This window comes from Monodelphis domestica, chromosome 4 (genome assembly GCF_027887165.1).
Source record: "Monodelphis domestica isolate mMonDom1 chromosome 4, mMonDom1.pri, whole genome shotgun sequence".
Lineage (NCBI taxonomy): Eukaryota > Metazoa > Chordata > Mammalia > Didelphimorphia > Didelphidae > Monodelphis > Monodelphis domestica.
The window spans coordinates 122,077,090-122,221,268 of NC_077230.1; the positions used below are offsets into that span (position 1 = coordinate 122,077,090).

Below are 144,179 nucleotides of genomic sequence, written 5' to 3' on the forward strand. Positions count from 1 at the left end.
TACCTAACAAGGATGGTGAAATCATTAAAGTCTATATGTAAATCACACAAGTTAATACATATATCTATATCGGGTAAATTTGTCTGTCTTTCTATGTCTTTGTCATCTATCCATGCATCCATTCATCCATCCATTTTCTATCCATTTAGACAACTAGGGGGTTAGGTGGATAGCCATGAGTTCAAATCCAGTCTCAGATATTTATTAGTTGTGTGATCATGAATGTGCTTAGGTATATATAAACAGAAATACATTGTAGGTAGGTATACAGTGTCTGGCCCACACGAGGCACTTAATGAGCAGAAGAAGAAGGACATTGTACCCAGTAATGGCAATATTGTAAGCATGATCAACTGTGAAAGTCTTGGCTTCCAAGTCAATTCCCAAGGACTCATAATGAAAAAAACTCTCCACCTCCAGAGAGAATTGATGAATTCTGAGTGCAGACTGAATTATCATTTTTCACCTTTCTTTATTTTTCTTGTCCCCCTTTTTTTGGCCACATGGCTAACATGGAAATGTGTTTTGGATGATAAATGTGTAATTGATATCACATTGCTTGCCTTTACAATAGATGGACAGACTAGAGTACTAGAGAGGGAGAGAATTCTGAATTCAAAATTATAAAAATGAATGACAAATTAATTTTTAAAAAATAAGAGGCAATTAATAAATGACTTGATTGATTGATTGCCTGATTATCCCATTCTTTCATCTCTATTCACCTGAACCTTACACCTCCTATTTCTCATTCTCTCTCTGCTTCTTATGCTATGACCTCTTGAACTCCTAGTTCATCATTAACAAATGTCCCTTCATCTTAGAACTCTTCCTCTTGGGTTCATTTCTTCTCCTCATCTCTGGTTCCCCTAGGATACATTCTTCTACAGAGCCACTCTCTATAGCACTGTTTGCACTTTCTCTTAATCCCTGAATAGACTGGGCCTAGAGGAGAAATCCCAATGGCCCTAGCTCTCTACTGCCAAATATAGATCCCTCTGGAAATCTACCTCTCTGTGGAGGTCTTGGAATTGACCTCTCCTACTTTGAGATTCACTGTATTCATATTTGTAATATGATTTAGGAACTGGTCCTTCCACATATAAAAGGTTAGGGGGTGAGGAACCTTCATGTTTTGCCAGGGCTCTTTATTAATGTACATGTAGCTATTCAAAGAACGAAGGTAAGGGGCAGCTGGGTGGTTCAGTGCACTGAGAGCTAGACCCAGAGACAGGAGATCCTGGGTTCAAATCTGGCCTCAGATACTTCCTAGCTATGTGACCCTGGACAAGTCACTTAACTCCCTTTGCCTAGCCCTTACCACTCTTCTGTCTTAGAATCAATAATTCTATTGAATAAATAATTCTATTGAATCTAAGACAGAAGGTAAGAGTTAAAAAAAAAAAACAAAAACAGAGGTATGAGTATGTTACAAGAGGAAACATTTCTCAGATGTGTTTGAGGAGCAACAACGCTTGAAACCTTCATCCCTCAGACTGTGATTTGACTTCCTAACATTAATTCTTCCAAACCAGTTTCAAAGGCATCTAAATGGTATGTTGTATCATTTCCCCATAAATTACTAAAATTATAACTTCTTTCAACTAATTACTTAGCTCTGAGCCACCATCCCAAATAAAAAACAATTGAAGAGGCTTGTTTTCCCATAAACTTTCTCTCTGCTTTCATTATTAAACCCCAGTCTCAAGGGTTCCTACAAACATCAGTGTTCGTGGCTATATACAGGCATACTTCATTTTGTTGTGCTTTGTATATATCACATTTTTTACAAATTAAAGGTTTGGGGTATTGAGTAAGTCTATCTATGCCATTTTTCCAACATATGCTCACATTGTATCTGTGTGTCTCATTTTAGTCATTCCTACAATCATTTGAACTTTTTCATAATTATATGTTATGAGGTTCTGTGATCTTTGATGATACTATTATACTTGTTTTGAGGCACTGAGAACCTCTTCTATATAAGATGGCAATAAATATTGTGTATTAGAAGACTGCTCCACCAACTGGCCATTCCTCACTTCTCTCCCTCTCCTTGGGTTTCCCTATTCCCTAAGAACAACAGAATTGAAATGAGGCCAGTTAATAACCCTATAATGGCTTCTAAGTGTTCAAGTGAAAGGAAGAGTCAAATGATATGACAGATTTCATTGTTCTCTTATTTTAAGAAATCGCCACTACGATCCCCACTTTCAGCAACCAACACTCTGGTCAGTCAGTGGCCATCAACACTGAGCACGACCCTCCACTAGCAAAAAGATTATGTCCCTGAAAGCTCAGATGACGGTTAGCATTTTTAGCAATAAATTATTTTTAATTAAAGCATGTATGCTTTTTAGATATAATTCTGTAGTTAATAGACTATAGCATAATATAAATATAACTTTTATATGCACTAGGAACCCAAAAAATTGTTTGGCTTGCTATGTTGCAGTGTTCATTTTATTGTGGTCTGGAACCGAATGGACAATATCTCAAAGTCATTTAACATATATACATACATATGTAGTTACATATATAGTCAATAAACTATAATTTGTTACTGGCAACAGATTATGCAAAGATAAAAATGTTTCAATAATGTATAAACTGAGAAAAGTCACAGCCAGCCACTTCTAATCATCAGCTCCAATTGTGACTCTTACACAGGCCAACAATTTAGCTTCTTAGGGATGGCAGTCTTAAGAAATATATACATGATGTCTTCTCTACAAAATAACTCAGTTCTTTCACATTGGCTCTTCAGATTCTCTCAAAGATAGCCCTTTAGTCTCGGGCTCTCACAAGATGATAGTTAACTTTCTCAGTCTTCTCATAGACCTCAAGTCTCAGTTTCTCAAATCACTTCTCAAAATTCTATTCCTTAACCTTAAAGGTACAATAACAATATTAATATTCTCTGTGAGAAAGAGTTTTAAAGTCAGGATTACTTATTTATCACCTTCCAAATCCTAGTGACAGCTATTCACTGCACACACCCCCACCAAGTCATTCTCCCTCCTTTCTCAAGGAGTTCAGTAATTTGCTCATAGATTACTTCTCTCCCTCAAAGCCTGCCCTTTACACTAGAGAATATAGTTTAATATAGAATAATATAGAGAATATAGAATAATATTTTGAGATTCCCTCAAACATCCCAGTCTTTCAATTCCTCTATTTCCTCAACTCCTATAATTTACTTGTCCACTCCATCTGAATGATGAAAAGCTCAGAGTCTCTTCGTCAGATCATGACCTCATCATTTCATCTCTCCATATGTATTATATTCCCAACTTTATTCTTCATCCTCATTGATATGCCTTCGATCACTCCATCTGCCCATACTAATTTTCTTCCTTTTCCAAACTTGACCCTATAAATAACCAGTTCAGCTCTCTTCTCTATTCTCCAGTCCTTTGCCCCTATCTTGTTGACACTCATACCCTGGATTACTCTCCTTTGCTTCAGAGTAGACCTGGAAGAAGTTACCAGAACAAATTGATTAGATCCACTACAATTTTATGTTATCTAATCTCTATTCTCCTTATTTATAACCTCAAGACAATTCTTTTATTTATCTCCATTTGATTTCCTATCTCACTTCCCAAAAACCTTGTTTGTTCCAAACCTTTTCTTTTCTCCTCAGGCCTCTCACACCACCCTAACCTTTTCCCTCACAGCTTGGGTTTTCTTCTCATATTTTACTGAGAAAAATAGAGACTCTTCATTCTTACCATTTTCTACATCTCAAAGCCCAAATCATCCCTCATTCTCTCCTTGACTCCAGTCTCTGATGAAGAGATCATTCTCCTTGTCAAAAGCAATCCCTATTCATGTACCTTTGATTTAATTCCTTCCCTTTATCTCCAATAGCTTGTGCCCCCCCCCAATCAGTTCTCCTCTGCTCTTCAGTCTCTATATACTTGTTTCATTCCTTCTGCTAACCAAGTTTGCATCTACACATTCTGAAAAAATCCTCATTAGACTCCTCAATCTAATGTCCTAGATATTTCCTCCACGTCTAGAAAACACTGTTTATACTCATTGTGTCCAGTTCCCTTTTCATTCACTTATCAACCCTTTGTCATCTTAGTTCAAACCTTATTATTCAACTGAAACTTTTGTCTTCAAAATGATCGATGATTTCTCTTGCCCATCTCTTTTTCAATCCTTGATATTTTTTGCCTATTTGTACCATTTGGCACTACTGACTATTTTCTCCTCCTGGACACTCTATACTCTGAGTTTTTCTTATACTGTTCTGATTCGCCTATTGCATCTGCCTGACCATTTCCTCTTACTCTCCTTGGCTTGGTTCATCATCTGTATCACAATCCCTAATTGTGGGTTTATCTCAGAACTTTCTCCTGGGTCATCTTCTAGTTTCTACAATCTCTCATTTGGTGACCTCAACAACCCCCATAAATTTAATTATTTTCTCTATGCAGGTGGCATCCAAATCAATCTATCAGTCAATAAATCTATCAGTCATCTATCTATCTATCTATCTATCTATCTATCTATCTATCTATCTATCTATCTATCTATGTATCTCTATTTTCATTTCTGAGTTCCTGAAGCACATCTCCTGCTATCTATTGTGAATTTTAAACTATATGTCTCATAGACATCTTAAACTCCATAGGTTCAAAACTGAACTCTTTATCTTACCTTGTCTCCTTTCCCCACAATCCACCCTTCCTCCAAACTTTTCTATTCCTTGTTAGAGTACCATGAACCTTGACATATTTCTTTTGTAAAACCTTACCTTCTATTTTAGTATCAATTCTAAGAAGAGTGGCAATGGTTAGACAATTGGGGTTAAGTGACTTGTCCAGATCACACAGCTAGGAAGTGTTTGAGGTCAGATTTGAACCCAGGACTTCCTGACTCCAGGCCTAGTTCTCTTTCTACTGTGTTACCTTGATAGCCTTCTTGACTTGATTCTTGACTTCTCACTCTTTTTAATACACATATTCAGTCATTTGGCAAATGTTGACATTTTCCCTTCTATAATACATCTCATATCTGTTTAGTGTGAAGGGAATCCTCTCCTAGGATCATGCATGGGATGTTGTCCTGCTTGCATCTCTGCTTTCCTGGAGCTACATCACTTATGTCACCTTGGCTGGTCACTTAGTGATGTAACCTAGGTTACATGACTGTACTTGAACCAGATGTGAAAGGAGAGGTTAAAAAGATTCGAAGGAAAGAGTACTATCTTTCTATCTCTGGTGACCAGGCTAGGCAAGCTGCTGCTGGCCTGAGGCTGAGACCACTGATGTAGTAGTTAAGATTAGAGTGTTTACTTTTATTCTTCTATCTATTTCTGATCTTTTACCTATCCAAGTGATTCTAATAAACTTTCTTAAATTTAAGGCCAGTCTCTTATTTTAATTCTTTCATTTTCCTTCTCTCTATTTGTAGAGCTGCTACTTGAGTTTAGGTCTTTTTCACCACTCTCCTGGACTGCTGCCATTGTGATTGGTCTCCTTGCTCTAGGTCTCTCCCTACTCCAGTCCATCCTCCACACAGTTGCCAAAATGATTTTCAAGAAGTTCATGTCTGACCATGGCATTCCTCTATTCAAAATCAAATGGAATAACTGTGGGAGTAGAAAAACAGAAGAAAAACGAGTGCTTGATCATATGGGTCGATGGGGATGTGATTGGGGATGTGATTGGGGAAGTAGACTCTAAACGATCACCCTAGTGCAATTATCAATAATATGGAATTAGGTCTTGATCAGTGACACATGTAAAACCCAATAGAATTGCAAGGGGGGTGGTTGGGGGAGGGCAGGGAAAAAAATATGAATCTTGTAACCATAGGAAAATATTCTAATACTAATTAAATAAAATTTTTTCAAAATCAAATGACTCTTCCTTCAAGATCAAACATGACTCCCAATCTACCTTTGAACTTTACTGAATATGCATCAGTCCTCTTTCTCCACTCTAAATCCAGCCAAAGTGACCTTCTTGCTCTTCTTCACTCATGGCACTTCATCTCTTTCTTTGACAATCTATCCCCATACCAGGAATATATTTTTTACTTACCACTGACTTTTAGAATCATTAATTTCTTTCAAGGCTTGAGCACTATATCGATATGAAATCTCTCTAATCCCCTTAGCTGTGAGTGACTGTCCCCTCTACCTCTTTCTCTCTCAGATGTAAGCTACTATTCGGTAGGGATCATTCCTCTTTTTCTTTATGTACCCAGAGTTTAGCCCTGTACATAACACATAGTAGACAGTTAATATATGATTGATTGATTGTCCTATTGAGAAGGTAAACATATAAGTTATAAATATACAGTAATGCAAAACATTTCCATATTAGTCAAGTTGTGAAAGAAAACAAATTAAAAGAAAAAGAGAAATTTTTTTTCTTTTAATATATTTTATTTGATCATTTCCAAGCATTATTCGTTAAAGACATAGATCATTTTCTTTTCCTCCCCCCCACCCCCCATAGCCGACGCGTAAGTCCACTGGGCATTAGATGTTTTCTTGATTTGAACCCATTGCTTTGTTGATAGTATTTGCATTAGAGTGTTCATTTAGAGTCTATCCTCTGTCATGTCCCCTCAACCTCTGTATTCAGGCAGTTGCTTTTTCTCGGTGTTTCCACTCCCATAGTTTATCCTTTGCTTATGAATGGTGTTTTTTGCTCCTTGATCCCTGCAGATTGTGCAGGGACATTACACCGCCATTAATGGAGAAGTCCATTACGTTCGATTATACCACAGTGTATTAGTCTCTGTGTACAATGTTCTCCTGGTTCTGCTCCTCTCGCTCTGCATCACTTCCTGGAGGTTGTTCCAGTCTCCATGGAACTTCTCCACTTTATTATTCCTTTTAGCACAATAGTATTCCATCACCAACATATACCACAGTTTGTTCAGCCATTCCCCAATTGATGGGCATCCCCTCGTTTTCCAGTTTTTGGCCACCACAAAGAGCGCAGCTATGAATATTTTTGTACAAGTCTTTGTGTCCATTATCTCTGAAAAAGAGAAATTTTTAAAGTATCCTTCAATCTGCATTCTGACCATCAGTTTTTTCTCTGAAGGTGGATAGCATTTTTCATCATAAACTCTTTAGATTGTTTTATATTATATTACTGAATCATTTTATAATATTACTGTTATTCTACATGGGATTTTCTTGATTTTGCTCATTTTACTTTGCATATGTTCATGTAGGTCTTCCCAGGTTTTTCTGAAACCATATTGCTCATCAATTCTTATAGAACAATAGTATTTCATCACAACTATATACCACATTTTGTTTAGCCATTCCCCAGTTGTTGGATATCCACTCAATTTCCAATTCTTTGCCATCATGGAAAGAACTATTATATGTGTATGTGCATATATGTACCTATGTATAGGTTCTTTATTTTTTATCTCTTTGGGATGCAAACCTAGTAGTGGTATTGCCAGGTCAAAGAGTCTGCACAATTTTATATAGCCTTTTGGGCATAGTTCCAAATTGTTCTCCAGAATGGTTGAATTAGTTCACAACTCCAAAAGTGTGAGTGTCCCTATTTTTCCATATCCCATTCAATATCTGTCATTTTCTTAGGGAAATGTTTTGTTTTGTTTTTTAGAGTGATAAGAAAGTAGGATGATTTGAAGATTTCAGAGGAAGATCTAAGAGGAAAAAGTGACCTGATTTTACTGTTGTTTGGGTTGGTTTTGAAATTGTTTAACCTTGTGTGCAGAATCACAGAGACTCCTTGAAGGTCTTGTAAAAGAGCCTTGTTTAGGTAATAAATTGCAAAAGGTTAGACTGCAGACTTTGATCCCTGAGAGGGGAGCCTCTGCCCATGCTCTCTAGGCTTCTTGTGGTCTGAAGAATCCCAGCAAAGCCTATCTTATCTTATTTTTGTAAATTTACTTCTCAGAACTTTCAAAGTCCTAACTCCACAGAGGATATGGCTTTCTTGGAATAGTAGAAACAGCTGGTGCATAACAGAAAAGGCTATAGGCTTTGGGGAGAGATTGGTGGAATTCAGGGGATCTGGTTATAGAAATTTTAGAAATTGGGGGTGGTTCAATTTACTTATTTTGTAGATGAGAAAAATGAGACTCAGATAAAGGCAACAAGATGACCCAATAGATGGCACTGACCTTGGAGTCAGAAAGACCTGAGTTCAAATCCAACCTCAGACATTTACTTTTGTCAATCTGGGTTTTGGGGAACCCCAAATTTGCCCCTATTCCTGAGAATTCACCCCAGAGAAGTTCCAGACTGACCCATTTTAGACTGAACAATAGACCTTAAAGTACTTAATGATCCCAGTTTAGGTGGGACTAGTGGATATAGTCAAATGTTAACTTTTTTTTGTCCTAGTGGTTTCTCCCATAGTATTAAAGTCCTCTTCCAGGAAGTCTAGCCATAGTCTATCCATTGTAAAGCATCAGCCTCTCCCTGATAATCCTGTCTTGGAATTCTCATTTCCTTATAGCCACTGTAAAGTCAATCAATCATATCTCCTTGTCCTTTGTTCTCCAAAATGTATATAAGACCCCAAGTTCTGTCACTCTTTGGAGAATCATCTCCTGTGGTGATTCTTCCAGACATATTATCCTCAGAGCCCCAAGGTTTTGACTCTGTGTAGTATTTGGAGCTTGGCTCTGTGTAGCTGTCAATTATTATGGACCTATCTCTTTCCTGATTAAAGATTTGGTTTTGCTGACTACTTTAGTAGTTCTGTGTTTTTTCCAGGTTGACACTTAGTAGATGAATGAACCTGGATAAGTCATTTAACTTCTTTCAGCTTCAGTTTCCTCATTTGTAAAATAGGGATAATTATAGTACCTCCCTCTCAGAGTTGTTGTGAGGATTAGAGGAGATGATAATTGCAAAGTACTTAGCACAGTGTCTGGAACATAATAAGCCCTATAAAATGTTAACTAGGTGATGTAGTAGATAAATACTGGGCCTGGAGTCAGGAAGACTCAAATCCAGCCTTAGACACAGTGTGACTCTGGGCAAACCACTTAACCCTGTTTGCCTTGGTATCCTCATCTGTAAAATGATCTGGACATGACTGAATAACAACAAAACAATAGTAGTAGTAGTAGTAGGTAGTAGTAGTAGTAGTAGTAGTAGTAGTAGTAGTAGTAGTAGTAGTGGTGGTGGTGGTGGTGGTGGTGGTCGTAGTGGTAATAGTGGTAGCAGTAATAGTATTTTAGGAAATAATTTGTATATATTCCTAGGACTAGGGCAGCAATGGCAAATCTTTTAGAGACCAAGTGCCCAAACTGCACCCTCATGCTATATATGAGCTGCCCCTTACTCCAGACAGGGGAGAGAGGAAGTGCTCTGTTACAGTTAAAAGAGTGGTTGGCATAAACTGTGACCGCGAAAATATGGTTTCAAATCAAAAATATAGTGGTCGCCATGGGAAAATTCCCAAATATTAAATATACCCAAGTCAGCTGGGTTTTATAGAGATTTTAATTAATACAAATTAAGGAATCAAGGAAAGGAAGAGAGAGAGTAAGAGGAAATAATGAGAAAAGGGCTAAGCAAGCCTAGGCTTAAGCCTTAAGAGAGATCAGTCAGTCTTTAATCCACTCACCACAAGATTTGTCCCAAGCAAGATTCTAGTGTTCAGAGAGACCCACCAGTTCAGTTCCTCAGCTCTACTAAGTTCAGCCACTGAGCCCTTCAATTCAGCTTTGGCAAGCTCACCTCTCAGAGACCTTTTCTGACCTCCTTTTAAAGAGAATTTTCTCCTATGTCACCTCCCCTAAGTTCTCACATCTACCAATCACAGTAGACGTTTTCACAGGACTGACCATTCTTAATTCACATCTTCTTTAGTTCTCAACTTCTCTGGGTAGACTAAAACTTCTGAGTAACTTCATACCTCTTTGCCCCTTGCAAGTTTGCAAGTTGCCTGACCTTTTCGTGATTAATTTGACTTTCATAGGTACTTAGCACCCTTTTGTATTAGATCTAAAAATAGACCTAGCTTAAGGGCTTTTGCCTCACTATAAGTATGAGTTAAGTACTTTTTCATTGTTCAGTAAGGAGTTTACAACTTTATCTTCCCCTAAAGTATGCCTAAGTATGGGTGGAGTAATTTTAAAGTTCCCAATACATTCCTGACCAAAGTCCCTTCATTGTTTTAAAATAGGGAATGGCCCTAACCAAATGTTCTAAGGTAGAGTCTGAGAATTTTTAACATTCACAAGTCTGAGAAATTTTAAGATTCACAGGTCCCATTGGGCTACCAGGAAGAGGGGTGGGTGAAGTGAGAAATGTCCTCAGGTGTGGTGGAGAGGGGTAGGAGAGCAGCCCCCTCTGGCATACATGCCATAGGTTCACCAACACAGGACTAGGGAATGCTATATTCTTTATTACTAATCCATAGGCAAAGGATATTTAAACATTCAAAAGCCACTTGGAGCTGGAAAGAGTCTTGATTATGAGGACTGAGTGATAAACTCAAAGACCACCAGAAGAACACCCTTTCCTTCCCCTACTCTCCCCTATTCTCAGCCTGATAGATCTGATAGGTAAACTCTTCCAGCTTAATGACAGATGAAAACATCAGAGGAGAGAATGGGCATGTAACCTGAAGAAGAAATGGAGAGGTTACCCAGGGACAGAGCCTATCTATTATAAGTATGATATTAGAAAATAAGTATTGTTTTATTAGTTTAGGGATAAGAAGTAAAGTGGCTATTTGAGAAAAGAACGAGTTTGAAGCAGATCTGAGAGAGCATGTTGATTTCAGATGTGACAGTTATAACCATTTTTCTATGTCAATTACTCACTCTGGTAGTTGGCAGAGACACACTCAGGGATCTCTCTCAGCGATGGAGGAGGTAACATCTTTGCCTCTCTCTGTCTGAGGGAAAGATCTGAAGGAGCTCAGTGTTTTCCTTTCCCAACTTGGGAAGCACTAGTGACTATCTATTGCAGTTTTATAGATTGGTTTATATCTGAGAAGACCAAAGAAAGATGTGGTCTTTGGTTTGGACTCAGAGTCCTAACTGGATTCTTGTTGAGACTCAACCAGCTAGCCTTTGCTATTTTGTAATTTGAAGGTGAAGTTAAGATTTATAAGGATATTAGTGGTAGTTTTTATTTAGATAGGATAAATTTGGGTTAGTCAGATCAGGGAGAATTAGTGTAGCCTGTGAAACACAGGAGAAACAGTTCCTTGCGGAACCTGGGAGTTTATTTGGGTAGATTTAGTATCCCTTAGAATTAGAATTAGAAAAACATTTTATGTTTATAATAAGAGTCTCTTTAGCATCCTTACGCCTGGCCCTGAAGGGAAGTTCACATTTGAGCCTCACTTCATCACTGAGGATTCTTTTGATTACTTCTCTCAAAAGTATCCAAACAATTTGAACCTGATTATCGAGTTAAACAGTTTTGAAAAGTTTTGAACCCATATTTAAACTGTTTTTCCATCTAAATATTTTATTTTATAGCTCGTCATAATTTATTTTTACACTTTGTAGCTAGGAGTCACCTGGCTCACATCCCAGTGCTGGCAGTATAGGGCAAGTGATGACTTGTGCTTTCGGTGCTGAGGAGGTAGAAGAGCCTCTTCAGAAAAGGAGGAATGGCCACCTACTTAAGTCTTGGAGGAAGTAAGAGGAACATGGAGCTGTAGATGACCTAATCTGAAAATGTTAGGAGTTAGGGCGACAGGGCTTTGCTTAGCATGTGAAGGAGAGCCTGTGGAGAAGCAACTGAAGAAAACAGTCATGTGGGGTCAGATGGGGGACTCAAATCTTCCAGGCATGACTGAACTAGCCTGGCACAGTCCCAGAGACTACTGAATATATTGGTTCAAATAATCTTGGCCCTCTCCTTTTCTATACTTATCTTGGAAGAAATAAATCAAAGATCAATTACACAGCCAGTAATAAACTATATAAAAATGTTAAACTAATTACCTCTAATAGCAGACAGAATATACACAATGGCTAAAACAATGCCAATGGAAAGAATAGTCACTACAAAACAAAAGTGAAATCTGTAAAAATATAATGACTACACCTGACCCCAAAGAAGATATAGCTTTATCTATATATACATATGTGTGTATATCTATATCTATGCATATAAAAGTACCTCTCTTCCTCCAACCTTTTTAAAATAAATTAAGTTAAATTAATTTTTTTTACCAATTACATATAAAAAAATTTCCATATAAGTTTTCCTAAATTATATGATTGAACTTATCTCTCTTTTCCCCTTCCCTTCCCCTTCCTGGTGCTGGCAGAAGATTCCATTTTTCTCTAACCTTCTTTATGGAAGTAAGCGACTATGGATAGTAAGCTGGATTTTCTCCCCTTTTTAATTTTTTGTTATAAGGGATGATTCTTTGGTAGTGTGAAAGTGGAATTATTCTCCCCCCCCCCCCTTTTTTAAACTTAATCAGTCAGGAACTTGAAGATACTTTACCATTGATTGCAAGGAAGTTCACACTCTCAGTAAAAGGAAGTTGACACTTTCAGAGATAGGAAGTTGATCCCACAGGCACTGCCCTCTGGGCAGTACCGGACAAATTAAGGAACTATGATTGGTTCCTGAGGTGTGACATGGGAAGGGAGAGAGTTGATGCGTGGAGAAAACTGTATAATTGGGACCCAAGGACAGCTCAGCAGCTTTTGCATTGGTGACTCGCTTGGATTGATGACACTTTGGCTGGAAATACTCTCTCTTGGGTTGATGACACTCTTGCTGAAGGCCACACTCCCAAGGACTTCTGATTGGAAATTAGGATCTGAGGGAACATTTGTTGGCCATGAGCGGGATTTCATCAGTTCAGCACTTAGGGTAGTCTAGGCAATTCTCTACCTCCGTCCTACATTTCCCTCTCTTTACTATTTCTATTTTAATTACAATAAATTGCTAAAGCTACTAACAACCTCATAGTTTAATTTTTAATTATTACAATTGGTGACAACACCCTTTTTAACTCTTGTTGGGAAGGTAGAAAGGGAGACAGTTAAAAAGGTAAAAAGCAAAAAAAAATCAGTAAAAATTTACTTTAAAAGAGATTATACTGATTTGAATACTTTAGATATGAAAGACTTACAGAAGTAATAATAGTTAATATATATGTGGCACCTTTAAGGTTTGCAAAGTACTTTACAAATCTTATTTTATCCTCACAGCAACCCTGAGAGATAGGTGCTATCATTATCCTCATTTTACAGATGAGGAAACTGAAGCAGATAGTTGTTAAGTGATATGCCCATGATCCCTCACAGCTAGTGAGTTTCTGCAGCTGGATTTGAACTGAGGATCAGGTCTAGTGCTCTATCCACCATTGCACCACCTAGTTAGAGATCCATAAAACACTAATAATAAAAGTTAATAATGAGGCTCAGGATACTAGGATAGTAATAACTAACATTTATATGGTGCCTTAAAATTTGCAGAGCATTCTACATACATCATCTTATTCAAGCCTCACAGTAATCATAATCCTATAGATGCTTATAGGCATTCTTCTTGTTCAGTCATTTCACTTGTATCTGACTCTTCCTGAGTCCATTTGGGGTTTTCTTGGCAAAGATACTAGAGTGCGTTGCCATTTCCTTCTCCAGGCTCATATTACAGATGAGGAATCTAAGACCCAGAAAGGTTTAGTGTCCCACTGCCTGTCTTGTGCCCCAACCCCTACCTCACCTCCCCCAAGTCCCACAGCTATCATCAGAAGCAGTGATGGAACTTGAATCTCTGTCTTCTAAGCCCAAGGCCAATGCTCTTTCCATGATAATACATTGGTTCCTCTATTGTTTTTCACTTTAAAAATGAAGCTCCGAACAGCTCCAGAACATCCAGGACCTCAGTGACATGGCAACCAGATTGGTTGGTTACTTTCTCCCTATGAGAGGGTACTCACCTCCCATATTTATTTCCCAAGAGCAACTCTGCTTGGTTCGATTCCAGGAACATCATGCCCTTGTCAAAGGAACAATCTAGCTTCTAACCCTCTCTCCCCCCACCTCTTCCTTTTCTTGATTCTAAAGCAAGTTGTTCTTTGGATCAGGACTTTCTTGAAATGTACTTTTCTCACCGTGATGAGTCATTCTTTTTAGTTCTGGGACTAGAGAGAGGTTTGCTGGTGAAGAGAACCACAGCTGATTGGACAGAATGAATGTGAAGAAGGACTGAAGAGGGGGTCAAGAAGGTTTGGAAAAGATACAGGTTTTAGGAAGAATCATTTCTTTGATGCTTCAGATAAGAAATTTTTTTCCCTCTCCTAACCATGGCCAGTTATCTCCAAAATGACTTTTTGTTTGTTTGTTTTTAGTTTTTACAAAAGGATATTGATGAAGAGGGCAGTTAGGTGGGGGTGGCTCAGTGGCTCAGTGGCTCAGTGGCTAGAGAGCCTGGTCTGGAGATAGGAGGTCCTGGGTTCAAATATGACCTCAGATACTTCCTAGATGTGGGATCCTGGGCAAGTCACTCAATTTCATAGTCCTTACTGCTTTTCTGCCTTGGAATCAATCATTAGTATTGATTCTAAGACAGAAGGCAATAGCTTTTTGAAAAAAATAAGCAAAATAGATAGAGTGCCAGATGTGGAATCAGTAAAGCGTCTCCCTGAATTAAAATTTGGCCTCAGACACTTACTATACCTGTGACCCTGGGGCAGGTTACTTGTCCCTGTTTGTCTTAGTTTCCTAATCTGTAAAATGAGCTGGAGATAATTGTAAAGCTCTTAGCACAATAGCTGGTATATAGCAAGTGCTATATAAATGTTAGCTAACTGTTATTATTACCAGAGGTCTGGGAGCTGGACTTCAGTTTGGGATTTGCTTATATATATAATTGGCTTCATAGGTTTCCTTATTCCTAAAGGAGTTATTTGGTCCCATGAATCCTGAAAAGCAACATGATATAACCTATGCCCTTCCTCTGTTCCCTTTTTATGCTTACCTGCTTCTTTTTCTCCTCCCTCCTGTCTCTTTTAGCTGATTCTCATTGTGTTCCTCTATTATGGGATGAGGAGTAGAAGGTCATGTGTAACTCCTTCTTTTTGCATCCTTGCATGTGTGTGAAAATTTGTGGGACCAGATAGTGAGTCTTCAGATATTCAGTCCCTTAGGGTTGGATCCTCAGATGGCAGGCTAGGTATTTGTATCACTCCAGACCTAAAGTATCTACAGAGAGAGGGAACCAAGTCTGGACTGAGGAAGAAGGAAAGAGAATTGCAGACAAACACGAGATATCTAGACTCTGATGAGTCAGAGGCCACAGAAGCAGCAGACATCAAAGAATTCATAAATACCAGTGGGCAGAGCAGAATGAACTTTCCAAAGTCCATACTATCAGCAATTAATCCATATAGCTACAAAGCAAATGAAGGAGTGCAAGTCCAATGACTTCATGGCTTAGCCAAGAGTCAGCAGTCAGAACCATGGGAACAGAGAAGAGGGACAGGGCAGGGAAGGGGAGTTTTTTCTTCATTGCTATTTAAAAGGTTCCTTAACCTACTGTGCTCAAAAATTCAAGTTAGTTTCTCAGAATCAGCCCTGGCCATTGTGTCATCTTGACCTGATACTCTAGTTGTGAGACTAGAATTGAGGTAGTGGTAGAAGCTTCCCATGGGCCAGATTCAAGAAAGTTTACCAATCTGGGCTTCTTTTGAATTGAGGGCTGTGCAACAATTGCAGTGGTTCTCTCTGAGTTAGGTGCCAATCTGTATTGATAGAGGGAGTGTCCTCTTTAGGAGTTCCCTACTTGAAACATAAGTCCAATTAAAAAAAAACAAAAACTTTTTCTATTAGCAGCAAAACAATGACCCAGGACAATCCAGAGGAAATTATGAGAAAGAACCCTATCCACATCCAGAGAAAGAACTGTGGGAGCAGAAACGCAGAAGAAAAAACAGGATCTATTAAGTGGTTTGATGGGGATTTGATTGGGGTTTTGGTGTTAAAAGATCACTCCATTGCATATATGAATAATATGGAAATAGGTTTTGAACAATGATACATGTATAACCCAGTGGTACTGCTTGTCAGTTCTGGGAGTGGAGAGGGAAAAAAATCATGAATCATGTAACCATGGAAAATATTCTAAATAAATTTTAAGAAATAAAAGTGAAAAATACACAAAAAATGCAAAATAAGACTACAATCTGGGAAAGAAAGGAAGGGAAACTGGGAGGTATGGTCTAGGATGGAAGGAGAAGCTGGATAGCTAACTTTTCTGATATATTATGTGACTTTTAAAAAATAATATTTTATTTTTCCAATTATATATAAAAACACAATTTGACCCTTTTTTTTTTTTTAAATTCGAAGCCCAGGGAGCTTAAAATGACCTACCTAATAAGTAAGCATTAGAGGTAGAATTTGAGCCAAAATCCTCAGACTCCAAAGGCAGAGTTATTTCTACTTTATCACACGGTCTCCCTGAAGACATTCATAATTTTGCTTTTTGCCAAGGGCCAGACCTGAACATTTCTCTGAAGGAAGCAACTAGCCGGCAATAGCCTTTCTGACAAAGACCAGCTTTCTGAGAGATACTCCTTTTCTGGCACTCCTTAGCCTTCACCTAAGGCTTCTCTACTAGACTTTAGGGATCCCTCTGGAGCCCAAATCAGGAACTGCGCCCAGCCTTCCAGGTGGGACAAGGGCTTCTGGTCCAAGGATGTTATTTTTCCTCTGGGAGTGAACCACCTCATTAGGTTATTACATACATAAGAGTGTATGAATTTACTACAGTTACTAACTAATCCAAGCCTTCTAGCTGGACACCTGGCAGTAGCCTTTTACCCAACAGTATTGACGATGGTTACATAGTACTGCCCTATTAATTCATCTATGCCAGCTAATTGGGATCCTTTGGGGGGGACTTCTTTTTCTCCTAAAATTTCCTGAAGTCCATCATTGTTGGGATCAGAGGGGGATCATCTGGCCTTTGAACCTTGGGTTAGATACTCTTATTCTAGGACTCTTTTATCAGTGCTCATCAGCTTTTATTGATTTAGATTAAGCAGATTAGACATCTTTATCTATATTCCCCCTCTTTCCTCACCGTGCAGCCTTCTAGGTTATAGTTGTAATTGTCCAAGTCCATTTCATTCTCAGTCTGTTCCTCCTACACTCTTTCTACTAATTGAAACCTGCCTCTTGCCCTAGAGGACATCTCAGCCCACACAGAAATGTATCACCAATACCAACTGGCAAGGATATTGTGGTCTGGTTGAGGAGATACTATGTAAACATAAAAACAAAAAGATAATACTTTAAGGAGCTGGTGATTTCCTCTGTGGGTTTTGTCATTGTTCAGTTGAGTCTGGCTCCTAGTGACCTCATCTGAGATATTCTTGGCAACGATTCTGGAGTAGTTTGCTATTTCCTCCTCCATCTCATTGGAGGTAAAATGGGTTAAGTGACTTGCTCAGGGTCATAAGAGGCTGAGGTCATATTTGAACTCAGTTCTTCCAGCTTTCAGGCCTAGCATTCTATCTACTGTGCCACTAGCTATCTTATCCTTTGTGAGTAACTCTCCCTCCAATATAATAGATTATATCTGCCTTGATGGATAGTTTAATGAATTGTTGTGTTCCCTAAATATCTAATATCTACCTTCCGATGAGCCTCTGTGCTTCTATGATGAGTGTAAGCAGTAAGACAGCATATTCATTTGTAATTATTTATTAGATAGTAGATATTGGAGAGAAAGAAAGGCATCTAGTCACCTGGCCTCCACTAGCTAATCTGAATTTGCTGCTTACCTCATTAGCTAGCCTAGAGAGGTTGTAGCAAGTGTGCTGCTTCCTAGCCAAAGCCTGAGCTGTTTCCCCACCCTCCCAGACTCCCCAAATTCCCAGACCAAGAGCCAAGCCCCTAGCCCCTTGCTGCTTCCTCCAACCCACATTTATAATCCTTGTGATGTCACCCCTTCAGGGTCTCTCTGGTTGGACAGACAGCCTCAGTCTGGGTAAGAGACCAGTCTTCCTGATGCCAGGAATCACAGGAGACAAGAGGCAAGTGACCACTTCGCTTATGGAACCCCCAAATTTGCCTTTGCCCCTAGGGAACTTGCCTTAAGGGAAGTTCCAGACTAACCTTGTTTTAGACTGAACAAGGAACCTTAAAGTACCCAGTGTTCTCAGTTCAGATAGGATTAGTAGATATAATAAAATCTTTAGCACCCTTTTGTTTTGTTTCTCCCATAGTATCAGAAGCTTCTCCCAGGTAGTCCAGACCCTGCGGAATCATCCTTCCCTAGTCTCCATTCTAAGCCAATCAACTGAACCTTCCTGTCCTATTTTCTCCAAAAGTGTATAGAAGACCGCAAATTCTTCAGTTCATTGGAAAATCCCCTTTCAAGGCACTTTGTCCTGGAGACTGTGTTCCCAGAGTTCCAGAGCTTTGTCTCTGTGTGGTATCTAGCTCATGACTCTGTGTAGGGCTAATTGGAGCATTATCTTCTTGTCCTGTTTAAAGGCTCATTCTTTTTTAACTACTTTGGTGGTTTTTGATGTTGTTGTCATAGTCATCATTGCTGTTTTGTTTTTTAAATCTTTACCTCCATCTCAAAATCAGTACTGTATATTGGTTTCAAGACAGAAGTGTGGTAAGGGCTAGGCAATGGGGGTCAAGTGACTTGCCCAGGGTCACACAGCTAGAAATTGTCTGAGGTCAAATTTGAACCCAGGACCTCCCATTTCTAGGCCTGACTCTTAATCCACAGAGCCACCCAGATGCCCCCTTTCTGTGTTTTTCAAGGTTGACACAAATATCTTCCAGGGAGCCATGAAGCCTCCCATAATCCTCCCATAATACATATGCATGTCCTATTAAAGGGTTGAACTGATATCTGGGACTGAAATGGATTTTTGTCCTAGGTTCAAATCTGACCTCAGACACTTACCAGCTAGGTGACTCCTATTTAACCCTGGTCTCAGTTTCCTTATCTGTAAAAGGAGTTGGAGAAGGAAATGGCAAACCATTTCAAAATCTTTGTGGAAAAAAACAAAGCTCCAAAAGGGGTCACAAGTGAACAACCAAAATACAGTCCTATGTATGTGAATAATACATAGGTGTGGCCACTCAAAGGCTTGTGATTTCATCATCATGGAGAGCATGTATAGTGGAAACTCCCTCCATCAAACCAGTTGTTACATGTTAGTGACTGTGTATAAGCACTGACTCCAGGTATATGCAATGCACCCCCTAGCTGTGCACAAATGTGTGTATATATACTGTCAACACGGAATCTAGAAATCCCAAACTTGTAGCCTTGTAAGATCTGATGAACCCCAAGTTGTAGGACTAGCTTGTTAGTTGGAGACCCCAAAGCTTGTTCTAGTTCCCTGTTCCTGTGAGAATCCACCCTGAGGGGAATCCCAGGCTAGCAGTTTCAGACTGAATAATGGACCCCAAGGTAAAGACAATCCACTTGAGGTGGAGGCTAAGGCCAAGCCTAGTGACTCTTCTTGTCTCCAGAAGCCCGCCTTCAGAGGACCAAACTTGGGACCTTCAGCTTTCGAGACTGAAGCACTGCTTGGGCTTAGCCTCCACCTCAAGTGGATTGTCTTTACCTTGGGGTCCATTATTCAGTCTGAAACTGCTAGCCTGGGATTCCCCTCAGGGTGGATTCTCACAGGAACAGGGAACAAGTACAAGCTTTGGGGTCTACAACTTACAAACTAGCCCTAAAACTTGGGGTTCATCAGATCTTACAAGGCTACAAGTTTGGGGTTTCTAGATTCCATATTGAAAATACCCACGTGTACTTTGGGTGTGATTTTTGTGTGCCTGACTCCTGTAAAAACTAAATTAAATTAACACTCTCTGGTCCTTCATTTCCATGGAGTTTATTAATATTTACTTGAAATAGAGAGCATATAGAGGAAGATTATTCCTATTCTAATCTTGCCAGCTAACCAGCCATGTGGGTGCTCTCCACATGGCATTTTCTCAGCCATGGCCCTCCTCATCCAAGGGAATAGAGAGAGCTTACTTCCTTGTCTCAAACCTTTTAACCTCCCCCTTTCCTTCCAAGTCAAAACTCAATCATCTCTGGATCCTGTACAGAGGCCACAGTCTCCAGACCTACGCCGGGGTGAAATCATGTGATGTACACTCACGTGACGTAAAGTTCCCATTCCCCGGGACACAGTAAGACCCCAGGAGATTCCCTTCACATACTCCCCTCTTAGAATATAAATTACTTGGAAGAAGGAATTGTTTCATATTTTTCCTCCATGACTCTGCTCTTGCCCACCAACCTCCCTCTTCCAATCTGTTGCCAAGTCTTGTCAGTTCTAGATTTCCAGCATTTCTTGTCTGTTTTCCCTCTTATCCTCTGAAACTACCACCACTCTGGTATAGACCCTCATCACCTCATTCCTGGACTGTTGCCATAGTCGACTGCTTGGATCGTCTTCATCAAGTCTACAGGGACTGGCACACAACTGGTGCTTAATGCTTTGTTGCCACTCTTCTCTCTTGGAACCAATACACAATACTAATTCTAAGACAGAAGAAAAGGTTTTTAAAAAATGAGTGCTTTGTTGATTGTTTATGTAAATTGTGCTCTCATATTGGCATGGTCTTGTAGCTTTTCAGAGCACCATCAGTGTAGTTTAGAACAATGCAACAAGCTTGTAGTGGGTTGTAGTTCTGGTTCTATTAGTTTATCAGTTGTATAACTAGGCAAACAACTCTAGACCTGTTTTTTCACTTACGAAATGTGGATAACATCTGTACTCATCTGCCTGCCAGGATTGTGGTGAAGATCAAAGAGTGATGTGTTTGAAGTGTCCAAAGCTTAAAACTCCTATTATTGCATTTTTTTAAACCCTTACCTTCCATCTTAGAATCAATACTGTATATTGGTTCCGAGGCAGAAGAGCTGTAAGGGCTAGGCAATGGGGGTTAAGTGACTTGTCCAGGGTCATACAGCTGGGAAGTGTCTGAGGCCAGATTTGAACCCAGCTGCAGACCTGGCACTCTATTGACTGTTCTACCTAGCTGTCCCATTATATAACCATAAGGTAAATTGGAAGCAAGGATGGGAATGATAGTACTTACTTACTGTGTGAGAGATACTGTGCTAGATACTTTACAAATATTATCTTAGATCTTCATAAGATCCTGGGAAGCAGATTTATTATTATTATTATTTTATAGCTGGGAAAACTGAGGCAGTCAGCAGTTAAATAACTTGCTAGGGACACACAACTACTAAGTATCAGATGCAGGATTTGAAGTCAAATCCTTGTGCTCTATCCACTGTGCCACCTAGCTGGACAGATATGTAGTAATTAAAATTTAAAATGATAAGGCTGATAGTAGCTTAATAACTTTATTAAATCAAAGTAATAGGAGAAGTAAGGAGAGGGAAAGGTAGGAAAGAGGTAGAGAGGTTTTTAGTTTACTAATCTATTGGCTGCCATGATGGATTGAGGTCAACCACCAATGAGGATCCCTCCAGCCTCCATGATCCACACTCCACACTCCAGCCAGAAGACCCCGACAGGCTGCTGGGTCTCCCCTTATAAGCTCTTTTCTCCACTCACTAGTTCTCACATGTCACATCTCAGGAACCAAGCATCGTTTCTTAATTTGCCTGGGCCACCCAGTGGGGCAGTGCCTATGGAATCAGTCTCCTGTCTCATTGGTTCCTTGCTTCATTAACTTCTTTTCTCAGTGGTCTTTGTCCTCCAGGTCACTGAGAGATGATGTTAAACAAAGCCACATAATGGAGAGAGATTCTCTTCCCACAGATATTATTCTAATGAGCAAAAGATCTGATTGTGATTTTGTCCATCCCAGCACGGACAATTCCTTTATCAACACTATCATAACTGTAATAATCTATGACATATAAAACCAGACCAGGTCAGTGGTTGGGGAAAATAAGAGATGAAATGAGATGGTCCCCCGAGTTAGAATTTAAATCTAAGTCTTCTTGATTCCTTCTCCACTGATTATTCCAGTGTATTCTGATGATCTCTTCCTCAATCTGTGCTTATTTGGACACAATTATAGGATCACAGGCTTGGAATTGGGAGGTTCTTAAATAACTATCATCTAGTCCAACTTTCTTATTTTACAGTTGAGGAAACGAAGGTCCAAAGAAATTAACTGACTTGCCCAGTCACACATGTAGTCAGGGGCAGATCCAAGATTTGAACCCATCTCTATCCTTTAACTCCAAATCCAGCCCTCTTCTATAAAATTAGAGAAATGAATTAATGTGCTGAAATTTAAAGAGGGTTAGTAGAAAAACCAATAAACTGGGGCTAGAATCCATTTGTTAATATTGTGCAATGACTACCATAAATGTTCTTGATGTGGTACTTTTGAAGGAGCATTGGATTTCCAGTTAGACCAGGACAAGTCCTTTAAACTTTCATAAACTGCCTTTTCCTCTATAAGGAGGGGGATATTTATACTTGAGTTAGTTCATAGGGCTCATAAAGTGCTCTGCAAAACTGAAAGTTCTATATAAATGTGAACAGTCTTTGTTATGCATGGGGGCCTGCTCCATTACTCAAAATCTTTAAATAACTCAGTATTTAGGAGGCAGTTGGGTGGCTCAGTGGATTGAGAGTCAGGCCTAGAGATGGGAGGTCCTGGGTTCAAATTTGACCTCGGACACTTCCTCGCTGTATTACTGGACAAGTCACTTAAGCCCCATTGCCCAGCCCTTACCACTCTTCTGCCTTATGTAAAAATAGATCAAATCCTGGACTTCAATCCCCACAAGCCTTTGCTCCACTTCCCCAGAATGCTTTGTAATCTCACCTGGGCAGAGAGCGAGATGGGGTTTTAAACCTGGTTGTGAATAGGCTCCGGGCTCTTTTGGACTTCCATTTTGGAGCAGACACGTCTCTTTCATGATGTGAGGTTATCTTGTCTAGGCCTCTGGCCTAGGCACATATTTTTCTTATTCTGTATTTTCTTTAATCCTTAACCTTTAATAAACCTCTAAAAAATATAATACTCCTTGCAGAGAGAAACTAATTTCTACCTGCCTCAGTTTCCCTAAATTTTAATCTTTACACTTGGAACCAATACACATAATAAGATGGAAGGTAAAGGTTTAAAGAAAAAAAAACATTTATTATCTGCTATATGTTCAAATGGTTTTCATTTTGTATTAGAAGGCTATTCAGTTTGTTCTCACACTGCTCTCTTACCTTCTATTTTATATTCCTGCCGCTGTCCACTATATCCCCTCCATAGTATAGGCTTTGACCTTTCTTCCTTTCCTTGCCCTGCTCCCTAGATCTGCAATACCCTTTTCCTCTGTCTGCTTAGTAGACAAATCTAGCCCTTAAAGACCAAGCAGGAAGCTTTCTGCAACCCCTTTGTCCCCCACCAAGCATCCAAGATAATATAGGCATTCTCCCTGTGGAAACCCCCTCCCCCATACTATTCCTATTACTTTTTAAAGACATACCACTTATTATTTTATTAGGTATTTACCTCCCAGGGTTATCTTCCTTCTTGATTCTACTACTAGGTACTCCTATACTAGTAAACTAACTCAGCAGTAATATGCACACAAAAGACAATTTAATTCACTGAAGTTGATTTGTAGGAACCCCAGAGAAAAGGGAGTCATCAAGGAAATCTCCCAAGATTTATTGGGAAATCATTACACACTTATGCAACACTGTTAATTGTGGGATGGGGTAGTCTGGGCCTACAACTTCATTGGTAAAGGGAATGCCTGGGGGAAGAAACTCCATGAATTGGTGCAGTAAGTATAATCTCTACTTATAGTCTTAAAGAGCTGTTTGGAGTACTGATTAGGTGGCTTGTCCAGGGTCACCCAACCAGTATTTCAGGAGTAAAGTTTGAACTCAGACCTTTCTGGTTTTTGAAGCCAGCTCTCCCTCCATTATACCACACTACCCCTATAGCAAGTATAAAATAAGGTCTTTGGTCTTGAGGACTTTATAATCTCACAGTAAATAAATACCCTAAATATGTACTCAAATCCTGAAATTTAGAGCCAGATTAGCTAGTTCAAAACTCTTCATTTAATGAAAAGGCAAAGGACTGCCCATGTTCATACTGCTAGTTAGTGGAAAAATCAAGACCAGGACCCCAGTTTCCTGACCCCTAGTTGAATACCCTAGGGAGACTCTATTATACTCTATTATGCCACCTTCTCAATGCATACCATATTTATGTCCCTTTGAGGTTTACCCTATTTGTTTTCATGACCCAATCTGGATCCTGATTGGCTGTTATCTATCAGCCTCCAGATCATTTGCTTTCCTTTTTCACTGTGTTCTATGGTTGTCTTAAAACCCCATTCTTCCCCTACTGTCAACTCTTGTCCTTCTATAAGGGGATTTAAAGTTAGATTGATATTGCCCCAAACACTTCAATTTCCAAGCTCCTCAGTCTACTCACCTTTCATGGCTTACTCCTTCGCTCCACCTCAGCTACACATTGGAATGGTCCTGGCCCTCATCTTCTCATTGTCCTGCAAGTATTCTACTTCCATAATAAAGATTACTATCATCTGTTCCTGTACCCTACTGCTCCTACACTTTCTGCTTAGCCACGACCTATAATCTCTGGCTCTTTATCCTTGCTCTGTTCTTCCTGATTTGGATCCCTTGGTAAATCAATTCAACTCCCCATTACTTTGTTCTTGATTTCCTTACTCATCTCATAGATCCTCATGTCTTACAAAACTTTCATTCTTAATCACTTGACTATTTACCTCTTTTGCTCTTACTTATTTACTGTTGAACAGAGGAAGTCTGGAAATCAAGCTTGACTGGGCACACTGCAAATTTGTCGTCTAAACTAAGGGGTCGTCATTGAAAGACAGTCCTTTGATTTTTTATTCAACTTGCCAAGGAGCCAGTTTGGAACCTTTTCTCAATTCCCCAAACTGAGAACTGGCCTCATGTCATTAAAAAAATCCAGCCCATTTACTAAGAAGCCCATTTACTACTCCTCTCCATCAGACATCTTTTCCTTTTTATCTCACAATCTCTTTATCAAGTGGCCCCCTGAACCTTTATTCCTTTACTCATTTGTGATGAAAACATAACTTCTCATCAAGGCCAACCTCTCTATATGCTCCTTTGATCTGTTTCCCTTACCTGAAGTAGACTTTCCTCCCCAGTCACCTCCTCTCTCTAAACATCAGTTATCTTCCTATATACTGGCTTTCCCCCCCTGATGCCTACAAACAAGCAGCCCAAGTCTCCTGTCCTTAAAATAACCTAACCTATCCCATTATTTGGTGCCAAATCTAATGGCCTCTTCTCATGCTGGCTTTTCTGAAATATTTGACACTGTTGACCACCACCTCCTTGATACTTTCTTCTTTAGGTTTTCCTGATGTCTTTCTTTCCCAATTCTTAAATTGAATGAGATAATAGGGGGCTAATTATTCCCTTCCCTTCCTTCTGAGCTCCTTCTTAGTCTTCTTTGATCATTCATCTATATCCTTCTCTCTGGTTGTACCACAAGGCCGTTCTGGGTTCTTCCTCTTCTCTCTATAAGGACTTGGGTAGCCTCATCAGCTCTCAGTGATCAAATTGCCAAGATGACTCCCAGATTATTTCTCCTTAGCTCCAGTCCTAACCCACAAATTGCCTAGAAGTATCTCAAACTCATAAAATAGAACTCATCTTTTCTCCACAAATATACTTTTCAATCACCATTTAAGGATTTTAGATGGGATCTTCACTTTCTCCACTTACAGTTGTCAAATCATTTATTTCCATCTTTATCTTTCACAAAGCCACCTCCCTCATACTGGACTACTCTAACAGCCTCCCTTTCTTATGGTTTTTCCATCCATCCTCTAATTATTTTCCTAAAGCACAGATCTATTCTCATCCCCTTGCTCAATAAATCCCTGTGGCTTCCTTTGGCATTTAAAGCTCTCCACACTCTGGCCTCTGCCTATCTTTCCAGTGTTCTATGTTTTTCCCCCAAGCACTTGGATAAAGCCATAGTGACCCATTTGTCTTTCTTCATGCAGAATACATCACCCCCAGGCCTTATGCACTAACATGCCTGGAATGCACTTCCTTACCTCTAATTTTTGCAATCCCTGGTCTCGGCTCAAATGCCACCTTCTTCAGGAACCAACTGTACAGTTCTGCTTTCTGTAATGTATCCTGTATTCATTTGGTATACTTCATGTCTATAAGTATGCATGTTTTCTCCTCCACTAGAATATAAGTTCCTTGAGAGTAGGGCTGTATCTCATTTGTCTTTGCAGCCTTAGTGCTTAACTCAGCACTTGATATGTAGAAAGTGTTCAAAACTTTACAGATTGTGATTTTTAAATTTTCTCCATTTTGCTTAGTCTAGCACCCAGGAATGTATTGTAAACTTCAAAATTTCTTAGACTTATAAATGTTGGAAATTTCACCATTGGGAAATTTCATACTTGAAAAATTTCCTATTGATAGTGGGTCTTGGCTATTGGAATGTGAACCCCATTGGCATGAGAGTTCCCCCTCCTCCCTTCTTAAAATTACTTTAGGACAGAAAGCTTTTGCTGAACAATGGAAAGGACTTTGACCTATGCTTAAGCATAGATCAGGAATTTCTTTGAGTCATGATTGATTTTAGAATTGATACAATGGAGATACTTGGAATCAATCTCCACCCTACTCAGTCCTAACAGGATTGAGGAAGGGCTGCAGCATAGATCAAAATTTAATTATTCCAATCTCTACCCTACTCAGGTTAACAGGATTTAGGAAGGGCTGTAGCAAAGGATCAAAGATTTAATTATTTGAAAATATGACCTTCAACAGACATGTGCAAAGCCAGAGACCTCTGGGCGGTCCTGGGTTAAGCTAGAGCCTCCATTGGCACAGGGAAATTGATGGACAGTGATTGGTAGATATGAGAACTGAGGGGAGGGAACTTGGATGGTTTCCTTAAAGAGAGAAGGGTCTGAAGACTCAGGGGGGTGGTTGAGGAGTTTGTCTGAGTGGTTGGAGTGTGCTCTGAGAAGCTTGCTCTGAAGGAAGCTGAAGGTGGGGGCCTCTGAGACTGTTTCTCCATTTTGGTCACGTGAGTAATAGGGACTGATCTCTTTTCTTTGCCTCAGCTATCTAAGGGCTTGGGTCTTTTGGCCCAGCCTAAACAGAAGGGGTATTTAAGCCCTATTCCCTTCTCTCCCCTTTCTCTCTCTCTATCTCTAATTCCTTTCTTCCTCCTGTTGTAATTAAACTCCATAAAAGATTGACTGCTGACTTGAGTTTTCATTTAGGAATTACATAGCTGAATTCCTTGGCGACCTTAAATTAATATATATCAGTCTTTTAAAGTGATTTCCTTGTCACATTATGGCTGACCATACGGGAGTCTAAAGAATCCTCTCAATAAACTTTTGAAATTCCTTGCCTTTTTACTATACCGTCTCACACTTAGTCCTTTTTTTTAACAAAAAACTTGGCTTAAAGACACAGTTGCTAGAACACGTGAGTATAAAAAACTTTTTCTCTCTTCTCTTTTCTCCTTAAGTTAAATTGGAATCAGCAGTTTTTTTTCTTTTTCTTCCCTTTAATCTTAAGGGACAGCTAGGTAGCTCAGCGGATTGAGAGCCAGGCCTAGAGACAGAAGGTCCTGGGTTCATATCGGACCTCAGATACTTCCCAGCTGGGTGACTCTGATAGACAGAAAACAGCTGTTTTAAATCTCAGCAACAGGACTCTAAAGTCCTGGCTGGAAGAGCTGTTTCTAAATATCCTTTCCCTTAAGGAACAACTTCCTGGATTAGAAAAAAAAAACCCTGTGAAAAGTTTGTTGCTTTGCCCTGCTCCCCACGTGTTTTGTGAAATTACAAAATATATATATATAAAAATGAGTACTACATTCTTTGACAATTATATGGCAGCTGAAGAATTAGGGGCATTGAGGAATGCAGGATACCTCCAAATTTTTATATTAATAGGTACTGTCATTTTTGTACTCCTCAATACTATATTTAGAGATGCTAAAATTAAAAAAAATGAGGATAAAATAGAAAATATTGAGGATAAAATAGGAAATATTGAGGATAAAATAGGAAAAATTGAGGATAAAATGCAAGCCCAATTAGAAGATCTAAAAAGTTTCTTACAGGATCAATTGGCAAACAACCACTCTACCAGAAACAGACCTGTTTCTGAACCTTTGAATGAGGAAATTTCCTTCCCTGAAATAGAGACGGAAAACACCTTCCCTATAGCCCAGTTAACAGACTGCTTCTCTCGTGTAGTGCAAATCTTGTCTGAATTTAATGCCCAAAACCCTTCCCCTGCAATCCCAGTTTCTCATGTTCCTTCTCCTACAGAAAACCAAATTCCAATGCAAGGGAGATCTTGTCCTCCTAGAGAAACCTGTCCTTGTCAAACTGACCCACAGGTACAAAATTCAACTAGAGGCCTGTTTTCCTCTAAGAGAAGTACCTGAAATAGGACGGAATGGGGATGTGGTGACTTTAAGACATAGGATACCGTTTACTCCCCAAGAAATAAATGAATTTACACGAAATATCCCCACATATGAACAAGATCCTTTTCTAGTAACAAAAAAGATGGGAGACATATTTTTTCAGTATAATCCGTCTTACAAGGACGTTGAGAACTTACTACAGGCTTTTTTAAGTGAACGTGAAAAAAATAAAATAATTGCTCATGTCAACAAAACCCGGGGGCGTAATGCAGCACATTGGCCATCTCAGGATCCCAAATGGGACTATAACAATCCTGAGGATTATCTACAACTATACCGTTGTAGAGAGGCCATCCTCACGGCAATGAAGGAATGTGCAGACTGTACAGATAAGTGGATGGAACTGGAAAAAATTAAGCAAAAAGAAGAAGAAACACCCTCCAGATTTATGGATAGAATTATCGAGTTTGGGGACAGATACTTAGATTGGGACTTAACTAAAGAGAGTAGTTTAAGACAAGTTAGAAGAATCTTTGTAAACAACTCTTGCAAAGCAATTAAGAATTATTTTAGAACACAATGCCCAAGATGGTCAGATATGGACCTTGAAGAATTGCGAAAAACAGCTATATATGTTTTAAAGGGAAACAAGGAAAAGGAGGAAGAAAATAATGATGACATAGAGGAAATAAAGAAAAAAATGAGATATTTAATAGATAGGATGACTAAATAAGAAAGTAGGCATGATAATGAACCAACGACAATTGCCCCTCTCCAGAAATCCAATTATCAATCCATTACTTGCCACTTCTGTGAGAAGAAGGGCCACAAAATGATGGAATGTAGAACCTTTCTTAAGATGATTGGAAGGAATACACAGTTTAATAATAGCTTTAGAAATAATAACTATAGAAATGATGATAATGGTTATAGAAACCAGAATTCTAGAAATTATAATAATGACTATGGAAATAACTATAATGAATATAGAAATAAGAACTTTAGAAACCAGAATTATAGAAATAGGAATTGGGAAATTAATGCTCAATTTGCTCAATTTGAAGAATGCTCAAATTGAAGAAAATTATAATGATAATGAACAACAATATATGAGAAATGGCGCTCGTCCAAAACATGCTCGAGGTGCTAATGAACCTCAGAGAGGTGCCCTTCAGGAGGGTGCCCAAGGAACTTCCTAATATAATGAAGATGATTCTTCTTAGATTGTATTGATTTTGTTGATATTAATTAACCTTTTTCAGTTTTTTTTTCTCCTCTCTAAATAGTAGGAAAGATGAATAAAGAACTTAAGACTATGATTGGCAAATTATGCACTGAGACCCATTTAAAATGGCCTGAAATTCTCCCTCTGGCCCTATTTTATCTTAGAAGCAGGCCTAGAGGAGACTTACATATTTCACCATTTGAGATGCTTTTTTGACATCCGCCTATACAGGCTAAGCCTTTCTCCCCGGCTTATACATCGCTATTAGGGGGAGATATTACTATTGCTTCCTATATACAGGAGTTACAGCACAAACTACGTGAACTTCATGAATCCGGAGCTGCAGTACAAGCCGGACCATTAGACTTTTCTCTGCATGACCTGAACCCAGGAGATAAAGTTTATATCAAGAATTTCAAGCGAACTGGAGCAACTCAACCTTCATGGGAAGGACCATTCCAAATATTATTAACTACTCCAACATCTATAAAGATTGGAGAAAGAGACTCTTGGATTCACTGCTCACATGTGAAGAAAGCATCTTCTGCTGAGACTGATTGACTCTATCCTATCATATGAATTGTGACTCTATCTTATCATATGAATTGGAGATAATAATCCATAGACAAATGGATGCTGTTTTTTTTTCAAGAATATATTGAATTACTGATTTTTTTCTTATTTTTTCTTATTTCTTTTCTTTTATTTTTTGATCAGAATATTTGATTTTTTTTCTCATTTTTTGTACTGAAGGTACACATAATTAATATTAATATTATTTTTCCCTGCAGTAATACAAGTTAATATATATACTCTTGCTATAATATCAATATATGCCTAAAAGCTTTAAACTATGGGAACCTGCCATTTATTGATAAAATATTATAGGACTGTGATAATGTTTGTGTCTGATTCCAGGAAAAGGGATAAAAACAAGGAGCACAGACTAAACCTGAATAGTGCCAATAGAGCACACAAGAAATATTAAAGTGAGACTCAAGGTTGCGACACTTAACTTATGTTTAAGTCATAGGACTTCCTTGTATCTACACTCTTTTCGAAGTACTCAAACAAGTACAAAGCTTGACTATCATGCTGGCTCCCTATATCCCTGAGGAAAAAATCAGACAAGGGAATGACATTTCCCCATCAAAATAGAATTCTAATTCTTTCCTTCTTATATTATGGCAACTTCCTGTAGTCTTGGCTACAAAGGGCTAAGTGAAATATTACTGCATTCTGTCCTACATACTTGTGGGATAGAAATTACTTTAAACTGGACCTATGCAAGGTCTATTTTGAATTTTTCTTATGTTTTTGATTATTTTTCTATTCTTTTGATAATTGACACATACACCCCCATAACTGAACATTGCATTCTGAGGTAAACTTGATATTTTTTTAATACTTACTTCAGGGGGGATTGTATTTTAATTTAAAATCTAAGAATTTTTGAATTTTTTTTTTGTTTGAGATTGTATTTTTATAAAAATCCAAGAATTTTGTTTAAGATTTTACTTTTATAAAAAAAAAATTCAAAGATTTTGATTCTGTTTGAGAAAAGATCTTCAAGAAAGAAGCTTGAAATTTTTATATCCAGAGAATGAACTGTTGCAGAAAGATGCCGAAAACCTACACTTTATCAAGAAGATCAAGAATGAACTTTGGATGTGATTGATTGGACTGAACTTTTGATTGAACATTTATTGTAACTGTACACATTTATGCCAAAAGGGACTGCCCCTAATTTGGCTTTCTGTTAATGCGCCTAGCAAAACATTGGTTTTGCTTTCTTTTCTTTTCTATTCCCTCTCTCACTATTCTAATTTCTCTTAGAAAATTGAATATTGTGTATATCTTTAGTTAGAAGTGAATTTAGAACTACAAAATGATTATGTTAAATGATCAATGGGGAGACTAGTCTCCCAATGATCATCAGGGGGGATTGTAAACCTCAAAATTTCTTAGACTTATAAATGTTGGAAATTTCACCATTGGGAAATTTCATACTTGAAAAATTTCCTATTGATAGTGGGTCTTGGCTATTGGAATGTGAACCCCATTGGCATGAGAGTTTCCCCCTCCTCCCTTCTTAAGATTACTTTAGGACAGAAACCTTTTGCTGAACAATGGAAAGGACTTTGACCTATGCTTAAGCATAGAACAGGAATTTCTTTGAGTCATGATTGATTTTAGAATTGATACAATGGAGATACTTGGAATCAATCTCCACCCTACTCAGTCCTAACAGGATTGAGGAAGGGCTGCAGCATAGATCAAAATTTAATTATTCCAATCTCTACCCTACTCAGGTTAACAGGATTTAGGAAGGGCTGTAGCAAAGGATCAAAGATTTAATCATTTGAAAATATGACCTTCAACAGACATGTGCAAAGCCAGAGACCTCTGGGCGGTCCTGGGTTAAGCTAGAGCCTCCATTGGCACAGGGAAATTGATGGACAGTGATTGGTAGATGTGAGAACTGAGGGGAGGCAACTTGGATGGTTTCCTTAAAGAGAGAGGGGGTCTGAAGACTCAGGTGTGGTGGTTGAGGAGTTTGTCTGAGTGGTTGGAGTGTGCTCTGAAGGAAGCTGAAGGTGGGGGCCTCTGAGACTGTTTCTCCATTTTGGTCACGTGAGTAATAGGGACTGATCTCTTTTCTTTGCCCCAGCTATCTAAGGGCTTGGGCCTTTTGGCCCAGCCTAAACAGAAGGAGTATTTAAGCCCTATTCCCTTCTCTCCCCTTTCTTTCTCTCTATCTCTAATTCCTTTCTTCCTCCTGTTGTAATTAAAGTCCATAAAAGATTGACTGCTCACTTCCTAGCTGTGTGACCCTGGGCAAGTCACTTGACCCCCATTGCCTAGCCCTTACCACTCTTCTGCCTTGGAGCCAATACACAGTATTGACTCCAAGACAGAAGGTAAAGGTTTAAAAAAAAAAAGATTGACTGCTGATTTGAGTTTTCATTTAGGAATTACATAGCTGAATTCCTTGGCGACCTTAAATTAATATATATCAGTCTTTTAAAGTGATTTCCTTGTCACAGTATACACCCACACTATACCGGCATATGCTAACAAGTGACAAATCAGAAACAACTGACTGTCCCCTGGGCTGTCCTAAGCCAAGCTTGAGCCACCATTGGCACATATGAGATGCAGGAAGTGATGTAGAGAACTGCCTTTGGAGTTCTTGTCACTTCCTGTGGGGAGGGCTGGGTGGCAGTTGATCCTGGACACCTTCCTTGAGATGGTCACGTGTTGAGTGATAAGACTGACTCCTCTTTCCCATGGCTCTCTGGGGAAGCCTCCTAGGCCAAGGCCTTGAACTCCCACCTGGCTCAGCCTGAGCTGGAGCAGTTTAAATTAACTTTTTCCTCTCCTCCTTTAAATTAATGCTTTCCTCTCTTAACTTCTTCCTCCTATTGTAAATAAATCACCATAAAATTCCATTCTGACTTGAGTGCTTCATTGGGATTTACGAAATTAAATCCCTGGTTGACCAACTAAATTTATATTCAGTCTCAACCCAAAACTTACCCTTTACAATAGTCTCTGCCCCTCTACTTGGGCAATGTCTCCTCTCTCTCATAACACTGTTTGTATCTCAGTGGGTAAAATGGTGTTGGTCTTGGAGTTAGGAAGACCTGAGTTCAAATTCAGCCTCAGATATCTACTAGCTGTATAACCTTGGGGAAGTCACCTCTGCCTCAGTTTCCTCACCTGGAAAATAGGGACTAGCAGTTCCTATGCCTTGCAGGGGTTTTCTGAGGATCAAAGTCCTCTGCAAACCTTAAAGTGTGCTATATAAGTGTTGGATACTAGGAATTATAAGAGTAGTAAGAGCTAGGCAATGGGGGTTAAGTGACTTGCCCAAGGTCACACAGCTAAGAAGTGTCTGATGGATCTCTCATCTCTAGGCCTGGCTCTCAATCTACTGAGTCACCTACCTGCCCTCCACAATATTGATCTAAGATAGAAGGTTAGGGGTCAAAAAAAAAGAAAAAGAAAAAGAAAAAGAAAATGACTGAACAACAATATTCTGTCATCTCTTTTATTAAATGGTAATAAACCTTAAAAGGGAGGCACTGGTGGAGACCACTGCATGTTTGGGGTGCTTAAAGGTTTGCTGAACAGATTAGCTTGGTTTGTCATTTAGTCCCTAATAAAGAAGGGTATGAACCAAAGCATGTAGGATAGAGAAGGTAAAATTTGCTTAATTTATAAGCTGCCCACAAGGCTTAAAGTAACAAACACACTTACTTTATTGATCTACAGATAAAAAGTTACTGAGCAAAGATTAGTAACTACTTAGCTCTCCAGCTCTACTGTTTGACAGTCATGCAGCCTGATGATGGGTCTGTAGGAGCCATGCCAACTCTAGCTGCTACACATTATTTACACTGTTTAACTTTGACCACAGGATTAAGAAATCAAGACATTATTTTAGTTTAGCTTCCAAATGCATGGCTGATGTCTGAATCCAATTTCCTTTATATTCCGTATTTTTTCTTTAGTTCTTCCACTTTTTCAATATAAGCTTTTATGGCATCTTCTTTGGATTTCCCTGTAAATCACCAACAGAGATTTGGTCAGGTACTGGGAAAAAAACCAACCTGAGACAACTTATCTGCATTTTATACCCATATTATTTATGGATGTTTGTACCATAATTAGTGATGTCATAGGCATGATTGACTAAGCATGTCTTCAAACTTGCCTGGAGATGAGGTGGGCCTTGACTCAAAATCAATAAATCCACCCCCTATGTAAGTCAGTGATTAACCCCTTACCCCACCCCTGAGGTTCCCACAGTGGAGTCTGGACTGCCAAGCAAGCAAAGCAGGGTTTATTCCTCCCAGAGAGGCTTGATTGGAAGTGGAGAGTCAAAACTAGCAGCTTATTGCTTCATCCATGCTGGCTATCGTCCCAGCCCTCAGGCAAAAGCATCCAGTTCTTAGAGAGACAAAGCAAATCTTTGTCTTCCTGCTCCGACAGTAAGAATATTATGTGGTCATAGATTATATTTGTAAAGAAGGAGAGATACTCTGTTCAAGCCTGGGGGCCCCTGCCCACTGGCACAGTGGCACACTGGCAGTGATGGGAGGAGGGGTGAGAAGCAGGATCCCTGTGTAACAATCCGTTAAACAATAATGAAGAAGGCTATTCTTTATTTTTCAGTTACTTGAAAATTCTAGGAGTTTGTTATAGATCTTTCTTGAGCCCAAGGGTTTCTCATTTTATGAAGACAGAGGCAGCTTTCAGGAATGAGCCAACAGGAACCCAAAGGCTAGCAGGCACCTTGGTGCCAAATTAGCAGACCCTGTGCTGGGTTTATAGCTATCTCATGATTAAGCAGGGGCTGGGACACTTCTTTGTTGATGCTTCTGTGGAAGTGGCTAGTATCCACCATCGGTTCCAGTGGTAGTGGGGGTGATTAATGTGAGTGTATCCCCCATTGTATCCAATTTAACAGCAGAGGAGTTCTTACCCTGAATGCCACTTCCTGGGAAAGAAATAGCAACAGGTAGATGGCACCAGCTTTGATCCTATCCACATATTTCTAGTGGCTCAGCCATCTCCCCTCTACCACTCTGGGAGAAAAGGCAGAAGGTTATCATTGGAAGTAAGGGACTGCTTATTCTCTGAATAGCTCAGAGTCAAGTGATATACTACACAAGTTTATTTTCTTTACCCATATCCTCATTAAGTGTTGGCCTATATGGCCAAATGAAAGTTCCCTTTCAGGACTGTACTATGCAAGGCTGAAAGAAGCTGATTAGAACATAGATAGCTACCTTTCAAAGAGTTCCAAGCATCCCATTTTGCTTTGCCTTTGAAGTCCGTTATGCCAGGGCGGGCTTTAAACAAAGGGGAAAAAAAGCAAGTTAATATTCAAGGAAGGATTATGACCCAAAAGGCATATACTACATAATGAATAAGTGTTTAATGAATGGAGCCAAGGTTTCCAACAGCTCTCCTGATAAAAATGAAACTGTTGCTTTAAGTTTACCTGTGCCTTAAGGCTCTGAAATGGATTTCATCTATTCTTACCTTACAAACCAGACAAAATGGGGGAAGATTATTTATGAAATATTAATTCCAAGGTTTCTTTGAAGTCAATCCTGACTTTATATTAGTAGACTGCACATAGGAAATTTAAGCATTTTCTTACGTTTCCATCCCTCTGTTGAACAAATCAAAGAGTACCTTGCTGAAGAGGCAGTGTAAATGCCTGGAGAAAGGGACAATCAAATAATGTACCTCATGACACAGCCCAAATGTTTGGAAGGAGCCAAGCCTGGGCAATTATTAGCTCACACTGAGCCATAACCCTCAACCACAGTTAAAGAGAACAGACTTGAGCAGTGAGGGATAGTTATTCTAACATTGAAGACAAGTTGTTATGGAGTCGGGCACTGTCTCAGCATTCTCTGACCATTTTTTCAGGCACCTGGGTCTCCATGGAGGTGCTTATAGAACAGAAAGGCATTTTTTGCCCCTCTGAGGAGTAAGTCCACCTAATACTTCCTGTACAAAACTTTCCCGATCTAGCCTGGCTCAAAATGAAATGTTTATTGTCTGGACCCCGCAATATCACACATGATTAGATATGGCTTTGCATAATCCACACATTTTTAGCAAGAGAGGACCTCAGAAATCCATCTAATTCAACACCTTCCTTTTTACAAACTTTTTTTTAAACCCTTACCTTCTGACTTGGAATCAACAATGATTATCAGTTCCAAGGCAGAAGAAGGACTAGGTAACTAGGCTTAAGTGACTTGCCCAGGGTCATAAAGCTAGGAAGGTTGAGGTCACCCAAGTCCTCCTATCTCCAGACCTGGCTCTCTGTCTACTAAGAGACCTAGCTCCTTGCTCCCCCTTCCAGATTAACTAACCAAGCTGAGACTCAGAAAAGTTGAGTAAAACCTAAGGGAATTTAAACCCCTGTCCCTCTGCCTCCATATCTGGTGCTCTTTCTACTTTCCCATGCTATCTAAAGTTAAAAGGACCTTCTAGTTTTCTTCATTATATATTACCTTATTTGATCCTTAGGCATGCAAATGTCCACATTTTAAAGAATGAAGAAACAATTAAGTAACTCCCGAGGTTCTACAGCTAGAAGTTAGTGGTATTATTGCAGATGGAACATGAATTCAGACTTGTAAATTCAGGTCTAGTGTTCTTTGTGGAACATCTTTTTGGTGTTCATACCAGGGGTCCCCAAACTTTTCACACAGGGGGCCAGACTATAAAAAAACTATGAACAAATCTGTATACCGCTGTCTGTGATAGTGGAGGCTACAGCGCTGGTGTTGCAGTGCAGCACCTTGCACAGGCCCATCACCGCCACCACTATACCAGGCAGTAGTATACACAGTGCGGAATCCCCTCCCCCAGATCGCCGCTCACCATGCTCACTTCTTCCATTGTGCAGCCACATAATCCTTTGCGCAGCGCCTCTTTCTTGTTCGGTTACTCTCAGAACAAGGCACTACACAAAGGATGTCACCAGAAGTAATACTGTAGGTGAGCAATGCTGTGCTTTGCGGCACTGCCACATACAGTGCTCCTCTCACTGACCAACAATAAAAGAGGTGCCCCTTCCGGAAGTGCGGTGGAGACCAGATAAATGGTCGGGGGGGAAGGGGGGGGCCATATGTGGCCTGCAGGCTGTAGTTTGGGAACTCCTGAAAGACTAAGTTTCTCAAAAGCATCAGACTTTTGTTTTTCTTCTTGTATTCTCCTCTCAGTGCCTTGCAAAGTGCTGGGCACACAATAAGACACCCAACCAATATCTATTAGAAGTGACTTCTCTATAAGAAAAAGGAAATTACCCAGGCTCAGGTACTCTAGGTCTTACCCTAAATTGTCTTCAATTGCCCAAACTATTTTAGTTAACTTCCTTGATTCAGAACATAATCTTGGTGAATCAGCACCCACTGGTCAAGGAAGGGCTCCAAGGGACTTAGGAACAAATTAAGATCCCTCAAGGCTAGGGTTGTATTATCATGAAACCAGTTAGTCCAGGCTATAAAGCCAACCCTCCAAGGATTCAACAGCTTAATATATAAGTCCAAAGAACATTATGATGGTTTTGCAAACATTCACGGGTCAAGAGGACTTTAAATGCCTACATCTGCCTTTCTTAGCATGCATCTTTTTTGGTAAAAGCACAAAAGGTCAAATTGGGACATTGCTGGGAGCCAAGGAAAGAAGACAATCAAGGTATTTGAGAGAGTGGAAATATTTGTTCTCTAGCACTCTTTTTTTTTCCTTCCTATTTGGGAATTCTGGATCACTAAACTGTGAAGAGTCTAAATTTAAATTTCACAAAGAAATTTGGACTTTTTGGGTTGGACTCTCATGCTCCATCTTAACCCTTAGGGAGAGAGTAATGTAGAAAGGATGAATTGAGTCAGATATGGGTTTTAAGTCCCAGTTTTGCTATTTACTTAGTATCTTTATGAAATTAGATAACCTTCAAAGTTCCTTCTAGATCTATCTCTTTAATCTTATCCCTAGAATAAAAAAGAGAGGGGAGCTCTGCTTTACTCCCAAGAGTAAATTTTCATATTAGCTGCCAAATGCTCCAACTACTGACCTACCTGGGTTTGTTTTTAAAATCTTATCTTCTACAAGAAGCCCTTAACCACCACTCTTAATTCCAATGCCTTTCCTCTGCTAATTATCTCTTATTTATCCTGTATATATCTTGCTTTGAATGTATTTGTTTGTATGATGCCTACTCAGTTAAGACTATAAGCTCCTTGAGGGCAGCCCATCCTTTTTCTCTTTTTGTATATTCCCAGCACTTAAATAGTGCCTGGCACATAGTAGATCCTTAATGTTTACCAACTGATTGCTCTAAATGAGATCTTGTTCAATTTACAAATGTAGGACAAGTTAGTTTGGCTGGGTTCTTTTAGCTGAGTGAAATTTGGTAAGACAGTTTGCTTCCCTGGGCCTCCAGAGAAAATTGGCTAAGAAGTAAGTAGATAAGGCTAGATTCCTAAGGGCAAATGAAGTTAGCTGTAAGGTTCCTTTCTAGCTCTACCATGGAAACACTGATTTAGCTTTTTGGAAAATAGTACAATCTCTAGGTGTAGTGTAAAACCAATCCACAATGTGAGTTCTTAATAAGTACTACACTGTATGTAAGGTGCAAGTAATTATTTTGAAAGGAATAAGAATATCTTCATAGTTTAAATTGTTTCAGTATTAATTAAAAATTAACCACTTTGTCAATAATCAACTTTCCATTAATGCAGAGCTACCAACTACATCAACCAGTACCTGTATTTACATCTCCAACTGTTGCTTGTTTGAAGTGGGAATAGATGTATAACATCTCATCATCATTTGGTTTAGACTTTAGGACTTTGACTTCTGCGGCAGCTTTATCAAATTCAGCCTAATAGGCAGGAAAAAAGGAAGAGAATTAACTATCTTACCTTCAGACATTCAGAAATGTTCAAAGCTAATACCCCAAGCACCAAATGGATCTAGAGTCAAGGACACCTGAGTTCAAATACAATTCGACTCCTGGCAATTCACTTAATTGCTGTCTGCTTCAGTTTCCACATCTGTAAAATGGAAATAATAGCACCTACTTCCCAGGATTGTTGTGAGGATAAAATGAGATTTGTAAAGTGCTTTACAAACTTTAGAGCCACATATAAAAGCTAGCTGCTACTCACTTTCGGGTTAAAAAACAAAAGACCACTGGATTTAGTCAAGAGAACCTGATTTTTAGTCCCAGTTTTGCTGCAGTTCTCCATGTATCACTTTGGACAAATCTCTTTAGAAAATTCCCATATGTAAAAGAAGGGGACCGAATTAAGTGATCTCTTAAAGTCCCTTCTAATTCTTAATCCTATGATCCTAAATTCGGGAACGCTTCACATTCTGAGAACAACCATTCAGAAGTTGTCAATCCCACTTTTTTCAGCCTAGTCCAGGAGAAGGTTCTGTAGAGTCAATACGCCGGAGAGTGAGAGCTGGATTTGTAAGAATGGGGCCCAGAGGTTTCAAGAGATAGAATCCAGGCATAAGCAGCAGCAGCTGAGAAAGGGATACAGTGTTCCAGGAAGGCAAAGATCCATGCATCTGCTGCACCCAGAACAGGCAGGTGGAGGCTCTTCCCTCTGCCAAGCCTGGACAAGGCAGGCACAAACATAGATATACACACACCACACACACGACCTTTATCCTACTGCCTGAGAAGTCTCGGTAAGGCCGAAAGGAGCAACTAATCACTTGGTGTTCGGCTCCTTCCTGGGCTGCCTGCCACGGGTCTATCGCCATTACTCTCCCCCAAGGCAGTCCCACTTCCCCTCCTCTAGGCAAATTCTTTTTTTACTCTACTTTAGCCAGCACAACCAGCCTCTTGGCTCCTTGCTATGTACCTCTGAGACACCCAGTCTCTCCCATCTCTGCTGCCCAAAATGCCTCCTCTTCTTTACCAGCATATGCACCCTCTCTGCAGCCCTACCTTCTCCAAACTCCTTGCTCCCCTCCCCAAACCCTTAGGAGACCTTAGGAATAATGGAAAGAAACTCTGGCTTTAGGAGCCAGGAGACTTAAGATTCTAGTCCCAGCTCTGACACTTGATTTGCTGGTGACTCTGGGCAAGTCACTCCCTTATCCGATCCTCAGTATCCTCATCTGCAAAATGAAGAGAATGGATTCCATAAAGGTCTCTTCCAGCTCTTAAAGTTCCACGGTTCTCCTTTCTCCCTTCTCCGGGACCCCTCCACTGCCCCGGGGTAACGAACAGCTCGGCTGACCACTAGGGAGGAAACAGGCTACGGCATGTGGATAACCTTAAGAAACCAAGAAAAGAAGGAGAGTAGGGCTGGGAAGAAAGAGAAACAAGGGCGGAGGCAGTTCTAAGACCAATTTCCTCCCTAGGACGAGCGAGTGGTGGAAAGCGAACACTTCCCCATTCGCAGAGAGCTCCCGTTCTCTAGGTGCTTCCTTCCCTCCCACGGCCTCCCAGCTGATCCCCGGCTGATCAGCCTGGCTGGATGCCTAGTACCTGAGACATGCTGCGGATTAGCGTAATGGGGAGGACCCACGAAGATGTTGCAGCGAGCAAGCGCGCTCTAAGCCAGTACGAGTTGGACTAACCTCCTTCTCCGACCCCGTTGGACTACTACTCAGGTAGAGCTCAGGCGACTTTCGCGCAGCCAATCAGAGCCCAGCCCAGCGTTCTGAGGGGGTGTGGCCTAGCCCTTCCTGGCGGGGACACGCTTTCCTCCTCGGCCTTGGGAGTTCCTTCCCTTTCCGTAGGTTTTACGGTCCAGGGTTTTGGGTCCGCCCCGGGAGGCGGGAGAGTGCATGCGGTTGGAGTTCTGGGCCACGCGGTGGGGAGGAGGAGCCTCAGAAGGAGGAGGTGGGGGACCCGATTGGATGTATGGGAGGCGGTGGCGGAAGTGGCGCGCGGTCCTCACAGTAAGGAAGGGGAGAGGAGGGATGGGGCTTCAATAGAAAGCCGTTGGTGCGGTTGGCGGGCGGGCACTGGCAGAGTCGCGTGCGGGCACCTGCCTCTCCGATTTAGATACTAAGTTTTAGGCCTTCTGCTGTCGTGGCCCTCCGCTACAGGCCATGGGGTGGCGCAGAGGAGCCGGAAGCTCTTCCTTGTCTCTCCGCTCGATTCTACTGCAGTCGCGGGCGGGGTTGGGTGGAGGCTTGGGTTCCTTCCTTCCGGTGTCCGAGAAATGGAAGGGTTGGAGCCCAGGCCAAAACTTGGGGCTGGGTTCTTCAACATGCGCTCCTTTAGGAAAAGTTGCAGGTGGTGCGGTCCAAAGGCTTTCCTTCCCTCCACAGAGGAGGCTCCTCCCTCTTCCCCTGCCTTTCTGCCTGTCCCTTCCTCTTCCCCATCTATTCCCTGATCCCTCCTTCCCTCTTTTCCTTTCCCTTTCTCCTTTTCTTCCCCCTCCTCCCTTTATTCTAACTGGGATAGAAAATAAGATCCGAGATATGCAGAATATACCTCTACTGTAAAAATTTCTTTCTAAGGCCTAAAAGAAGCCTGTGCATGTGGCTTTTGGAGGCTTACATTATGGCGGAACCTGGATTCCCTAGCTTTGCTGTTTGCTTTGGGGGCACACGTCTCAAAGTAAAGTGTTCTGCTTCTTAGCTTAGGTGGTGGTTTATCCTGGTATCTTAGGTCATGCTTCCTCCTTTTAGTTTGAGTCCCTTATTCTCTCCCCCATAAATTACTTGTTAAGGACGCTTCTGTAACCAAGGGTAGCCTCCAATTTAGAAAGCTGCTTTGAAAGTTTGCTGTTTGGAACTCAAAAAGGTTTTCAGGTTTGCATAGTGTGGGGGCAAGGACACGGAAGAAAAAGTTTATTTCGTAGTTTAAGGGCATGACCTCCTTTGCGAAATTTTAAACCGATAAAAGAGTATATTTAGCATTCTCCCACCGAGTTTCTGTACCCCAGTCCTACCTCTTGGTAACTCCCAGATTCCAGTGTTGGAATGCATAGCTCTTGAGGACCTAAGATGAATTATGTTATATACTTTAATGGGCTCACAAAGTACAGGACGAGACTTTTTTGGATATGGCCATGTGAATTTGTTTGGTTGCTGCCCAAGTTTTTTTTCCTCCCTTTTTAATTGTAATAGAGATGTTGGGTGGAATAGGTGGATTTGTTAACAGTGATTCCAAGAGAAAGAAAGAAAAAACTTAAGAAGCCGTTGAAATATTATTTTAAAATGAGAACAGAAGGAAGTTCAGAAGAAAAGCAAACCAGCATGACAACTTGAAGTATAACATTGAAGTTCTTAGTCTTTAAAGAAAGCGATGTCGAATATTGTTTCATATAATCTCTTAATGTTCTATCTTGTATGTAGAAATGCATATATTTTCAAAATTAAGAATATAAAAAAAACTTTTAAATCAACCCTAAAATACAATGCCTTTTATACAACTGGAGCTATAAAATAATCAGTCTTTTAAAAAAATCAGCTTGAAATCAGAGCAGATGTATCTGGGATGGCTGATCTTGAAACAATTGAATATCAACTTTATTTTTCATAACACCAGAGAAGCTGTTGATTAGGAGAGAGGAACCAAAGATTTTTCCCAAATAGAGTAAATAGAAGTAAAGATTTTTCTGCTGGAAAACTTTAAATTTCAAAATTCTTATCAAACTTTGGTCATTTCATCAGAATACTTAACAGTTTTTGTAGCCTATTAAAGGTGGCATACTGTTCTATTTAGTTTTTATAAGCATATGTAACATAATTGAAAAACTATAAGCATATTGGGACTTTGCATTTTCTATATTTTTGGTTAATTATAGCTAATAGCATTTATATGGTTCTTTAAAGTTTGCAGAGCCTTGTACATATCTCATTTGATTGTAAGGATGTGATCAAATATGCCCTTGATGCATATGGAGATGAGTCTTATACATTCATTATTTAGATATAGGCATATAGATTGGTAATTGTTGGTGTTCCCTCAGTCATATTTTTTGGGTTTTAAAAGGGCTTAGTATTTTTTTTTTACTGGTATTAGAAGAGAGGATCATTTGAATTTCCTTCAGTGAAATTGCAAAGCTTCATTAATGATCCCAGATTTTCTATAGAAATATAAAGTCCATCTCTTTATTACTAGTACTTTACTGCTGTTAGATAGTTACAGGACCTGGAACACAATAGCCTCTGAGGAACTGGAAATGAGTGACAGTGCAATAGAATTTTTATTCTAAGTATGAATGGACTTTAAGATAGAACAAATGAATGTTAAACAATAGGAGGTAATGAATATTTTTAGAGAAGTGTATAATCAAAAAGAAAATGGGCTGGTCACTTGAAGAGGGTGAGGACTAAAAGGTCAACAGCCTTGAGTACTGTTATTGATAAGCTGATGTCAGAAGAAAGGGAGCAAAGTCTGGGAGTTGAGCAAACATGGATCAGTTGGAATTTATGTAGTTGGAATTAATTAATGAGATCAGTATCCATTTGAGTAAAAATCTGTTGTAAAAAACATGGACCAACATCTTATCCTAAAATTATAGTAGAACTAAAGCAAATGTCAAATGCGGGTTTTTTTTTTTTTAGTGTTCCCTCTCAAATCTAATAGTCCTATAAAAATCTGCAGTGTTGTTATTCAGTTATTTTAATCTTGTCTTATTCTTTGGGACCCCATTTGGAATTTTCTTGGCAAAGATACTGTAATGGTTTGCCTTTTCCTTCTCCAGGTCATTTTTACAGGAGAAGAAACTGAGGCTAACAGGGTAAAGTTACTTGCCCAGAGGCATGCAGCTAATAAGTGTTTGAGACCAGACTTGAACTCTGGAAGAAAAGTCAGCCTTTCTTCTATGTTCGACCTTCCTCTCTTGGATGAAGACATTTATGTCAGAGACATTGGATGAATCAATTTCTCTCAACCTTAGTTTCCTTATCTGTAAAAATAAGGGAGGTAGACTGCTAAAGCTCCTTCAACCTTTAAAATAATTCAAGTAGAAATACATAACTTTGATCTAGAATACAACATCTTTGTTCATTAAACTAAGTGAGGTAGCTAGGCAATTTTTATTATTACTATTTTCAAGATAAGGAAATTAAAATTCAAAGAAGTTGTGCCTCATCCAACATTTAGCTTGTAGGCTGTTGTGACATGTTTACTGGATTAAAGTGAGAGGACTTCATTTCAGATACTGGTTCTACCACTCATTGATTATGTATGTACCCTTTTTTAAACCTCATACCTCCTGTCATATTAGTTATAAAGCAGAAGAGTGATAAGGGCTAGGCAATGGGGGCTTAGTGACTCACCCTTGGTCACACAGCTAAGAATTATATGAGATTAGAAGGTCATATTTGAACCCAGGACTTCTCATCTCCAGACCTGGCTCTCTATCCAGCTATGTATACTTAGGCCTCAGTTTCTTCACCTGTAATATTTAGAATTTTAGGGTTAGGATTAAATCGTTTTGTAAAGCCTTCTTGCTCAATAGCTGTAATGCTGATTGGGTAGAATTTTGTTTCCTTTATAAGACAACACTGTCTTTTCTGATATTAACCATTCTTCCTCATAATAAGGAAGAGAACTCAAAAGTCAAGGAAGTCACTGAGGCCCTGAGAGGCTAAGTGATTTGCCCAAGACCTCACAGGTAATTAAAAAAAATTATTTAGAATATTTTTCCATGGTTACATGATTCATGATTTTTCCACCCCTCTTACCTCTCCCCTCCCAGAGCTGAAAAGCAATTCCACTGAGTTGTATATGTATCATTGTTAAAAACCTATCACTATGTCATTCATATCTGCAGTAGAGTGATCTTTTAACATCAAATCCCCAGTCACATCCCCATTGAATCACATGATTAATCATATGTTTTTCTAATGCATTTCTGTTCCCACAGTTCTTTCTCTGGATGTAAATAGCGTTCTTTCTCATAATTTCCTCTGGATTGTCCTGGATCATTGCATTGCTGCTAGTAGAGAAGTCCATTACATTTGATTGTGCCACAGTGTATCAGCCTCTGTGTACAACATTCTGGTTCTGCTCTGTAGTCATCCTGCAGCTACAAGATTGTAGGTTGAGCACCTGAAAGAGAAGCTGGGGACTGAGGGAATATGGGTGGAAGGGTTAAAGATTAAGGTAGTAAGGACATAAAGAGAGAAAAGAGACACAGTATTTTTTAGCATGAAGTCCAGCCTGTCAGGTCCTCCTGTGATGCTGAAAAAGAGAGAGAGAGAGACAGAGGCAGAGAGAAAGAGAGACAGAGATCTGCAGGTGAATTGAGTTTTATTGAGGTTTCCAGGAATGGGGATTGTCAATTAAACAGGTAGAATGGTAGAGACATTGCCATCATATTGGCAATCAGCAACAAGATGAAAGAAAGAACCCAATATACTGGCCTAGCCAGTTTCTAAACTAGAAGCTCATCTGGAAGTCCAACATCTCTGTAACCCTGGCACCATCTCACACATTCTGAGTGAGTGCCTTTGCTATTACAAAAAAGCTAAAGAAATTGCATGTCAGCCTTCCAGACTGTAGACATGGGGAGAGGTTTGAGTTCCACAGAATTTGAACCCCATTTCAATTCAAGTATCCCAAAATCAATCATGTGAAGTAGCAGAAATATCTCCATAAGTCTGGTCCATGAGCACTTTGCTCATTAGAGTTAGCTTTTGATTATATCTTTAATACTTTCATGATTCATTCATACCTGGAACCCTTCATGCTCCTTTTGCTTTGCATCAATTCCTAGAAGTCTTTCCAGTTCACATAGAAATCCTCCAGTTCATCTTCCCTTCCAGCACAATAGTATTCCAATACCATCAGATACCACAATTTATTCAGCCATTCCCCAATCGATGGACACCTCTTCATTTTCCAGTTATTTGCTGCCACAAAGAACATGGCTGAATCAAAGGGCAAACATTCTTTTAAAGCCCTTTGGGCATAGTTCCAAATTGCCCTTCAGAATGGTTGGATTAATTCACAACTCCACCAGCAGTGTCCCAATTTTGCCACAACTCCAACATTTATCACTTTCCTTTGTTGTCATATTGGCCAATCTGCTAGGTGTAAGCCCGTAGGTAATATTAATAGTAGCATTTACATAGTACTTTAAGGTTTGCAAAGAGATTCACAAATATTTTGTGTCTATAATATCCTTGCAAAGTAGATGCTATTTTATCCCCATTTAATAAATTAGGAGAGGTGGCTGGCAGCTTAGTGGATAGAGACAGACCTAGAGATAGAAGATTCTGGGTTCAAATTTGGCCTTAGACACTTCCTACATATATGACCCTGGGCAAATCACTTAACCCCAGTTGCCTAGCCCTTACAGCTCTTTTGCCTTGGAACTGATACTTAATAGCGATTCTAAGAAGGTAAAGGTTTTTTAAAAAGAAGCTGAAGTCAACTGGTTAAATGACTTGTTCATAGTCACATAGATAGCTAGGAAGTATCTGAGCTGCATTTTGAACTCTAGTCTTCTAGACTCCTAGCCCAGTGCTTTCAATAGCTATATTCTCTGAGCTGTGTAGTGGTAAATTCTTAACCTTAAATTCTTGTTTTCTGTATGTGTCATAGACTCCCTTAGCCATCTGATGAAGCAAATGTATCCCATCTTAGAATAACATTTTTAAATGAGTAAAATATGTGAGATTTCAAAAGAAACCAACTATATTGAAATACAGTTTTAAAAGTTTTTAAAGTTCATAGATTTCAGGTTATGAACTGGATCTTTCTCATCCCCTCTCTTAGTGCTAAAACAAGAACCCTTACTGTTTTCTTAGCTTGCATTAATATAAACTTGATCAGAATTGTGTACTATGTCTGATAATATGGTTGGCCATAATCTTGCTGTTTCTAGCCAGAGAAATGAGTGTTTTGGATAGTGCATTATCCATTCCTCATTTAACTTCATACACCTCAGCAGGTCAGTTGTAGATGTAGACCTTGGAAATCAATGGGTCCTAGAATTTTTAAGTAGCTTGGAGGTTATTTAGTAACCTCATATTTTAGGCTTCTAAATGGGTTTTTCCCAAAGCAGTGCTGATCTCATATTTATGTAATGATTAAAATTTGTGAAGTATTTTCTTCACAGCAATCCTGTGAGGCATATAGTGGAAGTGCTATTCTTTTCATTTAAAAAATGATGAAGCAGACTCACAAAGATAGCCCCCCTGGTCACATAGCTAAGTAAGTATCCAATCTCTGAAGATATCCAGTGACAGCCCATTCTGGTTCAGGATTGCACTAGTTGTGATAACATCCCATAATACATCATGCTAGTTATGCTTTTGTAAAGTGTTAATTTGCCTAAAAATCACTGTTAAAAATTAATAGCCAATTTCTGCCTCTATACAGTAACAGGATTCAGCTATTTAGAACATAATTAAGAACAAGGAAATTAAAAAAAAGCCAAAATTAGTTCTCTTTTTTCAGTTTTACTTTTTTTTGGTTCTAGTAATAGCTAACATTTATAGAACTTTTAAGATTTGCAAAGTGTTTTGCCTATACATTTCATCTTCCCAGCAACCTTGTGAATTAAGCGCTATTATCCTTATTTTACAGAGATAGATAGATAGATGGACAGATTGAGCATTATTAAATACAATTAATTATCAACTTTCAGGGGTAACATTTATAGAAGATGACAGGAAAGTAAAAAATGCAAATGTTGATACATTCAACCTATGAGAAAATGGGGAGTTAGATTCCCATTACTGCCAAAAACTGATCATTTGCTATAGATTGCTCAAAATACTTTCTGCATATAGTTCTTTATAACAAAACATTAATAATTCTGATAATATAAACTTTTCCCAAAACAATAACCATGAAATAACATAAAATGCAGGGAAGGGGAGACTGGACTGGAAGGGGAGAAGCAGGGTCAGGACAGATATGTTGTTTGACTCTCTAGGACTGCTAGTGGGAGGACAGGGATGACCACCATCTTGTTTACCCACAAACTTGGCAACTTTTCCACTTAAATTCTTTCATCATGCACTTGAGAGGCAACTTTAGCACTTTTTGGATTAGATTCACAAGTACTTTTATGAATACTTTCTTTTTGCAGATAAAAACATGCACGTTGTACCTCTAATTTTTTTTGTCTTTTATGCATAGATGCCAGCTCCAAAGTAGAAATGAAGTTACTAATAAAATTATGAGAATATTGGAAGTTGTAAAAGTTAAACTTGTAAATGTTGAGGATTAACTTGTAGTTACTATATACCAAAACACTGTGCTAAGAACTGAGGTACAAGTACAAACAAAAACAGTCTCTGCTTTCTTGGGGGGACATGATACATGAAGGAGAGCTGAAAAGAAGGGAGAGTGTAGTATGGAGATGACAAGAAAGTGACATAGATATTTGATTCCAAGAAAAGCATTTTCAAAGTCCATTTATGGGAGCCTAGTGTCCCAGAGTCAGAGTCCACAGTTCCCATGAGAGGGAGATAAGAATGCTAGCCAGAGTATATGTCCCGTGGTGTAGTGATGGCAAGGAAGTGATGAAGAAACTGAAACTTAACCCAGGCTCATATAATACAATAAATATCCAAGGCAGGACTCATGTTTTATTCCTTCCCTCCTCAAAATCTAAAGCTATAAAGCCACCAAATTGAGTTTTAGTCCACCAAAAATACCAGGATCGAGAACTAAAAAGGAACTTAGAAATAATCAAGGCCAATTTCCTCATTTGATTGAGGTCCAGAATGAAGAGACTTGATCAGTGTCACATCTATAACTTGAACTCAGGTCCTATGAAGCTACATATGGCTTTCCAGTGTACCACAGATAAGATACAGTTTAAAGTAGGAGCTGCATAAGAGAGATTAAAAAAAAAAGTACAGCAACCTTGATGTCTTTAAGTAGCAAATCTTATACACACCAGTTGGCCATGCAGGGAGATCACATGATCCACATTGACTTCCTCTATGATGGTGGGCAAATTGTTTAAATTCTTTTGGTCTTAGTTTCCTCATGTAAAATGAAGAGGTGTTTGTTAGGCTGGATGACCTCTGAGGTCCCTTCTACCTCTTAATTCTCTGATCCTATAAAGGTAATTATAAAACATTTGCAAACATACAAAAATATTTGATACAAATAACATCTTTATGCACATGACTTCCAAAAACCCATATTTCTTGCCTGAACTTCAATGCTACATTACTGAGTACTGGACATCCTTGTCTGGATAGGTCACAGGCATTTCAGTCTCAAAATAGACTAAATAAGTGTGTCCCAAATAGAATTTGTATTTCCTCCTAAAATTAATTCCTTTTTTAAAATTCCCCATTTCATGATTCTGCTATCCTTCCAGTTTTCCAAATTTATAACAATGGAATAATTTTTAACTTATTTCTCAGCCTCTATAATAAATGATCATGTCTTGACAATCCTACTTCTATAACATATTTTCTCACTGACTCTAGTTTGAGGCTCTTCACTTTCCAGTCCATCTACCACAGAGCTACCAAACGGCGATTCCTAAAATACAACAGGCCATGTCAATCTACTGCTCAAATATATTGAATGGCTCCCTGTGGTTTCCAGGATCAAATGTGAACTTAGCTGTAAAGTCCTTTACAATCAGCATTCCATTTACTTTTCCAGTCATATTTTGTATAAGTCAACCTCACATACACTGTTTTAGTCAGACTTTCTTGCTAGCTATGTACCTTTACGTAATATTTCATCTTCTACTTCTGTACCTTGACATAAAGGGTTTACTGTCAATTTTTTAAATGCACTTACTCCTCCATTGGAAGAATTCCTAGGTTCCTCCAAAACACTCTTCAGTTGCCATCCTTTATGATCTTTTTAACTTTTTGCAATCTGGATTTTCAAATTTTTTATTTGTTTCAATCCATCAAGATTTGCCTTCTCATGTTCCCTCACCCTTGCTTGAGAACAGAAGAAAAACAAAGCCCATTACAATGTAGAGTTAAACAAAACAAATTTCCCCATTGATCAAATCCAGAAAAATTTGTTATCTTCTACATTTTGAGCCCACCTCTCTATTAGGAAGTGGGTAACTTATTTCATCATTAGTCTACTGGAGTCTTGGCTAGTCATAATATTGATAGGAGTTGAGCCTGATAGAATTCTTATCATTTTTATTATTATAAATTATTATATTTCTATACCACAACTTGTTCATTCATTCCCAAATTCATCATTGTATAATGATTTGAATCATAACATAAGCATTTTACATTTGAATCTAGAATAATGCTGCCAGTTTTCTTTTTTTTTAGAACAGCTGTGTGCAGTTGACAGAAAGCATGGGTACAGTGGCATCCAGAGAAAAAAGTTCAGTAACTTGCCCGAGGTCACCGAGGTAGAAGGCCCAAAGCTGACACTCTCACCCATTCCTTTAAATGATGACACAGTCCTTCTAGTAATGTGAAAACATGGTGAAATCTTGGAATTCAGTTTTAGGTCATTAAAAATAAAAAACTCTCCAGTAATTCTTGTTTAGGTTATTTTACCTTGGAAAGAGACATATAATTAGAAATTGCCTATTCAACACTTACAAACATTTGATGAAATATGCAAAAGGTCTCTTAGTATTTGGATGTAACCCTTTTCTTTTCCCCTATTCTGCCATGCTTTATCACCATTCTACTTTAAGCATACTTGCTGTTTATAGTGAATTCTTTTTCACACAGAATCAGAAACTGAGAATAAAATGCTAATTCTTCTTCTTCAGTTAGTGTGGCACCAATTTCTTCCTTTTTCTTTCTCCCTAAGGGTGGCTTGAGGGATGATGAAAATGTTCATAAATAGATCTAGTATAGAGACATGCTTCACATTTTCAGTCTCGTTTAAGTTCACATGCAATAGTGTGCTAATTAGTCATAGCAAGAGAATATTTTAACACGACTATGCATTGATGACACTGGAATGATTTAGCCGAGTGAAGCTTCCTTGCCTGAATTTCATGATCTGTCAACCAAGGCATCAGAGCTACTTAATAAATGCCTATTGATTGTTGATTAATGGAGCAGGTAGGTGTCACAGTGGCTAGAATCATGGAGTGAGGAAGATTCTTCCTGCAGTGTCTGGCCTCAGCTACTTCCTAGTATGGTGATTCTGGGTAGGTCACTTAATCCTGTTTGCCTTAGAAAAAGATTACTAATTGATGTAAACTTAAACAGAAAATCCCAAGCGTGCACCCCTATCCACATTATTAACAGAGGAAAAAAAAACTGAAAGAATATCAACTATTGACCTTATATGCCAACCTTCCCGTCTCCATAAAATTTTTATGATACTTCTCATATTTAGGATATCCTAATTAGGATATTAGTTGAAAACAGGCAGGTGTTTTTTTTTTTTGAAAGTCACTGTTCATCATTATGTATATCTAGGACTGACAGTACAAATGGACAGCAGTTTGGGCCAGAATTAAGCAGGAGGGGAGCAGACTAGATTGTTTTCAAGAAGTTACAGAGCTCCTTTAATGACCCCAAACTTGAAAAATACGTGTACAAAAATATTCATAGCTGCGTTCTTCATGATGGCAAAAAACTGGGAAATGAGGGGTGTCTATTGATTGGGGATTAGCAGAATAAGTTGTATCTGCTGATGATGGAATAATATTGTGCTGAAAGGAATGATGAGGAATTCCATGTGAACTGGAAAGACCTCCAGGAACTGATGCAGAGCAAAAGGAGCAGAAACAGGAGAACATTATACACAGAAACTGATACACTGTGGTACAATTGAATGTAATGGACATCTTTACTAGCAGCAATGCAATGACCCAGGACAATTCAGAGGAACTTATGAGAAAGAATGCTATCCACATCTAGAGAAAGAACTGTGGGAGTAGAAACCCAAAAGAAAAACATATGATTGATCACATGGTTTGATGGGGATATGATTGGGGATGTAGACTCTAAATGATCACTCGAACGCAAATATTAATGATATGGAAATAGATTTTGAACAATGATACATGAAAAACCCAGTGGAATTGCTCATCGGCTCTGGGAGGGAAGAGGGAGGAATAGAGGGAAAGAACATGAATCATGTAACCATGGAAAAAATATTCTAAATTTATTAATTAAATAAAAATGAAAAAAAAAAGGCCCCAACTTCTCTCAGAAACCGAGGTCCATCTTCCTACTGCCAATATTCTAATTGTGGGGTTTCATGATTATGAAATGGAGTGAACAATCAACAAAAAAGTAAGAAAACAACAAAAAGCCACTTGTGAGAGTATTTTAGTATTTAAGAGTTTTTATTCAGAGTTTATTATTTAGAATCTTTAGTATTTGGAAAGGTTAAAATATGGGTAAAAATTACGTCTATTATAAGCTTTCCTTAATTAGGGGAGTAATTCTTCCCCATGTATAGATGGCTGTTCCTCCACATTTTTGTCAACATGGAATCTAGAAGTGCCCAGTTTATTTATTTTGGAGGTAGGAACCCCAGGTTTTGACCTTGTCACAGGAGAGTTTTCTCCCTGGGGGAAGGTCCTACTTCAGTGACCTCAGGCTAACAGTAGACCTTGAGTTATAGCATAGTAGGTAGTGCTTCAGTCTCATAAGACCAGAGTTCGATCCTCGAGAGGGGGATGTGATACAATGGGAGAAGCTTTTAAGGCAAAAAGAGGCATCTGATGGGGGAATTAACCATTCCCCACTCAGAACTAACTCAAGGTCTATTGTTAGCCTGAGACTACTGAAGTAGGACCTTCCTCCAGGGAGAAAACTCCTGTGACAAGGTCAAAACCTGGGGTTCCCACCTCCAAACTAAATAAACTGGGGACTTCTAGATTCCATGTTGACATTTTAGTAGATATTTTCATGAACTATTCTAGCCAAAAACATCTCACCTGATGTCCAACCCTTGGAATTTATCTAAATTAGGCCTAGATTGACATCATATAGAATTTAAAGATGAATTTGATAGGACTTGCTATAGTTTTTACTCCACAATGGTATGACCTTTAAAAACCTATGATCACTTATGTGTCATTATGAAGTCTAAGAGTAGGACTTGGTGGAGGAAAATATAATAAAATCCTTAATTCAAATTGATGATGAAATTATATATTGTATACTATAAAAATAAATTTGGCAATTTGTAAAAATAAAATATTTAGCTCGCCAATCAGGTTCAAATTGTTCAAATATTTTTGATAGAGGTAACAAAAGTATTCTCAGTGATGAAGTGAAGCTTAAATGTGAACTTCCCTTCAGGGCCAGGCGCAAGGACACTAAAGAGACTCTTATTATAAACATAAAATGTTTATTGAAATATATAAGGATAAATAAGGGATTTCTAATTCTAAGGGATTCTAAATCCACCCAAATAAACTTCACAGGCTATATACTAATCCTCCCTGATCTGACTAACCCAAGTTTATACTATCTAAATAAAAACTACCACTAATATCCTTATAATCTTAACTTAGGACTCTGAGTCTATTAGAGTCCGAACCAAAGACCAGGATTTTTTCTTTGGTCTTCAAAGAGTTTAACAATATACAAAAACCACAATAGATATTCAATACTGTCTCCCAAGTTGGGAAAGGAAAACACTGAGCTCCTTCAGGTCTTTCCCTCAGACAGAGAGAGAGGCAAAGATGTTACCTCCTCCAGCCCTGAGAGAGAGTCTCTGAGAGTGTGTGTTTTTGCCAACTGCCAGAGACCAACTCTCAACTGCCAGAGAGAGTAATTGACATAGAAAAATGGTTATAATTGTCACATCTGAAATCAACATGCTCTCTCAGCTGTGCTTCAGACTCCAGTTCTTTTCTCAAGCCAGCCACTTTACTTCTTATCTCTAAACTAATAAAACAATACTTATTTTCTAATATCCTTACAATACTGGATTATATTGGGGAAGGCTTTTAAAATCTGAATTCCTATGCGTTTGTCATAGGCTTTACTTGTTGCCTTTTAGAAAGAATTTTGATCCAAACATTTTTTTTACTTTGCCTTTATTTGGGGATATATCCTTTCTCCCTACTGCTCTTTCAGCTCAGGTTAACCTTTGTAATAAAATAGAAAGGAGAGGAAAAAAAGCAAGCAAAAAATATCTCTAGCACATCCCTCAGTCTGTCAGTATATATGCATTATTCCACACCCATAGTCCCCTAACTGCAAAAAAAAAAAGAGGGAGATAACATTTATTCCATTTTCCAGGCAACCTTTTTGGTTATTGCATAGCATGTAATTCCTTTTCCTTTTTTTCTTTGCATTCACATTGTTTTAGTCATTATGAATATTGTTTTCTTGTGTAAGGATGATATTAGAAAATAAGTATTGTTTTATTAGTTTAGGGATAAGAAGTAAAGTGACTGGCTTGAGAAAGAACTGGAGTTTGAAGCAGAGCTGAGAGAGCATGTTGATTTCAGATGTGACAGTTATAACCATTTTTCTGTGTCAATTACTCTCTCTGGCAGTTGGGAGTTGGGCTCTGGCAGTTGACAGAGACACTCTCAGAAACTCTCAGGGCTGGAGGAGGGTTATAACATCTTTGCTTCTCTCTCTGAGGGAAAGATCTGAAGGAGCTCCTTGTTTTCCTTTCCCAACTTGGGAGACACTATTGACTATCGTGGTTTTTATAAATTTTTTAACTCTGAGAAGACCAAAGAAACACCCGGTCTTTGGTTTGGACTCTGAGTCTATTAAGACTCAGCTCCTAACTGGATTCTTGTTGAGACTCAACCAGCTAGCCTTTGCTATTTTATAATTTGAAGGTGAAGTTAAGATTTGTAAGGATATTAGTGGTAGTTTTTATTTAGATAGTATAAATTTGGGTTAGTCAGATCAGATCAGGGAGGATTAGTGTAGCCCGTGAAACACAGGAGAAGCAGTTCCTTGCGGAACCTGGGAGTTTATTTGGGTGGATTTAGAATCCCTTAGAATTAGAAATCCTTTATTTATCCTTATATATTTCAATAAACATTTTATGTTTATAATAAGAGTCTCTTTAGCATCCTTATGCCTGACCCTGAAGGGAAGTTCACATTTGAGCCTCACTTCATCACTGAGGATACTTTTGATTACTTCTATCAAAAGTATCCAAACAATTTGAACCCGATTGTCGAGTTAAACAGTTTTGAAAAGTTTTGAACCTATATTGGAACAGTTTTTCTATCTAAATATTTTATTTTATGTAGCTCATTATTTTTACACTTTGTATTTCATTCTATCAATTCATTTAAGTTTTCCCATGCTTCTCTGTATCTGCATATTTGATCATTTCTTGTGGTATAGTAAATGAATCAATTACATTGATGTGCCATGGTTTTTAAGCCCTGATCCTAGGATTATAGATTTAGAGCTGGAAGTAAATGTAGAGGTCATTTAATCCAATCCACTCAAAATGATGAATAAACTGAGACCCAGAGAGGTTAAGTGATTTTCCCAAGGCTACATGGGTAGTAAGTGGCAGAGCTGGGATTCAAACCTGGTTTCTTTTGGCTTTGAATCCATTGTTTTACCTTGCACCACTTGTTGCCTTGAAAAAAGTATGCAGAATACTACTTTAATGTCATATACAGATTAGAAATATGCAAATTCTTTTTTACTCCCATAGAATAATCATGAGAGATCATCTCTCATTTCTCTAAATTTCTATTTGCATCCTTTACTTGTTTTTCTATCAGGTGTCACCTTTCTTTTTATTTTTAAGTTTATTTTTCCTTATTTCTGTCATTTGTTCTTTTAAAATTGAGTTTCAAATTTTCTCTCTCCTGCTATTCCTTCATTCACCCATTAAGAAGACAAGTAATATGGCAGTTATACGTGTGGAATCATGCAAAATATATTTCAGTATTAAACCATGATGCAAAAAAGGGCAGGAAAAGAAATAGAAAAAAATATTCTTTAGTCTGCCCTCAGACCTCATCAGTTCTCTCTTTGGAGGTGGGTAGCATTTTTCATTGTGAGTCCTTTGGAAATGTCTTGGATCATTGTATTGATTAGAGTAGCTAAGTCATTCACTTTATCATTCTACAATATTGCTATTACTAAGTACAATGTTCTCTTGGTTCTTCCCATTTCACTTTGTATCAGTTCATATGTCTTCTCAAGTCTTTCTGAAACTATCCTTTCTTCATTTCTTATAGCACAATAGCATTCCATCACAATTATATATTGTACCCTGTTAGGCAATTCTCCAACTGTTAGGAATCCCCTCAGGTCCAGTTCTTTGCCACCAGAATAAGAAATTTTGTGAACATTTTTGCATATATGAGTCTTTTTCTTTTTCTTTTGATCTTTTTGGGTAGCTTTATAGCTCTTTGGACATAGTTTCAAATTGTTCTCTTCAAATTGTTGAACTTGTTCACAGTTCCACCAACAGCTCATTAGTGTCCCTATTTTTCTATATTCTCTCCAGCATTTGTCATTTTCCTTTTCTATCAGATTAGCCAATTTGATAGGTGTGAGGTGGTACCTCTGATCAATTTCTCTAATCAATAGTGATTTTAAACTTTTTTTAAGATGACCGTAGATAGCTTTGATTTCTCCTTCTCAAAACTGCATGTTCATTTCCTTTAGCTATTTATCGGTTGAGGAGTGAGTATTTTTTATAAATTTGACTCCATTCCCTCTCTATTTGAGAAATGAGGTCTTTTTCATAGAAACTTGCTGTAAATCTACTCCCACTCCCACTCCCATTTCCTGTTTTCCTTCTACTCTTGACTACATTGGTTTTGTTTGGGCAAAAACTTCTTAATTTTATATAATCAGAATTATCCATTTTATTTCCCATGACCCTCTCTGCCTCTTGTTTGGTCATAAATTCGTCCCTTATCCATAGATCTGGCAGATGATATTTTCTATGTTCTCCTTAATTACTTACGAGAAAACATTTTATGTCTAAATCATGATGCAAGGATTCACTTTCAAAAGAAAGTGGCCCAACCCCTCTCAGAGGTTGACTGAGCCTCCTCATTTGGGAAAGACTATTCTTTATATTTAAGCAATCTTGTGTATGCATTCTTAGTTTTGCCTCAATAAGCAGTCTAAAGGCTGACTGTTCTTACTTCTTCTAAATTCTTACCATCCATCTTAGAATTATACTACGGATTGGTTCCAAGGCAGAAGAGCAATAAAGGCTAGGCAATGGGGATTAAGTGACTTGGCCAGGGTCCCACAGCTAGGAAGTGTCCGAGGCAAGATTTGAACCCAGGACTTTCCATCTCTAGGCCTGACTCTCAAACCACTGAGCAACCCAGCTGCCCTCTGTTCTTACTTTGAAGTGGAGATCTGCATCTTATGTTCAGAAGCAGGCTCTCTAAGTCTCTCTGAGGTTTGGCAAAAGGTAAAGGCTACTGTACTTGTTCTGAGGTTGGGACTCCCATTGTCCAATCTCTTATTACAATCTGATTTAGAATTGAACAGAACTTTAAAGGCCACTAGTCAAATGCCCTCATTTTTATAGATGAGGACACTGATAGGTATAATTACTTTCTAAAGGCCAAGCAGATAAAATGGCAGATCTGAGATTTGAAACTAGGTCTTTCTACCTTGAGTTCAATTTGCTTTCCCAGCCACAGAAATTATTTTCTTTTCCTTGGCACAATAACAATAATTTGTGGCATCAAAATTTCCTATGCCTTTAAATAGATTCTAACTGTGCTAGAAAAGCTTCTACAACAGGGCCTCTAGTATGTAGCAGCTTATCAATAGAGTATCAAATAGCCCTCTTCAATTGGCATAGATAATCAAGAACTTATTTACCTTTTACAGATTTTCCTTCTATTCAATACTTCATTTAGCAATGTAAGGCTGGATTTCTGTTCTCTTCATTCAGTAAGTCCCATTGAATACTGCATTTTAAAATGAAACAATCTACATTTTAAAGTAAGTCAGCTCTGCACAAATATTATGTCAGCATTCCTATTTTCCCTAATGTGTTTTTTTTTTCCTACCCAAAGCACAGCTTGCTTCCCATACTCTCCCTAAGGCGTAATAGATTTTTTTTTTTGTAAGCAGCTGCTATTATGAAATAATTACAAAGGTTAGAGTTTTTTTTCCTTTGTAAAAATTTTTGGTACCAGGAAATGTAAACACTTATTTTGATTTTGATTTGTTATTCAGTCATTTCCATATCTTCATTATCCCTTTCTTAGTAGGGTATCTTGACAAAAATACTAGAGTAGTTTGTTATTTCCTTCTCCAGCTTATTTTACAAATGAAGAAGTCAGGGTTAAGTGACTTGCCCAGGGTCACACAGCTAGTAAGTGTCAGAGATCATATTTGAACTCAGGTCTTCTTGACTCCAGGCCTAGTGTTCTCTCCTTTGTGCCACCTACCTGCCCTGTATCTTTGGTCAAGATTAGGTATACATTTAACTTTATTGGGAATTTCAAATTGAAAATAAATATTAAATAGAAATTTGGAGCTACTTATATTAGGTGAAAACTAGGCTTTTAAATAGCTCTATACATCTTTAAGTTAATTAAATCTAAATTGGCATTTATGAAATACCTTATGTCCAAGATATTTTGCTAGATTTTGAGGATTTTAAAACAAAAAAGAAAACTACTTAATAGCCCCCACCCCTTAGGTGCTTGCATTCTACTGAAGAGATACAACATAAGGGATATAAGATAGAAATAAGTAGGTTACTTGAGGTATAAGAGAATATTAAGTGTGGCGAGATTAGGGTGAAAGCAGAAAAAGCTTCAACGGGGATGATGATTTGAGGGGGCCATGAGGATGAGTAGGTAGTAAAATGTGACAATTTTTTTCTACAAATTCAGTAGTGAAGAGGGCTCTAAACAGAGCATTGGCTTGATGCATTCAGTAGAATCAAATGAAGGTTCTTTTAAGGATGTGGGAACTCTGATCACAGTTGCTGGCAGTGTCAAAAGAGTTAATCAATATGGAAATATTGAGGATAAGAGAATAATCTATTAGAACAATATCCTGAGACATAGGTAGTGAGCACAATTGAGTTTATATGAGGTAACAGTGAGCTAAACTGGGATTTAAAGTCAAGTTCTCTTACTCTAAAGCTATTACTTTTTCTGTTGCATCCTGTTGCTTATCTTTATTTAAAATAAAAGAGAATATCATGCGAGTTATATTTGAGATTATTCCTACTGGTAATAAATGGATCCATTTGCTTTATTTTAAACTATCCCTATGTCAATTTTTAATTTATCCTTCCCCAATTACATGTAAAAACAATTTAAAAAATCTACTTCTTCCTTCCCTCCTCTGTCCCTGAGATGGTAAGCAATTTGCCTATATTGATTTTTTTGAGAGGGAGTAGTTATGAATTTTTTCCCATATGAACAGTTAAGATAAAAAGAAATACATATGGTGCTACTTTGTAAACATTAAGTCATGCCTAATGAAGTCTCTATATATGATTAAATTTAAATTATAGTTAACTATTTTTGGCAATGGAAGAAAGCAGCATAAATATTTAAAATACATCATTTGAAAATTATGCCCATGTTACATGCCCACTTTTGCTCTTCATTCTCTCTTTCACTCTCATTTCTTCTCTTTTGTACTTAGTCTGATTTTGTCTGGCTAGATTTTTCTGAGGTAGCAGAACCAAGAGTATCCTGGGGTTCGGTGAGAGAAGTAGCTCTGACATTGTTGGGAAGATTGGGAATATGACCCAGATTTAGGAAAGCTAGCCTGATATTACATCCCAGAGGGTTGACCCTGGAACCTAGTGACATAATTGGCAAGATGTTAGCTAATATTGTCTTGATAAATTGTGATTTAATTATTTTATGTATATTTTTTCTGCCTTTAGCTGGCCCTGGAAATTTTTTCACATGTCTTCTGAGAAAGCAACAATTACAGTTCGTCTCATTCGTTCCTTTGAGCATCGCAATTTCAAACCACTTGTTTACCATGGAGTTAATTTGAACCAAACTGTAAAAGAATTTATTGTATTCCTAAAAAAAGGTATGATACTTATTTTTTAAACCCTTACCTTCCATTTTAGAATCAATTCTCCGTATTGGTTCCAAAGCAGAAGAGAGTAGTAAGGTCTAGGCAATGGGGGTGTGTGGGCGGGAAGGGTTTAAGTGACTTGTCTAGGACTACACAGCTAGGAATTGTCCAAGTCCAGATTTGAACTCATGGCTTCCCATTTCTAGGCCTGACTCTCAATCTACCAAGCCACCCAGCTGCCCCTAGTATGATAAGCACATTAAAAATTAGCTGGATTATTGCCATGGCAATGTTTCTAGATCTTAATATAGATTCCAATCCAAGGCTTTTGCAATATTACTTATAGCAATTTGTTCCCAGAATATCAAGCTTCATGTTCTTTAGATTGAATGTGTGATATAGCTACAGTACTTATTAAAAAAATTCTAATCACTGGCATTAATAAAAGTTATTCAGTAAGGATGCACATATTAGGGATAATTATATTTTTATAATTGGGTGACATTTTGTTTAGTTTTTGCAGCTTCCCACCCCCTGCAAGTTAATGATTTATATGCATTGTAGCTTAAAGGACCCAAAGATTCCATTCAACCTCAGCCTTCCTACCTCAGCACTGTTTTCCACAGTGTGTCATTTTGGAGTTGAAGATAACTGAGGGAAGACAGTGTCATTCATTTTGTTGTGATTAGGATTTAGAAGGTTATTTCTTTCTTTTTTTTATTTAATTAGTCAATTTAGAACATTTTTCCTTGGTTACAAGTACCATATTCTTTCCCTTCCCTCCTACCACCCCTTCCTGTAGCCCACATGCACAAGCCCACTGGGTGTTAACATTATGTCCTTGATCAGAATCTATTTCCATGTTGTTGATGTTTGCACTAGGATGTTCATTTAGAGTCTACCTCCGCAGCCATATTCCCTCGACCCATGTAGTCAAGCAGTTGTTTTTCTTCTGTGTTTCTGCTCCCAGTTTTTCATCTGAATGTGGATAATGTTCTTTCTCATACATCACTCTGGGTTGTTCAGGATCCCTGCGTTGCCAATAATGGAGAAGTCCATTATGTATGATTGTACCACAGTGTTTCAGTCACTGTGTACAATGTTCTCCTGGTTCTGCTCCTTTCGCTCTGCATCACTTCCTGGAGGTTGTTCCAGTCTCCATGGAATTCCTCCACTTTATTATTCCTTTTTGCACAATAGTATTCCATCACCAACATATACCACAATTTGTTCAGCCATTCCCCAATTGAAGGGCATCCCCTCATTTTCCAATTTTTGGCTACCACAAAGAGTGCAGCTATGAATATTCTTGTACAGGTCTTTTTCCTTATTATCTCTTTGGGGTACAGACCCAGCATTGCTATGGCTGGATCAAAGGGCAGATAGTTTTTTATTGCCCTTTGGGCATAGTTCCAAATTGCCCTCCAGAATGGTTGGATCAATTCACAACTCCACCAGCAATGAATTAGTGTCCCCACTTTGCCACATCCCCTCCAGCATTCATTACTTTCCATAGCTATCATGTTAGCCAATCTGCTAGGTGTGAGGTGATACCTCAGAGTTGTTTTGATTTGCATCTCTCTGATTATAAGAGATGTAGAGCACTTTTTCATGTGCTTATTAATAGTTTTGATTTCTTTATTTGAAAAATTCCCTATTCATGTCCAGAAGATTGTAATTTCTAATATATATGATTGATAATGATAATTCAATCACTTAAATTTATTTAGGGATTTTTAGTTCTCCCAAAAAGCATGCCTTTCATTTTCCTAGATTTTTCCTCAGTTTCCTTATCTGTACAGTTAGGTAGAAAGAACTGATGATCTAAAAGGTTTCGTCTAGTTTTAATTTCTGACTCTTAAAAGTTTTGGCAAACTAAAAACCTTTTAACATAATTGCTAAAGAGGTACATCCTGTTAAATTTTTTATTTTTGTGGGTTTAAATTTATCTTTCCCCAAGAATGTTCCTTTTAATTTTGGCTATCTGAAGTTAGCTATGATGGAGTGTAGTGTCAGCTAGAGAGAATACTGTTTTTGAAATTATCAGACTCAAATGTCATAGTTTCAAAATGAAAAAAATAAGCACTCTTGAACCATCACGTTCCCTTCTCAATGTATGTCAGGCCCTCAGTGGCCACTAGCTTCTGAGATGGTGGGGGTCTGCGGGGCGGAGGAGAAGATGTGTTGGAGGTGTTTTTGTACTCCATTCTTGCCCAATGTTGTAGAACACATTTCTCATAAGAAACAATGTTACAAACTGTTCCCAGGCCTCTTAATGTAGCAGAACTTTAATACAGTCATCCTTGGCTATATTGTGGTTCGCTTATTGTGGCTTCACTGATGCAGGTTTTAAAAAATATATATCTAATTCTGTATCAAGGAGTTTTCTCTGTTTTGCTGTGAACCAACTAAAACTCTATGTTCTGTATCCTGGGCACTGATTGGCTTAGTGTTTATAAGAGTGTGGTAAAGGTTAATGAGTGTAGAAAAGGTTTATAGGAGAGTGAGAGGGGTTTATAAGCCTTAAAATATGTATAAATAATAAATATAATGCCGCCATTTTCACAGCTTTTCATCTATCACAGGGATCTCTGGAACATAACTCCCATGATAGGTGAGGGATCACTGTACTTTAAATGCTATTCATATTTTTTTAATGATAAAATAGATCTGAAGTTCCAAATAATTGACACTCCATGAACTTTTAGAATATAAATTGGGAACTATTTTTGAAGGTCAAAAGATTTGGAACTGGAAGGGATTTTAGACATTATCACTTTACAGTCATCTTCCACTCTTTATTTGCCCTCACAACCCCCCTCCCCCATCCCTCTCCTCCCTTCTGCCACCTCTCATTGATATTCATAAAGCATAGCTTGGACCACTTCATACCATGCTCAGAAAGTTTCAGTCTGGGCCCCCTACTTCTTGAATCAAATACCTGCTATGTCTCTGATATTTAAATCTTTTCTAATTGAACCACCAAACTTAAAACTCCTCTGAACTTCCCTATTATAGTCAAGGGCACCATCATTCTTTTGGTTGCTCAATGATGATGGTGAGGTAGTGCTGGGCCTGGAGACATTAAGACCTGAGATCAAATGTAGCCTCAGGCATTTAATTGCTTTGTGACCTAGGACAAATCAGGCAACCTCTGTGTGTCTGTATTCTCAACTATAAAATGATGATAATAGTAGCAGCCACCTGCCAGAGTTATTGTGAGGATCAAATCATGTAAGAGTTGTAAAGTATTTGCCTACTGCTATTATTATTATTACTATATCCATTTTCTGTTCATTAAACTTATTTCTCCCTATCACTTCTACCATAAATTCTCTGCATGATAGTTAAAGCTGTTTACAATATGGCCCCTTAGCTGTCCTGTCTACTTTTACCTGACACTTCTGCATGTCCTCTGTAGTCCAACCCCACTTACCTGCTTGCTTTTCCTCCTCCACAATGTTTTTCTCTCAGCCCCATGCATTTGCACTGACTGTCCTCTGGGCTAGGATGCTTCTTCTCCTCTTGAAATCTAGGGTTTCCTTTAAGACTTAGATCGTGATGCCTCTTGTGAGAGGCCTTTTCAGAGATAGATCTCCGTATGCTAGTTCCTTCTCCTTCAAGATTACTTTGTATTTAATTTGAATGTCATATATATTTGCTTGATGTTAACAGCACTTACACACACAAACACAAAAAATTATGCATGCGGTATCCTCCATTAGAATGTAAGCTTCTTGAGGGTGTCTTAGAAATAAGATTTCACAATTTCATATCTCCTTTACACGAAGAAGGAAAATTAGATGCATTGAGAAGGAAAAGGAGGAGGAAGTACCTTTTCTAAAAACCAAAATTCTCTTTGAAGATGATTTGTTAATTTTGTTTTTCATTCAAGAAAAGCTCCATTATGATTTTTAATTCAGTTAAAATTTTTTTTTTAATTTTAATATTCATTTTGTGAGTTCTCTTTTCCCAATTACCTTAAACCAGGCCTGGCTATATATTTCTCTTAAGTATTAGAATAGAATATGATGGAATTAATACCCAAAGCAGGATAGGAAAGCTTGTGTGTTGCACATTGAAAGAAAAGAGCAACTGTGTTTGAAAGTAACTGAGGGTAGTAATGGAAAGGAAGCAAACTGGCCAAATTAAGGAAAAGAAAAGGAGCGACTAAGGGTCCAGTCCTGGTAGAATATAACTTCAGTTCCTATTCCAACATCTGCTTGCACTCTGAAGTTCCCATCTCTCTCAATTACCTTCCCTCTTTAATACTCCCCCCCCCCCCCGACCTTTAATCTGAGTCTCTATCTCTGTAATTATTGCTCTGACCTCATTTTCTTATTCATCTTCCAAGGGACATTTACTCAAGGTACTGAAATAATTTACAGATGTGATTGATAAAAGTAATAATTTAGAAATTTTCAAAGGGAAAGATGTTGAAAGATGTTGGCTCTGTTGACCCATTTTTCAGAAGGACAGAGTTAATTTCACAAGCTTACAGGGTAGTGAACATTTGCTGTTCACAAACCAAAATCTAGACTGAATCATGATATGAGAAGTATTGATTGCTTAAAGCCAGTGTGGGTTCACTGAAAATGTCGTGGCAGAGTAACCTCATTTCCCTCTCCCCTATTCTTGACAGGCTGAGCAAAGGTATTGTAGCTATAGTGTATTTTGATTTCAACAAAGAATTTTATAGTTATGCTAACCTCAAAAAGATGGAAAAATGTGATAGGAAAAGTATTCAAATGTAGTGGATTCATAGTTGGCTGAATGATTGTTTTTAAAGGCTGGATTACAGTTTGGAGGGAAGTTTCATAAATGGCATGTAGTAGGAGGATTATTACCTAAATTATGTTCTGTTAAACCATTTTTAGTAACAAATTCAATGAATATGAAAGTGAAATGCATCAGATTTTCAAATGATAAAGCTGGGTAGAATAACAAGTTGAATGGGTGGCAAAATCAGAATTCAAATATACCTTAGTGTGTATTTATTGGAGTACTTAATCTTTTTTTTTTTAAAACCCTTCCCTTCCCTCTTGGAATCTAGACTGTGTGTTGGTTCCAAGTCAGAAGAGTGGTAATGGCTAGGCAATGAGGGTTAAGTGACTTGCCCAGGGTCACATAGCTATGAAGTGTCTGAGACCAGATTCAAACCAGGACCTCCCATCTCTAGGCCTGGCTCTTAATCAATGATTTGAGAGCCACCCAGCTGCCCCAATCTTTCTTCTTCTTTTTTTTATGTTGTGTATATATTTTCTTTTTCAGTCAATTGTTAGACATTTATCAGCAGTCCCCTGGAGTTCCTTATACCATTGAAATCACAGGTATTTTCCATACCTTATCTCCTAGGACTCACTTCACAGGGTTGTTATGAGGCTCAGATGAAATACATAATGTGCTGCTATATGTCCATTATTGTCCAATAATGTCCATTATTGTTTTTTAATGTACTGCTTGGACTAATTGTTTCATTCACAGGTATTATTAATCAGTCAACAAGCATTTGTTCAGTCTGTATTATAGCTCATACTACATGACAGTAACTATTAACATTCAATTTCCCACATAGCAGCCCAACTCTATCCATCTCTTTCTAGGACAAACTTTATCAATGTGTATTTAAGATTCCTAAATTCCTAAAAGACAAGACCTCAGAATCATGACATTCCAAGTAAATTACAATCCTTTAGCACTATTTAGAGAAGCAAATGAATCTTGGTATATATCAGAGACAGCTAGGTGACACAGTGGACAGAGTTCTGGATCTGGAATCGGGAAGACCTTTGTTCAAATCAAGCCTCAGACATTTTCTTGCTATGTGACTATTTTAATCTCTCAAGACACACAGAAGAAAACTAAAGAGGTCCATTACCTATCATAAAGATATCAACATTTTCTTGTCTTGAGTTTTATCCAACTCTTCATGATCCCTTTTGGAAAGATTTTCTTGGGAAAGATACTGGAGTGGTTTGTCATTTCCTTCTCCAAAGCAGAAGAATATATAACAAGATAAGCACTGAGGATACCCCAAGTTGGTTCAACTGAATGAATCTTCCCTGCATCTGAGTAGCCCATTTCAACAAAACATTAGTGAGCCCCTGAAATTCCTGTGACTATTTTGTTATCAGATAACTAGAAAGTGGTGCCAGTAGCTTGGTCCTTCAGTCTCTTGGACCAGTTAGAGCTTGAAGATGGTTTCTTTGCTTTTAAAGGAAAAACTAACCTAACTTGTAGGGAGCATAGTGGGGTGAGGGTGTTGTTTCTACCACAGTTGGATTAATTAATACCACTACCAACTGCCTTTTCCTAATTTCTCTAATACTGACAATCTCTGTCTTCTGTCATATTTGTCAGATTGCTAAATGTGAGGTATAACTTCAGAGAGAGTTTTTAAAAATTATTTTTCTTATTGGTGATTTGGAACAATCTTTAACATAATTATTGAGAGTTCATAATTCTTTGAGATCTGCTTATATCCTTTAACCACTTATCCATTGGGAAATGGCTTTTAGTTTTATATATTTGTGTTAATTATCTATATCTCTTAGGATATCAGAACCTTATTAGAGATATTTAATGCAAAAATATTTTTTCTCATCAAGTTTGTGTTTTTTATTCTATCTGCATTGATTTTGGTTGTTTAAAAACTTTTCAGTGACCTATAATGTATTTTTAAAAGTTTTTTCCTTTCATCCTTTTCTCTTATAGATGTACCTTTAAGGGCAGGCCTCCCTCCCCCATTCAAGAATTATAAGTATGGTATGTGAATTTTCTTATTCTTGAAAATGCAAACTTAATTTTAATGATACTTTATGTTGAACTGAATTAAAATATATATTGCACAAATGTTAAGTTAATATTTGTAAATAGAACCAAATGGCAAGTATATATCAATATATGTATACCCTAGTTGAAATGGATTTAGATTTCAGGTCCAGGTATAGACTAATATGAATAGGAAAAATTTATCAAGTTGTAGGGTGCTACAGTTCATAAAGTTTGAATATTCATTTGAAGGTTATGATGCATATAACAAATATTTCTTTTATTTGGTGGAGCCATTTGAGAATATTTTTTATTACTTTAAATCATTTTGGAGTAGCTTTTAACTTTGTTCCCATTTGGTATAGAGCAACTTATGACCCCAAATACTTTGAAATCACAGTTCTCTCTGTGCTTATGCATTTTAATATCTAGAGACTAATTGTGAGGTCACAAGGGGTAGTCAAGCAAGAGGTGAAGGCGGTGAGTGGAAAATCCTTAGATTTATGTTCTTAAAGAATTTACATAATAAATATTAAATCAGAGAATGAAGTGAAAAGCATGGTTAAGGTAATATGAAACTTCTTAAATGTGGCTTTCAAAATAAAATAGTCTGAAGTACAGTATTAAACCTGAATCAATTGCAGAGACATTTCAAATTATACTTGTCACATATAGTTTCCCTTTCTCATATTCTTTAAAGTTCAAAAATACTATATATATAATTTTGATAAATTTTGAATAAAGTGATTTGTTGAAATGCCCATTTTGTTAAATATCACTGTGGGGGCTAAAATACCCTAAATATTATTTTGCTTTACTCACCTCTACATTTATTTTAAGGTGAGGAAAAGGTACAGAACAGTAGCATTGTGACAGACTGTTGAAAATGCCCCAACCAGATGAATGCATATCTAAAAATCTGTTGCTTTTTGCTTAGGAGTGAATCTTTAACTCTGTTTTCAGACATGTTACAATCAAGTATTTGTTGTCAATCAGCAAGTAGAATATTATGTTTATATATTTATATATATGTGTATATATATATATATATATACATATATATATATTTGTAAATTCTATGAGAATTGTAAAATTCTCAATTAGATATTGAGAAATTTAGAAAAGTAAATTTAGATTTTTGGTAAGGAGTTAAGTTTCCAGAAAGGAGAGAGGAAGTAATATACATAGATCCTATGTATTTTGTTATTCATAATATTATGAATATTCAAGAGGGTCATTGTAATAATAATAGGTGGCTCAGTGGATAAAGAGGCCTGGAGATGGAACATTTTGGGTTCAAATCTAGCCTCATTTACTTCCTAGCTGTGTGTCCCTGGGCAAGTTACTTAAGCCCAATTACCTAACCCTTATTGCACTTCTGACTTGGCACCAGTACTTAGTAGCAATTCTAAGATGAACAATAAGGGGTTTAGAAAAGAAAAGATTTGGGGGCAGGGGTGGGGGAGAGGCAGCTAGGTGGCTCAGGGATTGAGAGCCAGGCCCAGAGATGGGAGGTCCTAGGTTCAAATCTGGCCTCAGACACTTCCTAGCTGTGTGACCCTGGGCAAGTCACTTGACCCCCATTGCCTAGCTGTTACTACTCTTCTGCCTTGGAACCAATACATAGTATTGATTCCGAAATGGAGGTAAGGGTTTAAAAAACAAACAAATGAACAACAACAACAAAAAAAACAACAGGGAGTTTCCCATAATAGGAAAGAAAGTTATAGGCACAAACCACACTTCCTCAAACAAAAAACAAACTCCAATTATTTTTGTTTGACTTTAAAATGCATTTTATGATGTTTTTCATTAGTAGCTCTTTCCAAGGTCACTAATATCTGCTCATTTGATAAATTTAATGACTTTCCTCTAAGCGACATCTTGGCAGTTTTGGGCACTAATGATTTCCCCTTCTTCATTTCTTCTCTTTTTCCTGTCATCTTGTCCTTTGTATGCCTCTTTCTTACTGCTATGTACTGTTTTCTGACTTTACTTCTTTTAAAACATTTTCTTTTTTATTATTAAATTAAGCATCAGTAAACAAGCATTTCAGTATAGAAAAAAGAAAGAGACTGTATAAGAAACTGAATTACTGTTTTGTAATTTGCTTTTTAAGAAGCATATATACATATTGAATTTGACAAGGTAGTAATACCACCCACTCCATTTGTTTATGTCAATTCCCTTCTGCATTTTTTGTTTTCTTTTGTGCATCAAAATATGTTATTGAGGATCTTTTTTTCCAAGTGTGTATCTGTTACTGTTTATTAATATGCTGTCCCAACCTTCTTCTGAGTATGGTCTATGTAGTCAAGAAATCAGTATGTTGGACAGTTTCATTTTGTATTTATGTATCCATTTTTTCCCCTTTACTGCTGCCCTTCATATACTTTTATGTCCCAGCCAAATTTGACTATCCTCATTTTCTCATATATTTTCCAGCTGATTGCCCCCTACAGTTATTCCTATTCTCTTTTAATCTCTATCTACTAGTTCCTGCTCATGTTCCCCCCATCCTTAAAACCTTTACTTGACCTATGATCCCCTCTACACTTCTCCTACCTGTCACTGTCAAACTCCTAGGAAAAGCTGTTTACATTTAAGATCAAGGAACTATAGATTGATGACTGGAAAGGACATCAATGGTCATTTTATTCAGTTCCCTTACAGATGAGGAAAGTGCTGTCTGGGAACTTCAGCTTCTCATTGCCTTCATTTTTTCTTATATTCACTTCTCAACCAACCCCTTACAGTTTGTTTCCCAGCTTCTTCACTTGAGAGGACGGAAAGTGCTCTTTCAGAAGTCATCAATAATCCGTTAATTACTAAGGTCATTGGTTCTTTTTCAGTCTATGTTCTTCTCAACATCTTTAGGTTGGGGGAAGTGCTTTGCAAATATTTAATTTAATCCAACAACCATGCAAGTTAGGTGCTGTTATAATCCCCACTTTATAGTTGAGGAACAGAGGCATAGATCGGTTAAACTGCCTGCCCGGGGGTAATATAGGTTCTAAGTATCTGAGACCAGATTTGAACATAAGTCTTCTTGACATTGGGCTCAACTATCTGTATGCTGGGTCACCAAGCTGCTTTTCTTGCTCCATTGATCATCTTTTCTGCCTGTATTCTCTCTCCTCTCTGGGTTTTCCTATTATCATTCTAACTCCTTCCTGTTCAACTGCTGCTTTTCATCATCATCTATGTCATGCTCTCTACCCATGGCTTATTCCAAGACTCTATCCTGGACTCTCTTCTCTGAACTTTATGATCCATTGTCCTCTTTTTTGGCGATTTCTATTAGTTCTATTAGTTATCTATGTATCCAGCCTTGGTCTCTTCTGAGGCTTCATTCTGCTTCACTAACTTCCTCGGGGTGTAAAGGGTGAAATTATGGCTGAGACTGAATGTATAATTAATTTAGGTCACCAAGGATTTTATTTATAAAATGAAATAAAATATAAATTAAAAACCCAAATAAAATACCCAAGTCAGCTGCCAAATTTTATGGTGATTTAATTGATATAGTAGAGAAAATTAAAGAAGAAGGGAGAAGAAAAGAGAGAAGGATTTCTCCCTTCCCCCGCCTGGCTAGTACCAGGTGGGAAGACTAGAAGATCTAGAAAGTAAGGGTTTGGAGTGTGAAGGAGGAAGGAATCAAGCTGAACTCCAAAAGGGGATCAGCTGAGATGCCTGAACCTGAATCGGGTCAAGGACAAAACTTACCGCCAAAACCCAGACAAATAACTGCCACCACTCCCAAATGTCAGAACCCCTAGCACGCTGCCAGCCAGAGTCGCTTCTCCAGGAAAAGAGTGAAAGAGGCAGGTAGTAACGTGCCTTATATGGACATTTTAGCACTTTTCTGCATCTCATCTGTACCAATGAGAACTTAGCTTGACTTAGGACAGCCCAGAGGTCTGTCCTTTTTTTTTTTGCACATGTCTGTTGAAGGCCATCTCCTCAGATAATTAAATCTTGAGTTTGATGCAGACCTTCAAAATCTTGTTAAACTGAGTAGGGTGGAGAATGTAGAGTTTCCAAGACCTGATTCTGTTATTCTAAGTATTTCCATTGTTATTGATCAGGAAATGGCTAAATTAGATCTTCTAAAGAATGGTCTGATTAGGGTGGTATAGTTTTAAAATTCACAGGGGGCAATTTGAACTATCTTTTAGCATTCTCAAACTCATCATGTCTTAAATGGCATTTGCCATCTCTTCCCCATCCTCTAACTTCCCTGTTTCTAGTTAGCATATCGCTACCCTTCCATTCATCCAGGTTCTTATTCTCAGTCATTTTTAACTTCTCTCACAAGTCGTGTTGGTTCTGTCTTTATAGCTTTTCTCACTTCTCTTTCATTCTTTCCACTCACATGGCCAATACATTTGTTTAGGCCCTTATACCTCTCACCAGGGCTTTAGCTGTAGCTACCTAACTGGCTTCCTTATATCCAGGCTCTGTCCTCTCTAATTCATCCTCCAAATAGTTTATCAGTTTATGCAATGAGACACTGGTGTGACCATGCTACTCCTCTGGTTAAAAATCTCTGGTGGCTCTGTTTCCTTTGACAAACCTTGTGAAGAAGGGACTCCCCTCCCTCTACTTCCAGCACCACTTCCAGTAGGACCAGCAAGCCAGTCTAGCTAAAGCAACCAGGTTGCTTTAGAAAGAAGGAATAGGAATCAGCATATGCTACATGGATCAAATCATTGCCACCATCTCACATCATCTACCCTTAGACCATAGTGTAGGTAGCCCAGGACCCAGTCAAGGGAAGCCAAGGGAATTGCTTTCTTGTTTCCCCATATCCCCATGTTCACCAATCCTACTTTCAGCTTGGCCCACACACTATCACTGAGGGTAGCAGGGGCCCAACATCCCTACCACCACCAGAGTCTTTCTCTTTTTCTCTTTTCTCTTTCAGTAAGGAGATCATCCTACACTCAGTACATAGATAAGAGTCACCTAGATATGGCAGAAATAAACATCACATACTTGATGCAAGCCATTGCATGTTTATCCCTGCTCTTTATAATGGTTGAGATAGTCTTATTTTTGAAACTATATTTTGGTGCTTTTATGTCAACTCCAAATATATAGTAAATCTTTTTATAAATGTTACATTTTTTAAACCTTAACTTCTATCTCAGTATTCATTCTAAAGCAGAGGAGCAGTAAGGGCTAGGCAACTGAGGTTAAGTAACTTGCCCAGGATCATAGAGCTAGGAAGTTTCTGAAACCAAATGTGAAGCCACATCTTCCTGACTCCTGATGCTCTATCTACTGTGCTACCTTGCTGTCCCCAATAATACTTGTTAGAAATGAGAACTTCCTTTCTTAAGTGTACCTCCTCAGTTTTCATCTCCCAATCCACTTTTTCTTCTTAACCCTTTTATATTCTCCTTGATTGTCCTTGATGTTGCTTCTACAACAGTTCAGAAATAGAATTTGGACCAGCAATTAGGCTTGGAGGTTGTTACTAAATTTTCTTCAGTGTCTTCTAAATTTTGTGAAATTTCCTTTCCCCAACTTCAACTTCTGACTTTTCCCACTATTCCAAACCCCTCCATGTCTCCTTATTTGGTCTGTCTCTTTCTCAACTTCTTTTCCTACAACATTTTCCCACAGAAGCCAGAGGTGATTTTGCAATCCTTCTTACATGAACTTTTCCATAGCACTCTGGTTAGGCAGTCAGTAAACATTTATTAATCACCTGTTGTGTGCCAGTCACTGTGCTAAGTATTGGGGATCCAAGAAGAGGCAAAGGTTAATCCTTGCATTCAAGGAACTTACCATCCAAGGGGAGGGGGTAGAAAGCACGAGAATAAATATGTACAAACAGGCCATATTACAGAATGAATAGGAAGTAATTAATAGAAGGAAGGCTGTATATCCAAGAGGGGTGGGAAAGGCTTCCTGTAAAAGATGAAATTTTAGTTGGGACTTAAAGGCAACCAGGGAAGCCAGGAGGCAGAGATGAGAAGAGAGAGCTTTTCATGGATGGGAGATAGCCAGAGAAAATGCCCAAAGTTGTGAGATGGAGTGTATTTTGTTTGTGGAACTACCAGAACACCAATGTTACTGTATCAAAGAGTATTTGACTTGGAATAATATGTAAGAAGATTGGAAAAGTAGGAGCGGGATAAACTCTGAAGGGCTTTGAATAGCAAGTGGAGCATTTTGTGTTTGATCCTAGAGGCAATTGGGAGCTACTAGAGTTTATTGAGTAGGGGATGACATTTGGAACTGTGCTTTAGGAAAATCACCAGAGTGGTGGCAGTGTCAGAGGAGAGAAGGGGGCATGTTTGAGAGTTGCTGCAAAGGTGAAATTGGCAGTCTTTGGCAAGAGGTTAGTTTTGGGGGCTGGCAGATCCTGAGGACTCAAGTATAATACTTAGGTTGTGAACCTGAGGAGTGAGAGGATGGTTTTGCCCTCTGCAGTAATGGGGAATGTCAGAAGTGTGGAGGAGTCAGGGAGGAAAATAATGAGTTCTGTTTTGGACATGTTGATTTTAAGATACCTACTTAATGACCAGTTCAAGATGTTTGGAAGTCAGTTGGAGATGCAAGATCAGAGGTCAGCAGATAAGAGCTTTTGAGAATTAGCATGGAGATGCTAATTGAATCCATGGTAGTTGATAAGATCAGCAAGTGAAGGAGTATAGAAGAAGAAAAGAGGACCCAGAACACTGATGATTAGAGGGCATAATTTGGATGAGGATCCAGCAAAAGGAAAAGAAGTGGCAGTCAGATAGGTGGGAGGAAAATCAGGAGATTGTGTGGTGTCCTAAAAACCTATGGAGAAGAGAATATCAAAGAAGAGAGTGATGTTAAAGTAAGTGTTAAAGACTGTGGAGTAAAGACCATTGGATTTGGCATTTCAGAAATCATTGGTAACTTTGGAGAGTGCTGGTTTGTTGGAATTGTGAGGTCAGAAACCAAATTGTAAGGGGTTTAGAAGAGAATGAAAGATTATGTTTCTGAGCAAGAAAAGCAATGTTGCTTTGATTTAACTGTAATTGTATTACATAGGGGAAGAAGCATCAAGGTAGGCAGATTGGCTCTTGTGAGGTGGCAAGATACTATATTGATAAATCACAAGGTAGAGGTTACTACTTTTTAATAGCAGTGGTGTTCTATAGGATTTGAATTTGGCATTTAAGACATAAAATGATAGTGATGCTCCTTCCTTCCATCCCTCCTTCCCTTCTTCCCTCCCTCCCTTCCTTTATCTTTTCCAAGAATTATACTTGAACTTGGGTCAAAGCTTTGTTGTTCCTAGATGCTTTACTTAGAGATGTTTTTTTCCTCTTGGCTTTTAGCTTAAGCATTCTTATCATAATATCTCTTTGTGATGAAATTCTTATTTTGTTTGCTCAACATACTTTCTAAACCATATGACTGCTGTTTGCTTCTGAATTTCCGCCTCTCTTGGTACACAGCCCAAGATCTTCAATTTGGTATTCCTTACCATTGAACACTACGCACAGGAGTGGTAGGTCCTCTCCTTGCTCCAAGCTCTGTGACCAGGAACTGGAAAGTGGGCACAAATGCTTCCATGTGGTAATTCTTCCTGTGTAGTGCCCCATTATGGGTGTGGGGACCCTGCTGCAGGGCCTCTCCTATGTGCTAGAGTGTTTCATATTCATAGCATGCCCCTGGCCAGACCCCATCCTAGTGTTCACAGACTTCTCTCTGTCTTCCTATGTAGAACTGAGATAGAAAAATGGTTCACTGTGCCTTTTTCTTGGATTTCCCCATTAGGATTCAATCTAGTGTGTTTGGTAGATCTGTTTGGAGGATTTCTGAAGAGGAGAGAGGGTTGTTGTTCACTATCCTGGTTCCTGATACTCCACCATCTTGGATCCATACCCAATAGATAGTAATTTCAATTCAATACTACTTTTTTTTAAAAACCCTTACCTTCTGTCCTAGTAACAATTCTAAGACAGAAAGGCAAAGGCTAGGCACAGAGTATTAAGTGACTTTCTCAGGATCATACAGCTAGAATGTGCCAGAGATGAGATTTGAACCCACGTCCTCCTAACTCTAGGCCTGGTACCCTATCCACTGTGCTACTTTAGCTGTCCCTCATTAAACATTTCTGAAGTACATAGTACATATAAGATACAGTACTAGAGGATGGAAAGAAAAATGAAGAAAGAACACATATTGTTGAACAAAAGTGAAGGAAAATGATACAGTTGAATTGGGTCCATTACAAACTCATGTCCTCACCGATTCTAGAAAATCCTACTACCCCCCTCCCTCATCAACTCGCTTTTGCACTTTCCATGGCATCAATTCCAAACTTTTATATCCTTCCTCAAACTTCTCATGACTCTCCTTCCTCTCACCCTTTCAGCTGAAAACATTACCTCCTATGTTTCAGAAAAAAAAAAAACTGAGGCCATTCTAAATTTCCTCTCGTCTCCTATTGCTCATATATCTTCTGCCACTATCTCCTTCCTCACTCCATTTCATACGATGAGGTGACCTTATTTCTTGCCGAGGCTATCTCCTCCAGCTGTTCAAGCAATCTCATTCCATCTCATCTCCTCCAATAGATTGTCCCTTCTTGTCATCCCTACTACATCACTTATCTTCCTTATCTCTTCCTGGCTATTGACTCATTCTCTACTACCTACAACCTTGTACATGTTTCCTCATCCTCATTAAACCCTTAGATGATCTTTCCATCCCAGTGAACTATTGTCCTATACCTCTTCTATCTTTCAAAAAGCTGGTCTTCTTCACCTTTCACTTCTTTTTTTTTTAAGCCCTTACCTTCTGTCTTAGAATAAATACTGTGTATTGGTTCCAAGGCAGAAGAATGGTAAGGGCTCGGTAATGGGGGTTAAGGGTCTTGCTAAGAAGCTAGGAAGTGTCTGAGGCCAGATTTGAACCTAGGACTTCCTATCTCTGGGTCTCACTCTCAATTTACTGAGCCACTTAGCTGCCTCTCTTTCTTTAAAAAAAAAAATTCTGTTTCAAATTTTCTCTTTCCCTGTGTTCTTCTACCTACTGAGTGTATAATTGAAAATCTGTTACCTTAAAAAAAGAACTACATTTCCCAGGAGCCCACTGACTTCCTGTCATTACATACTTCCTGTAGAGAGGGGATAAATATTGAATGGGTAGTCCTGCTCTTTTTCTTGGGTTTGCAGCCAGCATGGTGGTGGTGGGTAAGCTAAGTGTAGGGATTTTAAATGGGCTAATCAGCCATGGGCACATGTTCTTTATTTTGTATCCTCTTTATTCCTTGATTTCTAATGATCATTTAATAAATCTCCTAAAAATATAACATTTTTATTATTGAGACTAATTTTAATTTTTACAGTTTTTGGCAACCACAAAGGGTTGCATGGCTGAGTTATGAGGTATGTGAATCAATTGGCAAGGGAAATAAAAAAATATTTTAAAAATACAAATAAAAGAGAAAAGATCACTTCTGAATGAAACATAGACTATCAAAGTCTTATGTGTAAAAATTCTAAGTAAATGAAGATAAATCTAAAGGTCCCAAAACTTTCTCCTCACATGGTATGCATGAGACCCCTAACTGTTGGACATTCTTTTCTTTTCTTTCTTTCTTTTTTTTATTAAACCCTTACCTTCTGTCTTGGAGTCAATACTGTGTATTGGCGCCAAGGCAGAAGAGTGGTAAGGGTTAGACAATGGGGGTCAAGTGACTTGCCCAGGGTCACACAGGTGGGAAGTGTCTGAGGCCAGATTTGAACCTAGGACCTCTCATCTGTAGGCCTGGCTCTCAATCCACCGAGCCACCCAGCTACCCCCTCATTCTTTTCTTTTAATGTCTGGATCCCCCACAAACTTGCTGGGGAGGCATTTACTATGTAAACTAAAGGCCACAATAATTTGAGGCCCAAATGGCTCTATGTCATTGTAAGTGCCTGGGGAATCTTTAAATTTACTTCCTGTACTTCTGTCAGAGAGCCAGGAGATGAAAGAGCCTCCCACCTTTGCAATACCTGCAGATATACCAGAGTCTCTTTGGGCCACATCTTCTTCCGATGTAGGCTTACTTAAATCAGCTGTTCCTTTGCAGATTAAAACTAAATCTAGCCCACCTCCTTCCATTTCTCAGTACCCTCTCTCAAAGTAGGCAATCAAGGGTATTACCCTGGTAATAAACTCACCAATCCACCAGGGCATCATAATTCCCTGTAAATCTGAATACAGTACACCCATCTTGCCCGCTAAAAAAACAAAATTGGAGCCTGATGGCGAGCACCTCTATAGATTTGTACAGGATTTGAGAGCTGTGAACAATCACATTGTAAAGAGACATAGTAGTTTCTAACATAAATACTATTATTTCTTCTATTCCTAGCACAGCTACATACTTTACAGTAGTGGACTTGTGTTCAGCCTTCTTTTCTATACCCATACATGAGGATTCCAGGCATATCTTTGCTTTCACCTAGAAGGGCTCTCATATACATGGGTTTGTCTGCCCCAGGGGTTGGTGGAAAGCCCCAATTTATTTGCATTAATTTTGAGTCAAGACACAGATAATATAAAATTTAAAAATGGCAAATTAATCGCATATGTAGGTGATCTACTCTTGGTTTCAACAGACGCATAAGCATGTCAAGAAGATAGTAAACATCTTCTTTTGGAACTGCATAAAAGCGGACATAAGATCTCAAAGGATGAAGTTCAGTGATCCCCAAAGTAGAATATTGGGTTCATTCTGACTGCTGATACCTGTTCTATTTTTCCCAAGCGAATTGAAAATATTCAAAAATTGAGTGCTCTTACCACTAAGAAACAGTTAAGAGCAGTTTTAGAAACAACAAGGTTTTGTTGACAATGGATCCCTTGCTATGGGCAAATTACTAAGCCCCTTATAGCACTGATAAGGGATTCAATCCCTGAACCACTTAAATTAGAGTCAGAACACCTGTCATCTCTGTCATATCTAAAACAGGCTCTCCTGTCTGCCCTTGCTCTAGGCATCCCAGATTATAACAAGCCATTTACTTTGTATGCACATGAGTGGAGAGAGGTAGCTTCAAGTGTTTTAACTCAAACTTTGGGACCTTCTCAGTTGATTATTATTTGGCCTACCTGGACCTAGTAGCTTCAGAAACATCACCATGCCTTAGCAGGTGTAGCTTCCATAGCTTTACCAGTGACAAAAACTGTTGATCTAGTATTGGGATGCCCATTATATCACTTTAAAACACTGTGCAACTCTTAACCCTGCCACCTTGCTTCCAGATTTACCAACTTCAGGAGAATCGTTACACAGTTGCAAAACACTAGTGTCTGTGGCAGAAAAGCCTCGAGATAATCTCTTGGACACTCCCTTAGACAACCCAGATCTGGTCTTATTTACTGATTTATTTTATGAGGGATGGCATATGCTACACTGGAGCTGTTGTAGTCACAGAATTTGCCACTGAGTGGTCAGCTTCACTGCCCTCAAATACTAGTGCTCAAGGTGCAGAACTCATAGCCCTGAAACACGCCTGTATAATTGCCAAGGATAAAAAGGCAACAATTTATACAGATATGCTTTATCTAGATTATCTAGATATGCTTTTGGCATTTGTCATTCAGTTGGTATGCTGTGGCTCCAGAAAGGATTTTTAACCTCATCTGGAAAATCTAGTTAATGCAGAAAATATTAATAAAGTTCTTTCTGCTCTCCAGCTGCCCGAAACACTAACTGTAGTTCATTGCTCTGCTCATACAGGTGACACTGTCTCTAGGGGAAATGACAGGGCAGATACCGCTGCAAAGCTAGTAGCCATAGAAGGGCCTAAATTAATTTTAAATTTATAGCCACTGATGACTTAAATTGGTCACTTTCCTATAATGAAAAGGAATGGAAAAATGAAAGCAAAAACTCAAAGCAAAACAGAATAATGGCCTTATTCCTTAGAAGTTTCTATCACCAAATTTGCCAATCTGTTCATAAAAATGGTCACTTTGATACCCAGGGCATCATGGACTCTGTTAAGAGAGTATGGATAGCCCCTGGTATAACTACTATAGCCTCTAAAGTGTGTACAGCACGCTCTGCCTGACAGGCATATAACCAACATGCCTTTTGTGGCAAAGCTTTTGGTAGGTGTCCTCTGGCTTACATACTTTTTGAGCACCTGCAGATAGATTTAATAACAATGCCAAAGGCTAGACATTATAAATTTTGTCTAGTCATAGTAGATCAACTGACCAGATGGCCAGAAGCATTTCCTGCTGCCTGAGCCACAGCAGCTTTTGTTGCTAAGTTGCCTTTTTTTAAAATTCTTTATTTATTTATTTGTTTTTTGATACAATGCTCACTTTATTTCCCTCCCTCCCCTCCACCCACCCTTCCCGCAGCCAAAGCTCAATTTCATTGGGTGTTACTTGTGGCCCCGATCAGAACCTGTTTCAATGATGTTCTTTGCACTAGGATGTTCATTTAGAGTCTACGTCCCCAATCATATCCCTTCGACCCATGTATTCAAGGAGTTGTTTTTCTTCAGAGTTTTTACTCCTACAGTGTTTCCTCTGAATGTGGATAGTGGTTTTTTTCACAGATTCCTCCAAGTTGTTCAGGATCACTGCATTGCCACTAATGGAGAAGTCCATTACATTCAATTGTACCACAGTGTATCAGTCTCTGTGTACAATGTTCTCTTGGTTTTGCTCCTCTCACTCTGCATCAATTCCTGGAGGTTATTCCAGTCCCCATGGAATTCCTCCACTTTATTATTCCTTTTAGCTCAATAGTATTCCATCACCAACAGATACTACAATTTATTCATCCATTCCCCAGTTGAAGGGCATCCCCTCATTTTCCAATTTTTTGCCACCATAAAGAACACAGCTATGAATATTTTTGTACATGTCTTTTTTCTTATTATCTCTTTGGAGTACAACAGTTTTTAGTGCCCTTTGGGCATAGTTTCAAATTGCCTTCCAGAATGGTTGGATCAATTCATAACTCCACCAGCAATGCATTAATGTCCCGATTTTGCCACATCCCCTCCAACATTCACTACTTTCCTATGCTGTCATGTTAGCCAATCTGCTAGGAGTGATATGGTACCTCACAGTTGTTTTAATTTGTACTTCTCTGATTATTAGAGATTTAGAGCACTTTTTCATATGCTTATTAATAGTTTTGATTTCTTTTACTAAAAATTGCCTATTCCTGTCCCTTGCCCATTTATCAATTGGAGAATGGCTTGATTTTTTGTAAAATTGGTTCAGTTCTTTATAAATTTGAGTAATTAGACCTTTGTCAGAGGTTTTTGTAAGGAAGATTGTTTCCCAATTTGTTGCTTCCCTTCTAATTTTGGATGCATTAGTTTTTTTTTTTTTTTTGTACTAGACCTTTTTAATTTGATGTAATCAAAATTATTGATTTTACATTTTGTGATTTTTCTACTTCTTGCTTGGTTTTAAAGTCTTTCCTTTCCCAAAGATCTGACATGTATACTATTCTGTGTTCCCCTAATTTGCTTATAGTTTCCTTTTTTATATTTAGGTCATTCACCCATTCTGAGTTTATCTTGGTGTAGGGTGTGAGATGTTGATCCAAACCTAATCTCTCCCATACTGTCTTCCAATTTTCCCAGCAGTTTTTATCAAATATTGGGTTTTGGTCCCCAAAACTGGGATCTTTGGGCTTATCATAGACTGTCTTGCTGAGTTCATTTACCCCTAGTCTATTCCACTGATCCTCCTTTCTGTCTCTTAGCCAGTACCAAATTGTTTTGATGACCACTGCTTTATAGTATAGTTTGAAATCTGGAACTGCAAATCCTCCTTCCTTTGCATTTTATTTCATTATTTCCCTGGATATCCTTGATCTTTTGTTCTTCCAAATGAACATTATTATGGTTTTTTCTAATTCAGTAAAAAAGTTTTTTGGTAATTCAATGGGTATGGCACTAAATAAGTAAATTAATTTGGGTAGGATTGTCATTTTTATTATGTAAGCTTGTCCTACCCATGAGCAATCAATGTTTCTCCGGTTGTTGAGATCAAGTTTTAATTGTGTGGAGAGTGTTTTGTAGTTGTGTTCATATAGTTCCTGTGTTTGTCTCGGCAGATAGATTCCTAAGTATTTTATATTGTCTAGGGTGATTTTAAATGGAATTTCTCTTTTTAATTCTTGCTGCTGAAATGGGTTGGAGATATATAGAAATACTGATGACTCATTTGCTAAAGTTGTTGATTATTTCGACTAGCTTTTTGGTTGATTCTCTAGGATTCTTTAAGTAGACCATCATATCATCCGCAGAGAGTGATAGCTTGGTCTCCTCATTTCCAATTTTAATGCCTTCAATTTATTTTTCTTCTCTAATTGCTACTGCTAGTGTTTCTAGTACCATGTTAAATAATAGAGGTGATAATGGGCATCCTTGTTTCACTTCTGATCTTATTGGGAAGGCTTCTAGTTTATCCCCATTGCAGATGATGTTTGCTGATGATTTTAGATATTATACTGTTTATTATTTTTAGGAAAGACCATTCTATTCCTATACTTTGTAGTGTTTTCAATAGGAATGGGTGTTGTATTTTATCAAGGGCTTTTATTGCATCTATTGGGATAATCATGTGATTTTTGTCAGTTTGCTTGTTGATATGGTCAATTATGTGGATGGTTTTCCTGATATTGAACCATCTTTGTATTCCTGGTATGAATCCTACCTGGTCATAGTGAATAACCCTTGTGATTACTTGCTTGAGTCTTTTTGCTAGTATCCTATTTAAGATTTTTGCATCTATATTTATTAGGGAGATTGGTCTATAGTTTTCTTTCTCTGTTTTTGACCTGCCTGGTTTTGGGATCAGTACCATATTCGTGTCGTAAAATGAATTTGGTAGAACTCCTTTGCTTATTCTGTCAAATAGTTTGTATAATATTGGCATTAGTTGTTCTTTGAATGTTTGATAGAATTCATTTATGTATCCATCTGGACCTGGGGATTTTTTCTTAGGGAGTTCTTTGATGGCTTGTTCAATTTCTTTTTATTTCTTCCTCTGTTAGTATATTTTTGTAAGTAATCATCCATATCACCTAGATTGCTTGATTTGTTGCCATATAATTGGGCATAATTTTTCATGCTTTAATTTCCTCTTTATTAGAGATGAGGTTTCCCTTTTCATCTTGGATACTGTCAATGTGGTTTTCTTCTTTCCTTTTTTGAATTAGACTGACCAGTAATTTGTCTATTTTATTTGTTTTTTCAAAGTACCAGCTTCTCATCTTATTTATTAAATCAATAGTTCTTTGACTTTCAATTTTAATTAATTTCTTCTTTGATTTTTAGGATCTCTAATTTAGTCTTCATCTGAGGATTTTTAATTTGTTCACTTTCTAGTTTTTTTAATTTGCATTCCCAATTCATTGACCTCAGCTCTCCCTAATTTTTCAATATATGAACTCAAGGATATACATTTCCCCCTGAATACTGCTTTGGCTGCATCCCATAGTTTTTGAAAGGATGTCTCATCATTGTCATTTTCTTCAATGAAATTATTAATTGTTTCTATGATTTGTTCTTTGACTAACCAGTTTTAGAGAATTGTATTGTTTAATTTCTAATTAATTTTTGATTTACCTCTCCATGTACCCTTATTAGTTATTATTTTCATTGCATCATGATCTGAGACGATGGCATTTATTATTTCTGCTCTTTTGCACTTGTTTGCAATGTTTTTATGCCCTAATACATGGTCAGTTTTTGTGAATGTACCATGTGCTGCTGAAAAGAAGGTGTATTCCTTTTTGTCCCTATTTATTTTTCTCCACATATCTACTAACTCTAATTTTTCCAAGATTTCATTCACTTCTCTTACCTCTTTCTTATTTATATTTTGGTTTGAATTATCTAGTTCTGATAGAGGAAGGTTCAGGTCTCCCACTAGTATAGTTTTTCTATTTCATCTTTGAGCTCCACTAGTTTCTCCTTTAGAAATTTGGATACTATGCCATTTGGTGCATATGTGTTGAGTACAGATATTTCCTCATTGTCTATACTGCTTTTTATCAGGATGTAATTACCTTCCCTATCTCTTTTAACTAGATTTATTTTTATTTTGGCTTTGTCAGATGTTATGATTGAGACTCCTGCCTTCTTTTTATCAGTTGATGGCCAATAGATTTGGCTCTACCCTCTTACTTTCAACCTATGCCTATCTACGTTCCTCGTGTGTTTCTTGCAGACAGCATATGGTAGGATTTTGGATTCTAATCCACTCTGCTATTCACTTGTATTTTATGGATGAGTTCATTCCATTCCCATTCAGTTATGATTACCAGCTGTGTATTTCCCACCATTTTGATTTCTACTCCTAGTCCTGCCTTTTCTTCTTTCACTATTTCCTTCTACACCAATGTTTGTTTTTAATCAGTCCCTGTAGTTCCCACCCTTATTTTACTTCCCTTTCTATCCTTCTCATTACCCCCCTTATTTTCTTTGCAGTCTTTTTAGAACTACCCCTCCACCCTCTCCCTCCCTTATATTGCTTCCCTCCCCACCAGTCCATTTGTTACCCTTCTGCTCCCCTAGAAGGCGTGAATCTATTCTCTGCTCCAATGGATTGTATTTTTCTTCCTTCTTTGGGTCAATTTCAATGCACATAAGAGTTGCGTAGTTCCTGTCTCCAACCTCTTTACCCTTCCAGTGTATTAATGTTCTTCCCCCTCCCACCATGAGATTCTTTGTGACATATAAATTTAACCCCTTTTGTTTTTTTTCCCATTTCTTTTAGAATTAACCTCTTTTTTTAGCTCTAGTTGTGTCTGTGTGTGTGTGTATATACACACACACACACACACACACATGTATATGTACTTATGCATACATATATCTACATACCAATTTTTGTCTTGTTATTTCATCCTATATAGTTTGTCACTATTCCCTCTTAAGTGTAATTCTTCTACCTGCCCAGGTGATAACAACAGTTTTTCATAGTTACCAATGACCTCTTTTCTTATAGGGATACATATCATTTTAACTTACTGAGTCTCTTTAAAAAAAAAAAAGGGTTTTTTTGTTGTTTTGTTTTGATTTTCTTTTTTTCCCCTCCTTTTTAATTACCTTTTGATTATTCTCTTGAGTTCCGTGTTTGGACATCAAACTTTCTGTTCAGATTTGTTCTTTTCTTCACAAATTCTTGTAATTCTTCTATTTTGTTGAATGTCCATACTTTCCCCTCTAAGAATATAGTCAGTTTTGCTGGGTAGTTGATTCTTGGTTGTAGACCTAGTTCCCTTGCTTTCTGGTATGCCTTTCACTCCTTCAGTGTGGATGCAGCCAGATCCTGTGTTATCCTCACTGTGGTTCCATGGTATCTGAATGACTTCTTCTTGGCAGCTTGTAATATTTTTTCATTGGTCTGATAATTTTTGAATTTGTGTATTATATTCCTGGATGTTGTCCATTGGGGATTAGGTACAGGAGGTGATCTGTGGATTCTTTCAATCCCCACTTTTCCCTCTTATTCTAGAATATTGGGGCTGTTTTCTTGAATAATTTCCTGTAGTTATTGTGTCCAGGCTTTTTCTTTTGTCATGGTCTTCTGGTAGACCAGTGATTGTTAAATTGTCTCTCCTCGAATGATTTTCTAAATCCTGTTTTGTGAATGAGATGCTTCATATTTTCCTCAATTTTTTTCATTCTTTTGGTTTTGTTTTATTGTGTCCTGCTGCCTTGTGAGGTCACTTAATTCTAGTTGTTGTATTCTGGTTCTTAGAGACTGGATTTCATTCCTGGCTTTTTGGTCATCCTTCTCCTTCTTGTCTGATTTTCTTTGGAGGTCATCTTTCATCTTCTTTGCCTCACCTCTCATCTCCTTTGCCTCACCTTTCATCTTCCTTGCCTCATCTTTCATCTCCTTTGTCTCATTTTTTTAAGCTGGTTTATTTTGGCTTTCAAGACACTATTTTCTGTTTCCAGATGACTTATTTTAGTTTTTAAGTTCTTTTCCAATTGTATTCAGCCTCTTTTAATTGTGTTTTGAATTGCATTTTGAGTTCTTCCAAAGCCTGTACCCAATTCTCTGGGATTTCTGATTTATCGTTTGCTGATCCCTCCCCGTCTGTTCTGTTTGCTCTTTGCTCGTTGCCTGTACAGAAGCTGTCTATTGTAATTTCCTTCTGCTTTTTCTATTGTTTGCTCATATTTACCCCTTCTTTGCTCCCCATGTTTGTTTGTGGTTTTGCTCCTCTCATTTTTTTGTTTTGGGGAATTTCTGTCAGTCTCCTCTCTTGGAGCTTTGTCAGAACATTTTTCCCTCCAGTCTTTGGGTGAGGGGTGTTGGAGTTTGAGCTTCCCTGTCCTCTGGAGGCTTTTGATTGGATTAAATTAAAGTCCAGCAGTCTGTGAGGCAGGTGTGTTGGATTTGGGGCTTCACTGACCTCTGAAGACTTTTGATGGGATTTAGTTCAGCTGAGTTGGGTTGGATGTGCCCTGAGGCTAAAACCTCCTGGAAGGCTGGAGCAATATGGAGGGTCTTAGTTGCTGTGACCAGGCCTCCTGCTCTTTGCTCCCTCTCCAGCTCTTTCCCTGCCACCTGTTTTTGACACTCTGAGCCTGGCACAGCTCTGCATGCAAGGTACTCCCTCTAGACCAGCGCCTCTGCCTACCCAGAGGTTCCTGTTGCCACTGGAGGCTTTGCACTCTAGGTGTCGGGGGTCAGGGGTCCTGGGACCTTCCCTCTGCCTTCCCCTTAAACCTGACTATTCTTGGATTCTGGCTTTTGGGGGCCATTCTTTTTTGATTGAGTCCAGAAGGAGGGTTCCTTGGCTCTTTCCTGTTTTTAGGTTTGATTTTCCATCCCCTAGGATCATTCAGTTTGTGATCAGTAAGAAGGGTTTTCATAGGTCTGAACTTCTGCTGATTCTAAGCTGCCATCTTGACTCTGCCTCCTTAAGGTACTTTTAAAAGGGATTATTCATTGCTTTGGCCTGCAAGCACTTATTGATTCAGATAGGGGAAGTCATTTTATTGATTCTGTTCAAACTCAGATATATTCTTGTTTGGGGATAACTCCCAAATTCCATGTACCATATCATCCCCAGAGCTAAGGCCAAATTGAAAGAATGAACAGAGGACTTAAAACTATGATTGGAATATATCTAAAACCATCAGCTAATATCATCTGCAATGGGGATAAACTAGATGCATTCCCAATAAGATCAGGAGTGAAACAAGGATGCCCATTATCACCTCTACTATTTGACATTGTACTAGAAACACTAGCAGTAGCAATTAGAGAAGAAAGAGAAATTGAAGGCATCAAAATAGGCAAGGAGGAGACCAAGTTATCACTCTTTGCAGATGACATGATGGTCTACTTAAAGAATCCTAGAGATTCAACCAAAAAGCTAATTGAAATAATCAACAACTTTAGCAAAGTTGCAGGATACAAAATAAACCTACATAAATCATCAGCTTTTCTATATATCTCCAACACAGCTCAGCAGCAAGAACTAGAAAGAGAAATCCCATTCAAAATCACCTTAGACAAAATAAAATACCTAGGAATCTACCTCCCGAGACAAACACAGGAACTATATGAATACAACTACAAAACACTCTCCACACAACTAAAACTAGACTTGAGCAATTGGAAAAACATTAACTGCTCATGGATAGGACGAGCCAATATAATAAAAATGACCATCCTACCCAAACTTATTTATCTATTTAGTGCCATACCCATTGAACTACCAAAATACTTCTTCACTGATTTAGAAAAAACCATAACAAAGTTCATTTGGAAGAACAAAAGATCAAGGATATCCAGGGAAATAATGAAAAAAAACACATATGATGGGGGCCTTGCAGTCCCTCACCTTAAACTATATTACAAAGCAGCAGTCATCAAAACAATTTGGTACTGGCTAAGAAACAGAAAGGAAGATCAGTGGAATAGACTGGGGGAAAGCGACCTCAGCAAGACAGTATACGATAAACCCAAAGATCCCAGCTTTTGGGACAAAAATCTACTATTCGATAAAAACTGCTGGGAAAATTGGAAGACAGTGTGGGAGAGACTAGGAATAGATCAATACCTCACACCCTACACCAAGATAAATTCAAAATGGGTGAGTGACTTAAACATAAAGAAGGAAACCATAAGTAAATTGGGTAAACACAGAATAGTATACATGTCAGACCTTTGGGAGGGGAAAGGCTTTAAAACCAAGCAAGACATAGAAAGAATCACAAAATGTAAAATAAATAATTTTGACTACATCAAACTAAAAAGCTTTTGTACAAACAAAACCAATGTAACTAAAATCAGAAGGGAAACAACAAATTGGGAAAAAATCTTCATAGAAACTTCTGACAAAGGTTTAATTACTCATATTTATAAAGAGCTAAATCAATTGTACAAAAAATCAAGCCATTTTCCAATTGATAAATGGGCAAGGGACATGGATAGGCAGTTCTCAGATAAAGAAATCAAAACTATTAATAAGCACATGAAGAAGTGTTCTAAATCTCTTATAATTAGAGAGATGCAAATCAAAACAACTCTGAGGTATCACCTCACACCTAGCAGATTGGCTAACATAACAGCAAAGGAAAGTAATGAATGCTGGAGGGGATGTGGCAGAGTTGGGACATTAATTCATTGCTGGTGGAGTTGTGAACTGATCCAACCATTCTGGAGGGCAATTTGGAACTATGCCCAAAGGGCGACAAAAGAATATCTACCCTTTGATCCAGCCATAGCACTGCTGGGTCTGTACCCCAAAGAGATAATGGACAAAAAGACTTGTACAAAAATATTCATAGCTGCGCTCTTTGTGGTGGCCAAAAACTGGAAAACGAGGGGATGCCCATCAATTGGGGAATGGCTGAACAAATTGTGGTATCTGTTGGTGATGGAATACTATTGTGCTAAAAGGAATAATAAAGTGGAGGAGTTCCATTGAGACTGGAACAACCTCCAGGAAGTGATGCAGAGCGAGAGGAGCAGAACCAGGAGAACATTGTACACAGAGACTAATACACTGTGGTATAATCGAACGTAATGGACTTCTCCATTAATGGCGGTGTAATGTCCCTGAACAATTTGCAGGGATCTAGGAGAAAAAAACACTATTCATAAGCAAAGGATAAACTATGGGAGTGGAAACACCGAGGAAAAGCAACTGCCTGAATACAGCGGTTGAGGGGACATGACAGAGGAGAGACTCTAAATGAACACTCTAATGCAAATATTATCAACATAGCAATGGGTTCAAATCAAGAAAACATGTAATGCCCAGTGGATTTACGCGTCGGCTATGGGGGGTGGGGGGTAGGAAAAGAAAATGATCTATGTCTTTAATGAATAATGCTTGGAAATGATCAAATAAAATATAATTAAAAAAACAAAGAAACAAAAAAAAACTATGATTGGAAAATTATGCACTAAGATACATTTTAAATGGCCTGAAATTCTCCCTCTGGCTCTATTTTATCTTAGAATCAGACCCAGGTGAGACCTACACTTCACCATTCGAGATGCTTTTTGCACATCCACCTATACAGGCTAAGCCTTTCTTCCCTGCATATGCATCAGTATTAGGGAGAGATATTTCTATTGCTTCCTATTGTTATATTTATGATTGGACTGAATATTTAATTGGTTGCCAGGGATTTAATTTCTAAATCCCAAAATTTACAAGAGAGGGAAGATATTAAGGAAGAGAGAAAAGTGTTGGGGGGGGGGGGTAGGGAGACAGAGAGAGGGAGAGTTCTGTCTTCCTCTGAGCCAGGTAGTAATTCTAAGCCCCCAGCCAAGGGAAAGGAGTCTTAAGACGATGGGCCTTTCCTGGAGGCTCACACCTCCAGAAAGGGCAAGGAAGAAAGCTGGCCTTTATACTCACCACATTGCCAATTAAATCAGACAATTCTTTTATCAGTCTCAATTCCAGCAGGCTCCACTCCAAGTGTGTCTCTTTCAAATTCCAAGTGTCCCTCTTCATTCCAAGTGTCTCTCCTCACTCCAAGTGACTCTTCAAGCCTCTGTCTTCAAGTCCAAGGGTCTGTCTCTGTTTCCACTTTTAAAGACTTTTTTCTCTTGTGTCAGTTCCCCTAAATTTTTACGTCTATCAACTGCATCCGACGCTCTACTCCAGGACTGCCCACTCTTTCACACGTGGGTCACAGACCTCCCACTCAATTTATGGAATGGATGTTCACACCTTTTTTTGTGGTTAAAATCCAAAATGGGTAGATCTCCATGTTGGAGATTAAAAATTAAAAACAGAACAGGGCTTACAATTTAATCTTCACAATCAAGGAAGATCTAAGTACCTTCATTGTTACAATCAGGGGAGAGCCAAATCCAGTCTTCACACTATATACAGGAATAACAGCACAAACTGCATGAACTCCATGAATCTGGAACTGCAGTACAAGCAGGACCACTAGAGTTTTTACTTCATGACCTGAACCCTGGAGACAAGGTGTATATAAAGAACTTCCAATGTACTGGAGCATCTTAGCCTTCCTGGGAAGGGTCATTCCAAATATTGCTAACCACTCCAATATCCATAAAAATTGGAGAGAATACTCTTGTATTCATTGCTTACGTGTAAAGAGAGCCTCTTCTATTTAAACTGATTGACTGTATCCTATCACATGCATTGGAGATAGCAATCCATAGATAAGTGGATACATTGAATTCCTGAATTTAAAATTTTTTATTATTGCTTTTATTTTGATTAGAATATTTTATTTTTCCCTTTTCTCATTTCTTATCCTTAAGGCACATACAATAGGTATTAATTTTTTTATTCTGCAGTAATATAAGTTTAAAATATATATACTGGCTATAATATTAATGCATACCCAAAAAGCTTTAGACTATGGAAACCTGCCATTTATTGATAAATGTTATGGGACTTTGATTAATGATTGTGTCTGATTCAAAGAGAAGGGAACAAAAGAGCCACTATGCAGTGCCAAGGAGCACAAGGTCAACAAGGACCAAACCAATCCACATGGGATTGATGAACTTCTAAGCCAATACAAAAGGACTTGAACCTAGTGTGAGACTCAAGGTTGCAACACTTGACATATGTTAAGTCGTAGGACTCCTTATATCCACACTCTTTGTGAAATACTCACAGACAAGTACCAAAGTTTGGCTATCATCCTGGCTCCCCCTATCCCTAAGAATGACACTTCCCTATCACACAAAAATCTAGTCCTTTTCCTCTCTTATAATATGGCAACTTCCTGTAGTCTTGGCTACAAATGGGTAAGTGAAAAATGTATTCTGTCCTACAGACTTGTGGGATAGAAATTACTTTAATTGGACCCTAATACAGGGGCCTGTTAGAAATTTATTAAACCCTAATACAAGGGCCTATTTTGAATTTATTCTTGTTTACTCACAATTTTGTATACATAGCTTTTTGGTATTTTGATTCTGATTTTGAATTTTTCTTTCTCTGAAAAGTTTAATTTTTCTTCCATTTGTTTTTCTTTTATGTTTTTGGGTTTTTCTTTTCTTTTGATAATTGACTGATACACTTCAGAGGGGATTGTATTTTTTTTTAAACCCTTACCTTCTGTCTTAGAATCAATACTGTGTATTGGCTTCAAGACAGAAGAGTGGTAAGGGCTAGGCAATGGGGGTCAAGTGACTTGCCCAGGGTCACACAGCTGGGAAGTGTCTGAGGCCAGATTTGAACCTAGGACCTCCTGTCTCTAGGCCTGGTTCTCAATCCACTGAGCTACTCAGCTGCCCTGGAGATTGTATTTTTATAAAAATCCAAGATTTTAAATTTTTGTTAAAAAAAAATTTTCTTCAAGGAAAGAAGCCAGCTAACTCCAAAAATCCAGAGAATAAATTGTTTGCAGAAAGATGCCTGCAAAATCTACACTACATCAAGAAGATTCAGAATGAACTTTGGGGTGTGGTTGATTGAACTGAAGGTTGATTGAACATTTATTTTCAATGTACACTCTTATGCCAAAAGGAGACTGCCCCCTAATTGGTTTTTGTCAATGCGCCCAGCATTGGTGATTTATTTACAATAGGATGAAATTAAGAAATCGGAGAGAGAAGAAAGGGAAAGAAGAGCTGCTCCAATCTAGTCTGAACCAGGCTGGAGTTCAGAGACCTCAGCCAAGGGGTCTCTCCAGAAAAGCCAAGGAAAAGGGGAATCAGCCTTATCTGACTTTATTTGTGGGAAGAGTGTTTTGTGATTGTGTTCATATAATTCTTTTATGTGGCTTGGCAGGTAGACTCCCAAGTATTTTATACAGTCTTCAGTTTTTAAAAATATAATTTATTTTTCTATCTCTTCTGCTGAGTTTTGTTGGTAGTATATAGAAAAGCTGGTGATTTATGTGGGTTTATTTCATATCCTGGAACTTTGTTAATTATTTGAACTGATTTTTTAGTTGATCTAGTAACTCTCTTTTCAGTGTGTTCAGTGCACTGTGAATATTTCTTTAGTGAAACAGTTTTGAATTGCTTGTGTTTATATCTTACATTTTTAAACTTTTGCAGAAATTGGAGTTGTTTGTTCTTCCTGTATTTTAAAGCTTGAACAATAAGAGAAAGCAGTGTTGTTCATTTATCTCTTATTCTAAGGAAAATGCACAGAATTGGGTTAAAGTAATGGTATATTTCATGTAATAAAAATACATGATCCAACAAAGCCTCATAAAATATTTTTATAGATCTGGAATTCTAACAAATTGAAAAAGTCATTTTGTTTTACACAGTGTGTCAAATTTTAAAATAAACCCTGTCATTTTTCTGATTGCTCTTTCTTAGTTTTATTTGCCTTATGTAGAAAGGGCAAGCATACAGATTTCTCAATTTTCTAACCTTTCAAAGTAAAAAAATCCATTGCAATAATTTATAATAAGACCTTATTCTTTTTTCAGATAAAATGAAGATTATTCATCAGGCACACAAATCAAAGGTATGTTTGATAGGTGTGTGCTTGAGCTTTATTATTTGTGGCACTGATTATTTAGTAATAATATAAGAATGATTTTCTATTTTCTTAACTTAGTATGAACTAATCTCTTGAAAAACATTCACAATGGTTCTGAAATACACAATTTATGTATATAATGTATGTATATAGGTTTGTAAATACATGTATGTATGTGTGTTTACACATACATGGAACATAAATGCATACAACAGAGTCCCAAAATTGACGTCATGAAAAGTTATTAGCAAAGAAAACTATTTACTATCTTTCATTAGCCTGTATGAACTTGTGATCCTTAACAGAAAAGTCTGGAACAGAGTCAAATAAAAGTAATATGCTTCTTGTGACCTAAATATTACCCAGATTGTGGAGGGTGAGGATAGTGACTGATTATTAGGAAGAGACATTCTTGGGCTACACAGTGTGAATTTTAAATTACTCCACCTTACTTAGATCTTACATTATGGTGAAGATAGAATTATAATCTCCTGATTGAACAATGAAGGTACTTAGTTCTTACTTTATAGTGAAGGTAGAACTTTGAGTTAAGTCTATTTTTAGATCTTAATGCAAAAAGGTGTTAAATAACTATAAAGGTTAAATTAATTACAAAAAGGTTAAGTAACTCACAAAAGGTGAACTTAACAAAGAAGTGCTAAGTAATTTTAAAGATATAATCTAATCAAAGAAGATGAGAACTAAAGAATGGGCATTTAGAGGAGGGGACACAAGGGTAAAAGATCTATATATTTGGCTTATTTCCTCTCTCCGGGACCTTTTGGCGGCGGAGATTTGGCTGGTGGCAATGTGTTGGGCCTTTCGGCATCTTAACTGGCTACAAGCTATTGTCCTTTTCGGTGGTGTTTCTGGCTGAGTTTTTTCTCCTTTACTTTCCAAACTTATCCTCTTAGGGAGTGCTACACTACATTAGTCTTCTTATTTGCCTCTAAGGGCTTACATATACTCACATGCAGGAACTCAGACTATTTACAACCCTAGTATGTTAACACTTAATGGCTTACGTGGCATTTAAATAAGTTAGTGTGTTAATAAAGCCAAAGTTATCAGTTTATTCCTTACATCAGCTGAGTATACTTATTTTATTATCTGACTTTATTCTAAGCCTAACCTTCCCTCTAACCAATGTGTGCCAGTTATTATAAGGATGATGTGATGAGAATTTGGATGTCAGTATACCTCCTTCAGCACTACTGGAAATACAACAGTATGGTGTGGTATTATCTTTGTATATAGTGGATGTTGCCCACAGGGACAATATAAAAACTTTCACCTAGAAGTCTCAAGAAACCAAAAGTATAGTGGCCTAGAAAGAAATGATCAGCAGAAGACAATTTGACCTATTTGTGCTTATAATTGCAAAAAAATATGGCCTATTTTTCAACAGTCTAGCAACAATATCCTTAAAATCCACAGGATGGAGCTATTTCACCTGTGAAGCAAGAGAGTGGGATTGACATGACTACTAAACTGAAATAAGAGAATGTTTTTAATGCTACTAAAGCTCAGTATCATAAATAAAATTGCTACCATCTCTGTCTTTAAGGCAAAATAACTATGTAAAAAACAATTGCTTCAGCATTTTTGAATAATCTAACTTAGTAGAAAAAGAGGCATGTTATAAACAGATATGTAGATTCTACATCATTTTAAATGATAGAATCAAAAGATATATGGAAACCAAACTTCTCTCAGAATTTTAAAAATTAAGTCCCAGGTCAGATCTTAGGTTAAGCAATAGACTCAGCACAATGTTCCAAGTCATCTGCATCAATGTTGTTGTGAAATAATAATTATGATGATTCTATGTTGTGGCCTGAAGGTGGGACCTTGTTTTTTCAAAGTTTAAGCCTGAGGAATGTTAACTCTGCCAATACTCTTAAGGTGGAAAGACTTCAAATGCAGGATTAGTAATGGACACTTTTTTTCTTTTTCCTGAGGACCAACCTAGCTATGTTTAGTGAGGTTCTTCACCAGAAAGATTGAAGGTTGTTAAATGTATCAGTCACAATAACTCTTGAACACTATCTCTTAAATCAGAGAGAAGGTGAAATCATAGGTTATTGAATAATTAAATGATTACTTTTTTAAATTCTTACTTTCTGTCCTAGTAACACTTCTAAGATAGGAGGGTGATGGCTAGGGCAATCGGAGTTAAGTGACTTGCCCAGGGTCTGTGATAGAGACTTGAAGAGAGAGGTTTTGCAGGACAAGCCAAGATGCAAGAAACAAGCTAGGGACCTGATCTGCAAAATCAAGGAGAAGGTTCCAAATGGAATGTTCTTAGGAGAAAGCTTGAGGGGGAGGATCTGATTCTCTCTAGGCTCTGGGAGTTGAGGCTGGCTGAAGGACCCTTGGGGGGCTGGCTTGTCTTTGGGCTACTGACCAAAGGAGGAACTGTTTTCTGTCTCTGTCTCTGTCTCTGTCTCTGTCTCTCTCTCTCTCTCTCTCTCTCTCTCTCTCTCTCTCTCTCTCTCTCTCTCTCTCTCTCTCTTTCTCTCTCTTTCTCTCTCTCTCTCTCTCTCTCTCTCTTTCTCTCTCTCTCTCTCTCTCTCTCTCTCTCTCTCTCTCTCTCTCTCTCTCTCTCCTCTCTCTCTCTCTCTCTCTCTCTCTCTCTCTCTCTCTCTCTCTCTCTCTCTCTCTCTCTCTCTCTCTCTCTCTCTCTCTCTCTCTCTCTCTCTCTCTCTCTCTCTCTCTCTCTCTCTCTCTCTCTCTCTCTCTCTCTCTCTCTCTCTCTCTCTCTCTCTGCGGGTTTGACTGACCAAGAAAGGAACTAAGCCAGGCTGTAGGGGGAAGAAACTGAACTGATCATTGTAGCTTCTGTCCCAGGTTGAAGAACCCTTAAGAGGGGCTTCTGAAATTAGGCTGAGAAACCTTGGTGGCTTTGTGAAGAAGAAAGAAGATTTTAAACAGTTGTCCTCCATCTTTCTAATTGTCTCTCTGCCACAGTTATGACTGGACTGACTATTTCCATAACCCTTCTAAATTCTCCTTATAGATTAGGGACACCCGTATCCCCTTCACCTCAATTCCCATCCTGTTTGATTCCAATAAACCTCCTTACCTGAGAAAGAGAACAAGAGCAGTTTCTCTAAACCTCAGAGTCACCTTTAAGTTACACAGAAAGGAGACTGACGGGGGCAGCTGGGTAGCTCAGTGAATTGAGAGTCAGGCCTAGAGACGGGAGGGTCCCAGGTTCAAATCTGGCCTCAGACACTTCGCAGCTGTGTGACCCTGGGCAAGTCACTTGACCCCAATTGCCTAGCCCTTACAACTCTTCTGCTTGGAGCCAATACACAGTATTGATTCTAAGACAGAAGGTAAGGGTTTAAAAAAAAAAAGAAAGAAAGGAGACTGACTGACAAGGGGGAGGGAAAGGGAGGCACGTGGGAGAGGGTTGGAGAAGGGAGGGAGTGAAGGGAGGAGGAGGTTAGGAAATAGATTGATCCATCAGCCATCAAGAGTGATCAGTAGGCAGACCCCAGTGCATTCCCCTGTGGCAGTACCCCTGTGGCAGCATCCCTCTATTTGTAGCAGTATCTCTCAGTATCACTCCATCTTTGTAGCAAGTGTCCCATACTAGCAGCTCTCTCTAGTCTGTCAGAGTACCATTGCAACAACAGAGAAAGTCAACAGATTATCACTTCTATTTCAGGAAACACACCTAGGAAGTGTCTGAGGCCAGATTTGAACCCAGGTTCTTATTCTAGGCCTAGTGCTTTATCCACTGTCACTTAGCTGCCCTTCGAATTATTAAATTATGTTGACATATATAGTCATTAAGAAATTGATTATAGTTCTAGATGTTATTTATGTAGAATGTATTTTTGAATCTTAAGAGTTTTTGATGGAAATAATTCTATTACATATGAATTAAATATCTATAAAAAGGCTTTGGTGTTTATAGTGTTTTGACCCAGAGCTTGTTTATTATTGGTATTGGAAATTCCCAGCAAGGAATGTCAATCAATGCAGTAGTCTTAGAGAGTTGCCTACGGGAACTGAGGAGTTATTTGACCTGCTCAGGGTTATTCAGCCAACAGCTGTCAGAGACAATAATTGAATCCAGGTATTCCTGATTTCAAGGTTGGCTCTCTGTTCATTATTTCATGCTGTTTTTCTTATAGGGTTAACATTCAGAATCTAGAAACTCAATCATCTAGAGCCTGTTATCTTCACTTATGTTCAAAGTATTCCAAAACAAGTATGTATACAAATTGGTGAATGTTCGTTAACAAACTTTGGCTAATAAACTTTAATTATATATTTAACACAAACAGTTAAGTGTTCAGATTGTGACATGGAAAGAAAATGGAGGCAGACCTGGGTTCAAGTTTTGTCAAAGCTACCTCTTACCTTCTTTGGTCTTGGACCATTCACTTAACCTCTTTAGTTTTCATTTACTTTATCTTTGAACTGAAGGTATGGACTGGATAACCTCAAATTCTATAATCCTGAGATGTAAACTCTTGGTTTATGGATTCCTCTGGGTAGTAAAACTTTATTGATAACTGACCAAAACTTTTTATGTTAGCTATTTCATTGGAAATCTTTCAAAAATGTACTACATACTTCCCAGAATTCTTGAAGTATGCAAAACATAATTTAAACTGATTTGTGATCATGGCTGTGAATATCAGTGATTATTTCTACACATCAATACAGTGAATTCCCCTGGTTTTTCTTTTTTTTTTTTTAAACCCTTACCTTCTGTCTTCAGTTCAATACTAACTATTGGTGCCAAAGCAGATGAGTGGTAAGGGGTAAGCAATTGGAGTTAAGTGACTTTCCTAGAGTCATATAACTAGGAAGTGTCAAATATCAGATTTGAACCCAGGACCTTCTGTCTCTAGGCCTGGCTCTGTATCTATTGAGCCACCTAGCTGCCCTTCCCCTGTGATTTCTCGATTAGTATTATCTGCTTCTTATATTAAAGGCAGAGACAATGTTTTAAAATTATTTCTTTTATAACTTTTCTATCTCTTCTCTTGTTCTTCTTTGTCACTTCTTGCTGTTTTCTGTGTGCTTAACTTTAGTAACTTCTCTTCCTTTCTAATTGCTTAGAAACTGGACACTCAACCAAACTTGGAACTGTATGTAAAATAGTAAATTGTGAGTGAGAATCTGAAAAACTCTTCAATGAATAAAATAGTAAATTTTAGTGAATGGATTTTACAAAATCGATTTTTTCAGATCCTTTTAACTCACTCCATGGATCTCTGCCTTGTAATGGATGGCTGTTATCAGAGAACTGAATTTTGGACAGATGATGTTTTAACAGTATGTGCCAAATTAGGTTATATCTTTAATTCTCTATACAAGCACTTTCCAGTTTACAAATGAACTACATTTCCAAACTATCAACTCATTTTAGAGAAGTCTTTTATAATCCTAATTAAGCCCATAATACTGAACATACTGGTTTTTCATTGTTTTTATGAGAAAATGAGTTTTGAGTTTCAAAAGAACTAGGTTGGGAGAATTTCCCAGCTCCAGTAGTAGCAGGGTGGGAGGGTACAGGTAATTCTCTCAAGTGCAGCTGAAAGAGGTGAGTCTGTAGTTATGGCAGCTTTAGAGATGTTTATAAATTGGGCATTTCATAGTAGTGAACTGTCTTTATAGAAACATATGTGTAATAATATTTTGATTAATTAGAACTTAGGCTCACTTAAATATTTTTACTGCATAAAAGAAATTCATATCAGAGATTGATTCAAGCAGCTAAGCTTCTAGGCTGTCGTCTTTTGGAAACGATTATACACAAAATAAACACCTATAAAACACTCTTGGCATTTGAAGGGTTTTGTTATTTTTATTGGGATTGGGAATTTCTTCCAATGCAGTAGTTTCAGAGAATTTCCTGTGAGAATGAAGGGGTTACATGAGCAGCCCAAGGTCACAGGTCCTTGGGTGCTTTCAACTGGAAAATACAGACCTTATCATAGGGGGAAAAATGTTTCAATCAAAAGTAGAATGAGAAACCTTTAAAAATATGATCACAAAATAATTTAATAAAGTACTAATAAATTAATAGAGAGACATTGTATTGTGTTGGATAAAGGGACTACTAGAAGATCTGCTTCTGACATAGCATCTGTGTGACACTGAATAAGAAAACTTAATTACTCAGTGTTCCCAGAAAACTCTCCAAAGCTGCTAAGTTTTAGTGAGATGCTGATCAGGATTGATAAAAATATTTTCATGCCAGCAGTGCCCTATCTCAATGAAATCTCTGTTTCAATAATAAAAAGAAAAGTATTGATGAAGTGCTTCTTCAGTGTACAGCACCATGTTAGGCATGATGGCAGATATGAAAGAAGTAAAAGGCATTCCCCATTGTGCTAAAATCCAGCGGCAATAAAAAACACAGGAAGCAATCAGATAACAATTAAATGCTAAACTGTGGATATCACAGTAAGTTCAGAAGGAAGTTGGAGAAGAGAGAAATCACTCTGAGAAAGAGTTATATGACTAAGTAGGACTTGAGCTGGCCTCTGAAGGATGGGAAGTTTTTAGGTAAGTGGGTAATGTAATGTTGTAGAGGAGAGGAAATGGGAAAAGTCTGCAGCAGAGCTGGAGAAGCCAGGACTACTGAACTGTCAGTCAAGGAGGACATTCTAATTGAAATGGTGACCAGGAAGGACCCTTAAAAAAGGAACAGACAAGCTGAGGAACTTAGTCTCTTGCCCTTGGGACAGAAAGGAGGAAGGACAGAAAAGTCCTGCTCTCTGGTTTCTTCACACCTATTGGCCATTTTCCCAAATCTGAAACTATTCCACCATCTTCCAGTTTAGGAATTGTTTTAGGATTAAGGAAACCCCAAGCCCTCTCTCCCTTCAACTTCTTTACCTTTCCCGTTCTCTTAAATAAACCCCTTACTTAAACTTAGAAAAGAGAGAAAGTGATTTGTCTGATATACCAAGTTATTCACTCTGAGCTAATTTCATTGATACCAACAGAAAAATTCAACTAAGGGGGGGGGGGGAGGGAGCAGGGAGGGGAAAAGGGAGGAAAAGAGGGAGAAGGGAGGAAATTGGCAGATCTGATTTTGAAATTATCATCTTCCTCTTAAAATAATCAGTAAATAATACAATAAGGCATGCTGAGTAAGGGGAAACAGCATAGACAAAGGCATGGAGATAGGAATAAATGTTCCATTGTATGGAACCAACCTTAGTATGAAAAAGTATAGATTATAAAATAGCTGAAAGAAATTAAATAATGTTCAAGTAAATATAGCTGGAATTATGTTATTAGGTTAAAAAAAAAGATGTGTCCTGGCCAGGAAGCAGTGGAAAATATCCTGAATTTGGCATCAGATGACTTTCAGTTTGAATCTCATCTTTGATACTTAATACTGTGTGTCCTTGGGCAAATCACTTTATCTCTGTTGGATCTCAGTTTTCTCTTCTAAAAGGATTGAAGCAATTGGACTCTAAAACACTTTCTAGCCCTCTGTTGTTCATCTTATGATCCTGTAAACAACCTGCTTTATTGAAGAGAATGGATTTGTTCACTGCATATCCACTATGGGAAATTCATTGTATAATAAGTAATTGAATGAAGTAATGAGTTCTTTCTCCATCGCTTAAGGACTTCATTTATTCTGTCAAATAATTGAAATTGTCCCTATATTTATGTTAAGTCCTCCCTTCATAAATAATAGAAGTTCTGTCTTAGTTATAAGGTACTAATTAGTAGAGTTTGTGTTAGTGAAATTTTACCATGTTACTATCATTTTATGAAAGTACATGAAAAGTTAAAAATAAAATCCTCATTTATATATGCTCCAATACTCCTTAGCTTAGTCAAGTTTTTAGGTACATGAATAGTTGGACCTTTTCTCATATAATTCCTTTATTCTTGTCTTATTATAGAATAATAGACCATGGACCTGACCTAAGATGAGAGAACCCATTATGCATTAGAAATGCTGATAAAATTAATGCATTTTTTCACTTATTTCTTTTTAGACTAATGAACTCGTGTTGAGTTTAGAAGATGATGACAGACTCTTGTTAAAAGAAGACTGGACTATGAAAGCAGCTGGAGTTGGTAAGAGTACATTTATATTGCCTGAAGGTGGTACTCACTTTGCTTGCCTTTATGCTGATGACTGGCTGATTATGTTTGGATAGCTTGCTGAAAAGTAAATGCTATCCCTGATGCTCTTTACACTCTGTGATAATTATTCAGGGAAGCAAGAGAGAGAAGATGATGTACATTCAGATCATTGGACTGAGGGCAGCAGGTACCTGCTCTCTAAATGTGCAGAATGCAAATTGGGTTTTTCAGAAGGTATGCTCAGAATTTTGCAGAGGGTAATTTTCAGTGATTGACAGGTTATTAGTAGCATATCTGTTTAGTCTTATCAGTAACATTTAGACTGATGTTTTGGATAGAAATTTAAGTAGTCAAGCTAGTGTGGAGTAATGAAATAAGAATGTTTGTTTAATGTGAATTGTGGTTTCTGATAGTCGTTCAGGGAGGCTTAAATAATATAATTTAGAATTGAGTATAGTGTGTGTCGCTTAAAAATGACCTGATTTTTTTTTTTCATTTCTCATGGGAATGTTCATGGACATAGTTAATAGACATACTGCTGGAGAACTTGTACATGTGACATGCTTTGTGACCATTAGATGTCACTACAATTCTATTTATAGGTGCACCTGAAAAATCATCTGATAACAGAAAGAACCAAGACTTTAAGAGACCATTGAATACTATAATATTATTGCCATATGTTATCTTTTTTGGCATTGATAGTGCCTGGCATTGATATATAACATCAGTTTCATAATCTCTTTTATGTTTTAATTAAAGAATACTTAGGCTTTGCCTGTAATAGGAAGTCTGAAGTACTGAAAGCACATAGAGTCAGAGACCCTGAACTTGGGCGAGTCACTGAACTAAAATGAGGTGACTTCCAGCTTCAGAGCTAGGATTCTATGATCATTTTAGGGGAGGTATATTAACTGTTTCTTTGATTTTTTGATGCAAATTTGTCTTTACACCAAAATTATCTCTGGAGGGAAAAAATGTTCACTACCTTCCACATTGAACTCCTTCCATCCCCCTTGCAAGAAATAACAATTATAGTGAAAACATCCTGTATTGTCACTGAATTCTGCTGAGAAGAGGGGGAAATGAATCATTGTCTATCAACAAATATGTATTAAATGCTTTCTAGGTGCCAGACATTGGAAAAAGACAAAAACAGTGCCCACCCCACTTTAAAAACACTTTATGTCTAAGAATTAATACTAAGTATCAGTTTCAAGGCAGAACTGTGGCAAGGGCTAAACATGGGGTTAATTAATTAATTGACTTGCCTAGTTTTACCTCCCTAGCAAGTGTTAGAGGCCAGATTTGAAGCCAGGTCCTCCCATCTCCTGGCCTAGTGCTTTATCCATTGTACTACCTAGCTGCCCCTAAAACTGCCTTGTTATTAAGGAATTTGCATCCTAGTGAGAGAGAGACAATTCATATAAGATCAATATAGCATTAATGGAAGGCTTATAATCAGTTTCCTGGCTCTTCATTGATATTTTAAATATTTAGACTTCAGCTTACTTTTTTTTCCCCTTAAATTTATTTTTCCTTTTTTTATTTACATGTAGAAACAATTTTTGATCATTGTTTTCTGACATTTTACAATTCATATTCTTTCCCTCCCTCCTGCTCCCTTTCCAGGTAGTAAATAACCTGATATATGTTATACCAATACTTTCATGCAAAACATAATTCCATATTGCTCATGCCATGACAGAAGACATATTACAGATACAAATAAAAAACTCCTGAAGGAAATAAAGTGGCAGATGGCATGCTTTGATCTGCATTCAGACTCCAACAGTTCCTTCTTTGGTTTTGGATAGCATTTTTCATCATGAGTTTCTTGTGGGTATCTTAGAAACTTGCATTGCTGATAATAGTTAAGTCATTCACAGTTGATCATACAGAATTGTTATGACATGCAATGTTCTTCTGGTTCTGCTCACTTCACTTTGCATCAGTTCATAAAACTCTTTCCAAGTTTTTCTGAATTTATCATTTTCATCATTTCTTATGGTATTCCATTACAGCCATATACCACAACTTGTTCAATCATTACACATTCGATGGATATCCCATCAGTTTCTAATTCTTTGCCACTTCAAAAAGAGCTGTTAAAAATATTGTTGTGGTAGAGATACAGTAGTAGTATTGCTGGGTCAAAGAGGCTATATAATTTTATGATCCTTTGAGCTGGTTCCAGATTGTTTTCCAGGATGATTGTATAAGTTCACAGATCCACCAACAGTGTATTAGTGTCCCAATTTTCTCACGTCTCCTCCACCATTTGTCACTTTCCTTTTTGGCCATGTTAACCACTCTGATAGTTATGAGGTGGCATCTCAGAGTTGTTTTAATTTACATTTCTCTAATCAGTAGTGATTAGGAACATTTTTTCATACGACTATAGATAGTTTCAATTTTTCCCTCAGAGAACTGCCTGCTTCTACCCTTTGACCATTTATCAGTTGGGAATTGCTTTGTATTCTTATTAATTTGACTCCATTCTCTATATATTTGAGAGATTAGGATTTTGTCAGAGACACTTGCTATAAATTTTTCCCCCAATTTATTGTGTTCCTTCTAATCTTAGTTGCATTGGCTTTGTTGGTACAGAAACTTTTTAACTTAATGTAATCAAAATTACTCATTTCATTTTTTGTAATGTTCTCTTTGTCTTGTTTGGTCATAAATTCTTCCCTTATCTGTAAGTAAGGCAAGCTTTTCCATGTTCCCTTAATTTGTTTGTGGTGCCACCCTTTATTTCTAGATCAAGTTTTCATTTTGACTTTGCCTTAGTGTGTGGTGTGAGATGTTGATCCATGCTTGGTTCTTGTCATATTATTTTCCAGGTTTCCCTATCAGTTTTTGTCAGATAGTGAGATCTTTCCTCAAAAGCCTAGATCTTTGGGTTGTTATCTACTATATTGATTGCCTAACCTATTCCATTGGTCCACTACTCTATTTCTTAGCCAGTGTCAGATTGTTTTGAGGATGACCACTTTATGGTATATTTTGAGATCTGGTACAACTAGGTCTCCTTTCTTCAAATTTTTTTTATTTAATTCCCTTGATATATTCTTGGCCTTTTTTTCTTCCAGATGAATTTTATTATTTCTTATGGCTCTCTGAAATAATTTTTGGGTAGTTTATTTATTTATTTATTTATTTTTAATTTTATTTTTTCATTTTGAGATCTTTGAATTTTCTTATCTTTTATTTGATTTTATTTAGTCAATTTAGAACACTGTTCCTTGGTTACAAGAATCATATCCTATCCCTTCCTCCCCTACCCCTGCCCTTCCCATAGCCCACGCGCAATTCCACTGGGTATTACATATGTCCTTGATCAGAACCTATTTCCATGATGTTGATGTTTGCACTAGTATGTTCATTTAGAGCAGCAGTTCTCAATCTCTCAATTTGTAGCAATAAGAATACATAATGCATATCAGGTATTTACATTCCGAATCATAACTGTAGCAAAATGACAGTTTTGAAGAAGCCACCAAAATAATTTTTTGGTTTGGGGTCACCGCAACATGAGGAACTGTATTGTGGGGTCACGGCATTACAGAGGTTGAGAACCACTGATTTAGAGTCTATATCTCCAATCATATCCCCCTCGACCCATGTAGTCAAGAAGTTGTTTTTCTTCAGTGTTTTTACTCCCATAATTTTTCCTCTGAATGTGGATAGTGTTCTTTCTTGTAGATCCCTCCGGGTTGTTCAGGGTCACTGCATTGCCACTAATGGAGAAATCCATTACATTTGATTGTACCACAGTGTATCAGTCTCTGTGTACAATGTTCTCCTGGTTCTGCTCCTTTTGCTCTGCATCACTTCCTGGAGGTTGTTCCAGTCCCCATGGAATTCCTCCACTTTATTATTCCTTTTAGCACAATAGTATTCCATCACCAACAGATACCACAATTTATTCATCCATTCCCCAATTGAAGGGCATCCCCTCATTTTCCAATTTTTTGCCACCATAAAAATCTTAGCTATGAATATTCTTGTACAAGTCTTTTTCCTTATTATCACTTTGGGGTACAAACCCAGCAGTGCTATGACTGAATCAAAGGGCAGACAGTCTTTTAGTGTCCTTTGGGCATAGTTCCAAATTGCCCTCCAGAATGGTTGGATCAATTCACAATTTATTAGTTCAGTGTATGTTTGTTTGTTTGTTTGTTTTACTTTCAACTTTATTAATCACTCTTTTGATTTTCAAAATTTCCAATTTGGTTTTTAATTGGGGATTTCTAATTTATTCTTTTTCCAGTTTTTTTTTTGGTTGCATGATCAATTCATTGATCTGCTCTCTACTCTATTTTATTGATGTGTAAGCATTTAGGGATATAACTTTCACCCTAGGCACAACTTTGGCTGCATCCCATAAATTTTGGCATGATGTCTTCTTGGTGATTATTTCTCTGATTTGTTCTTTAATCTATTTATTCTTTAGAACAAGATTATTGAGTTTCCAATTAATTTTTATCTTTTTGCTGTCCTTTGGTAAATATAATTTTTATTGCATTATAGTCAGAAAAGGATGCCTTTAAATTTTTTTTTCTGCATTTGGCTATGAAGTTTTTAATATCCTATTACATGGTCATTTTTTAAATGTACTGCTGAGAAAAAGGAATATTCCTTTCTATTTCCTTTCCATTTTCTCCAGAGTTCTATCATATCAAACTTTTCTAAAATTCTATTTACCCCCTTGACCTCTTTCTTGTTGATTTTTTGGTTGGATTTATCTAGTTTTGAAATGGGAACCTTAAGGTCCCCTATTAAAATGTTTTACTATGTTACCTTCTTTTTTTTTTTAAAACCTTTACAGAAGTTACCTTCTGTAACTTGTGTAAATTCTCATTTAGGAATTTGTATACTTTGCTATTGGTGCATATTTATTTAGTATTGATATTTTTCATTGTTTATGGTGCTTTTTATTGAGATGTAATTTCCTTCCTCCTCTCTTTTGATTGGATCAATTTTTGCTTCTGCTTTGTCTGAGTTCATGATTGTTACCCCTGCTTTTTTTTAACTTTAGCTAAGGCATAGCAGACCTTACTCCAATCCCTTACTTTTACCCTGCATGTGTCTCCCTGCTTTAAATGTATTTGTTGTAGACGACATATTGTGTGATTCTGGTTTTTAATCAGCTCTCCTATCCTTTTCCATTTTATGGGTGAGTTCATTATATTCACATTCATAGTTATGTTTACTAATTGTATATTTCCCTCCATCTTATTCTCTCCCTGTTTACCCTTGTCTTTCTCTCCTTTTAGCCTTTCCCTGTTTACAGATGTTTTGCTTTTGGCCACTGCCTCCCCCAATTTGTCCTCTTTTTTTGTCCATCTGCCCCCCTTCTCTTACTTTCCCTTTCCTCCTACTTCCCTGTTGGGTAATGTAAGGTAGGGTTTCTATAGCTGACTGAGTGTGGGTATTTATTCTCACTTGGAGCTAATTCTGATGAGAGGATGGTTCAAGTATTCCCTGCCATACCCCCCCCCCCATCGTCTCTATTGTATTGACTTTTATGCACCAATTTATAAGGAATAGTTTACCCCTTCTATTGCTCTTTTTCTCTTCTCATATATTCCTTTTTCTAGTCCCTTGATTTTTTTTATATTAGCCCAATCCTATTCAGCTTATTCCCTTCTTTCTTTCTGTGTATACTTGCACTAGTAGTGATAAAGTTCTTTAGTATCCTAAGTACTTTAGATATCTTGAATACTTTAAGTACTTTAGGTATCTCATGTATCATAGATATCTTAGGTATTTCAATCATCACCTTTCCAGTTATGCATGTACTCAGTTCAACCGTATTGAAGCCCTTAAATGTTTTAAATGTTCACTTTACTTTTTTATACTTCTCTTGGGTATTAAATTTGCTCAATGAATTTTCTTTCCAGTTCTGCTTTTTTTTGGTCAAGAAAGTCTTGAAGTCCTCTGTCTCATTAAATATCAATTTTTCCTCCTGGAGGATTATGCTCCGTTTTGCTGGGAATATAATTCTTGATTGTAGCCCTATATCCTTTGCCTTTTGGAATATCATATTCTATGCCTGCCAATTCTTTAATGTAGAAGGTACCAGGTCCTATGTGATCCTGACTTTGGCTCTGCCAGAGTTGATTTTTTTCCTCCTGGCTGTTTGTCGTACTTTTTCTTTGACCTAGGAGTTCCAAAATTTTGAGTATAATAGTCCTGGGGTATTTTATTTTGGGAGTCTCTTTCAGGAGGTAATCAGTGGATTCTTACAACTTCTATTTTTCTCTCTTATTCAAGGATATCAGGGCAGTTTTCCCTGATGACTTCTTGTACTATGGTGTCCTGCTCCCTCCCTCTCTCTCTCTCTCTCTCTCTTTTTTTTTTTTAATTATGGCTTCAGATATTCTCATGGATCTACGATTATCTCTTTTGGATCTATTATCCAGGTTAGTTGTTTTTAAGTGAGGTATTTCAGATTTTCTTCTATTTTTTCATTCTTTTGATTTTGCTTTACTGTTTCCTGATGTCTAATGGATTCAGTAACTTCTATTTGCCCAATTCTCATTTTTAGGAGTTACATTCTTCCTTGTGTTTTTCTGTTTCCTTTTCCATTGGCCAATCCTACTCTTTAAGAAGTTTTTTCCTCATGTCTCCATTTCCATTTGGTCTGTTCTCTGCCATATGGGGTTGTTTTTTATTTTTGTACCTCTATTTCATTGACTCATTCTGGTTTTTAGGCAGTTTATTTCTTCATTGTATTTTTTTGACCAGCTATTGAGTCTTTCTGTCAGTTTTCTTATTATTTTATTTTTTAAACCTTCCTTTGAAGTTCTTCCAGGGATTCTTTTGGGACCTGATATCCTTTCACACTTTCCTTTGAGACTTCACTGTCGTTTCCTTTTTGACATTGTTGTCCTCTTTGGAGCTTTTAATTTGATTTTTTTTCTTTGTCTTTTGCTCACTTTTTCTTATTATTTCTTTTTCTATTACCTTATATATCTGTTGAGTTTCCTTTCTGCTCCTGGGGTAGAGGGAATACAGCTCCAAACTTACAGAATACTCTTACTCAGAGTAAACTCAACTTCCTTTGTTTCCCACAATGTATCTGTCAAGAAAATAGCCCCACTGTTTGCTATGGGGAGGCTTATATTTGTTTTGTCCAGCTCTATTCTGCTGCTGGTTCCACTGTTGTCTTGTGGTCTGAGTTGGTCCCCACTCTGCTGCTTCGCTGTCCTTGCCAAGTGGCTTGGGCTGGGCCAATCCTCTGCTCTGGTGCTTTGCTCCGTCAGGCGCTTTGCTGCCTCAGACATTCTGTCACCACATAGAATTGTGTTGGTTTTGTGCCCTCTCTGCCTTTGCTATCCATGCTGAGTGGCTCAAGTCGAGCCATCTTCCACTCTGCTGTTGTTTCATGATCTCAGGCCATGGAACAGTGTATTGGACTAGTCCAGGTTCTGCTGGTTCCCACATATGCTGTGCTCCCTGAACTTTTCACTCCTAATCCCACTGACACATGTTCTTCCTGCTTTCCTTTGTTTTGAGGCAATTTATTTTCTTTTTTTGTGTGTGTGGAGGGTTTGTATGAGTGGAGCATCCTTTACTCTGCCATCTTAGCTCCCAGCATTGAACTCCTTTGCAACATTTCTTGAATATGCCCTCTCCTTTCCTTTGACATTACCACCACTCAAGTACAAATTGAGCTCAGCTCCCTTTTAATGATATTCTTTTCATTTATATTATTGTCTTCACTGAGCATCTTTTCCTATTTCATTATGGAAAAGTTCCCACAGATCTTCCAGTGTTTCTCTGAATTCCTCATATTTACCACTTTTTATTGCTGAGTCATATTCAACTAAAGTCATATGATATGTTTTTAATTTTTTTTCCCTTTTTATTGGGAACTTAAGAAATATTGGTACATTGAACATGACAATAAGCAAAGAAGGCTTGAAAAGGTTTTATGTGAAATAGAACTTCTGCTACCCATCTGCTACTTTTAAGTTGTATAGTAATAACAAAACTGCCCTGCTTTCCCGTTTCCTTCTGTGTCTCCTCCTCTTCCTTCTCCCCCTCCTCTTCTTCTCTATTGATTCCAAGACAGAAGAGTAGGAAGGGCTAGGTAATGGGGGTTAAGTGACTTGCTCAGGAATAAACAGCTAGGAAATGTCTGAGGTCAGATTTTAACCTAGGACCTCCCAACTCTAGGCCTGTCTATCTCTGTGTATTCCAAAAATGTTTCATTGATGCTCTTTGCTTTCATTTATTTTTTGTTTGTTTGTATCATTCTTATTGCTCACTAACCTTTCTCTGTCCCGAAATAGAAGCACTTTAGTGGTATGCTAGGAAATGTTTAATAACTGGTGGGGGGGGGCACACATGACACACTTTTACATTTAATCTTCACTTTATTTAATTTTCACTTTATGAAGATGAGACAATCAGCAAAACAATAAATTAGGCCCTGATTTCATAGCATTTTTCTTTTACCAAGATATCAATGTTCACAGTGAAACTGGCTTCCAGAGGAGCAGACTCCTGCACATCTGTTTCTAGCCAATAAGGGGAGTCAGGCAAAGGCAGTGAGTGCTTTGCACTGGCTCTGCCTCTAGATGTTGGCATCTTTCTATATGACTGTATTTCCCCTCTGAACTAAGACATGGTGAGCTTTGTCGTCAGTCTTCTCAGGCCATGACTGATCCATTGCATTGTTTGGAACTTTGCGGAATCTTTCCAGATTATTTTGTCATACAGTATTGAGATTATTCTGTAAATTGTTCTTCTGGTTCTATTCACTCAAACCTGCCAAATTGGCTTTTAAAATGTCTTCTTGGGCATTTCTGGATCTATCATGTTTGTCGTTTCTTGTGGCACAATAATATTCCATGACATGATTTGTTCAGCCACCCCCCAGTTCCCTAATTTTTTTTGGTTCTTAGGTGCAGGAAGAAGTCCTGCCATAAATATTCTTGTACATCAAACAGCTAAGCAGTACAATGTGTGAAAGAGTGTTGGATTTGGGCAAAAGGAAGACTGTTTGAATCTGAGCAAGTCTGTTAAACTTACTCTGCTTCAGTTTCCTGGAGGATACCCACCATTGTTAGAGTTACCTTCACTAATGGGGGGTTGAGAGAGGGAAGGAAACTGGCATTTATGTTCCAGAAAATGTGTTAAATGCTTTACAAATATTATCTCGTTTAATCCTTACAGCAACCCTGAGAGGTAGGTGCTATCATCGTTCCCATTTTACAGTTGAGAAAACTGAGATTATAAAATTAAATGATTTGTCCAGAGTCACACACAGCTAGTTTAGTATGTGAGTCAGGATTGGAACTCATGTTTTCCTGATTCCAAGTCCATTGAGTGATACCAGTTGCCTCTATTAAGTTTCCTTATCTGTGAAATGGAGATAATAATAGAACTTACTTCACAGAGGTCTTGTAAGGATAAAATTACATAATATAGGGTAAAGCTCTTTGCAGACCTTCAAATGCTATGCAAATGCTAGCTTTTATTACACATGGGCCCTTTCTGTCACTGACAAACTTTCCAGGCGTGTAAACTTCACAATGATATTATTGTTTCAAGGACAGTTCAGTGACTTTTTTTCATCTTAGTATCAGGTTTTTTCTTTTTAACATCAATTCTAAGACAGAGGAGCCTCAAGGGCTAGACAGTTGGGGTTAAATAACTTTCCCAGGGTCATGCAACTAGAAAATGTCTTAGGCCAGATTTGAACCCAGGTCTTTCCAATCCTAGGCCCGACACTATGCATTATGCTATCAGCTACCTTAGTTCAATGACTTTTTGATATGACCATTACTGTTTTCCAGAATGGTTCTTTCAGTTTCACCAGCAAGGCATTAATATGTGTGTAGTCCATTTTTCAATCTTTCTCCAATAGATAGTTATCTACTTTATTTTCAGTTCTTTGCAATCACAAGGATTGTCATGTGAAGTATTCTCAGTAGTGGAATTACTGGGTCTAAGGAGAACAAAATGTTTAATCACTTTTCTTATGTAATTCCAAAGTGATAGACAGAAGAGCCAGAACAAATCACCACTCTGCCAACAATTTACAGTACATCTTCCCGTAGCCCTTACAACATTGAATGTTTTTGTCATCTTTTTTATCTACATTGTAGAGTATGAGTGGTAAAACCTTAACGTGATTTCCATGTGACTTTCTCTATTAATTATTTTTAAAGGCCTTTTATAGACTGTAATTTTTCTTTCAAAAACTATTCATACCCTTTGACCTTTTATTGAGGAATGGCTTTTGGTGTTACATATTTCTCTCCTTGGTGTTCACAATGTATGTTGGATATAAGAATTTTACTGATAATATTTGATCTTATTCTTTCCCACTTCATATTTTAGGATTGTAGGATCCTAGAGAATCATCAATTTAGAACTAGAAGGGATTTTATAGGTACTCTCTAACTCCCTTATTTTACACATGAGGAAACTTGATCCAGAGAGATGAGGTGACTTGCTCAAGGTCACATAAATAATAAGCTGAAGAGCTGAAATTTGAACCCAAGTCCTTTTACTCCAAATTCATCACTTTTTTCTACCTCACCAAACCCTTCTGCCCCTTTGTATTCCTGCTTCATTGATTTTATTTGTTCAAGTGTTGTTTTTTTAAAAATTGTGATCAAAATTAGTCTTTTATACTTTGTTGATTAAGAATTCTCCTCCTTGCTTAATTTTGAAAGGTAACTCATATTATTCTTCACTTGTTCTGTACATCTCCACTAGCTGTTAACCTATATCTCTGTTCCCTGTGGTGACTAAACTCCTTGAGAATGCTATCTACAATGGTATCTCCATTCCTTTCTTCTCATTCTCTTCTTAACTCCCTGTAGTCTGGCTTCTGACCTTTTTTTTTTTTAATTAAAAAACCTATACCTTCCATCTTGGTGTCAATCTCCAAGGCAGAAGAGTGGTAAAGGCTAGGCCATGGGGGTTAAGTAACTTGCCCAGGGTCACACAGCTGGGAAGTGTCTGAGGCCAGACACTTGGACCTCCCATCTCTAGGTCTGACTCTCAAGCCACTGAACTACCCAGCTCCCCCTACCCCCTCTTTTTTTAAACCCTTACCTTCCGTCTTGGAATCAGTACTGTGTATTCAACTGAAGCTGTTCTCTCCAGTGATTCAGAAATTGCTCAGTTTAATGGTGTTTTTCCAGCCTTCATCCTTTGATACTCAGACCCTGTCTTCTTGATAATTCTCTTTTCTGTAGATTTCTTTGACATTGTTTTGTTTTGGTTCTCTTCCCTATCTGACTGCTCCTCAGTCCTTTGTGAGGATGTCTCCCAGGTTATGCCTACCATTGGTGGTTTTCCTCCTGGGTTCTGTAACCTCCTGTAGTTACATATTAATATTTTTGTGTGTGGACACCTGAGAAGGAGATTGGAAACTGAGGGGAAATGGATAGAGGAGAGAAAGAAATTGAGAGAAACAAAGGAATAAAGACTCAGAGACTCAGAATTTAAAAATATGGGCTCCATTTTGCTTGCCCCTCTGATGGAACTGAGAGAGGGCTCTACACGTGCCCTCAAACTTTTATTGGAGAGTTTAGGAATGTGGAGTGAGAGGTAGCTAATGAATATGTCATGGCATAGGGTTTAACATTGGCTCAATTGACAATCATGTAATCAAAGAGGAGGAGGTTAATCAAACATGTGACTTGGTAAGGAATGTGGTCTAACAAGATGGGAGCTGGGACCCTGTGGCCAATAATGTCCTGCTCAGGAATTCCTTTGCCCTTTGGACTGATTTGGAAATACAATAATCAATAAGTTACATGACCATGAGTGTGGTATATGAACACACAAGATACAATATCAATACATCAATAACACTTTCAAGATGCTAATATGCCTGGTATGCTCCAGGTTCTGCCCTGGCCCATCTTTTGTTTTGCCTAAAGATCTCACCATCTCCCATGGTGATTTCATTATTTTTATGTAGATAAGTCTCCAATCTACTTCTCACCTTAACCTCTCTCCTGACAGTCATTCCCTAATCACCAACTGCCTATTACGTATCTCAAACTTAAGCTGTTCAAATAAGAACTCATCCTACCTCTCAACTTCTCGTTACTATTGAGGGTACCACTGTCCTCCCAGTCACCTGGTAGGTGTCACAATCTAGGTGCCTGCTTCACTGGACTCCACCTCCAATCCAGTTGTTACCAAGTACAGTCAGAAGCACCCTTCTGACACCACCACCACAATGTGGGCCTAAATGACCTCAAGCTTGGTTTATTGTAGTAGCCTTCTGGCTGGCCTTCCACAAGCCTCTTTATTCCAGCCCATTCTTTATTTTTAGCTAGCAAAGTGATCTTCTTAACGTGTAGATTGGACTTAAAGTGGATTGTCCCTCTGCTCACTAACTGCATCGACCAGGATCAAATATAAAATCCTCTGCTGGGCTTTCACGACCCTTCATAAGCTGTCCCCTTTTTACCTTTCTGGCCTTCTACCTTACTCTCTGCCATGGACTCTATAGTTGGTGCTGGCCTTCTTGCTCTTTCTCAGATAAGACTCCATCTCCTGACTGCATTTTCATCGGCTCCTCTAAGCTTGGAAAGCTCTCTCTCTCCTCATCACAACCTTTTGTGTGCAGTTACAATCTCACCTTGTGTGACATGCCGCTTAATGTCGTTCTCAGTTTACCTCCAGTGTACCCTCTGTATATTTTATTTGTAAATAACTTTTTGCATGTTGTCTCTTCCATAAAAATGTGAGCTCTTTGAGATCAGGAACTGTTTTTTGCCTTTAAAAAAAAAAATATATATATATATATATGCACACATATACACACACACACACACACACATATGTCCCTGGTGTTTAGTACAGTGCCTGGCATATATTAAGCACTTTTAATAAATGCTTTTTGATTGAGTATCCAATCTTTGATATTCATGTTGTGTTTTCATTTTGAATTTATAGTAATGTATGGTTTAAGATGTTGGCCCAGGGGAAGCTAAGTGGCTCAGTGGATAGAGAACCAGACCTGGAGATGGGGGGTTTGGGGTTCAAATCTGGCCTAAGATGTTTCCTAGCTGTGTGACTCTTGGGCAAGTCACTTAACTCCAGTTGTCTAGACCTTTCTGCTCTTCTGTCTTATAACCTTAGTTCTAAGGCAGAAGGTAAAGGCTTTAAAAATATATATGTTAGCCCAAATCTAATATTTGCCTTTCTGCCTCCTAGTTTTCTTAGCATTTCTTATCAAAAAGGTAGTCTTCTGTAATTTATGTTTTTGAGTTTGTCATGCACTAGGCTACTGTTTTCAGTGCTTTGGATCCTTTTCCCATCTAGTCTGTTATACTCACCGTGTTCTAAGGAACAACAGTATAAATAAAAACTTCATGAATATAATAACACTAGATGAATTTTAACTCATTATTATCTGTAATTTTTATAAAAATCAGTACCAAATAGTTTTTATTATTCCTTCATAATATAATTTGCCACCTGTTAATGCTGTTTTAAGGTGAAGTCTCAGAGTTATTTTAATTTGCATTTCTCCTATTATTAATGATTTGGAACATTTTATATGGTTGTTTGTAATTCTCTAATGGAGCTTTGTAATTCATGATTTTTTTTAAACCCTTAGCTAAGCTGTTGTCTTAGAATCTATACTAAGTATTGGTTCTAAGACAGAGGAACATATGGACTAGGCAATTAGGGTTGATTGCCCGGGGCTACATAACTAGGAAGGGTCTGAGGCCAAACTGGACCCAGGACCTCCTGTCTTTAGGCCTGATCATCCATCCACAGAGCCACCTAACTACCCCTCCTTGGATTACTCCTTGGAGTTGAACTGGAAGAAAACTTTTTTGGTTAGTTATATTGATGGATTTTATTTTTTTACACCACAGACACTTCTCAGTTTCTAGCATCTTCCTCACAAACAACAAACAGCACAATAACTGCATCTGATCATGGAGGAAAATGGTGTGTTTCATAATTTCTCCAACCAGAATTAGCCTTTTAGTATTGTTTTCCTTTACATCTCTCTAGTCCTTGTATATATCTTGTTCTACTTCTGTATGTTTTACTATAGATCAGTGCATATAAGCTGCTTCATGTTTTTCAGAATTCCTCAAATTCATCATTTCGCATGGTGTAGTAATATTCTGTTATATTCATAAAACAGAATTCCATCTTAAAGGGTTTTCCTAACACTTGGCATTATTTTCCTAATGCACACAAACACTTCTTGTGAATACTTCTTGTGAATATTTTGATGAATATAGGACTTTTCAGGCTGTTTTTTACCTCTTTGGATAATATGTCCTATAGTGGGGTCACTGGGTCAGAGAACATTCTGAACAGCGTTTTAACTTTTTTGTATGTTTTAAATACTTTTCCAGGATGGTTGGACCAATTCAGTCTCACCAATATTACAAATATGCTTGTCTTATGTAGTCACTTCAACAATGACAGTTTCTAATTCTGATCATTGTCAGTTTTAAGGATATAAGGTGAAGTCTCAGAGTTACTTTAATTTGCATTTTTCCTATTATTAGTGATTTGGAACATTTTATATGGTTGTTTGCAATTCTTTATTGAAAATTGTTCTTATTCTTTGTCTACTTATGTATTGCAGAGATGCTCTTGATCAAACATAAGGAGTTGATACAAATTTATTGAGTATTAGAATAAAACCATCCATTGTTAAGTGTTTTGAATGTATATGCATTAGCTTTTAAGCAATCATCCTTTTCAGGAGTTCACTGGTCACAGAAAATAATGAAGGCTTTGGGCTCCAAACCCTATTTTGTCCAGATAGGATTTGGAAGTCTTGTAGTGGTAGCTTCATTCCCTTACTTGTAGCCAATTCTTCCCTACATGGTCTTTCCTTCTATGTTGCCTAGAGCATTGTTGTACTCTGGAGGTAAGGATGCTATTATACATGAGAAACAGAGGTGGTCCCTTGAGAATGGTAGAGAATACTGAGTGGAAACAGAACTGTTAAAAAAAAAATCCTTGAAGCTCATTATTTTAAAAAAGTATTTGAGGGGTATTCTCAGTTCCTTTTTTCTTAGGTTTATTTGTAAAAAAGGTTGAAAGAAAATTCTAAGTCATCAATGCCCATCCCTTTTCCTGCTTGATCTTGGAGTAGAGCTGTCACTCTATGTTTGACATCACAGCCAGTTGCCATGGAAATGATCGCAATGTAACAAATTTATCATTATGACTTTTCTGCAGGGTTTATGAAAGGCAAAGAAAAACTGAGAGAGAGGGAAAAAAACTTATTGAAGATTGACTCTCAGGGTAAAATTTTCTAATTTATACTCTGGCCTTTTATCTGCACTGCAGAACCCAATTGCATATTCTGTACTTGACATCAGTTGTGTTTGCATGTGGATTGAGAATTTAAAATACACACACACACACACACACACACACACACACACCTCACTTTTGTGGATGCAAAAGAATTATTTAACTAGTAATTATTATTTTGTGATAAATTGTTTTTTTAATGCCAAAATGTAAGACCACTTAAAGAGTTAAGTTTATTTAGTTACATTTTGCTTTCTTTATTCTTTGTTCTTTCGAGTGCTGTAGTTCTATTGATTTCTTACTACTTTGATAAAGAAATTCTACCACTTTTATTTCATTTAAGAGCTGATACTGTATTAAAATATTTTAAAATAAGATATAGTAAACTAAACAGATTATTAGGATTTTTTTTTCAGGAGGGAAAGAGTTTACTTTGAGCTTTATTTCTATAATGATTCCAAAATTCCCTTGTGTTTTGCTTTCATTTTGAGGGTCATTTCAGTCTTCTACTCATTACCAGAATCCTCATTCATCCTGAAAATCTTGCCACTTATATATGTCTAGTAACATAGTCATATACTATTTTCATATTCTTTTTTTTAAACCCTTACCTTCCATCTTAGAATCAATACTGGGTATTGGTTGTAAGGCAGAGGAGTGGTAAGGGCTAGGCAATAGGGGTTAAGTGACTTGCCCAGGGTCACACAGCTAGGAAGTTTCTGAGGTCAAATTTGAACGCAGGACTTCCCATCTCTAGACCTGACTCTCATTCCACTGAGCCACCCAGCTGCCCCTTTATTCTCATATTCTTGATGAAAAACATATTTAGTTTGTGCTTCATTAATGGTTATTTTGTCTTTTTATTCTGACATGTTAAAGTAGTTATCTGTCATTTTAATACTGATGTAACCTCCAGCTCAGTTAAGTAAGAAGTTTGGACAAAGGAATTTGAGAGTATTCATAAATTCACAAAAGAAGGAGTGTGAAAGAACTGTCATAAATTGTTCTTCCTCTGTCCATGCACTGTGTTTTTAGTATAGTAAATGTTAAAATGGAGGTTTGATAGTACTCTTTCTTCACACTTCATACTTCAGATCAAGGATTAATCTGAATTTGGAACCCATTTAATTTAGATTGCTGATCTACCTGGAACAGCGCTCTTTTGTTAATAAATCTTTGAATGTGGTAGATTTGAATTTTTGTGAGCCCAGATGTGTAGGATATTTGCTTTGAGTTGAAACTCTTTCCTTTGTGTCTGAAACTATTATATAAAAACCTCAGCCCACATTGCTGCCTTTACTCAATAACTCCATGTCTGTTTCTTTCTCATGCCCCACAATCAGCACCATACTGTTTACTGTTTTGTTCTTGGAGTATGTGAACCAGTTTGGCACTTTCTCATATCTCCTTTTCACTAACCAGTTCACATGTCTATATCTTATTTTCCTCAACTAGATTGTAAGTTCCTTGTGGACAGAAATGATGTTTGACCCTACTACTGTAAATCTTTCATACAGAGCTAGGCACACAAGGCTTCAGTGAATTCTGTCTCTGCTTCTGTCTGTCTGTCTCTCTTTCTCCCTCCCGCCCTCTCTCTCTCCCTCCCTTACCTTCTGTCTTAGAATTGGTTCCATGGTAAAAGAGTGGTAAGGGCCCACCAAGCAATTGTGGTTAAGCAACCTGCCCAGAGTCACACGATTAGGAAATATCTTAGGCCTGATTTGAACCCAGCAACCTTTGGTCTCTAGCCTATTAGGAAATATCTTAGGCCTGATTTGAACCCAGCAACCTTTGGTCACTGAGCTATCTAGTTGCCCCTGCTTCAAAGAATTCTTATCGTTCAATTGGTTAATTGACAGAAATTTGACTTTAAGTAGATTATTTGCCAATTTTTTTTAAAAATTATCATTTAAAAATGGTTCCTAGAACTGTTTTTTTAAGTGTTAAGAAAAATATGTGTACCATTTGGAAATACTAGAGTGAATAATTTGCTTGAGATCATTAGTTTGGATATTCTGATTTCTGTTCAGCTAATTAAACTTGAAAGTCATTGTTATAATGTTTCATAAATGGATATGAGAATTCTTACTTTCTTGGTTTTATTTGATAGTAAGACGAGGGGAAGAGCTGGCGATGTATTTATTGGATTTTAGATTGCACATTCATTTCAGATTCACGTGCCGTGGGCTTGTGCACCTGAGTGCACTGCAGCCTACAGCACATTTAATTTAAAATCGGATGCCCTCGGGGACCATCACATTGCTAGGCTTCCTGCAGTTCTTTTAGGAGCCACTTTTAAAGGTGGTAGAAAGCAAGAATTCAAGGAATTGTGGTAGGAAGTATAAGAATGGATTGAGAATGGGTCTAGAAAAGGAAGCTATATATTTTTATTTTCCTTATTAGGAAATATTACATATAAGGAATTATTAGGAAATATGTGTAAGGAAAATATATTTTTCTTTTAATTTGACAAATTTCTAGAACACATATAGGAATTCACAAGTTTATTAAAGGGGTTGTATAGATTTTATAAATTGATTGTTATTACTTGAGGATCTTATTGTTATAAATTTTAAATAAATGCTGTGTTTTGACTTTTGAAATGTTTTTGGTTGGTTTAGTAAGAGTGGGGTTAAAAAATCTCCACTTCTTACACTGCCTGCTAAAAATTCATGACCAGAAATTTTCAGACTAAAAAATTTGTCATAAAGAAAAAATTATCTTCAAGTTTAGAGGCTCATGAAAAATGTGTCTGTTACAATCATGTGTTAAATTTGAGCACCTAAGAACAGGAATATTGTTTTCCTACCTTCTTTCCCAAGATAATTCTGATCTGGTGTCTTAGGAAGGACTTAACAGTGAGTTGATTTATAAATTATTTAAATCTGAGAGAAGCCATGTGTCAAAACATCATTCTCTTTGTTAGTACTTTCCATATATATATATATATATATATATATATATCCACTCAATCTACACCTGTAGCCAAAGGTGAGAATTTTGTGTTTGCCCCTACAAGGATCTTCAGAGTAATGTTGGCCATCATAAAAGAAATGTATAGTGATATTCAACATATTTATTAAGTGCATTGCCACAAGTATAGCTATTTGTAAAGTATTACATGTAATAGACTAGTGCCTTAGTACAAACTTGCCTTATTATCATTAAGAATGCCAAATCTCTAGCCTTTCTTCTATTATGAGCTTAATTAGAATCACTTGCAGATTACATAGAAGCCACTCCATTGGGTATGTCTGGGGAGGGGAAAAATCCTAAGCACTTTTTATGCTTTGGGGATCAGTTTTGAAACATTTTATTTTCTCCTAATATTAAAATTCTTTAACTAGGCAAAAACCTTCTTTTTCAACATTTTCCTCATGGTAGAGTTTGAGACCCTTTTTGGAATTTGATTATAAGCCATAACCCACTTTAAATTAGGAATGTTCTCCAGGAGTTCAGTCTGTCTCTAATTCTTTTTCATTGATTTCCAAGTGCTATCTGCAGTCCACCCACAGACCCAGTGTGACTTGATCTTTGCAATCTGATTTTTTAGCTACTCTGATTAAATTTCATCCCTAGGATGTTAAAAAAAAATCAAATGAAATTGCATGCTAAAACTTATCAATATTTTTGGTGATAAATTCTAAGGCCCTGAAATTGTACATTTTGAGACCAAAGTGGTAACTCTTCTTAAGGATTCCATTTAATAATTATCGTTACTATTTTAGTGCATATTTGTCGGGATTTTGTCTGCCTGTTTTAGAGTAGGAGATATGTTAATAAAGTGCTCAATATTCATTACAAATAATCTTGTCTGTTTTCTAGTCAAGATTCTGAAGACCTTCCTGCCCTTTCTGTATAGCCAAACAGACTGTATTAACTTCTGCCTTAATTTAAAAAGCGATTGTGAAACTTGTTGGCTGCACACCTTAAAGAATTGCATGTTTAATAATTGTGAAGGTTTTCCATCAGATTTGTCTCAGCCCTGAATTAATAATGTTGCTGACTTATTGTTTTAGAAGAAGAAGTCCTTGACCTGTTAGGTTGAAAGAATTGTGACTGCTCTGAACCTTTGTGGGTCCTGTAGCTGTGCCATATCCCCTGTGAATAATTAGAGGTATTTGAAGGTATTGCTGTAGAAGCCAATTTGTGTCTTTCACTTTGCATATTGTTGAAGCTTCATGAATTAATCATAAGCAGGGCAAAAAATTAACTTCTTCAGACACATATTTTGATGGGTCATGAGGGAGAATGTAAAGTGATCTGTAAAATATTCTACTGATCCTCTAAGTATTAAATTATTATACCTACAGGCTAATTTCAGGAGGAAAAAAAAGGAAGGCCCCCCCCTTCTCTCTCAGTAGTGAACTTGAAAAATCAAGGTCCATTTTCTAGAACTATAAGGAGAACAATGAAGAGGCACTGGTGATTTTCTGAAAGCCATCCACATTGCCCTGTGGCTCTTGGTTGATCTGGTTTGGGTGGTTTTTTTTTCTTTCGACTTATAATTTTTGGGGACATTTTTAATATAAACTAAAAATTAGCTTAAGCAAATAACTTATCTGTGCCATGCTTTAAGAATTGCAAGGTAGGTTTATCACAGTAACCTTGTAAAGCAATTTTTATTATTCCCATTTTATAGAAAAAGAGACTGAGCTTCTGAGAGGTTAAGTGGTTTTCCCATGATCACACACACCCATGATTTGAGGCAGAATTTGAATCCGGTTCATTATATCACATCACTTTACTTCTTCAACAAAAGCGTGTTCTTGTGTTATATTCAGCAAAATATATACTTATCTTTTTCACTTAGGGGAGGTAGAAACCAAAATTCCAAGTCAGTATACTTGTGTTTCTAGTTTTAAATTTAAGCCTAACTTCTCATTAAAAATTTTATTTTTCTTTTTTCAGCTAATGAAACTGAAATTGCGTTCTTCTGTGAAGAAGATTACAAGAACTACAAAGCTAATCCTGTTTCATCGTGGTGAAGACATCTGGGGCTTTTTTTTTTTCATTTCATACCTAGAGTAAGCTCTTTATTTTGCTTAGTGAGGTTTTTTTTTTTTTAACTGAGAAATAAATCTTAACAGATTAATCCATGCTGATCTTTTCCTTGTCTGCCATTTGTATCCGAACTCACCTGTGCTACCTACCTTTACATTTCTCAGATACATTCATACTCCCTCCACCTTACTAGGCACTTTAAATTAATATAGCATTTCTTTTATGATAAGAACCATATTGAGATTTAAAAAAAATAGAAACTAAAAGGTAAATGCAATATGCTAATGGAAATCTTTCCTGTTTTCCTATAGTTTTTGTTTTAAAATTTATCTCAAAACCTTAGAAATTTTTGTGACTAGCTAATGATAGATTGTTCTTGAAAGAATGTATGAGGTTTCTTATTTTATGTTTCATCCATAGTTTCTAGTTGGAAATATCTCTTTTTCTACCAAAATATATGAAGGCCTAGTATGATCATTTCATACATTTTTCAGTTTCTTGAGTGTATGACACACAACCACAAAGGAAAATAATCATTACATATTCCAGAGAGATTTTTGTGATGTCTAAGGGTCGTGCATTTTCTTTTCTTTTCTTTTCTTTTTAAACTACATTAGTCAGCATAAGCAGCATGGCTGAATTTCTGATGGCTTGAGAAGTAAAATACAACAGAACCAAATCTATCTCTTCGGGGAGAGAAGGTGTCTTTATTGCTTAGAGAAAATTGTTCTTTGAAAACAAGTTCGTCCTTGAAGATAAATTCTTTCAGACAATAGCAGCATTTTTCATTCCAGATCATCAAATCAATAAGCCTCTCTTGGGTGCCAGGGCACTGTTCTAGTTGCTGGGCTGACAGAGACAAAAAGGAAATGTCCCTGCCCCCTAGGTGCTTCTGTTCTTTTGGGGTAGATGACATGCACACATAAAAGTTTACACAAAACAAATACACAGTAAATATATCAGGCAGCTTTTGTGGGAAGGCACAAGGAAGCTGGGGATCAGGAGAAGCCTCATGGGGGGAGACAGTGCTTGAGCTGAGCTTTAAAGGATTCTCAGAGATGAAAAGGAGAGTATGTACCAGGCCTAGGGACAGTGTGTGCAAAGGCATGGAGTTGAAAGACAGAATGCTATTTGTGAGGAACAAGACCACTAGTTAGGCTGCATTGTGGAGAGTATAATGAAAAGTAATGTATGATGGGCAAGGAAGAGTTAATGTGAACTTGCTTTTCAAGTCCTTAAATGACAAACAGAGAAGTTTGTTTTTAATCCTAAGGCAATAGGGGGCTACTGGAGTTTATTGAGCAGGGGAGAGACATCACAGCCAGACCTATACTTTAGGAATATCATTTTGCTAGATGCGTGAAGGATGGATTTGATAAAAGAGAGACTGTATGTGGAAAGACAATTAGGAAACTCATAGTAGTCTAGGTGATAAGTGATGAGGGATGGGTTTTAGGGTTCCCTTTTAAATGTGTTGAGTTTGAGATGCCTGCAGGACATGCAGTTGGAAATGTCCAAAGGGTGTTTTTGATATGAACTAAAGCCCAGGAGAGAGGCCAGGTTAGATATGTAGATTTGGGAGATGTTATTTAGATCACAGGAACACACGAGCTCATCTAGAGAGAATATGTAGAAAAGAAGAGGCTCTGGGGAGAGCCCTGGTGTCCACCCCCCAGTGAAGCAGCATGGTATGGATGAGGCTGCAAGAGAGGATACCTAAAAGGTGCCATCAGACAAGAAACTAAGAGAAAATAGTGTCGAGGAAAGCCAGAGAGGAGCGAGTATCCAGGGGAGAGAATGGTCTACAGTCAAATGCTTCAGGAAGGTCAAAAGAATGAGAAAAAGTCACCGGATTTCAAAATTAAGAGAGTACAGGCAACTTTGGAAAAGCCCATTTCTCCAATAGAAAACCAACAGAATAGTCGTTATCAAGAAACTTAGTCCAGAAAGGAAAGTTCTCTGTGTGGTGTCAGCCAGGCCCCGAATTGCTCCTTGAAGCCTCAGAGGCACAAATGTATGCTCTGTTTTGGCCCCAATATCATGAACTGGCTTTGGGAGATGAGATTCAAGTCCTGTCACTAAAGAAGGGCGAGTCACTTAAAACTCATAAAAATGACAAATGACAGAAGAGCTGCCAGTGAGGGTATTTTTACAACTAGAATTTTCTATGCTAATGAAATCACAGGTCTCTGCACTGAAAACGAATATGGGACCTCTGGACCACAGCATGATTTTTTTTTTCTAAATGAGTCATCACAGTGAGCTCTCCGTGTACTTCATATACATTCTAACTGTAAAATTCAGTTGATACAGACTCGAGAAGCTCTTTTGCTAAGTAAGTTACACCTGTGTGAGTACACTAGGGTCCCATGGCCCCAGGGATGAGGTGATGTAAGTAAACACCTGCTGTACTCCTCCTGGCTTCAGCCCCTGGGCTTACTGTTCCAAGCCTCCCTCTCAATCCCCTTCTACACCCAAGAAACCTTTTTAAAAGTGAAAGTGGAAAAAAAGAAGAGACCCTCCCTGCCAACAGACTACTGTTGTGGACCTCCATGCTTTGCAGTTGCCTGAGGATTACAGAAACCCCTGAAAGCTAAACTCAAATATGGGGGCCTTACTGTTTATTTATATTGTTTAACTGAAGTAACTATAAAAAAGAAGAAAAGTCTGTGTATATATGTATAATAAATATTAAAATTTTTTTTCTCCTTAAACATGTCTCCTTTTCTTCCCTCTCCCAAATGGGTGAAAAAGTAGTAGACTTTGGAAAGAAGGATTATTTTAAGTACAAATTAGTCTAGGGAGCCTTTGAGTTCCTTTCTGACTCTCACCTTCTCTACTTTTGTGAAATGATCATTAAAACAATTCATAGAATTATCATTTGGTCTCCTTATGATGGGGTATTCCTTTGACCAGATAGTTGATAGAGTCTCCTCCCATCTCCTTACCAGGTTTGTGCCTTCTTTTCTGTAATCCTTCCAAGTGGTCTTTGACATACTCCCATTAAGGTATCACTTTTTATTCCCCTGTTCATTCTCACCCAAATATTCTTCACTCTTCTAGTGAGTATTTCTGGGACATAATGCCGCTCCATTTCTCCTTTTATCTATTTTATTCTTTTGAATTTATTCTGTACATTTTGTATTCTATCCCCCCCAATGTAAGAGGGCAGGAACTCTTTTTCATTTTTTCCCTTGTATTCCCAGCACCTAGTTCTGTTCCTCAGTTGCACATAATAGGCACTTGATTAGTTGAATGGAGTTGAATAATAGGAGGTGGTATCAGATGGCAAAAAGCAGTGCCTGAGTGCCTACTAGTTGGATTTGGGTGAGGCAGACTTTTACAAAGTCATCAGCCTCTCTTCCAGAGTCATCAAAGTCCAGTGACAAGTCCGGATGATGCAGTGGATGACTTATTTTTTTATGTCTGGCCAAGCACCTGCTTCAGTGGCCTTCATGGCTGTTGGAACAAATTGTTCTCATCCACCTTTTCTGCCAGGGAAAGTCTTCACATACTTGGGGTAGATCATTTGCTACTGAGTTTGAGACCTGTTGGTTACCCTCACGCTGCTATTATTTCTTGGAGTCTAGGTGTAAAAATGGAGATTTGAACCCCAGACTTCAATCCCCAGAAGTCCTTGGCAGTTCCCAGAATTCCCTATAATATCACCTGAATCCCCACCTGGGCCGAGAACAAAATTTGTATTTAAACTGACTGTACCGCCTACTTGCTCTCTCTGCTTCTGCTCTCACGGCTCTCAAGATGTAGTAAGTGAATTGTGAATGGGCTGGTGCTCTAGGCACGTGCCTTCTTATTTTGTATTTCTTTATCCTTGATTTCTGATAATCTTTAATAAACCTCTAAAAATATAATACTTTTAGTAGAGAAGCTAATTTAATTTTTACATAGGTGAGAGTGGGTGAACGGTGGACACCAAAGGTGGCTAAGCAGACATGAAAAGGACTTGGCAAGCCCTCACACTAGACATGCAAGTCCTCCTTGAACACCCTGAACACTGTAAGTGCTTATTAATGCCTGAAACTGCCTTAGGTGCTGGGATTATTACAAAGAGCAAAATAATCCTTAAATTCAGGGAGCTTGCATTTTATTGAATGCAATGCATTCTTGGAGATCTTAACTGAAAAAAAGTTCGTTTTCTGTTCATTTGCACAAGGTAAATAAAGAGTCCCTTAGATTTAGTAAGATAATTACTGAGGCCAAAAGTGATTGACTTTTTTTGTTGCATGGACCTCTTGGGGTGTCTGGTGAGGCCAATGGACTCTTGGAATAATGTATATGCAACAGAATACCACTAATGGGTTTATATCCCAAAGAGATAAAAAAAAAAAATTTGGGCAAGGATCTGTTTGTACAAAAATATTTATAGCTGCTTCTTTTGTGGTAGCAAAAAAAAACTGGAAAATGAGGGAATGTCCCTAGATTGTTGAATGGTTGAACAATTTGTGGTATATGATGGTGATGGAACACTTTTGTGTTTTAAGAAATGGTGATTTGGTGGATTTCTATAAGAACTGGAAAGATCCACATGAACTGATGCACAGTGAAAAATGAGCAGAACCAGAAGATCATTATACACAGAGACTGTAACATTGTGGGATGATCAAATGTGATTGATTTTGCTACTAAGAACAGTGCAATGATCCAGGACAATTCTGAGGGACTTATGAGAAATAATACTATCCACATTCAGAGAAAGAACTGTGGGAGAAGAAATCCAGATGTAAACAGAGGATTTATTACTTGTTAATATGGGTATGTGATTTGAGGGTTGGGTTTTAAAAGATTACTCTTTCCCTTCCCTTCCCACATTATTTATTTTTGTAGAATTGCTTGTCAACTTTGGGAGGGGAGAGGGATGAGGGGAGAGAGAAAACATGAATCATGTAACCATGGAAAAAAATTAAAAATAAAAAATTTAATAGAAAAAATGCATATGCATGTGGCTGTGTATATGTATGAAAGCATATCCACATATGCTTTTGGTACACTTTTCTCTTTGATGCTGCCTCAAACAGAGCAGAAAATTCTTCTATATTACTCTGAAAGAACCAGGTGTTAGCTCGTATCTCCCAAAGACGCTGCTGATTGGATGTTTGTTAGGGAATGACTCTCTCCAGTTCTCTATAGTTTGCACATCTCTAGAGGAGGCCAGGGATCAGGGTTAAAAATCAAATAATAAAAGTCAAGAAGATTTGAGTTTACATCTTGCCTCCGATACTAGCTGTGTGATGACGAATAAGTCACTGAACCCCTCCTCTTCAGTCTTTTTCATTATAAGTCAATAAAAAGAATACCTGAAATATACTTTTTACAGGTCTAAGGGAGGGGACTAAAATAAGGAAATACCCCCTTTGTAAGCCTTATAAATACTCTAAATGATGATGTTATATTGATGGACGAGGGAAGATGGATGGAGACATGAAACTGATGACCTAACCTGTTTCAGTAGCCATAGTTTTTGGGACTGGTAGTAATTTCAGAAAAGAGAATTATAGAGAAGAGATTATCTCTCCCTTACCCCACCCCAAATAGGTTAATTTATTATAGAAAATGATGGAAAACATTGTTAGTGAACACTGGTAGATATTGTAGTCATCCAGATAACAGTAATTTTAGAAGACAAGATATTAATTGGTCTCTATAAGCTAGTACATTACTATCAGAAAATGCCCTCCCATTTCATTGCATGGTTGGGAAAGCACACATCTATCCAGATTTATACTCGACTTTCATAATTATCTACCACTATTCCTAGTTACACTGTTCCTTTGGCTTAAATTCCCTGGAATGCACACAGGAGTAATAGGACTGTTCCATTTCCCAGTTAATGGGGACTGGAAGTCAGCAATATTTAGAGCTCCTGTTATGAAACCTTTCATTAGTATTATATTTTATTTAAGAACAAAAATCTTATTCGAGATTTTCCTTCCAGTTTTAAGGGGAAACCTTTTGGATGGTCATTTTGAGGTTTAATTCTTTTGGCAAAATATGTCCAAAAAAACCACAGTGAGTTCAGTGTAAGTGGATAGAATGAAAAGTTTGTTAAGCAAGGAATAAGTCTTTACAGGTAGAGGATCTAGCAGGGAGTACAGGAGAGAACTAATGATACCAGATGGGGATGGGCAACAAATGAATGGAAGCAATTGGAAGAAAAGGTGCAAAGCGCTAGAATCCAGAAGTTTGATAGAATAGAGAACTGGTCTGCAGACAGAATTTTGTTGGGTACAGAGATACTGGATCTGCAGCCCTGGATGCTGGTGTGTTTGCAATAGAATCCAGTGAATAAGATCCTTTTTTGATTCTTGTTAAAAGTTGGTTTGTGTCTATTGGTTTTGAGTTTAGTTTCTACAGACACCTGCATTTTCATGCAGCTGATACATTTTTGTTCTGCCATTCAGTTCCTTTGTATGCCTGGAGGCAATTCTGGTGCCTCCTCAGTGAGTACTTTTTTTTTTTCCTAGCTGGAAGAAAATGCTGTGGTAGTTATTAGCAATAGGCACAATAAGTGTCCTAGATTGTCTTTTGTTTCTGTTTGAAATGTCCCTGGAAAGCTGAGGGAGAGAGGAAGATTCCACCAGTGTACAAATGATGAGGTTTTTTTCCCTGCCAACTGCCTTACAACAAAGTTACTTGTTTTAAAAGTGACCTAGAAGTGAACGTGGCATTTAAAATTAAACCACCTGAAAAAGGTAAAAGACGTCCCGTCAAATATCTTAAACCTATTTATCCTTTTCTGTTGGCTACAGCTAATAATCCCTACAGTGCTATTCCCTAGCATCATATTTTAAGTGTTTTGTAGTCAGTAGTTCTGTTTCTTAATACTCTGTAATACTTATCTCCTAGAAACTTGAAAAACTTTATATCAAAAACTGGCTTGTTATGACATTTGCATGAAATAGATGGCAAGTGAGAACAAATTCCATGTTACTTACGGCAAAGCTGAGGCATCATGCTAGAAGAGACCATCTCCATCCTGCACACATGTGGCAGTAGGATCCAGGGCTCTTGCTCCCAGTTGGACACTCTCCATATCCTGGCCCCTCAGCACTGGCATCCACCGCAGGAATGCTTCTGAGGCTGCCTTCCCATGTCCTATTCCTTTAGTAGACTTTATCACCTGCTCCCATTTCTAGCTCACTTTTTTTTTGGCTGTAAGTCAGATTTTATATGCCTTTCTTTGACTTTCTGCAAATTATGAGTAGTTAATAATTGACAACTAGCAGATAATGATGTAGTCTTCTGCAGATTCCTTCAGAAAATGCTGGACATAAACTGCTTTCAAAAGGGGAAAAATAACTTCAGAAAGAGCTAGAAAGACCTACGTGAACTGATGTAGAGTGAAATTAGCAGAACCAGGAGAACATTGGGCACCATAACTGCAATATTGTGAGACGATCTACTGAGATAGACTTTGCTACTCACAGCAATACAATGATCCAGAACTATTCTGAGGGACTTATGACAAAGAATGCACTCCACTTCTGGAGAAAGAACTGTTGGAGTACGAATGCAGATGAAAACATATGCTTTATCACTTGTTTATTTGGGTATATGACTTGGGATTTTGGTTTTATAGGATTATTTGCTTACAAAAATGGATAATATGGAAGTAAAAATCATAACAAAAGGGGAAATATAAGGCCCTCTTAAAATTAGTCTAAAAGTATCCTTGTAGAAATATTTTTAGAATGCAAATTTTGGGGGCTACATTTTCTTTTCTTTTTCCTTTTTCTTTTTGCATTTTCTAGATATAACCTTTCAATTTTATGTTATGGCTTGCACTACAGAATGGATTTCCTTCAAGATAATGAACTTCTTGTCAAATCCACCATCAAATTTCCTAATTAAAAGGGAAAAAAATCCTAAAATAACAGTTAGAGGGAAAAGGTGGTTAATGTGGAAAGGCACTAGGGAGTTTTACTTTTCTTTTGTGTTGATTACCACCAGGTGTCAGCATAGTCTGTTCCATGGGCATTTTGAAATTGGATGGGCAAGAAAATATTGAATTGCTTTAATGGCAATGATTAATAGATAGGTTGGTGATGAAATCCAAAGCTTCCAGCTTGTAAATAATGTTGGCTGTTACATTGAAATGGAAAAGTATTCTTAATACTATAACCCATATTTCATTTGGGTCTAATATAGGTGGTGTCCAATATTCAATAGCATTTGGTGTCTGATTTAATTTTGTCTACTTATATATTTCAATCAATGTACTATTGTTATTGCTGCTGCTAGTGCTACCACTACTATTGTCATAAATAATTTGTAAAATACCATAATCTGCATTCTTTGTTTTAAAATTCTAATGATTGAATAAGAAGCAGATTTAAGAAGAATGCTCTAATTGTGTGCCTCTTTGTTTAGAAAACGCAAGATGCTTACACAGACTTCTTCAAGAATCAAATGCACTTTTTAATTTATTTTGATTTCTGCAGATGCTTGGAGGTAGCCTTTTGGAAATTGAACCAGGCTTTAAAGCAATGTTGAGAGGTTTGGGAGCAAAAAATAACTTCCATCCTATAGAAAGCGGAATTATGTCATAAAACAACTCTAGGCAATATAGTACTGGTCTCCTCTAGTCTTCCGAATGGAAGTTCTCTAAAGTTCCTTCCAGCTCTAAAATTCTGTGACTTATGTAGTGGCACCGTGGATAATTTTAAATATCATTGTGGAGGGTTTTTCCCCCTAGGTCATTCTGGGAAAAAAAAAAAAACAAAGCAACTTTTGTGTGACAGCTCTTTTTAAAAGCCTGTCACATAATTATATTAAATCCTAGGCCAGATAGATTTCTTCTGGGTTCCTGGTCCTATCCATGATGTATAAAAAAATTCATTTTTAGTAGAATTAAAAAAAATGAAACAAGTCTAACCTCAGAGAGCTTACGTTCTGTTGGGAAGGGAAGACATACTCACAGATAAATATGTGAAGACAAAGTAGGAAATAAAAAAAGCAATGGAGAGGTCAGAGAAGTTCTAGGAATATTTAAGGAAAGGGAGGGAACTAATATTTGGATTAGCAAAGGCTTCATTCATGGAGAAGGTGGTTGAAAAAATACAGACAATTTGAAAGGCAGAAATGACGAAGGTGATGCATTCTAGGCACTGGGAATCCCATTTGTGAATGCATCGCAATGGACAGGAAACATCACTCCACCACTTTCAGAGGAAAAGCTTGGCTCAATAGTGTTTATGAAGGAAAGTAAAACAAAATAAGATCAAATAAGCAGATTAAAACCAGAGAGTGGAGCCTCAAAGCCAGGCTAATTTGGCAAACCAGTTCAATTGAAGAATATTTATTAAGCAGCTTCTTTGGGCAAGGCACTTTTGGCAAAGACAAACTGAAAATTTTCCTTCAAGGAGTCTATTTTTTATTTGGATAAAAAAATTAAAATATATGCAGAATAGATTATTGATAGAGGATAGAGCACTAACAGGACTGGCTTCCTGAAGAAGGTAGATTTTGAGTTGAACTTTGAAGGAAGCCAGGGATTCTATGATGCAGAGGTGGGAAAAGTGTACAGAAAATTTTGTCATGAATTCCTCTCAGAGCCATACATCTAACAAATAACTTTTTCCATGTTCCACTATTTTGCTTATGGTGTTCTTTATGTCTAAGTCATGAATGAATTTTGAACTTATCTTGGTATATAGTATGAGTTGTTGATCTATGCTTAGTTCCTGCCAGACTGCTTTTCCCAATAGTTTTTGTCAAAGTGAGTTTTTGTCCCAATAGCCAGACTCTTTGGGTTTATTAAATATTAGGTTACTGTTCTCATTTGTTTCTTTATATTGTGACCTTAATCTTTTCCCCCAATTAGCCACTCTGTTTATTATCCAGTATTAAATTATTTTGATGATTACAGTTTTGTAGTATATAGTTTGAGATCTGAAAGTAGTAGACTGCTTTCCTTCTCATTTTTAAAATGGATTCCCATGATATTTTTTACCTTTTGTCACAGATGAATTTCATTATTATATTTCTATCTCTATAAAGTAGTTTTTGGTGATTTGACTGATGTAGGACTGAATAAGCAAACTAATTTAGATAGTATTATAATTTTTGTTATATTGGTTCAGCACATCCATTAGCAATTAATATTTCTCCAGTTATTTGGATCTGTCTTTATTTGTGGGAAGTGTTTTGTGATTGTGTTCATGTAATTCCTGTGTGTGTCTGGGAGGGTAGACTCTCAAGTATTTTATTCTGTGTAGTTCTTTTCAATTTTTTCTTTTGATCTCAGGGAAAATTTAAAAGGCAGAGATGAGGAAGAGGGGCACTAGCTAGGTGTAGAGGATAGCCTTCGCAGATTCAAAAAAGATGGTAGTTAAAGGAAAGTAATGGATGCTGGAAGGGATGTGGCAAAGTCTGGACATTAATTCATTGCTGGTGGAGTTGTGAATTGATCCAACCATTCTGGAGGACAATTTGGGACTCTGCCCAAAGGGCGATAAAAGACTGTCTGCCCTTTGATCCAGCTATAGCATTGCTGAGTTTTTACCCCAAAGAGATAATAAGGAAAAAGACTTGTACAAGAATATTCATAGCTGCACTCTTTGTGGTGGCCAAAAATTGGAAAATGAGGGGATGCCCTTCAATTAGGGAATGGCTGAACAAATTGTGGTATATGTTGGTGATGGAATACTATTGTGCTAAAAGGAATAATGAACTGGAGGAATTCCATGGGAACTGGAACAACCTCCAGGAAGTGATGCAGAGCGAAAGGAGCAGAACCAGGAAATCATTATACACAGAGACTGATACATTGTGGTACAATCGAAGGTAATGGACTTCTCCATTAGTGGCAATGCAGTGATCCTGAACAACCTGGACGGATGTATGAGAAAGAACACTATCCACATTCAGAGGAAAAACTGGGAGCAGAAACACGGAAGAAAAAGAACTACTTGACTACATGGGTTGAAGGGATATGGTTGGGGATGTAGACTCTAAATGAACATCCTAGTGCAAACATCAACAGCATGGAAATAGGTTCTGATCAAGGACACATGTTTGTGTGTCGGCTATGGGAGGGGTAGGGGTGGGGTGGGGAGGGAAAGAATATGATTTTTGTAACCAAGGAATAATGTTTGAAATTGACCAAATTTAAAAAAAAAGGATGGTAGTTAGAATGCCACGAGTGGAATATGAAGTGTGTAAATAGGGAAGAAGAATGTTCGATAAATTTGGAAAGGCTGAAGCCAAATTGTGAAGGACTTTGGGACCAAAACAGACTAGGTTGTATTTTATTTTAGAGGTAGTCTTTGGAGCTTTTTGAGGAAAAGAGTGATCTGATCAGCCCCGTGCTTTAGGAAGATCAGTTTGGAAGATGTATGGAGGACAGGTTGCAATGGTGACAGAGAGCCCAATTAGGAGGTCATTTCAGTAGACTTTGCAAGAGGATAGGAAAGCCAGGTTGTGGGATGGGTGCAGAGAAAGGGGGCAGATGTGATATGTTTCAGAGGTAACCTCAAAAAATCTTGGCAACTAATAGGATATGGAGAGTGAGTGACAAGTTGATATTGCTTGTAATGTGGCAAATGTGGATAACTGGAAGGATGACGAGATTCTCAACAAAAAGGGAAGTTAGAAAGACGGGATCAGTTGGGGTTGGGACATATTGCAAGTAAGATGCTAAGGTAATATGGTTAGAAATAGTTGGAAATATCCAATAAGCAGCTGATGACATAGGACTGGATTTCACTAGGGAAATAAAAGTTGGAAGGAGTTAACGTTTTTTTCTTAGAGGCAATAGAGAGCCACTGAGAATTTTTGAGCAGGAGATTGACTTGGTCACACCTCTGGGTTAGGAAGATAATTTTGGCAGCTCGGTGGAGGGACAATTAAGGTAACTGTTACAGTAGGTCAGGCAAGTAGTGATGAGATTTTTTTAAATTAAAAGTTTAAAAAAATGTTAATAACAAATTTCCACATAAGTCATATAATCCATATTATATCCCCCCAGAGTTGACAAGCAATTCATGCAAAATATATTTCCATATTATTCATTTTCGTAAGTGAATAATCTTATACAACCAAAACCCCAAATCATATACCCAGATAAACAAGTGACACATCATATGTTTTCGTTTGCAGTTCTACTCCAAGAGTTCTTTCTCTTCATTGTGGAGAGCTTTCTTTTTCAGAATTGTCCCGAATCATTAGTGGCAAAGTCTATCACGTGTGATCATTCCACAATATTTCAGTTACTGTGTACAATGTTCTCCTGTTTCTGTTTATTTCACTCTGCATCAGTTCATGTAGATCTTCCCAGCTCTTTCTGAAATTATCCTGTTCATCATTCCTTATAGCATAATAGTATTCCATCACCATCATTTACCAGAATTTGTTCAGTCATTCCCCTACTGAAGGACATCCCTTTAGTTTCCAATTCTTTGCCAACACAAAAAGAGCAGCTGTAAATATTTTTGTACATACAGGTCCTTTCCCATTTTTTAAATCTCTTTGGGATACAGACCCACTAGTGGTATTACTAGATCAAAAGATATGGATTCTTTTATAGCCCTTTGGGCATAAACCCCAATTGCCCTCCAGAATAGGTGAATCAGTTTACAACTCCAACAGCAATGCCTCAGTGTCCCAATTTTGCCACATCCCCTCCAACAGTTATCATTTTCTTTGACTGTCATATTGGCTATGATGATAGATGTGAGGTGGCACCTCAGAGTTGTTTTAATTTATATTTCTCTAATTAAGAGGGATTTAGGGATTTTTTCATATGCTTATTGATAACTTTGATGTTTTCATCTAAAAGCTGCCTATTCATATCTTTTGATCATTTATCATTTGGGAAATGACTTGGATTCTCAAATTTGGCTTAGTTCTGTATATATTTGAAAAATGAGAACTTTTTCAGAGGAAGTGGTTATAAAATTTCCCCCCAGTTTGTTGTTTCCCTTCTAATCTTGATTGCATTGGTTTTGTTTGTATAAAACCTTGATTCACTTTATACCTTGTAATGTTCTCTATCACTTGTTTGGTCATAAATTCTTCCCTTCTCCACAGATCTAACAGGTAAACTATTCTATATTTCCCTAACTTACTTATAAAATCATTCTTTATGTTTAAATCATATACCAATTTTGACTTTATCTTGGTACAGGGAGTGAGATATTGATCTAAACCTATTTTTTGCCATACTGTTTTCTAGTTTTTCCCAGCAGTTTTTGTCAAATAGTGAGTATTTATACCCAAAACTGGAGGCTATGGATTTATCAAACACTAAGTTGCTAAGGTCATTTATCTCTCCTCTTTTCCATCAATCTATCCTTCTATTTCTTAGCCAGTATCTGATTGTTTTGATGATCACTGCTTTATAGTACAGTTTAAGATCTGGTACTGCTAGGCCACCATCCTTCACATCTTTTTTTCATTAGTTCCCTTGATAGTCTTGAGCTTTTGTTCTTCCAGATGAATCTTGTTATAATTTTTTCTAGTTCTATAAAACAGTTTTTTGATACTTTGGTACAATGTTGCGTAAGTAAATTAATTTGGGTAGGATTGTCATTTTTATTATATTAGCTCAGCCTACCCATGAGCAATTAATGTTTTTCCAATTGGTTAGATCTAACTTTATTTGTGTGAAAAGTGTTTTGTAATTGTGTTCATATAATTCCTGTGTTTGTCGTAGCAAATAGATTCCCAAGTATTTTATATTGTCTAGAGTGACTTTAAATAGAGTTTCTCTTTCTACCTCTTGCTGCCGGGTTTTGTTGGAAAAACATAGAAAAACTGATGACTTATGAGGGTTTATTTTGCATCCTGCCACTTTGCTAAAGTTAGTCATTATTTCACCTAGTTTTTTGGTTGATTTTCTAGGATTCTCCAAGTATACCATCATATCATCCACAAAGAGTGATAGTTGAGTTTCCAAGTAATGATGAGAAGACCATGCCTTGCTTCAAGTCTAGAGTCAAAGAGCAAAAGAAGGGAGAAATATGGTGAATGTTGAAGAACAGGCTATAGGGTATGAAGAGGGGTCACATACACGGCCATGATTTCCTCAGTAAAGATAGAGAGAAGATAATTCGGTTGGGGAGGAAGGGGCTTGAGGAGAGAGCAAGTGGTTTGGAACAGCTTCTGAAGGAAGTGGAAATGCCAGATGCTTACGCAGACCCCTTCCAGAATCAAATCACTTTTTAATTTATTCTGATCTGTGCACGTGCTTGGAGCTCTGCTTTTGGAAGTGGACTTTAAAGCAATGCTCAGAGGTTTGGGAATAAAAAATAACTTATAAAAACGGCGATCATGTCAGAAAACAACTTTAGACAAGTACTGTCCTTGGCTCTTCTTGTCTAGCATGGTAGTAGGGCAAGGAGGCAAGGGATTCGTGGGTGGAGGACAGGACTGGGGCTTGGAGAAGGCTGGAGAGGCTGGGCGTCATGCTGAGGACAATGAGGAGGAGTGAGGTGGGGGGACAGGAGAGGGCAGCTCCCCAGGTCAGAAGATGAAATAAGCCCTGAGGCATGGGGTCTCCAATGGGTGGGAGGCTGGTGGGCCCTCGGGTGCTTATAAGCCCCAGTGAACCAGAATTAGGGGGAAAGGAGTAATGATAGAAGGTAATAGCAACGTCAAACTCAAAGCATGTAGCTAGCCTGAGACCTTGAGAAATGTGTAGCCAATATTTCTTAGGGACCTGGGGATTCCCTTCTAGGAATCCTACTGAGATATTTTTAGTATATGAGGAGGCCCAATCTAGGGCTATGTATATTGCATGTGTTGCAGATACAACTTATCCAATTATTATTTTTTAAACCTTTACCTTATGTCTTAGAACCGATACTGTCAGCTCTAAGACAGAAGAATGGTAAGTGCAAGGCAGTAGGGGTTAAGTGACTTACCCAGGGTCACTTAGCTAGGAAGTCTCTAAAGTAAGATTTGAACCCAGAATCTCCCATCTTGAGGCCTAACTCTCTCTCCATTGAGCCACCTAGTCTCCCCCCCCCCCAATTAATCTTTAGTTTCTAATGGTGTGATAGAGAGATTACTGCCTTTTGGAGCCAGAAATTTCAGGTTCAAGTCCCAGCTATACCATTTACTTGGTGATTTCGAGCAGAACACATAATGCTATTGAGCCTCTTTTCTCCTTTGTAAGATGGGAACAAAGATACTTGCGCTAGACACCGACCAGGGGGGCTGTAAAGTACAAACAATAAAATATTTGTAAAAGGTCCTATAAACTATGAAGTGCCATATAAAAGTTCTAGAAATCCTTGCTTTTTATCGTTCTACCATCGTGCTTACTCCAAGACTGGGGAATCTCAAAGACAATCACAAAAGTTGAGTGAGAAGAATAGAAGAATCTCCAAAATTAGAAAATTAGAATCTCCAAAAAATCTCCAAAAATAGAAGAAGAATAGAAGAATCTCCAAAAATATTTTTTCTAGTACCTCTTCTAGTAAGTTTAACCAAATGGAGTGGGAGGCAGTTTTAAATGTTAGGACCAGCCTGAATGTCTTAATTTCTCTTCACTGTTTTATCATAGCCCTCCACGCTATGAAATTTGGATGGTTTTTTAATCTTCCCCTCTTATTTTTGTTGTTCTGGGTGTTGAACTGATTATGCAGTAGTCTATGCTGATTTCTCTCTCCTCCCTTTCCTCTGGGGATCAGGCTGTGCTTTCCCAACATCCCCTTTAATCCTCTTATCTAGGGAAAGGTAACAGAGGTGCTCCCCTTATCCATCAGGCCCTGGTGAAGACTGACATTTTACAGTCTTTTGTAACTGGGCTACACAGAACAGGAGGCTTGGAGGGGAAAGTATCCATTACCCATCCCCCATCCCTCCAGCTAGCCGTCTCTGGTGACACGGGTGCTTTTGGGCAGGGGGGAATGTATTTACACATTTAAAAGTCTAGACACTGCCTATGGAAGGGAATAGAACAAAAGTTGGCTGTTGGCTGTCACCTGGAATCACATAACTGTGAAGTGCTGAATCACACCCAGAGCTCAAGGACACAGAGGGCTTTTCTGAGTGGCAGGTCTGCTCCAGCTAAAAATTCAGTTCAAAGCATTCACAAACTTCCTTCATTGCCATTCCCACTTCAAAGGAAGTTACTCTCAACTTAGGAAGCTTCCTGGCAAATATAAGAGTGGATGCTATTTTTCTTTTTTAATAAATACATAATTATTACTGCTTCTTGCTCCCTAACTCTTGTATTGTTCCAGTTTCTGATTTTTCATGACCCCATTTGAGGGTCGTCTTTCTTTTTCCCCCTAAATTTTATTTCCCCTCCCTATTACATGTAAAAATGATGTAATGTTTGTTTTTAAATTTTTGAGTTCCAAAATCTCTCCCTGTCTCCTCTCCCCTCTTCCTGAGATGGCAAGCAGGTGATACGTATGCAATCATGCAAAACATATTTCCATATTAGTCATGTTGTGAAAGAAAACCCAAACAAACAAGAAATAAACTTCTAAAGAGCACGCTGCAGTCTGCATTACAGAGGTGGCTGCTAGCATTTTTCATCATAAATACTTTGGAATTGTCTTGGATCATTGATTTGTTGAGAATAGCTACAGTCATTCACAGTTGATCATTGAATAGTATTGTTGTTACTATGTATGATGTTCTCCTGGATGTCTCTCCTCTCCTCTGCTCTCCTCTGCTCTCCTCTGCTCTCCTCTGCTCTCCTCTGCTCTCCTTTGCTCTCCTCTCCTCTGCTCTCCTCTGCTCTCCTCTCCTCTGCTTTCCTCTCCTCTCCTCTCCTCCTCCCTCCCTCTCCCTCTCTTCTCCCCTCTCCATCTCCCTCTCCCTCTTCTCTTTCCCCTCCTCTCCCTCTCCCTCTCCCTCTCCCTCTCTCCTCTCCCTCTCCCTCCCTCTCCCTCTCCCTCTCCCTCCCTCTCCCTCTCCCTCTCCTTCTCTCCTCTCCCTCTTCCACACCCTCTTCCTCTCCCTCTCCCTCTCCCTCTCCCTTTCCCTCTCCCACACCCTCTCCCTCTCCCTCTCCCTCTCCTTCTCTCCTCTCCCTCTTCCACACCCTCTTCCTATCCCTCTCCCTCTCCCTCTCTCCCTCTCCCTCTCCTTCTCTCCTCTCCCTCTCCCTCTCCCTCTCTCCTCTCCCACACCCTCTCCCTCCCTCTCCCTCTCCCTCTCCCTCTCTCCTCTCCCTCTCCCTCCCTCTCCCTCTCCCTCTCCCTCTCCCTCCCTCTCCCTCTCCTTCTCTCCTCTCCCTCTCCCTCTCCCTTTCCCTCTTCCTCTCCCTCTCCCTCTCCCTCTCCTTCTCTCCTCTCCCTCTTCCACACCCTCTTCCTCTCCCTCTCCCTCTCCCTTTCCCTTTCCCTCTCCCTCTCCCTCTCCCTCTCCCTCTCCTTCTCTCCTCTCCCTCTTCCACACCCTCTTCCTCTCCCTCTCCCTCTCCCTCTCCCTCTCCCTCTCCCTCTCTCCCTCTCCCTCTCCTCTCCCTCTCCCTCTCCCTCTCCTCTCCCTCTCCTCTCCCTCTCCCTCTCCCTCTCCTTGTAAGTGGCTTGCCTAGGGTCACACAAATAACTGTCTAAGATCAGATACAGAGTCCTATTTAAACTCTGCCACCCTAGCTCTCCCCACTCAGCTTTGGAGCCAAAGCACATAACATCATGGGATGAGGAGAATACTGGACAGAATTTCAGGTTATGAAGATGGACCACTGTTTAGAAAATGATGGCATAAGCATGGTTGGAAAAGTTATACCACCTTCCCTCCTCTCATGCTTGCTGGAGTCAGTAGCCCTGGAACACCCTTCTGCTGCTGCTTCCTATTGGTCTAGTTAACCCAGCAATGACTAGAATTGTTCCACATATGTTTGGTTTTTTTAGCAGTTATTCAAAAATCAGTTTTCTGGTCAGAGATTGCCATTGAATAATAAACTTATAACTGGAAGGAACCTTAGAGCTCAATTCTAACTGGTTCCTGTTATACCTGAGGAAACAAGCCCAAAGGAATTGCAAGTCTCATCCAGGTAATAAGGAACAGAGTTGGGTCTCAGATATGAGGCTATTTTTTATTCCTAAATCCAGAATTGTTGTACCTCTGCTATCCTGCCTCACTTGAGTCTTTTACTTCTGTTGGCCATTTTGCCACTTCTTAGTGTCTTTGATGAATGCTAGATTTGAAATTCATCCTCTTCTATCCTGCTCTGTGTGAGAAGCTCTGATTAAAGATTCAATGAGGGAGAAGTGTTAAAATTTCAAGTATGCTTAGATTAAATATATATATATATATATGTATATGATTTTAATGATTTAATTTTTAAAATGAGATTTTAAATTTAAAAAAATTAAAATGTAAATAGAAATTATATATTTGGGTTGGGGGACTCTGGTCATTTAGGGCCCAGGATTCTGAAGTGGAAAGGCAGGCCTTCTGTGACATCACAGACTTTCAGAGAGAGTTTCTCCAAAGGCTGATGTTCCAGGGACTGGGCCCTCATTGGTTAACCTACCTCCCAGCTTTTACATATGGAAACAGGCAGTGTGCTCATGATAAGGTTTCAAGCCTACTTTAGGAAAAACCAAAATATAGAACAGATAACTTATGGGAACATTATTCACTTGATATTATTACATTATATTATTCAGTGTAAGTTTCCTTTTATATTCCCTATGCATATTGGACAGAGAGGCAGAAGACTTGAAGCCACAATATTAGGAGTCATTATTACTAGCTAAACAGCTACCTGAGGGAGAGAAAAATGCATTTTACAGTTTTTCAGAAGCTACTTTTAGTGGTGTTTCTCATTTTACAAAATGACTTTAATAGATGTCTAAATCAAATTTTTGTATGTTGAATTATTTTGAATGCAAGGCTTAAGGAATCACTGAATTAAAGGAAAAGTAGGATCTTGCCCAGAGTGTTAATAAGTAGGTGTAGAGGCGATGTTGGGTCCTTGAAGTTCCCAACAAGCTGGAAAGGCTTCAGATGGGCTCAGTGATAAATGGACTCTATGTGTGCTGTTTGATCAGTTTGGACAGACTCATCACAAGGTTGGCCATAGGGTCACAGCAACCTCGATAGGGGCTGTCCTGTATTCTCCGTATCCAATATGTTGCCGATGCCTTTTGATTTCATCTTTGCAGCATCTGTCCTATACTCTCCACTCTCTCCTTTTAACGCTGCCAGCCATTCTAGGGCACTCTGGCTCAGGCCTTCATCACCTTGTACCTCAGTCACTGAAATAGGCTTCTGGCAGGTCTGCCTACTTCAAGTCTCTCCCGACTCCAATCCATCTTCCATTCAGCCACTAAAATGATTTTCCTAGAGTGCAGATCTGATGACATCACTCCCTTCTATTCAATAAACTCCAATGGCTTCCTATCACCTCCAGGATAAGTAAAAAATGCTCTCTTTGGCATTCAAAATCCTTCCTAACCTAGTCCCTTCCTACCTTTCCAGTCTTTTTACACCATTGTGCAAATACACTCTTTGATCCAGTGACAGTAGCCTCTTTTCTCTTCCATGAACAAGATATTCCCTATCTTGGCTCTGGACATTTTCTCTGTCTGTGCCCCATTCTTAGAACACCCTCCCTTCTCAGCTCCACCTACTTATTTCCCTGGCTTTCTTGAAGTCCCAACTTAAATCCCATCTTTTACTAGAAGCCTTCCCCAATCTCTCAATTCTAGTGCCTTCCCTCTGTTATTTCCTACTTATACTGTATATAGCTTGCTTTGTCTTTATTTATTTGCGTGTTATTTCTCTGTTTAGATTGTAAGTTCCTTGAGGGCAGAGACTGCCTTTTGCCTCTTTTTCTATCAATGGCAGTTAGCATTCATAGTAGGTGCTTAGATTGACTAAAATGGTAAAAGGGTGAAATGACAAATCTTGGAGGGGATGGAAAATTGGAGACACTAATATACTGTTGGTGGGAATGTGAACTGACCCAGCCATTTTGGAGAGTAATCTGGAATTTTTCCCAAAGAAATACTGTACATACTCTGACCCAGCATACAACTATTAGGTTTATTTCCTGAAGTGATCAGGGAAATAGTTAAAGAACTATATTTCTAAAAATATTTATAGCAGCTCTCCTTATGGTGACAAAGAACTGGAAATTGAAGGGCTGAACAGGTTGTAGCATATGATTGTAATGGGATACTTACTATTGCACCATAAGAAATGATGAGCAGTTAATTTAAATTAATTTTGTTATTTTTTATTTTTTTTAAATTTTGTTATTTATTTTGAATATTTTCCCATGGTTACATGATTCATAATATTCCCCCCACCCCCCCCTTCCCTCTCCCCTCCCAGAGCTGACAAGCAGTTCCACTGGGTTATACATGTATTATTGTTCAAAACTTATTTCCATGTTATTATCTTTGCAGTAGAGAGATCTTTTAACAACAAAACCCTAATCATATCCCCGTAGAGCCACATGATTGATCATGTTTTTCTTCCACAAGTTCCTCTGGATGGTCCTGGATCATTGCATTGCTGCTAATAGAGGAGTCCATTACATTTGATTGTAGCACAATGTATCAGTCTCTGTGTACAATGTTCTCCTGGTTCTGCTCTTCTCACTCTGTATCAATTCCTGGAGGTTGTTCCAGTTCACATGGAATTCCTCCAGTTCATTATTCTTTTGAGCACAATAGTATTCCATCACCAATAGGTACCACAATTTGTTCAGCCATTCCCCAATTGAAGAGCAGCCCCTCATTTTCCAATTTTTTGCCACCACAAAGAGTGCAGCTATGAATATTCTTGTACAAGTCTTTTTGTCCATTATCTCTTTGGGGTACAGACCCAGCAGTGCTATGGCTGCATCAAAGGGCAGACAGTCCTTTATCGCCCTTTGGGCATAGTTCCAAATTGCCCTCCAGAATGACTGGATCAATTCACAACTCTACCAGCAATGCATTAATGTCCAAACTTTGCCACATCCCCTCCAACATTCACTACTTTCCTTTGCTGTCATGTTAGCCAATCTGCTAGGTGTGAGGTGATACCTCAGAGTTGTTTTGATTTGCATTTCTTTGATTATAAGAATTTAGAGCACTTTTTCATGTGCTTATTAATAGTTTTGATTTCTTTAACTGAAAATTGCCTATTCATGGCCTTTGCCCATTTATCAATTAGAGAATGGCTTGATTTTTTTGTACAATTGGTTTAGCTCTTTATACATTTGAGTAATTAGACCTTTGTCAGAGGTTTTTGTAATGAAGATTGTTTCCCAATTTGTTGCTTCCCTTCTAATTTTGGATGCATTAGTTTTGTTTGTATAAACCCTTTTTAATTTAATGTAATCAAAATGATTGATTTTACATCTTGTGATTTTTCTACTTCTTGCTTGGTTTTAAAGTCTCCTTTCCCAAAGATCTGACAAGTATACTATTCTGTGTTCCCCTAATTTGCTTATAGTTTCCTTCTTTATATTCACGTCATTCACCCATTCTGAGTTTATCTTAGTGTAGGGTGTGAGATGTTGATCCAAACCTAATCTCTCCCATACTGTCTTCCAATTTTCCCAGCAGTTTTTTTTATCAAAAAGTGGGTTTTGATCCCCAAAACTGGGATCTTTGGGTTTATCATATACTTCTGCTGAGGTCAAGTACCCCAAGTCTATTCCACTCATCCTCCTTTCTGTCTCTTAGCCAGTACCAAATTGTTTTGATAACCACTGCTTTATAGTATAGCTTGAGATCTGGAATTGCAAGTCTTCCTTCCTTTGCATTTTTTTTTCATGATTTCCCTGGATATCCTTGATCTCTTCTTCTTCCAAATGAACTTTGTTATGTTTTTTTTTTTCTAATTCCGTAAAGAAGTTTTTTGGTAGTTAAATGGGTATGGCACTAAATAAGAAAATTAATTTGGGCAGGATTGTCATTTTTATTATGTTATTAGCTCATCCAACCCATGAGCAATCAATGTTTTTCTAATTGTTTCTGCCAGTGGCATTATTGATGGGGCTTGAGCTAGTTTTATGGTCAAAAACTGATTAATTTTGGAGGTTTCACCAATGAGAGGCAGTAGGTAATAGTGGCTAGAGAGCTGGCCTGAGAGCCACTAAAATCTAGGTTCCAGTCCCACCTCTGACACATATTGCTTGTCAATTTTCTAGGCTGGTAGTATCAAACTCAAATAGAAACAGACCTGTGTGCATAGCATATTAATGTAGAAAACTCTAACAATATTATCTAGACTGTATTTTTACTTATTTTGTTAAACATTTCCCAATTGCAATTTAATCTGGCTTAGATGTATTCAGGAGGGTTTTTTGAGATTGATAGAAAATTGATAGAAAAATCTCAGGCAAATTTTTCTGTCCCAGTGAAATGACAGATCCCATCTAAAAACCATTTCTTGCAAGCATATTTTCTTATTGTGACCTAGCTTTGTACAAAAATTATCAGGAGCTCTTTATGACAAAGGTGTGTGTGTGTGTGTGTGTGTGTGTGTGTGTGTGTGTGTGTGTGTGTGTTCAAGAAATTGTTCTGGGGCACTGAAAGTACTCTACATCTTGGCTTCTTTTGCTTCCACCTAAACAAAAATGTGACATTAATTCTGACTGCTTTAAAGGAAATGGGAAATATCTTTGGGATGATTTGAAGTCAAAGCATAGATTCCTCAAAGAATTCACATCTGAGTCAAAGTCTCTCATGCCTTTCTTGTAGACAAATTTAAAAAATGTGGGGCAGATGATAGTCGAATTGAGTGGATATTGAAAAGGGTTGGATGGCTCATTCCACAGAATAGCATTAGCGGTTTGATATCATCTTGGGAAGTCTTTAGTGGAATGCTCTAATAGTCTGTCCCTGGGCCCATGCTATTTTAACATTTCCCCCCAGTGACTTGGATAAAGGAGTAGATGGCATACTTAACAGTTCTGCAGATGTTACAAATTGGAGGAGATGTTGGTGAATAGCTAATGTGTTGGATAACAGAGTCAGAATCCAAATCATCAGGCTAGAACATTGGATCACATTTAATACAATGAAATTTAGTAAGGATGAAAGTCAAGCCTTCCATTTGGGGCAAAAAATCAACTTTACAAGTACCAAATTAGTGGAGGGAGGGAGGCAGCAGAGTGATATTTCAGTGGATTATAATAATCTCCTTGTAAAGACAAAAAAAATAGGGTGGTGGATAGGCAGGATACTGAACTTGGGGTCAAGGCTTGGGTTCCAATCCTACCTTACTCATTTAATAGCTGACCCTGGGTTAAGCCATTTAACTTCTGTATGCTTTAATTTCCTCATCTATTAAAAAAAAAAAAACTAAGTTGAACTCAAGGGCCTCTAGGGTTTCTTCTAGTTCTAAATCCCCTTCTAACTGGCACATTCTTCTTAGTGGCTTTCTCTTGATGACAGGGCATCCATGATCACTCTTTCCAAGACAGACTGCACTCATACTTGGCTTATTGATAGTGCGTGCAGGGTACTTGAAAGACTCTTTGTTCCATACTATGCCTTCTAAACTCACCCTCTGCCACTATCATTTAGAATTTAGAAACCTGGTCTCTTTTGAGGTTCTTTCAATCCGTATTTGCCACCCAGTCAAGATTATGGTAGCTGTTATTTCCCAATTCCTGGAAGAATCTTTTCCCTTAATGAGTTGAGTGCTGGGTTCAGTCTTTTTCTCCTCCTTAGCTCTTGCCCTCAAATTAGGAGTTTAGCATACACACTGACACTCCCTCAAACACTTTTTAATTAACTCGTTTTCCTTGACTTGGTCCTTCATTATACCTCGATTACACACAGATGGTCATGTGGTAGGAGAACCACACCCAAGTTTGTAGCAGGGTCTTGCCCCAGGAATGGGAAACTCAAACTCTGTTCAGTCCAGAGGAAAGAAAATAATTTTATTTGAAGAAGTGTTCTAAGGGAGTAGAATAGCCTAATAGTTGGTAGAATAGCCTGGGGGCTAATAACATAGCCTTAGGGCTGATGGATAAGCCCAGGGGCTAGTAGAGTGGTCTCTCTGAAGCTGATGGAACAGCAGCTCCCCAGGTAAAGAGTAGCAAGTATTGAGTACCAGTGCCTGAGCTGATGGAGTAGCCCAATAGATAATGGAGTAACAACTCCAGGAGTGGAGTAGCAACCCCAGGTGTAGATCAGG

General features: G+C 38.0%; 2 protein-coding genes across 5 annotated transcripts; one reads left to right on the top strand and one right to left on the bottom strand.

Moving 5' to 3' along the window:
- Positions 1 to 33,669: 33,669 nt before the first annotated feature.
- DBI (diazepam binding inhibitor, acyl-CoA binding protein) lies at positions 33,670 to 40,825 on the bottom strand. 2 transcript variants are annotated; one of them, XM_056793759.1, is made up of 4 exons: positions 40,766 to 40,825; positions 38,930 to 39,047; positions 35,428 to 35,490; positions 33,670 to 34,196 (listed from the first exon to the last, which is right to left on the bottom strand). In XM_056793759.1, the coding sequence occupies exons 2-4, from the start codon at positions 38,982 to 38,984 to the stop codon at positions 34,123 to 34,125; spliced, it is 192 nt and encodes a 63-aa protein (XP_056649737.1). In that variant the 5' UTR covers positions 38,985 to 39,047; positions 40,766 to 40,825; the 3' UTR covers positions 33,670 to 34,122. The 2 variants fall into 2 exon arrangements, with proteins under 2 accessions (XP_056649737.1, XP_001367923.2); XM_001367886.5 differs by having other exon boundaries at positions 40,674 to 40,814.
- A 23-nt stretch (positions 40,826 to 40,848) lies between these two features.
- C4H2orf76 (chromosome 4 C2orf76 homolog) lies at positions 40,849 to 120,201 on the top strand. Of its 3 annotated transcripts, none has more exons than XM_056793757.1 (6): positions 40,849 to 40,923; positions 59,871 to 60,025; positions 66,728 to 66,778; positions 91,675 to 91,712; positions 99,722 to 99,803; positions 120,012 to 120,201. In XM_056793757.1, exons 2-6 carry the CDS (start codon positions 59,893 to 59,895, stop codon positions 120,086 to 120,088), a joined length of 381 nt encoding a protein of 126 aa, XP_056649735.1. In that variant the 5' UTR covers positions 40,849 to 40,923; positions 59,871 to 59,892; the 3' UTR covers positions 120,089 to 120,201. The 3 variants fall into 3 exon arrangements, with proteins under 3 accessions (XP_056649735.1, XP_001362973.2, XP_056649734.1); XM_001362936.4 differs by lacking the exon at positions 40,849 to 40,923 and adding an exon at positions 40,973 to 41,089; XM_056793756.1 differs by lacking the exons at positions 40,849 to 40,923; positions 66,728 to 66,778 and adding an exon at positions 40,973 to 41,089.
- Positions 120,202 to 144,179: the final 23,978 nt, after the last annotated feature.

Coding starts and splice junctions, on each gene's coding strand:
- DBI (XM_001367886.5), bottom strand. Junction 35,491..38,929: donor AGTTGGAGATGTAAATACAG/GTACTGGTTGAT, acceptor CTTTGTTTAAAG/CCCGCCCTGGCATAACGGAC. Junction 34,197..35,427: donor TGCTTGGAACTCTTTGAAAG/GTAGCTATCTAT, acceptor GGTGATTTACAG/GGAAATCCAAAGAAGATGCC.
- C4H2orf76 (XM_001362936.4), top strand. CDS start 41,052: ATGGGAGGCGGTGGCGGAAGTGGCGCGCGGTCCTCACA. Junction 60,026..66,727: donor TATTGTATTCCTAAAAAAAG/GTATGATACTTA, acceptor TTTCTCTTATAG/ATGTACCTTTAAGGGCAGGC. Junction 91,713..99,721: donor ATCAGGCACACAAATCAAAG/GTATGTTTGATA, acceptor ATTTCTTTTTAG/ACTAATGAACTCGTGTTGAG.